The sequence below is a fragment of the Pinus tabuliformis genome, chromosome 6 (assembly GCF_031772625.1).
Source record: "Pinus tabuliformis cultivar Carrire ecotype Pingquan chromosome 6, CPIR1, whole genome shotgun sequence".
Classification (NCBI taxonomy): domain Eukaryota; kingdom Viridiplantae; phylum Streptophyta; class Pinopsida; order Pinales; family Pinaceae; genus Pinus; species Pinus tabuliformis.
The window spans coordinates 175,674,638-175,818,816 of NC_142292.1; the positions used below are offsets into that span (position 1 = coordinate 175,674,638).

The 144,179-nt window shown below is 38.4% G+C and overlaps 2 protein-coding genes and 1 pseudogene across 2 annotated transcripts; all 3 read left to right on the top strand.

Moving 5' to 3' along the window:
- The first annotated feature begins 14,357 nt into the window (after positions 1 to 14,357).
- Positions 14,358 to 14,879, top strand: LOC149258042 (germin-like protein 1-3 pseudogene; annotated as a pseudogene).
- A 24,633-nt stretch (positions 14,880 to 39,512) lies between these two features.
- On the top strand, positions 39,513 to 40,288 carry LOC149258043 (germin-like protein 8-2). The gene is made up of 2 exons (XM_089398202.1): positions 39,513 to 39,642; positions 39,747 to 40,288. Exons 1-2 carry the CDS (start codon positions 39,513 to 39,515, stop codon positions 40,286 to 40,288), a joined length of 672 nt encoding a protein of 223 aa, XP_089254328.1.
- Positions 40,289 to 41,164: 876 nt separating this feature from the next.
- Positions 41,165 to 82,234, top strand: LOC149258044 (germin-like protein 8-2). Its single transcript, XM_089398242.1, has 3 exons — positions 41,165 to 41,292; positions 81,498 to 81,598; positions 81,693 to 82,234. Exons 1-3 carry the CDS (start codon positions 41,165 to 41,167, stop codon positions 82,232 to 82,234), a joined length of 771 nt encoding a protein of 256 aa, XP_089254368.1.
- Positions 82,235 to 144,179: the final 61,945 nt, after the last annotated feature.

Sequence of the window (144,179 nt, forward strand, 5' to 3'; positions counted from 1 at the left end):
AGGTTGGACCAAAAATTCCCCACAAATCTGGAATCCCTGTCACTAATAATGGAAGTAGGCAAACCAAAGTGAATCCATACATGATGAAAAAATAATTCAGCGTTTGTTCAGCAGTTATAGTTTTCTTACAAGGCATAAGTATACACATTTTGCTGAAACGATCAACTACTACATATAAATAATCATGCTGCTTTCGAGATTTTGGCAAACCTCCTACAAAATCCATAGAGATGCTCTCCCATGGTCTAGAAGGTACCGGAAAAGGAGTATACAAAGCAAGCTTCCTATTGTTAGGCTTGCTTGTAGCACATAATGAACAACCTCTTATGAACCTTGAAATAGAATCTACCATGTGAGGCCAATAGCAATACCTCTGTAGATATGCAACTGTTTTGCTCACACCAAAATAGCCAGCAATAAGAGAAGAATGAGCTTCTCTTATGACATTTATCCTCTCCCCCTATGGTATACACAACTTGCCCAAATGAAACAACAAATTGTTATGTAGGTGATAGTCATTTTCCTCTACATGATTCCCTTTACTCAAGTTAGCATACACATCTTTAAAGTCATCATCAGATGCATATTGTTCTATGTAACTATCATGTACAATGGAATCATTCTTAAGTAAAGTAACAACACCAATAATAGGCCTTGAAAGCATATCAGCAACCTTATTCAAAGTACCTTTCTTATACCTTATTACCAAATGGAACTGTTGCAAGAAGCACATCCATCTGAAGTGTCGTGACTGTTGTAACTTACTTTGTGATTGTAAGTACTATAAGGGCTGATGGTCGGTATGTATAACAGTTTCTTTGCCCATCAAGTAGTGTTTTCACTTTTTGACGCTTTGTACCAACGCATACAACTCCTTATCATATGTAGGATAATTTACAACAGCACCATTAAAAGTTTCAGAATGAAAAGCAATAGGCTTACCATGTTGTAGAAGAACTGCACCCATAGCATAATAACTAGCATCAGTTTGTATCTCAAATGGCTGTCTCAAATCTGGTAATGCAAGGACTGGAGCTGAACTAATCTTCTCTTTCAAAGATTCGAAAGCTTTTTGCTGCTTTCCTCCCCATTGGAAAGCATGCTTCACACTTGTCACTGCATGCATAGGAGCTACTATAGAAGAGAAGTTAGAGATAAACTTCCTCCAATATTGAGCTGCACCCAAAAAACTTCTTACCTCTGTTATGGATTTGGGAGTAGGCCACTTCACAATAGCCTCAATCTTAGCAGGATCAATTCTCAAAGCACCTCCTCCTACTATGTGTCCCAAATAAACCAAAGAAGTCTTTCCAAATTCACACTTTGACATTTTAAGAAATAACTGATTCTTCTTCAAAACATCAAGTACTTTCCTAACATGCATGACATGATCTTCTCTAGACTTGCTGAAAATTAAGATGTCATCTAAGTAGACAATAACAAAATCATCAAGAAAAGGATGCAAGACATCATCCATTACCTGCATGAAAGTTGCAGGTGCATTGCACAAACCAAACGGCATCACAAGCCACTCAAAGAGTCCTTGTTTGGTTTTAAAGGTTGTCTTCCAAATGTCACTTTCTTCAATTCTTACTTGATGATATCCACTGCGCAAGTCTAGCTTAGTGAAATATCGAGCATCTTTCAGCTGGTCTAACAAATCATCTATCCTTGGGAGTGGGTAACGATTCTTTACCGTTATCTTGTTCAAGGCCCTGAAATCAACACACATACGCCAAGTGCCATCTTTCTTCGGAATCAATACAATCGGTGACCCACATGGCGAAGTACTTGGCCTTATGAAACCCTTGTCCAACAAGTCCTTGATTTGCTTCTTTATTTCAGCATTCTCCATAATAGACATGCGGTACATGCCTATGTTTGGAAGAGGACAATCTGGATGCAAATGGATTTCATGTTGAATCTCCCTCTTAGGAGGCAAACCTGTAGGCTCCTGAAACATCTCATGATATGCATCAACTACATCATACAGATCTGATTTAAGTTTTGGATCACAATTGTCAAATGACTCATGATTCACATCAACCTTGGGCTTAATCATAAGAAGAAAAAAATTCTTACTTGAATTGACCAGCCTTTTTACCTGTCCTGCATTCACCATCGCTATATTTGTCTTCTTGCGATGAGCTCTAACAATGAACTCCTTGCCATCTTTGAACAAATGATATTTTTTTTCATGGCGATGAAAGATAGCTTTCCTGTCAAACAAGTAAGGACTTCCCAAAACAATTCCTGCTATATCAAAAGGTACCACATCAAGTTCAACTGTGTCAATAAAATGTGCAGTAATTGCAAAGCGCAATGTGCACTTTCTTGAAACTTGTAAATTTGCATCCTTGCAAATCCATCCAAGTGGATATGGCTTTAGATGTGGAATGGTCTCAAGTTTAAGCTACTTGACCAAGTCCTCTGATATAAGGTTTGCTTGTGACCCACTATCAAAAAGTGTGTCAATTTTAGTATGTTTTGAAATCACCCTCACATGAAACAGTTCAATACTTTCTTCCTCATTAGGAGCTTGTACATGGCAGTTTGAGGTACTAGTGTTGGCTTGAGTTTCAATTTCTTTTTCCTTCAAGTTTTTCAAACCCATGGCTGTAATTTTGGTTTCATCACCTGAATCTTCCCCTAGATCTTGTTGTGTAGATGTAGTAGCAGCAGTTTTCTGTTTCCCTTTGGATTTGTTAAATTGAGGTCTTTTTTCATGATATAATTTCCAACAGTTTTTCTCCTCATGACCTGGTTTAGAACAGTGTTTACAGATCACTTTCTCACTCTCCTGTTTGACAGATTCATTCTTTTTGCCCTTTCCCTTGGAGGTTTTCTCTTTGTTTTTTCCCTTGGGGGGCTTGTTTCTACCCTCTTCAAATGTGTTTTTTCCCCTTGCCTCTAAATGGGTTGCTTGGACACAAACCTCATCCAGGCTAGTAGGGTTAAACATCAAGATGGTGTGTCTAAGGTAGCTATGCAAGCCTCCTATGTATTTCAGCAAGGTTTCTTGGGTCTGTAAATCTACCCCTAACAAGAGAGCTCTTCTCCTGAATTCTTGGGTGTAGTCTTGGACACTCTGACCCTTAAGTTGTCTGAAATTTTGCCAATTCATAATGGCCTTCTGCATGTGAGCAAGAGGATAAAACTGTTTTTTAATGGCTAACAGAAATTCAGGCCATGTTAAGGTAACCTTACCAAATTTTTTGATCTCCTCTTTAGTCTTGGCCTCCCACCAGACAAGTGCTGCTCCATCCATTCTCAAAGAAGCTAACTGAATCTTTGTGGCATCATCATGCATATTTTGGATCCTCAAGTAAACTTCCAACTGCCTAATCCAGTTGTCAATCTTTTCTGCATTCACTTCACCATTAAACATAGGTAATTCGAATTTTACATCAAGCTTCAAAAAAGGACTTTTTCCAGAGGATCTATGCTTATGAACAGAAGAAGACGAAGATGAAGAGGAAGAAGGTGAAGATGGGGGTGGTGGATCACCATTTCCTCCATGTCCTTTCTTGGAATGATCATCATCCTTATTACCTCCTAAAGAGCCCTCTCCTTCATGTGGATGTTTGGACCCTTCTCCAACCAATTTCTCATTTCTTTCTTGGTACAATATCCTCACCATTTCAGTGAGGTCCAAGAAAGCCTTTCTGAAGACTCTTTCTTCTTCTCTTGGATCTGTCTCTTTAGGAATTTCTCCTTCATGTTCAGACATCCTTGAAGCTTCTGCTGAGACTCTTGAGGGTGAAATTGAAGGTGGAGGTGATGGCTCTCTGGCCTTCCTTGACTAAGGATTCTCTCGTTCTCTAGTCAACTATCCTTCCCCTCTTTTAAGTTTCAACCTGGTAAGCATCAATACTTGCAAGACAGTTAGAAGATCTTTGCACAAAACCCTGAGCTCTGATACAAACTTGATCTGAATTTGAAACTACTTGAAATTTGTTTGCAAGGTATTCAATTCAGAATTAAACATGTTTAAAAGATTTCCATGTCTTGCAGAAAGAAAACACATGAAATTTTCAGCTGTTCATGACCCATTTAAGCATAGTAGAGTTATTTCCTTTTACTGTTTAACACATTAAACGAATTTGTTCTGCAAATTAAATCAACCACAAATGCAAAAGAAGTTGATAAAGCAGTTCACCCCCTCCAGGGCTACGTCTGCTGGGTCCAAAGCTCCCAACCGGGCTTGTCCTTGTTTTTATTAAATGCTCAAATTGAAAATACAGATGAATAGAAGCATCTACAGGAGAAATAGATGGTAAAAATGGATTCAGAACACTTGAATCCTTCAGGATTGACTATTGGATCACCTCCAATGGATACCTTCAACCCTATACAGTCTTCACAAAACTGGGCCCTGGTGGCTCCTAGAACTTTCACGGCTCCAAAACCTCTGCAAATGACCTCAGATGGCTGTAAGACCTGCACCAATGGCTTTAGAAGGTCGAAAATACTCAAACTAAAAAAAAAAAAAATCATCCAAAACCGACTTTCCTAGCCAAAGTTATGGCCATTTAAAGTTTCTCTAGTTTGCCCCTAGAAAAACTCCAGCTAACTTTAGTTAACTCCAGATAGCTCTGCCAAATTTGGCGCTCCTGCCAAAATTCCGTCAACTTAACTGCAGTTACATTTAATGTTTGGTGGTTGCCTCGGATTTCGTGCCCGACGGAATATTCTTTTTTTAATTTCTTTTGAAAAATTAAAAGTTCTAATGTTATGGACAAATTCTTCTTTTTGCCATAACTTCCTCATACAGTGACCGTTTTTCAAACTGTTTGCGGCGCCAGAATCGGGAAGACGAGAAATTTCCAGTCATTCAACCTTGAACCAGTTCTAAGCACTTTAAATTTTGAGAATTTTACGACACTTAGGACATGAGCACCTGATCAAACATATCAAGGGCGGACCATTTGAAACTTCTACTAAATAATTTGAAAAAAATAAAATATATTTAATTGTACCGTGTGCTAACGAAACATTACTTATAGAATTAAATTTTATTTAGAATTATTACACATTATTTTAAAATGCATCTAATTTTAGAAGCAATAAACTATATTAGATAATGAGTTTTTAAATTGAAATTCTATCATGTAATTTGATTTCATTTATAAAATAAAAGTAGAACAGAATTACTAGTGGACAAATAAATCTAAATAAAACAAAAATGATATAATATTTATAGATAATTTAGTGACAAATAACTAGAATTTTATAAAAAAATAAATTATCAATAAAAACTAATATCAAAGTTATTTTTTTGGTTGTTGTTGTTCTTGTTTCCTGTAGGCAGTCCTTGGCTGCAAAAACTATGCCAGGAAACCAACTCAACTAGCCTTTAGGTTCAAGCTAGCCCTTGAACCAGAGGGGTCTCCCTCAATTGTTATGACGTTGTGTTTAACATTGTTCACTTGTCACTGAACAACATCCTTCGTAGCACAATGGCCAGATTTATGGTTTTAATGGGGATGGTTGGCGATCAATGATAATCCCTAATAATGATTAAAGGCCTCTCTCACAGGGTCCCTTCTGAAAGTGTCAGTTTCTAGCCTAACAGAATGACTTAGTTCTTTCAAGAACTATTGTAGAAAAATGTAAGGGGATTCCTAATAATTGAGCAGTCACACTGACTACTTAACAACTGGGGAAATTTAGATGCATGTAGAACATTTCTATAGCCCAACAAAAACATATTCAAAGGTAACAAAAGGCCAAAGTGAAACCGATTCCAAGAGGAGATATTTCAGACAGATAGTCTAATAAGCTAATCTCTTTTAATGGCTATCAGAAAACATAAAGAAAAAACCAGTCAAAGAGGACTTATCTTGGACAAACAATCCAATAAGCTAATCTCTTTCTAAAGGTTATGATTTTGCACGGAATTACAGAGAGATTAAGACTTAATCTACCTTACCCAGACCTTCCTACAATTGCTTTGAACATATGTAGAAACAAGTTATGAAAACACTATAAAGACATACGAGAAACACAAAATTATGTCATAACTGCAGCCGGAAGGATTTCATTAGAATTCTACAAGGGAAGCTATTACATAGTTTAAGAGCCTTGGCATCAAAAGCCAACCCATATTACTTCAATTGATGAAGTATTTATACAATTTCCTCACAAAATATATTGATAAAAATATGAAGAGATATTACAAATATCTGAAAATTGTATTACAAAAATAGAACACAAATAAAGGTAACTAAAACTATTTGAAGAGTTCTAGTACTATCCTTGAGGATTTTTGATAAAGAAGAGAAATTCGAATTGGGTTGCAACTCATATTTGATGAGGTGGACTCCAAGTCACTAACTGTCTTTGAGCTTTTTCCTCCCAAAACTCTGAAAAATAGGGTCATGTAATACCTTTGTGTCTCCCAAAACATAATAGATGTTAGAAACGTGAGAGAGGTTTTTTTAAATGATTATGTTAGCAACAAAAACCTCTTTCATGTTTTTGAAAATTTATCCCCCCACTCGGAAACTGCATTTGAAAACCCTAGCTAAAATAAGGAAACTTCTGGAAAACATGCTTGCAAAGATTCATCCAAATATCCCAAACCATAACCTTTGTTAATCTGAGGAACAAAAACCTCCTCCAGTTTCCCAAGGTTCATCTTTGTTTAGCCACCATATTCTCTGCAGAAAGGTGACTAAAAAATGAAATTTTTGGAAAACATGCCTTCAAAGATGTAAGTGCATCTCCAAAACCATAACAACTGTTAGAAAAATAAGAGTGGGTTTTTTACATGAGGATGTTATAAACAAAAACCTCTTTCCATTTTTGAAAATTCATTTTCGGTTGTTTTTAAACCATGTTTGAATTTACTTTATTACATCATTTAATCATGTTTAAATGCATGATTAACTAAATCAACCTGATAATGAGACTTAAATTTACATTTTGAGGGTGCATTTTACTCTTGCAGACCAATTTACAGGGAAAATTTTAAGAACCCCCCCTAAATTTATAAATATAATAAATGGGCGAATCTCCATGGTATATAGGAAAAATGGAAGGCGATTTTATCAATAATATAATATGTATATATAATTTTTTGGCAAATCTCTCACCAGGCATGGCGAATATTTTACTCAATTATAAAATCTTGTAAGATATTGGCGACTCTTTCACTAAATAATAAAACTTTGTAAAGTCCTACTGAATCTTAGCATAGGCTACATGCTGGTTTAATTCCCCCATTTAAATAGGCTACATTCCAGGTGAATCATGGGTCAATACCATGTGCCATTTTGGTGAATACCATGGGTCAATACCATGTGCCATTTTTATTTTTATTAATTCTAATATTAGGGTTAATAATGGTTTTTTGCATGGTATTAATAACAATCTAGTCCATGGTATTTGTCCCATAGTATTTTGGCCATAGGTTTCACCTAAATATAACCCATTTTTTGAGTGTTCGTAAATATAAGGTGACTTATCGAGTAAATATAAAAAAATGTTTTATTTGTTTACCATACCTCTGGTTTATTTATATTTTTATCAATTTACCATACCTCTTTTACAAATATGGTATTTGGCCCATAGGATTCACTTAAATAAAACCTCTTTCTTGAGCCTTCATAAATAGAACGAGGGTTATGGATTAAATATAAAAAGAGGTTTTATTTATTTACGATACGTCTAGTTTATTTATATTTTTATTTATTTACCATACCTTTTGAATAAGTATAAAAAGACATTTTATTTATTTACCATACCTCCACTTTACTTATATTTTTATTTGTTTACACCCTTACATGTATATAAGGTGACTTACGGAGTAAATATAAAAAATGTTTTATTTATTTACCATACATCTCATTTATTTATATTTTTAATTATTTACCATACCTCTTTTATAAATATGGTATTTGGCCCATAGGATTCACTTAAAAAAAACCTATTCTTGAAAATGGGCGAATGGATTCACCTAAATAAAACCTATTCTTGAAAATGGGCGAATGGAAGGTTGTAAGTCCTAATTTCAAAGGCTAAATTTAGCTTTTTTACCCTCTCCCTTAAAATAAGGTGGGCTATTTGAGGTGATTTGTAAAAATGTACTATGATACAAAATATTCGCCCACTAAAAATTTAAAACCCCTTAATTTCGCCAAAGGGCGAACATTCGCCCCTAAAATTATCCTTGCCAATTTATTATTTCTAAACTACTAAAACGTATTATACGAACAAACTTAAATTATCATAACTAATCATGTTACAACATTGGCTCCAATGGGGATTGCTTCCCCCTGTGGGATGCAGAGAACTAGTAGACTGGTTGCCTTTAGTGTTGGGCATAGAGTCATACCATAAAACCACCAACCACTAATTTTCCATCTTATATCGAAATATAACGAATCTCCATGGATCAGTGTTTTCATTTGAATACTCTGCTACTGCACACTACACACTACAACCTACAACTGTGAAATGCAACCATATTCCTGCACTAATTCAAATACTCTTTCATACTGAAATCTGAAAACTGAAAATTTCTAAAGACTGAAAATATAACTTGATCTATCATATACTCTTCAAATCACACCACTCATAAACATCGAACACGTTGATCTACTATATACTGAAACTCAAAATATCTATTTAATCCCCATACCTCTATCTAACTGAACTAAAAAAATTTACACTATTAGGTGTAATCCGCTTTCCAATGTAACCAAGTGCGAAGTGGATTTATTGACAAACCATGTTGCGAGGAGCTGAAAATCTGAAGAATATATACAATATGAACATAAAATCCCATGGAAAATTTACACTCATAGGTGTAGTTTAAAAGTTGCATCCTCTGTAGACATTTTAAATTTTTTACCATGGCTGAGAGGGAGAGACATATACTACTGATTGTAAGTATCAATGAACCTTGCATAGCAGTAAAGGCAGCTGAAATTTCGAAACAATGGGATTGGTCACCCAGTGGAATCGCCATATGACAAAGTGGAGTCATATGAAAAGAATAGATCTAATCTTTATCATTCCCCGGAGAAATATATATTCGTTACTTCGCTCCCCGGTAATGGTGCCATATTTTGTACCTGTTTCCCGTAGGCAGTCCTTGGATGCAAAAACTATGCCAGGAAACCAACCCAACTAGCCTTTAGGTTCAAGCTGGCCCTTGAAACAGAGGGGGCTCCATCAGTTTTTACGAGGCTTTGTTTAACGTTGTTCACCTGTCACTGAACAAAAGCCTTTGAAGCACAATGGCCAGATTTATGGTTTTATTGGGGATGGTTGGTGATCAATGATAATCCCTAATCATGATTAAAGGCCTCTCTCACAGGGTCCCTTCTGAAAGTGTCAACTTCGAGCCTGACATAATGACTTAGATTTTTCAAGAATTATGGTAGAAGAATGTAAGGGGATTCCTAATAATTGAGCAGTCAGACTGACTACTTAATAACTAGGGAAATTTAGATGTGTGTAGAATATTTTCTGATTTGGACTCTTTCCTGTATAAAGATTTCTTGTGGCCTACTGATTTTGCTGATGGGTTAGGTTCTGTGGGAGGATATAACACTAAGTTCTTAGTGTTTTGCCCATTTGAAATGATCATATGTCCAGACCGACACACAATATAAGCATCTACGGTTTCCGGCCAAGGCCTTCCCAGAATTAGGTGATGGCCTCCAGCTGGAGATTCCATTTGGAGTACTAGGAAGTCCACAGGGTAGTGCCATGAATCAACCGAAATCGTGATATCTTCTAACTTCCCCATCGGCTTCACTGTAGATCGATCTACCAATTATAACACTGTAGGTGTGTGTTTCAAGTTACGGAGACCTAATGCATGCATGGTTTCAGCAGTCATGACATTTATGGCAGCACCCAAATCTACCAATACATTTGGAATTTCTACCCCATTAATTTGTACGGTTAAAATTGGGTTCCCGGGATCCCCATACTTTACAAGCATGGACCTTCCCATCATGAAATCTAATAGCTTCCCCATTACATGAATGGTGAAAGGGTCTCTTGATTTCTTTTTAGGCTTCTTAGCACAATACTCCCTATGAGTTTTTTCATATATAGGTACATCCCTCATAGCTTGCAATAGAGGGATCTTAACGAATAAATTATGTAACTCCCCTAACAGGTCAAACTCGGCTTGAGGGGTTGGTTTACTCACAACCAACCTTTCTCGATAGGGCGGTTTAGCTTGGTGCTTTTGAGTAACTAGCGGTTGAGGAGGTGTATAATTTTTGTTGACTCAGTTTGGTTCCTCTTCAACCATTTTTGGTTCCTTCTCCTTACTATCAATCTGTTCAATGATAACTGGTGAGGGTTGAGCATCTACTGTCTGCCTAGATCGTAAATTCATCTCATAGAATTATGCAGTAGAGATGCTATATGAAGGTAGGTTGAGGGTGTCAGCTTGCTGAGGCCCTTTATTATTAGGATTCAGATTGGGTTGGATAGGGAGTTGGGGACGAACAAGTTGATTACCAGGAGGCACATTAGAGGGAAACTGAAGTTGTTGTTGTGGCATTGACTGGGGAAACTGACCAGGAAGAGAAGGTCCCCACCAGTTCGGAGCCCATGAGGAACTTGAACTAGCTTGAGGAGCCCACTACTGCCAAGGTGGAAACTGGTATTGGGGCCATGTGGGCGGATAAGGCATGGTCTGGGGACCCATATTAAAATTGCTAAAGTATTAAGATGGATCAGGAAACATACCTTGATTTCCCATTGACGGTAGAGGTTGCCATGGCTTTTTAGGTCCCATAAAGTATAGGTGCTCCATCTCTTCGCCTGTCCCTTGAAAAACTGCTTTTAGTCCTAGCAAGGATGGGCATGAACTTGTCACAAGATTCAGCTCACAGATTTCACATTCTTCTACGGAGTTTAATGGACATTCCCTCTGGTTGTGTTTCTTCCTGCATGTTGTGAAAAATACGGCCATAGTTCTTTCCAATTCCAGTTGTTTCTGTTTTACCTGCAGCATGTCTATCTGTTCAGACAAAGTACTCAGGATATCAGTCCTTAGGTTGTCAAACAAATTCCAAACTTCTGCTTTTGTAACAACTCCACCAGATACTTTTGTTGATCGAATCCCTTGTTTATTCCTTGCAACTCCTCTTGAGCATTGGATACACAACCTAGAGATGGTATTGAAAAGTTCTCCTTTGGTATATCTTCCCTTTCTGACTATATTCAACAATTCCAAAGAGTCTTCTAAGAAAGCCCAGAGAAGGATAATTTTCAAAACGTCCTTATCCAGGTCAGAGTGACCTGATCTCTGCAATTTGTATTTAAAGCATTCCACACAGTCTTCCATATTTTCGTCCTCTTTCCGTGTAAAATCTCTTCTTTAATATCCCGTGATTTACAGTAGTCCTGCTACTTCTCCAAGAAAGCAATTCTCATCTCCTCCCATGTGGTGATAGACCTTCCCCCAAGACCCATAAACCACTGCAGGGCTGTCCCTTTTAGCGTAGCAGGAAAGATTTTCAATTTCTGAGCATTCGTTATGTAATCATACCCTCGACACACAATGTCAAATTCGAACAAAAACGTGTCAGGGTCTTCTTAAGTAAGCCCATGGAAACTGGGTAAATTTGTTAAAGGAATGGGCTTTGTTGGTGCGCCAGTCCCTAAATCCCCAATTGGGAAGTCAATAGTATAGGTTGTAGGTGCCATGAATATCCTCCAATACTCACTAGGGATTTCAGCAGGCTCTACAGGAAGGGATTTTATCAAAGCAGTTCTAGTTGCCTTAACAACACTTCCTCTATCCTTTGGTGATAGAAATGTCTCTACAATCTCTTCCTCCGTGCCATAGTGGTTGGATCCTTCAGATCTCCTCTCTGCAACTCCTTCTTCCCTACTGGGATGGATCGTTCCTTTGGACGCTTTACTTGCAACTTCTTCTTCTTATGTTACAAGCAACGGGATCCCTTTAACAGGCGTAATGTTGCTTGTCTCCCCGACTGCTGGAAGGGTCTGTTGTATCGAATCAGTAGGGGGTGTTGTGAATAACACTGGTTGTTCTACAGATTTTCCCTCAAATTTTGTCTGTGCACATGGCCTCAAGGTTGCACGGGAAGACGCCTTTGACTCAGCTTTTGCAATGATTTGTTGGATATAAGTGTTCCTTCCCAAATCCTGTCCTCCCTTATTTGGGGCTCTCCCTTTGCCCCTTTTATTTGGCTCTTTGTTCATACAAGTTGGTGTGGTGACAAATTTTGCGATCAAACCACAATGCTCAAGGCCCGGAGTAGGGTGTCAAAAGACCATTCCCTCCCCAGGACGAGAGTTCACATTGAAAAGAGGGCAGTTAACGGAAAAAAGGAAAAGAAAATAGGAACCTAGGGTTCAGGGCCTGGGGGAGGGCGTCAAAAGACTCCTCCCTCCATGGGACAAGAACCCAACCAAGAAAATAACACACACACGAGAAAACCTAACACTTCAAGACTTGAAGTAGGGCGTCAAAGGACCCCTCCCTCCCCAGAGCGAGAGATTGGTTTTCTCGAAATTGAAAACACAAAAATGTAAGGGAAATCTAAGCTCAGAGCCTGGAGTAGGGCATCAGAGGACTCCTCCCTCCGCAGGGCAAGAGATCAGCCCTAATAAAATAGGAAACAGTAAAAACACGAAATAAAGGAAATACCTACGCTGAGGACTTGAGCAGAGTGAGAAAGTTTGTTCTCTCCCTAAGATGAGAGATTGACCCTTTGGTTAATATAGATCGTGTCTTGCACCTCATTAGCCTCCCTTGCAACGACGCCAAAAAGTTGGTGTCCAGGTATGAACAATTTATCCACCCCTTTTCCTACATTAATGTATCAATCCAGGTGCGTATTCTTTTCAAGGAAACATGCAAGGTATATGCAGGGGCAAGGTTACAATCTGTCATCGACCAAGGGTTCATGATCACCAATCAAAGCATTGTTGAAATAGAAATAAAAACTCAACTGCAGAACTGAAAAAGGTATTCATAGTTACCTAAGGAATCTGTGACAACAAACAAGAAATAAGCACAACAATAAACAATGCACACAAAGCAAGGAAACACGCAGCACCCGATCAGAAGAGCAGGGCCAGCTCTCTGATCAGGGTTGCATTACTCACAACGAACGATAGATGAGCAAAAAGGCTTGTATCTTATTAATCTGAATAATGTTGTTACAATACAATGCAGGGTCTAACTAACTTTTGATACAGGAATGACCTGTCTTTTATACAGTACAAAGGAGAATAACATCTCTCCCCAAAACCTAGAAACTATATTCCCAAAGATATACATCAGTTCCATCACAGCACTAGCACTAAGAGAGCAAGAACAGGAATGATTCAAAAATGGGTTGGGAATAGCTACAAATCAATTATGTTGTTTCGTCGTGGTCGATCAGCTGCTGTGAATCGCGGAACTGTTGCGATATGCTGTGCGGTCAACACCTGCGCTCCATAATCGGCGGTCATAACATGTCTTAGTGGTTCGCATAGGTAAAACCCTCATGACTCTACTCCATTAATTAAATATCCCAAGAGACGATAAAAGGGGGAATTACCTCATAGTTTTACACAGTAAATATATGCGAACGAATACAAAAGGGATGAAAAGAGGAGTGGAAATGCAGGGCAAAGATAGGCCAATTTGGTGCCCAACAGCAACTAGAGAAAGACATTTCTTCTCAGATTCAGAGCTAGTGGAGGAATGTGGGCAGTGGATTTCGGACACTAGCCACACTTAAAAGAGTAGTATTTTTTCATTAGTTGTTATTGGAAAAAGGAAACCTTGATAGGAAGTATTCTTATGGAAAAACGAGATGATAGGTATAATGTTTTTGCTAGCCTTGATGATGTGAAAAGAGAATAGTGGAACTTGTGGTTCTATGTGGAGAGGATGGACACTTTCATTGCTCAAATTGAGTGTCATATTCCATGCACTAGCACAACGTCTACGCCTCTAGGATCTAGTGCGAGAGATTAAACATGTGTCACATCTTTTGATTCATAATTGTTAAATGTTGGTTGGTATCACTTCTTATGATTCATAATTGTTATATGTTGGTTGATATAACTTCTTTTGATTCATAATTGTTAAATTTTGGTTGATAGTCTTCTGTGGTATGATGACTCCATAAACACTCCAGTGCACATTTTACAATTTTTGTAGTTTTAGAGTAACAACTCTATTGACAGATGGTCAAAATTATATAGTTTCCCAATAGGCAGGTTTCTCTATAACTCTACTGGCAAATGGGAAAAACTATATAATTTCCCATTCGGCATATTGCTCTATAACTCTATTAGGAGATGGGAAAAACTATATAGTTTCAGTTATTGTGAACGGGTTTCCATGTAAGAATGCGATGACGGTCACAGCAGACGACTTCCGGTTGAGGGGCCTAGATAAACCAGGAGATACCAGTAACCAGTTGGGATTCGTTGTAACGCCAGCTTTTGTAACGCAGCTACCAGGCTTAAACACCTTAAGAATTTCGTTGGTCCGCCTTGATTTCGCTGCTCCTCTCGACCTCAACCCTCCGCACACACATCCGTGGGCCACCGAAATCTTGGTGGTGATCGAGGGTACTCTCTTGGTTGGCTTTATCACCACTAACAACACTCTGTTCTCCACAACGCTGGAGAAGGGAGACGTGTTTGTGTTCCCTCGAGGTCTTGTGCATTTCCAACAGAACATTGGCCCTGTCAACGCAGTGGCCTTCTCTGGACTGAACAGCCAGAATCCAGGAACTCAGCAGGTTGCGCCGGCCTTGTTCGGAGCCTCTCCTCCTGTTTCTGCCTCTGTGCTCGCCAGAGCTTTCCAGATCGATGACAAGCTCGTCCAAATTATCCAAAGCAGGTTCACATCCTATTTGATACACGATTAACAAAGACTTGGAAATACATATCAGTGTTAATTTGGACAAAAGATCAAGTAATAAACATCACTGACATATTGAACGAGCAATAGAATTCATTCTTCTTGGATGGCCTCTTGCCATTGTCATATTCACTTCACTATCACTCAGATTAAAGTAATTTCATATATATCGTCAAGATTAAAGTAAATCATACTAAATAATTAATTTATAACTTTATTATTAGTGATTATAATATGGAATCTAATTTATAATAGGTAACTTGACCCCAAGATTGGTCAATTGTAACTTAACTATGATTTGAGCAATCAAAATGGGCCCATAAATCATACTTTGGTTGTATTAAGTGGCATTAATGATAGTTTAGGACATCTTTGCCTAAAATCAAATAAATTTCCAATAATAGATGCCTCCTTATGTATGAGGGTGGAAGCATATCATGTACCCAAAATACATCACCATTTCTTTACCTTTGCATGGTTCCACTTAAAATAAAATGTGCCACATTAATCCTTCATTAAGAATTGAATTTTCAGTTTCCCTTACATAAAGAACAAGCTCATAGATATGATGAACATAATGGATTTACTCAAATATAACACTAAAATTTACTTTTCCTTAAGTGGATTCCATTAAGTGGTGGATTGTAAATGTGTTAGAAAACCTGCACAGATGAATCTAGCTAGTAAAGGTTGAACACACAGCTTTGCAGAGCAAAAACACTAAAAGAAAATCGAAAGAAGAAAAGAATGATTCATTAGAAAATAGGTTACAATGCTCATGATATAGCATTACTGGGTGAAGATCCCAAGGTAATGCACCATAGTGGCGATCAATGAGAAGACTCAACACCTACAACAAGTTCCGGAGAGAACTAGCCAGTTGCAGAGTGAAAGAAGGAGCAAATCAGAGAGTAAATCATGCAGAAGAACTGACCAGTTGTGGAGTTAAAGAAGAAGCAAATCATGTACAAAATATTGAATGAGCAATAGAATTCATTCTTCTTGGACGGCCTCTTGCCATTGTCATATTCACTTCGCTATCACTCAGATTAAAGTAATTTCATATAAATCGTCAAGATTAAAGTAAATCATACTAAATAATTAATTTATAACTTTATTATTAATAATTATAATATGGAATCTAATTTTCAATCGTGGAAATTCTTAATTGGTAAACCAAATGACTAAAAAACCGTAACTCTTTTCATGTTCAAAATATTTATATTTTATTTTAATTTATTTTTATAACATTTTAAAAACCAAATTAAAAAAAAAAAAAAAAAAAAAAAAAAAAAAAAAAAAAAACATAACTACCTTTAACATAAATCTTAACCCTCTATCTTTATTACTATTAAAAATATTCCATGGAAATTTTGTACAAGTTAAATCTCTATTGTTCACCTATCTGTTTTACATGTATAATGAAAAGGTAACTTGACCCCAAGATTGGTCAATTGTAACTTAACTATGATTTGAGCAATCAAAATGGGCCCATAAATCATACTTTGGTTGTATTAAGTGGGATTAATGATAGTTTAGGACATCTTTTCCTAAAATCAAATAAATTTCCAACAATAGATGCCTCCTTATGTATGAGGGTGGAAGCATATCATGTACCCAAAATACATCATCATTTCTTTTGTAAATTGTCAAAGAGATATAAATATATATAGAGAGAGAGAGAAAAAGAGAAGGGATGAAATCCTAGAGAGAGAAAAAATGATGTTAAAATAATATATGTATAGCATCTATTTACAAATGAGGCAAGCATACCCATACTCTTGAAATAATTGAGACAAGCACTTCACGATACCATGGATACTAAAGATAGGCCATGATACATTTAAAAATGATTGTTATTTATCTCTAAAATGTGTGATGTAACAATGTCGTAAAAAAGGGGCAAAAAACTGCATCAAAGAGAGCACATTAAAAAGGGGGCTTAGGAAATGCAAAGAACTAAATGGATGTAATCTTCTATAGTTTTCTCTTCATCATCAACCTTTGATTATCAATTTGCTGCAACATAATTCCATAATAGAATTTTATCCCTTTGGGCTCCAATACATGAAAATTTCATTAACATTTTCATTTTCTACATCATTCATGTTGTCTTCAACACTCAGTTTTTCAACTTCTATGCAGACTTCATCAAAAACTGGTGTTTCAAACCTTGCTTCAAGGAACTTTAATTTTTCTTCAGATTGTGTTTCTTGTTCTATGTCATTTTCTTCATGATCTCATTTTAATAGAGTTGGAAGATGATTTTCCTATTTAATTGCACACTCAAAATAAATTTTAATCTTATATGAGAAACATTTGTAGAACCATATTTATTTTGTTCTTTCTACTCTACAATGTGAGATTTCTTCTCTTCCTCGTCCTTCTCTACCTCTGGCATTACATCATAATATTTATTTTCCACTTCTTTACCAACCTCTGTTGCTAAAAATAGGTTGTCTTCCACTTGTCTTCCATACGAAAGTGGTCTTCTCTCACCAAATAACAACATATCAATGATATATTTATGTTGCATCATGTGCAACCACTCGTCACTAGTTAATTTTTCTTCATCAAAGTTAACATCAAAAATTTTGATTGTTGGATCCACCAAACCTCTTGTTGCTCCATTGGTAGCTTTAACTATGCCAAACTTAGGTGTTGGTGGTAACACTCCATTACCATCCACTTTCAAGTGGGATTCACTAAACTCTTCATCTTTCTATAGATCTATTGTTATATATCCAACTTCCTTTTCATTTTGAAGCACTATTGCAGTAGCTTGTACGACACTACTATCTTCAACTTGATTACTCCTCCTTACACAAAAGATCCTCTCAAGGATATCCCAAGCCTACTTTATTGTCTTTGCATCTACAAGGAGGGGAAGAATGTTGCCATCAATGGATTAGCTTATGCATTTTATTGCCAAAGCATTATTTTTCTTTTGCTTTCCAACTCTTTCAATTAGATCTCAAACAACTCTTGTTATTTCTTTGACTTTCTCAGTGTCTTGGCTTTCTTATTTCTACCCAATCTTTGCTTCACATATGGGTTGAACACTACAAGTCAAATGCTCTTTACCTTTTTATGGTTCCACTTAAAATAAAATGTGCCACATATCTAATGGTTTTTGGGCCGAAGCCATTAGTACTATTGTTTATTTGAAAAATAGGAGTCCAACCAAAAGTTTAAATCTGAAAAATCCTTTTGAATCATTTGATGGACATAAACCAAAAGTGAATCATTTAAGAGTTTTGGATGCAAGGCATTTCCACATATTCCAAAAGATGAAATAAGAAAACTTAATGCAAAATCAATTAAGTGCACTTTCATTGGTTATTGTGATGATCAAAAGGCATACAAGTTGTTTGATCCTAGTTCACATAGATTTCTTGCAAGTAGGGAAGTGTTGATTCATTAAAATGAGGATGAAGGTGATAAAATGAATAACACGGTTGTATGGCATGATATTGACGATTATTGCAAAATAGAAGCATGTTTTGAATAGGAACATGAACAGGTACAACAACAGGAACAAGAACATGTACAGGTTCAAGAGCAGGAAGCATCCAATAGTCATGAAACTCCAAGAAGAGAACAAGAGACTCCACAAAGTAGAAAGAAGGATGAAAGCAATAAAACTCTAAGGAGGTCATCACGTCAAATTCAGCCACCTATAAGATATAAAGATTATGCATTGATGTCTCATGTAATGAATGTTGTAGAACCTTCAGTTTATGAAGAAGCTAAAGAATATAAAGAACAGAGAGATGCAATGAATGAGGAATACAACTCTATAATGAAGAATGACACATGATAATTAACAGAATTTCCTAAAGATAAAGTTCCCATAGGATTCAAATGGTTTTTCAAACCAAAGTTTAATGTTGATGATAGTATTGATAAGTATAAAGCTACATTGGTTGCAAAAGGGTATTCACAAAAAGAAGGCATTGATTATGAAGATACTTTTGCACCTGTAGCTAAACTGAATATAATTAGAATCATGATTGCATTAGCTACAAAACAAAATTGGAAAATGCATCAGTGAGATGTCAAATCAACTTTCTCGAATGGTGAATTAAAAGAACAAGTTTATTTGGTTATGCCTGAAGGGTTTGTAAAGTATGGACAAGAGCATCTTGTCTGCAGGTTAAAGAAAGCTTTGTATGGTTTGAAACAAGCACCAAGATCTTGGTATGTGAAAATTGATTCATTCTTCTATGAAAAAAGGTTTTGTGAGAAGCAAAAGTGATCCTAACTTGTACATCAAGAGAGATGAATATGGGGACATTGCCTTCATATCTTTGTATGTTGATGATCTTATCATAACAAGAAATGCACTCAGGTTGATTGAAGAAATTAAAATTCAGTTGTCACATGTATTTGAAATGAAGGACCTTGGTGAATTGTATGATTGTTTGGGTCTTGAAATTTAGAGGGAATTTGGTAAGACAATCCTTGAAAGATTTCATATGTTTCAATGCAAAACCAATGTCTACTCCTTTGGAACAGAATGCCAAGTTGTATAATGATGATGGATCTAAAGAAGTGAATGGAACTTTGTATCGTCAATTGGTGGGAAGTTTGAACTACCTCACCACCACCAGGCCAGATATAGTGTATTATGTTAGCATCCTTAGTCACTTTATGGATAAGCCTTGTGAAATCCATTGGAAAGCAGCAAAGAAATTCCTTTGATATCTGAAGGGAACACTTTATTTTGGTATTTTGTATAGTGATGAATCTGATGTTGAGTTGGTAGGTTTTTCTGATTCAGATTGGGCTGGAAATCTTGATGATAGAGGATCAACCTCTGGATATGAATTCAATTTAGGATCGGGGGTCATATCATGGAGCATCAAGAAACAACCAACTATTTCTTTGTCATCCACATAAGATGAACACAAAGCCTTGACCAATGCAACTTGTGAAGCTATTCGGTTAAGGAGGATTCTTAAAGATGATGGAGAAAAACAAAAAGGACTAACAAGCATCAAATGTGACAATCAAAGTTCCATGAAGCTTGCAAATAATCCAATTTATCATGCCAAAAAAAACATATTGAAGTTGAGCATCATTTTGTAAGAGAAAATATACAATCAAATGAGACATATTTAGTCTATTGTAATACAAGTGAGAATGTAGTTGACATCTTTACCAAGCCTCTTGGAAAGATGAACTTTGAAATATGTAGACAACAACTAGGCATTGTTGAAAATCCATTTCTCCGTTAAGGGTGGATGTTGGAATAATGTAGAAATGATATGTCTAGATAGAGTTAATGAGTTGTGTTCTCATAGTTAGTGTTTGAGTCTAACTGTCATGAGTTGTGCCTTCGTAGTTTGTGTTGTGTGTTGGTGATCTGAATTATTTGGATCTAGATTGTCCTAGAAGCTCTCTATGTGTGCCTATATAATGTACTGGTTGTCCAAGTAGTTTGAATAATGAGATTTGATTTCATTCTTGTGCATCTCTATGTTTTGTCTAATAATGTATCTTGGTCCAACCTAGTTTTATTTTCATTTGCATTATGAGCCAACCCACATGCGATGTTCGTGCATGAGGGGCAAAAGGGGAGGATGGGGAGAATGAGGCCCCTAGGAAAATAATCAAGTCCATCAGTAAGCCGAGGAGGTTGATGAGTCATTTCACTCATATTTTCCTCTTGATATTTGAAGTGAATTTCATAACCTTGAGACCATGGCAGCTGTTGGTATCTAGGTATGAACAATTTACCCACCCCTTTTCCTACATTAATTGTAGGTTTTAACCCCGTACAAAAATTACCTGCATATGAATTCTAAAACACAGAAAATAAATAATGCGAGAGAAAAACACATAAAACACATATACACAGAGATTTTCCCCTGGATCCCAAAACTGGGACTACCAGCTTGATTTTTTTCATTATTTTCCTTTCAATGTTATAATACATACTTATACATGCTGAAGCATCCAATACCATGGACCGAAAAACCATCGCGTCCAATACCATGGACTGAAAACCATCGTGTCCAACACCATGGACTGAAAACCATCGCGTCCAAAAAACATGTGCGAAAATCATGCAAAAAACCATAGGTGGGTCCGCCCAACCTAACATAGGGTCCAAAACCAAAATTTTCTGGGGCGCTTCCCCGGACCCCATAAAGTGGGGTTACGGGTGCCCTTCAAACCCCCTGTTAACTACATGGAAAGAATATAACACAACCCAACATTCTCCCATTTGTTGTTTTCTTTCCACAGGGGGCCACAAGAGAGCTTAGTCATTTTTCTAGCCCTGAAATGCCCATTGTCTCTCTACACCAAGAGAACTTCTCAGAGCTCACAGATTTTGTCAATGCATCTGCAATATTCTTCAAAGTTTCCACCTTTACCAGCAACACCTTTTTGTCTTCTATCATATCCCTCACAAAGTGATACTGAACATCAATGTGCTTTGTCTTTGAATGATATGCGAGGTTCTTTGCCAAGAAAATTTCACTTTGGTTGTCATAGTCTATCCTTATAGCTCCCTGTACTAACCCCATACTTAAACACAATCTCTGCAACCAAACTGCTTCCCTTGCTTGCATGAGTGGCTGCCATGTATTCTACCTCTGCAGTTGATAGTGTCACTACAGATTGTTTCTTACTCATCCAACTAATTGCACCTCCAAATAGGTTAAACACATACCCACTTGTAGATCTTCTCTGATCCAGATCTCCAGCCCAGTCTGCATCAACAAAGCCACAAATATCCAACATTCTATCCAATCCTGATCTTCCTTGGTAACACAAACCATAATCACTAGTGCCACGCAAATACCTAAAAACCCGCTTCACTATTGTTCAATGCTCCTTTCCTGGTTTTGACATAAACCTGCTCAATACTCCCACTGCATGTGCAATGTCTGGTCTAGTATAGACCATTGCATACATCAGGCTATCGACTACACTTGCATATGGAACATGGGACATGTCCTCTTCCTCTTCTTGTTTCTTGGGACATTGTTCAGCAGATAACCTCACACCTACAGGAATAGGAACCTTCACCAGTTTACTATCCTGCATATTAAACCTCCGCAATATTGTCTCGACATACTTCCTCTGGTTTAACCAGAGCTTCCTCTTTGCCCGATCTCTTTTAATTTCCATGCCCAAAATATAGTTTGCAGCACCAAGATCTTTCATGTCGAATTTGGAGGACAATTGGGTCTTCAAATCCTGGATAATTTCTTTGTCATTTCCAACCAACAACATGTCATCCACATATAAGACCAGATAAATAACACAGTCACCAATTAATTTAAAATACACACAGTGATCTGCTTTGCTTCTGGTGAAGCCAAGTCCCCGTATAAATGTATCAAATTTCTGATACCACATCCTTGGTGACTGTTTTAACCCATATAGAGACTTCTTTAACTTGCATACCAGTTCTTTCTTACCATTCGCTGCAAAGCCTTTAGGTTGCTTCATGTAGATTTCCTCTTCCATATCCCCATGAAGAAATGTTGTCTTCACATCCATCTATTCTACCTCAAAATCAAAAGCAGTAGCAACAGATAAAAGTAATCTAATAGAAGTTACCTTGGCAACAGGAGAAAAAATATCAGCAAAACCAATTCCCGGCACCTGGAATAACCTTTTGCTACCAACCAAGCTTTGTATTTCTCCACTTTTCCTTCTACATTTGTCTTCTTTTTAAACACCCATTTGCATCCAACAGGTTTCCTTCCAGTCGGCAACTCCACCAGATCCCAAGCCTCATTTTTGTGCAAAGATGCCATTTCATCAACCATGGCCTATTTCCAGAGTTTTCCATCCTCTGAATCTACTGCTTCCTTCACAGTTTTGGGATCATCGGCAGTAATAGATAAAGCAAAATTTGAATAGAAAGTAGATGGACTATACCTTTCAGGTTGCCTTCTTTCTTGAACTGATCTTCTCACAACTGGAGTTTGTGGCTTTTCATCTTTTGATTCCTCCTTTGCTGTAGAGTTTGATTCTTCCTCCTTCAGCTCAAACTCTATCTTCTCAGGTTCCTTTCGTTGGACTTCATGTTTAATAACATCTTTCACCTCTCTGAACACCACATCTCAGTTGTACACAACCTTCCATGTGACTAGGTTCCAAAGCTTATAACCCTTTAAACCATCCTTATACCTAATAAAGATGCACTTTTCAGATTTACTATCCAACTTGGTTCATTTCTCCTTTGGAACATGTACATATGCATCACATCTAAATACCCTCAGATGTGAAAGAGAGGGTTTCTTACCAGTCCATACCTCTTGTGGAGTCTTATCCTCCAACGCTGATGAAGGTGACCTGTTGACCAGGTAACATGCAGTATCCACCGCCTCTACCCAGAATTCCTATCCTAACCCAGCACCACTGAGCATGCTTCTTGCCCTTTCCATCAATGTCTTGTTCATTCTTTCTGCAACTCCATTTTGTTGAGATGTATATGGAGTATTTCTCTGCCATGATATACCACACTTCTTATAGAATTCTTCAAATTCCTTGCTGCAAAACTCTCGACCATTATCTGTCCTCAGTGCCTTTATCTTCTTCCTTGTCTGATTTTTCACGAGAGCCTTAAATTATTTAAACCTGTCAAAGACTTCATATTTCTTCTTAAGGAAATATATCCATGTATTCCTCGAGAAGTCATCTATAAATGATACATAGTACAAAGACTTACCCAGTGCTGGAACCTTCACAGGTCCAAACACATCACTGTGCACAAGCTCTAATATATGTTTCGCCCTCTTACTACCAGAGGGGAAACTCACCCAATTCTGCTTCCCATATACATAATTTTCACAAAAGTCAAAATCGAAAGAGCTATTACTCACACCTTCTACCATACCTTTACCATGAAGTATTCGAAGGCCCTTATCTCCAATATGTCCAAGCCTTTGATGCCACAACATGGTTTTCTCTCCAGATACCGCTAGATTTTCTACTCCACTTTCAAGAACCAGAGAACTATTGCACCCATCAATAATAGTGATACCTTGCAGCTTGTACAGAGTTCCAATCCGAACTCCCTGCATCAATACCAATGCTCCCCGAACCATCTTGCAGGTATCCTTCTTGAACAAAGTTTTTACACCTGCATCATCCAACTTGCTTACAGAAATTAGATTTCTGGCCAATGCAGGAATATGTAGAACAACTGGAAGTGTTCTAACCCTTCCACCTTGCAACTTCAACTTTACTTTTCTGCGGCCAATGATTCTAGCCTTCCTATCATCCCCTAAGAAGACATCACCACTATCATAATTTTCATACTCGCAGAACCACTCTCTATGGGGAGTGAAGTGAAAAGATGCACCTGAGTCAATCAACCATGCCCCGTGATCTACATGTGTACTTGAAGAAGCCAAGTACACATCCCCACCTTCATTTGAAGTGGTTTTCGCCTCTGCAGAAGGAGCATCATCAGATCCCTTTCCTTTATCAGGAGATTTAGATTTACATTCCCTTTTGTAGTGCCCTTCCTTTCCGCATTTCCAACATGCCACCTTTACAGGTTTTCCTGGAGATTTAGATCTCCCACTCAATGACTTATTTTTTTTTTGTTTTGTGACCGTCCTCGTACAAACAAGGCATCACCATTCTAGCTCTCTGTATTTTTCTGTCTCATCTCCTCCATCAGCAAGGATGAGACTATTTCATCAAAATGCAAGGCAGTTGCATTGCTACCTATTGCAATTACCAGACTATCCCACGAATCTGGTAGAGAAAAAAAAAAACTGATGCACTTATCTTCATCTGAAATATTAATATCAACAGATGCTAACTGACTTACCATAGTATTAAATGCATTCAAATGCTCTATCACCGAGTCTCCATCTTTCATCCTCAGGTTATACAGCCTTTTCCGCAAGAACAGTTTATTCACCAGAGACTTAGATTGGTACAAAGTCCCTAACTTGTCCCACAAAGCCTTCGTCGTAGCTTCCCCTAATACATTCAACAATATTGAATCTGAGACACACAATCGTATTGTGCTCTTTGCCTTCTGATCCAACTTCTTCCATTCTTCATTGGACACTCCTGTTGGTTTAGTACCCGAATCTATCGCGATCCACTAATCTTTATCCACCAACAGATCCTCCATCTTGAGTTTCCACAACTCAAAACTTTGACCATTAAATTTCTCGATCTCTATCTTTCCACTGCTCACCATCTTCTTTCACCACTAGAATCGATCTTGCAGATCTCCCACTGAACAGGGTCTACCACAGGCCCGAGAAAAACCCCTCAGCAACAAAGGTGTCCCCTTGAATCCAAAACTGCTCTGATACCAAATGTAGGTTTTAACCCCGTACAGAAATTACCTGCATACGAATTCTAAAACACAGAAAATAAATAATGCGAGAGCAGAACACATAAAACACATATACACAGAGATTTTCCCCTGGATCCCAAAACCGGGACTACTAGCTTGATTTTTTTCATTATTTTCCTTTCAATGTTATAATACATATTTATACATGCCGAAGCATCCAATACCATGGACCGAAAAACCATCGTGTCCAATACCATGGACTGAAAACCATCGCATCCAACACCATGGACCGAAAACCATCGCGTCCAAAAAACATGTGCGAAAATCATGCACAAAACCATAGGTGGGTCCGCCCAACCTAACATAGGGTCCAAAACCAAAATTTTCCGGGGCGCTTCCCCGAACCCCATAAAGTGGGGTTACGGGTGCCCCTCAAACCCGCTGTTAACTACGTGGAAAGAATATAACACAACCTAACATTAATGTATCAATCCGGGCGCATATTATTTTCAAGGCAACACGCAAGGTATATGCAGGGGCAAGGTTATAATATGTCATTGACCAAGGGTTCGTGATTACCAATCAAAGCATTGCTAAAACAGAAATAAAAACTCAACTGTGGAACTTAAAAAGGTATTCACAGTTATCTAAGGAATCTCTGACAGCAAGCAATAAATCAACAAAGAAATAAACATACACAAAGCAAGGAAACACGTAGCACCTGATCAAAAGAGCGGGCCCAGCTCTCTGATCAGGGCTGTGTTACTCACAGCAAACGATAGATCAACAAAAAGTTTTGTATTTGATTAATCTGAATAATGTTGTTACGATACAATGTAGGGTCTGACTAAATTTTGATATAGGAATGTCCCGTCTTTTATACAGTATGAAGGAGAATAACATCTCTCCCCAAAACCTGGCAACTATATGCCCAAAGATATACATCATTTCCATCACAACACTAGCGCCGAGAGAGCAAGAATAGGAATGATTCAAAAACGGGTTGGGAACAACTTCAAATCAGTTATTTTGTTTCATCGTGGTCGATTAGCTATTTTGAATCACAGAACTGCTGCGATATGTCGTGTGGTCAACCCCTGTGCTCCATAATCTGTGGTCATAACATGTCTTAGTGGTTCACATAGGTAAAACCCTCATCTTTAATTAAATATCCCAATAGACGATAAAAGGGGGAATTACCTCATAGTTTTATACAATAAATATATGTGAATGAATACAAAAGGGATGAAAAGAGGAGTGGAAATTCAGGGAAAAGATAGGCCAATTTGGTGCCCAACATCTCCCCCCAACTAGCCTTCTGCACGCCCTCGTGCAGCTCGCCGTCTCCACAGATCTGGGTTGGATAGGCTGTGTGCTTCCTGAAGCCGGGCGAGATCGTATTCCTCGACCATTTCTGTTCTTGGACCTTAAACCCCTCTGAGCGGAGAACTTCCTTCCACCAATCATTTGGTACTTTATAGGCTGGGGTGTAGTGTTCTTCCGGCAACCATAGTACAGGGTACTGAAATCAAATTCCCATCCACCGAACCCCACATGTTTGGATGAATGCCACTTATCTTGACACCCTGCTGAGTGCTCGTGCAAAATTTGGTGTCCCAAACAGTTCTTTGTTTACAGACAGATGTGGGTGACATCATCCACCTTTTCTGACAACTATCCAGGGCCTCAGCCTAAAACGTGACCAATTGTTTGACACAAAGATTGATGCACCACTTTTGTGTCCTCAACATCCGTTCCTTATTTCCCATAATTTCCAAAAATGTAGTGTGCTTATTATACATAGTCACTGATCTCTCCAGTTCTCCTCTTACCATAAAAGGCTTCGTGGCCTGATTTGACTCGAACGTGTCAGAAGCCTTCTGCCAGCTTATCTTATTAAAAGTGTAAGAGGTGAGGGCCCTTAAATGAATGTCCCCCACATATGGAACCGGATTAAATTCTCTCTCAACCCATAAGAGATACCCATGCATGTAAAGCTCACACATCAAATGTTGAGTTGACACATCACGGGCTTTCAATATCTAGAGGAACTATACACCGTCCTCAATCTCGTGACTAATTTATTTCTGGATGCTTTCTAAACAAAAGAAAAGAAAGCGTTCATGCAAAAATAAAGAATAACCAGAAGCGGGAGGGAGACATGCCATCACTTCTTGTGCTAAATGGAGCATCTATCTTTATCAGTTTTTAACTCTTCTACTTGCCTTTCTAGCCGCTCCACCATGAGTTGTTGCTTTGCATGCCTCAATCGCATTATATCAATGCGCTCCACATATTCAAAGATAGTCGTAGATGCTCATTTTTGGGCTTTCTTCGCTTCATTTTGATATCGCGCTACGTTGGATTTCCAAGTTTGTACCTCAACCATCAAAGAAAACTCACGGCCTTCAAACAAATATTCTATCGGGTCTGTCTGAGTGGCAACAGAAGTTGTTGCCACTTCATCTACCTGTGTCCCTGCTTCAGTCGTCATTGTTTTGGGCTTCTTAGCCTGCCGCTTGTATTTCTTCACCTGTTTCTTCAACCGGTGCATCTGTTTTCTCAGCCTCTTAACCTCTGTTTTGAGCAGCATCGTTTCTTTGAATTGAAGCTGATATTTTTGCTTCATAGGCATCCTTCATTGTTCACATAATTATACCCATTCTTGTTTGACCACCACCTCATCTGGTACTGCATCCGGTTCGAAAGGTGGTGGATTACTTGAGGGAGTATCCACAAGGTTAATCGATGGGGCTTCTTTGCTTAGCCTCTCTTCCTGAGTAGCAGCCACTTCCTTACTGTCTCTTGCCTCGTCTTGCTGTGAAGCTATCTTGATAGGTGCTGGACTCACTCGATGAATGTCCATCAATGGTTCAGCCAAACCTTCCCTTCCAGGTTCCCTCGTTTCAAAAACATCTGCCTCTTCCCTTAAACTAGGTTCCTGGGAAAGGTCTCCGTAGGGGTATGCGGCCAACAAACCTGTGGCAGCTGGTTCCTTCTTCGACCCATCATACTTCAAAATTGGCAGAATGGCCACATCTTCCTATGTGTGTCGGGTAGAGCGAGACACCCTTGCCCTTTTTGGAATGGAGAAGTAAGAGGAAAATTGAAAGAATTTTCCTACTTGATCTATCTTGGCCCCAATTGTAGCCTCGAGCTCTTTCCCTCTGTCTGCAGCATCTCTGCTCTAGGTTAAAACCCCCACCTGTGCAGTCCCCTGTTCTGAGGTTGATGCTGGTTCTTGTGGAATAGCATCAATCCCAACATCTAATTCCTCTGTGGTCTCTAGGGTCGGACAGGTTGATGGTGGTTCTTGTGTAACACCACCTTCCGTGTCCAACAGTTCTTGAACAGACGATGTTGGCACTGTTTCTTCCAGCATGACATTGATACAAATGGATTCTTACATAATTACATCAATTCCATCCATTATACCCATAGCCTCTTCTTCTGTTGGCCCAACGGTTCTTTCGGCTTCGGGCCCCTCTCATCCAGGTTCATCTTCCTCCATTGGTTCTACAGTCGAGGGTGGTTCTTGTGGGACACCCCTAGCCGCAATATTAATAGACTCCTCCACCTCAGCCTGATGTGGTCCCTCTTCGCTTATTATAGTGTTGCTGATTTGCTCCACTAGCTCCGTGATCGAGGTTGGTTCTTGAGGGACAGCCTTGGTCGTGGTGCTAGTGGCCCTTTCTATATTGGCCCCTTGCTATAGCACTTCTTCTTTTATCAGTTCCGGGGTCAAGCTTGGTTCTTTTGGAGCAACCTCGACTATCCTCCCATGTTTTCACTCCTAGTTTTGTTCCAACCCTTCAGTTTCCATCTCCATTTCCTCTAGTTCCTCTTGATCTATGTATTCATCCTTTACTTCGGTTCCTTCCTCCATCGCTTCAGGCTCTTCTTCTCTAGCGGCTCTAGCAGCTACTATCTCTTCCTCTGTAGAATCCTAGAATGTTTCCCAAGGGATTTGAAATCGACCAATTGCGTGCATGACTAATAGCTGGACTAGACCATGGTTGGTAATGACTGCTGCCACTTGTTGCGAGCGCCGAGCAGAGTGCACCATCAGCTGGAGACTCCTTAATAGGAAGAAAGTCATATTCAATGAGAAGGCTTCCGCCTGTGGGAACTGGAGGTGAGCCAATATTCTGAAATGGTATTTAAACATGGTGGTATACCTCCCCTTGTAGGTTATGTATCTCATTACAAAACCTGCTACCTCACCCCATGGGTGTGGTAATGAATTTCGGTCGTACCATCGGCCTTTCTGAACAACATTTTCTCTGGCCTACAAGAATGCTTTGGGGAACTCCAGAAGGGAGGTTCTTCGTGAAAACCATTTCTGCCCCTGCTGGGGTAGCCCACTGACCTTTGCAATGGTTTCTTCTGTAACAGGGATTTCTATCCCCCAGACCCGAGAGCTCCCTTCCTCTAAATTGAGTGCAAATTCAATTGCAATTGCCTCATCAAACCCTTGCAATCTGTCGAAATAGACGTTCCATCCTGCATTTTCAAAAACCTGCCATACTTCCTTATTGTTTCTGACCATTGTCATGCCCTCCGGCTCATGGCACACAACCAACCCACCATCACTGTGAGAACTGGATGAACACGATGGATACAGTCAGCTGGTAGGGGAGAGTAATAACAACCAAACTGACGATGACAATATTGTTAGCATGGTGGCCGCGGGGTAAAAGAATGATAATAATGGTCAGTACACCTGAAAAAACACGACAAATAATGGTAGGATATGGTAGCATAGGTGAATGATTATGGTTTGAATGCAATGTACTGGGGAAATGACCTGTAAAGTTCTTGGCATATGATTTCAAATTCCGACGCGTAGGAATCATGATTACAAAACCGCATGCTTTTTTTGGTTTTCATTCTCATTGGATTTGGTAATGATGTGATATGATTACGATTTTTAGGTATGTCGTCATTTCTTTATGACGGGACCACCCCCAACTTAAATGCAGTCGTCCGCAGCACATACTAGTCTCTTTTTTTTGGAATATTTTAATAAAATCCATAAGAGTCAATGAAGGTGTACCTAGCGACCTACATGGCGGTGGAGTAATAGCGAAAATAACCGGCGAAGTAACGGCAATGGCGAAGTAACAGCGCCGACGGAGTAACAACACCAGTGGAGTAACAGCAGCTATGGAGTAACAGCACCGAGGAGTAACAGCAATGGCAGAGTAACAGCAATGACGGAGTAACAACACCAATGGAGTAACAACAATCGACGGAGTAACAGCAACAGTGGAGTAACACCACCGATGGAGTAACAGCACAGTGGAGTAACAACACCGACGGAGTAACAGCAACAGTGGAGTAATAGCACCAGCAGAGTAACAGTGACAGTGGAGTAACAACACCGGCAGAGTAACAGCAACAGTGGAGTAACAACACTGGCGGAGTAACAACAACAGTGGAGTAACAACATCGGCGGAGTAACAACAACGGCAGAGTAACAGCAACGACGGAGTAACAACACTGATGGAGAAATAGCAATGGGCAGAGTAACAACAACGACTATTACTTGAAAAAAATTTATGTTTCTCCTTGTCATAATTCAGTTCTTATTCCTGCAAAAAGACAAACAAGTAAGTACTAACAACATATATTTATTGTTGTTATTATATATATATATATATATATATATATATATATATATATATATATATATATATATATATATATATATATATATATATATATATATATATATATATTATTTTTTATTTTTTTTATTTTTTTTATTTATTTACTTTTTTTTTTTCAGAAGGAAAAGGGAGAATTCTCTACACCAACAACTATCAAACCAGATGTATTAGAAAGATGTTTGATGAAGGCATATTTAGAAGTTGGACAGTGGTATAACTTCAAACAGTGTCCATTCACTAGGAAGGAAGTACGATTTTCATCTATTGTAACCAATCTGACTGTGCCATTGTCGAATACAGCATCCACTTCATAGGGTCCCATCCAACGAGTGTGAAGCTTTCCTTTGAAGTCTTTGAACCAGAAATCATATAACAATGCCCAGTCCCCTGTATGAAACACCTTATTCTTGATAAATTTATTGTGCCATTTCATTCTCTGTTGTTGGATAGCAGTAGTTCTTTGGACAGCTACTGAACAAATCTCGTTTAACTCATTGAGTTGTTCCAGCTAGTGTTTCTAGGCCTCTGATAAGTCTAATCCCACTTCCAAATCTTTTTTGAGTGTTTTGATCTCGAATTCAACCAGAAACAAGGGGGATTTCCTGTAGACTAGCTCAAATGGTTAAAACCCAGTTGTATTCCGCCATGTTGTCCTATACGCCCAAAGAGCTTCTGGAAGTTTCTGTGACCAATCCTGGCGATGACTTGCTACAGTTTTTGTCAAGATATTTTCCAATACCTTGTTTGTGCTTTCTACCTGTCCATTCGCTTGGGGATGGTATGGAGTTGTGACTCCATGTTTAACCCCATATTTCTACATGAGCCTCTCTATCATGTGGGATGTGAACTGTGCTCCTCCATCTGAAACAATTTCTCTCGGGGTACCATATTGGGCAAAAATCTCTTCAAAAAGAAAACCTGCCACCACATGTTCTGTAGGTTTTGCAACCAATCTGCTCCCACCCACTTAGTCACATAATCAGTACAAACCAAGATGTGAACTTTCTGATGGGAAGGTGGGTTGATGGGTCTAAGGAAATTGATCTCCCACTTCTCAAAAGCTTCAAGGACTATTTGGGTTGTAATGGCATTTCATCGGATTTCCCAAGTTGTCCCATCCGTTGACAGTTGTCACATCTTCGTACATAATCTCTAGCATCACGAAAGATAGAAGGCCAGTAGTATCCCATTTGCAGCACCTTGTGGCTTGTTCTTTTATCTACAAAACTTCCTCCACAAGGTCCACTATGGGCGGCCTTCAATATCTCATAGATATCATCCTCTGATACATAGCGCTAGATCTGTTTATCAACCCCTATATGAAAGAGGTATCCTGCCATCCATGAATATCGGGTACTATGATGAATAATTTTCCATTGGCCCTTATATGAAAAATGACGAGGTATCTTCTCTGTAGCAAGATAGTTAGCAATATCTGCATACCATGGAGTGTTAGCGTCAATCACAAAGATATATTCATCTGGAAAGCTATCTTCGATAGGTGTACCTTCGACATTATTTTCTAGTCTAGATAGAAAATCATCAACCACGTTGTCCTTCCCTGGTTTATCTACTATGGTAATATCAAATTCTTGAAGTGGCAAAAGCCATCTTGTAATACGACCAGGAGTAACGGATTTATTCATCAGATACCTAATGGTTGCATGATCTGTGTGTACAAAAGTGGGGTAACCAGTGATATAGTGCCAAACTTGTTGATGGCATAGATGACAGCAAGGAATTCTTTTTCAGTCACTGTGTATTTTAACTCAGTAGGAGCCAAGTTCTTACTAAAATAGTAAACTGCATATGGTACCTTATCCACTTGCTGCCCCAAAACTGCCCAAACTGCTATCTAGGAAGCATCAACATGAATATGGAATGGTAATGTCCAGTCTGTTCCTCTAAGGATTGGAGCACTACAGACCAATTCCTTGATCTTCACAAAGGCTGCATCACAGTCATCTGTCCACACAAAGTCTGCATCTTTTTTCAGTAATTGAAAAAGCGGATGTGTTGTTTTAGCAAAATTTTCTATAAAGCACCTGTAATAACCAGCACAACCAATAAAGCTATGTACCTGAGCGGGTGTTCTAGGTACTGAAAAATTTTGTATTACCCTTATCTTTGTTGGGTCCATTCGGATTCCTGCAACCCAAAGAGAGTGTCCCAGGACTATTCCTTCATTCATCATCATATGGCATTTTTCTTTACTTAAAGAGACATGCGCCTGCTTTCATCTTTCAAGAAATTTTTCTATCTTCCCCAATGCTTCTTCCAATGAATCTCCATATGCTGTGAAATCATCCATATATATTTCAACACTATCATCCATCAGATCAAAGAACATCCCTAAAATTGCCCTCTAGAATGTTGCAGGTGCATTACAGAGACCAAATGAAAGGACTCTGTATGCGAACGTTCCCCAAGGGCATGTAAATGTGGTCTTATCCTGATCTTCAGGAGCTGTTTGGATCTGGTTGTACCCACTAAATCCATCCAGGAAGGAGAAAAACTTCTTCCCAGCTAATGTATCCAAGACTTGGTCAATGAATGGTAACGGAAAATGGTCTTTCTGAGTTGCCTTATTTAATTCTCTATAGTCCACACATATTCGCTATTTACCATTTTTCTTAGGGACAATTACCAATGGAGAAACCCATTAGCTGTATGAAATGGGGTAGATAAATCCCACGTCCAGCAGCTTTTGAAGCTCTTGCTTAACAATATTTTTTAGAGCAGGGTTCATTCTTATCTGGGGTTGCCTCACATGACGACAGTCCTCCTTGATGTATAAGTGATGGGTGCATAGATTAGTAGGAATTCCCTTCATATCTGAGTAACCCCAGGTGCAGGCTTCTTTGTGTTTCCGAAGAACATCCAAGAGTTGTTTTTTCTGAGAATCTGACAGATATGGATTGACATTAAGGTATTTTCCCAGTTCTATTTCCACGAAAATACTGTCATGGGGTGCAGTTGTAGGTAGCTCATCGAATCCATTTGTTGTTCTGATAATCTCCTGAAGCTCACAGCTCAAGACAGACTCTAGGATTTGCTGATTCAAATCTAAAACAAAACAAGGATCACTGATAAAGGTAGTAATTGTGTCATCTTCTGTTTCAGCTTTCAACTCGAGGACCTGTCCAACAGTAAGAACTAGTCTTAACTCCTCATTTTCTAATTCGTACTCTTTCCTATATAAAGATTTCTTGCGGCCTGCTGGTTTTGCTGATGAGTTAGGTTCTGCGGGAGGATATAACACTAGGTTCTTAGTCTTTTGCCCATTCTAAATGATCATATGTCCAGACCGAAACCCAATATAAGCATCTACGGTTGTCATCCAAGGCCTTCCCAGAATTAGGGGATGGCCTCCAGCTGGAGATTGCGTTTGGAGTACTATGAAGTCCACAGGGTAGTGCCATGAATCAACCGAAATCGTGATATATTCTAACTTCCCCACCGGTTTCACTGTAGATCGATCTACCAATTATAACACTGTAGGTGTGTGTTTCAAGTTATGAAGACCTAATGCACGCATGGTTTCAGCAGTGATGACATTTATGGCAGCACCCAAATCTACCAATACATTTGGAATTTCTACTCCATTAATTTGCACGGTTAAAATTGGGTTCCCGGGATCCCCATACTTTACAGGCATGGACCTTCCCATCATGAAATCTAATAGCTTCCCCATTACATGAATGGTGAACGGGTCTCTTGATTTCTTTTTAGGCTTCTTAGCCCAATATTCCCTAAGATTTTTTGCATATATAGGTACATCCCTCATAGCTTGTAACAGGGGGATCTTAACAAATAAATTATGTAACTCCCCTAACAGGTCAAACTCAGCTTGAGGGGTTGGTTTACTCACAGCCAACCTTTCTCGATAGGGCGGTTCAGCTTGGTGCTTTTGAGTAACTGGTGGTTGAGGAGGTGTATAATTTTTGTTGACTCAGTTTGGTTCCTCTTCAACAATTTTTGGTTCCTTTTCCTTACTGTCAATCTATTCAATGATAACATATGAGGGTTGAGCATCTACTGTCTACCCAGATTGTAAATTCATCTCATAGAATTATGCGGTAGAGATTCTATATGAAGGTAGGTTGAGGGTGTCAGCTTGTTGAGCCCCTTTATTATTAGGATTCGGATTGGGTTGGATAGGGAGTTGGGGATGAACAAGTTGATTACCAGGAGGCACATTAGAGGGAAACTGAATTTGTTGTTGTGGCATTGACTGGGGAAACTTAACAGCAAGAGAAGGTCCCCGCTAGTTCGAAGCCCATGAGGAACTTGAACTAGCTTGAGGAGCCCACCACTGCCAAGGTGGAAACTGGTATTGGGGCCACGTGGGCAGATAAGGCAAGGTCTGGGGACCCAATTTAAAATTTCTTAAGTATTGAGATGAATCAGGAAACATACCTTGATTTCCCATTAATGGCCGAGGTTGCCATGGCTTTTTAGGTCCCATAAAGTACAGCTGCTCCATCTCTTCGCCTGTCCCTTGAAAAACTGCTTTTAGTCCTGGCAAGGATGGGCATGAACTTGTCACAAGATTCAGCTCACAGATTTCACATTCTTCTACGGAGTTTAATGGACATTCCCTCTGTGGGTGTTTCTTCCTACGTGTTGGGAAAAATACTGCCATAGTTCTTTCCAATTCCAATTGTTTCTATTTTACCTGTAGTATGTCTATCTGTTCAGACAAAGTACTCAGGATATCAGTCCTCAGGTTGTCAAACAAATTCCCAATTTCTGCTTTTGTAACACCTCCACCAAATACTTTTGTTGATCGAATCCCTTGTTTATTCCTTGCAACTCCTCTTGAGCATTGGATACACAACCTAGAGATGGTATCAAAGTTCTCCTTTGGTATATCTCCCTTTCCGACTATATTCAACAATTCCAAAGAGTCTTCTGAGAAAGCCCAGAGAAGGATAATTTTCAAAACGTCCTTATCCAGGTCAGAGTGACCTGATCTCTGCAATTTGTATTTAAAGCATTCCGCACAGTCTTCCATATTTTCGTCCTCTTTCCGTGTAAAATCTCTTCTTTAATATCCCATGATTTACAGTAGTCCTGCTACTTCTCCAAGAAAGCAACTCTCATCTCCTCCCATGTGGTGATAGACCTTCCCCCAAGACCCATAAACCACTGCAGGGCTGTCCCTTTTAGCGTAGCAGGAAAGATTTTCAATTTCTGAGCATTCGTTATGTAATCATACCCTCGACACACAATGTCAAATTCGAACAAAAACGTGTGAGGGTCTTCTTAAGTAAGCCCATGGAAACTGGGTAATGTTGTTAAAGGAATGGGCTTTGTTGGTGCGCCAGTCCCTAAATCCCCAATTGGGAAGTCAATAGTATAGGTTGTAGGTGCCATGAATATCCTCCAATACTCACTAGGGATTTCAGCAGGCTCTACAGGAAGGGATTTTATCAAAGGGGTTCTAGTTGCCTTAACAACACTTCCTCTATCGTTTGGTGATAGAAATGTCTCTACAATCTCTTCCTCCCTGCCACAGTGGTTGGATCCTTCAGATCTCCTCTCTGCAACTCCTTCTTCGCTACTGGGATGGATCGTTCCTTTGGACGCTTTACTTGCAACTTCTTCTTCTTATGTTACAAGCAACGGGATCCCCTTAATAGAAGTAATGTTGCTTGTCTCCCCGACTGCTGGAAGGGTCTGTTGTATCGAATTAGCAGGGGGTGTTGTGAATAGCACTGGTTGTTCTACAGATTTTCCCTCAAATTTTGTCTGTGCACATGGCCTCAAGGTTGCACGGGAAGACGCCTTTGACTCAGCTTTTGCAATGATTTGCTGGATATAAGTGTTCCTTCCCAAATCCTGTCCTCCCTTATTTGGGGCTCTCCCTTTGCCCCTTTTATTTGGCTCTCTGTTCATACAAGTTGGTGTGGTGACAAATGTTGCGATCAAACCACAATGCTCAAGGCCTGGAGTAGGGTGTCAAAAGACCATTCCCTCCCAGGACGAGAGATCACATTGAAAAGAGGGTAGTTAACGGAAAAAAGGAAAAGAAAATAGGAACCTAGGGTTCAGGGCCTGGGGGAGGGCGTCAAAAGACTCCTCCCTCCATGGGACAAGAACCCAACCAAGAAAATAACACACACACGAGAAAACCTAACACTTCAAGAATTGAAGTAGGGCGTCAAAGGACCCCTCCCTCCCCAAAGAGAGAGATTGGTTTTCTCGAAATTGAAAACACAAAAATGTAAGGGAAATCTAAGCTCAGAGCGTGGAGTAGGGCATCAAAGGACTCCTCCCTCCGCAGGGCAAGAGATCAGCCCTAATAAAACAGGAAACAGTAAAAACACGAAATAAAGGAAATACCTACGCTGAGGACCTGAGCAGAGTGAGAAAGTTTGTTCTCTCCCTAAGATGAGAGATTGACCCTTTGGTTAATATAGATCATGTCTTGCACCTCATTAGCCTCCCTTGCAACGACGCCAAAAAGTTGGTGTCCAGGTATGAACAATTTATCCACCCCTTTTCCTACATTAATGTATCAATCCAGGTGCGTATTCTTTTCAAGGAAACACGCAAGGTATATGCAGGGGCAAGGTTACAATCTGTCATCGACCAAGGGTTCGTGATCACCAATCAAAGCATTGTTGAAATAGAAATAAAAACTCAACTGCAGAACTTAAAAAGGTATTCACAGTTACCTAAGGAATCTGCAACAACAAACAAGAAATAAACACAACAATAAACAATACACACAAAGCAAGGAAACACGCAGCACCTGATCAGAAGAGCAGGGCCAGCTCTCTGATCAGGGTTGCATTACTCACAACGAACGATAGATGAGCAAAAAGGCTTGTATCTTATTAATCTGAATAATGTTGTTACAATACAATGCAGGGTCTGACTAACTTTTGATACAGGAATGACCTGTCTTTTATACAGTACAAAGGAGAATAACATCTCTCCCCAAAACCTAGAAACTATATTCCCAAAGATATACATCAGTTCCATCACAACACTAGCACTGAGAGGGCAAGAACAGGAATGATTCAAAGATGGTTTGGGAACAGCTACAAATCAATTATGTTGTTTCGTCGTGGTCGATTAGCTGCGTGAATCACGGAACTGCTGCAATATGTTGTGCGGTCAACACCTGCGCTCCATAATCAGCGGCCATAACATGTCTTAGTGGTTCGCATAGGTAAAACCCTCATGACTCTACTCCATTAATTAAATATCCCAAGAGACGATAAAAGGGGGAATTACCTCATAGTTTTACACAGTAAATATATGTGAACGAATACAAAAGGGATGAAAAGAGGAGTGGAAATGCAGGGAAAAGATAGGCCAATTTGGTGCCCAACAGCAGCTAGAGAAAGACATTTCTTCTCAGATTCAGAGCTAGTGGAGGAATGTGGGCAGTGGGTTTCGGACACTAGCCACACTTAAAAGAGTAGTATTTTTTCATTAGTTGTTATTGGAAAAAGGAAACCTTGATAGGAAGTATTCTTATGGAAAAACGAGATGATAGGTATAATGTTTTTGCTAGCCTTGATGATGTGAAAAGAGAATAGTGGAACTTGTGGTTCTATGTGGAGAGGATGGACACTTTCATTGCTCAAATTGAGTGTCATATTCCATGCACTAGCACAACGTCTACGTCTCTAGGATCTAGTGCGAGAGATTAAACACGTGTCACATCTTCTTATTCATAATTGTTAAATGTTGGTTGGTATCACTTCTTATGATTCAAAATTGTTATATGTTGGTTGATATAACTTCTTTTGATTCATAATTGTTAAATTTTGGTTGATAGTCTTTTGTGGTATGATGACTCCATAAACACTCCAGTGCAGATTTTACAATTTTTGTAGTTTTAGAGTAACAACTCTATTGACAGATGGTCAAAATTATATAGTTTCCCAATAAGCAGGTTGCTATATAACTCTACAGGCAAATGGGCAAAATTATATAATTTCCCATTCGGCATATTGCTCTCTAACTCTATTAGGAGATGGGCAAAACTATATAGTTTTACATTCAATAAATTGCTCTAAAAAATACTAGTAATGGTAATAGATAGTAGAACTATGCACTGAAACTTTGATTTTGTTAACCAATACAATCTTACTTTATATATATATATAGAACACCATTATCAATTAATTATTTTTTGTGATTAAATATTAACTTTTACAATATTAAATATTAAATATTTACTTCCAAACTGTATCAAACTCCCGATCCCTGTACAATTTTTTTAGTTTGAAAAAGTAAAACATGTTATATGAAAGCAGACTTTTTCATTCTTAAAAGACAATCTAAAACAAACTCCGGATCATTGTACAATTTTTTTAGTTTGAAAAAGTAAAACACGTGATATGAAACCAAACTTTTTCATTTTTAAAAGACAATCTGTAGACATTTTCTATTTTTGAATGTCGAAAGAAAATACGCAACTGACCATATCCTCCTGACAGACATATATATATAAACATAACTATAGACTCTAGACTCTAACTAACCAGAACTCTGACACAGTCGTATGCGGCAGAGGGGATTCGGTGGGTGGACCTGCAACACCGGGTCATTTAGCATAGTTATAAAAGGGAGCAACGCTCTCCATTCATAATCAAATTCAGTCCATCTCTATTTATTTTCGAATAGAAGAAAAGAAAAATAGTGAGTTACAGCCATGGAATCCTTTCCGGCGTTAGCAGTTGCAGTACTAGTGATCTTATCATACGCGAATAGTATTGTTATTGTGCGTGCAAGTGATCCAGATCCTTTACAAGACATTTGCGTTGCTGATATGCAAAGCAATGGTAATGTTTCCATGTTGTAATTATGTATGTCTTGTGCGTTTGCGAATGTCTGCTAGCTGATCATGGGTGAATAACATTTTATATATATATTTTGAATTGTGCAGTTATTGTGAACGGGTTTCCATGTAAGAATGCGATGACGGTCACAGCAGACGACTTCCGGTTGAGGGGCCTAGATAAACCAGGAGATACCAGTAACCAGTTGGGATTCGTTGTAACGCCAGCTTTTGTAACGCAGCTACCAGGCTTAAACACCTTGGGAATTTCGTTGGTCCGCCTTGATTTCGCTGCTCCTCTCGGCCTCAACCCTCCTCACACACATCCGCGGGCCACCGAAATCTTGGTGGTGATCGAGGGTACTCTCTTGGTTGGCTTTATCACCACTAACAACACTCTGTTCTCCACAACGCTGGAGAAGGGAGACGTGTTTGTGTTCCCTCGAGGTCTTGTGCATTTCCAACAGAACATTGGCCCTGTCAACGCAGTGGCCTTCTCTGGACTGAACAGCCAGAATCCAGGAACTCAGCAGGTTGCGCCGGCCTTGTTCGGAGCCTCTCCTCCTGTTTCTGCCTCTGTGCTCGCCAGAGCTTTCCAGATCGATGACAAGCTCGTCCAAATTATCCAAAGCAGGTTCACATCCTCATGATCTTGATCCGATGCTGTCATCGCTCTTTCCTTCCTTCAATTGAGGTGGTATTTATATAGTTAAATAAAACCAACCTCCCGATGTTGTTATCTGGGAGAGGTAATTATAATAGCAGACGCTGCGTTTAATTATAAAAGTTCAATATTTCAAATCTGACGCTGCGTTTGATACACGATTGACAAAGACTTGGAAATACATACCAGTGTTAATTTGGATTATGAAATTTCTCATGTTAATCAATATTCAACCGTTCAGACAAAAACTGAGGAAGAAGTCGTCCACCATTCTCACAAAGAGAACAACATCCTTCTTTTAAAAATGTAGTCTACTCAAAACTGCAGGAACGGCTTTGATACACCGCCTAAATTACCAAGAACTACATAGATTATAAAAAAAATTGAACAAAAGATCAAGTAATAAACATCACTGGCACAGGATTTTTCCACAATTCGACGATCATGTACAAAATATTGAACGAGCAATAGAATTCATTCTTCTTGGACGGCCTCTTGCCATTGTCATATTCACTTCGCTATCACTCAGACTAAAGTAATTTCATATATATCGTCAAGATTAAAGTAAATCATACTAAATAATTAATTTATAACTTTATTATTAATAATTGTAATATGGAATCTAATTTTTAATCATGGTGGAAATTCTTACTTGGTAACATTGCCTTCATATCTTTGTATGTTGATGATCTTATCATAACAAGCAATGCACTCAGGTTGATTGAAGAAATTAAAATTCAGTTGTCACATGTATTTGCAATGAAGGACCTTGGTGAATTGTATTATTGTTTTGGTCTTGAAATTTAGAGGGAATTTAGTAAGACAATCCTTGAAAGATTTCATATGTTTGAATGCAAAACCAATGTCTACTCCTTTGGAACAGAATGCCAAGTTGTCTAATGATGATGGATCTAAAGAAGTGAATGGAACTTTGTATCATCAATTGGTGGGAAGTTTGAACTACCTCACCACCAACAGGCCAGATATAGTGTATTCTGCCTACTCCTTTGTACTCTGCCTCGGCTGAAGAGAGAGCAATAGCAGCCTGCTTCTTGCTCGACCAACAGATAGGGCCATGTTGGAAATAATACTGAGAGAGGGGGGGGTGAATCAGTATTATCAGATCAGATAAAACTTTTCAATTTCATACTCAGAAACATATACGCGACTTCAGATAAGTGAACCCGCGTGTACACGCGACTGTGTCTAATGCAACTAGCGTATACCCAGAGATCTTATAATTCAGTTAGCTTAATCTTCAGTAAATGCATCAGAACATTATTAAGCAATTTAACAGTAAACAGGCGCAGTATAACAGAACAGAACATCACACAAGAGCCACACACATGAACACCATGATATAAGGTGGAAACCCAATGTGGGTGAAAACCACCTGCTGCAATTCGTCTCTTTCTTCTTTAATGAGAAACTTCTTTTACAATGTACTGGTGCAGTCCTTTACCAGTACGCAGGCTACAACCTGCAGAGGGCTACAACCCTCTCTCGTTTTCCAACTACTTCTGGAAGGGAGTTACAACCCCCTCAGCTCTTGTACTAGCTGATCCATTTACTAGTACGTAGGTGCTGACCCTACAACCTTCAGGGACCACGTTTCATCAATTTTCAGACTGGATCCAAGAGTACAAAGCAAACATTACCGCAATACAATCATCAACTTATACTTGCATCATAATTCATTAAACAACCCTATACCGTATCACTGAAACCCTGTCATCAAGAACACAGAACCCAAACCAGAATCCAGAACTCTGCAACAACCACCAGAATCAGCAGCAACCTGAAATATTAACCCTTATCATGCATACGCTACTTCACTGTACCAAAACCGCGTGTATACACGCTTTCTCCAAAGGCAACCCGCGTGCAGATCTAGAAATGATTACTTCTGCCTTCGCTGTCAGATCCGACCCTTACCAAGCGTCCCGAACAGATAACCAGCAATACCAGATCCTCTCACTGCGTCAGACACTCATAATCCATACTTCTTTGCCTAGTGATCTTCTCCTTATATAGCCTTAGGCCTTGTTCAATACCAAGAGCCAAAACCATAGAAACACAATACCATCAACCTCGAAACTAGGGATCAACACGTCCGTCGAGACATTATGGTCCAAAACCATAGGCACAACTTCCAAGGTCTAACTACCACGGACCAAAGGTACTTTTCACATGTACGCGCTTTTACTGAAGCCAACCTGCGTGTACACGCGGATTCTCCTTGCTGAACCTGCGTATATCTCTTTCTTGTCCTGCTGTACTGAGATCTGTCCTCTGATCAAGTTGCCATCACCTGTACCAACCTCTGAGCACCTGTACCAACCTCTGAGTGAGTTGCCATCAAGGACAACACTTGAAACATAATGCCAACAATCTCCCCCTTTGGACTTGATGGCAACCACCACACCAAGTCACTCTCCCCCTTTGACATCAAGGGCAAAGGGCCTACCAAGATATGCTCTTCTTTGGTATACCTTCTACTGTCCATACTGCTGTCCATACTCCCCCTGAGTACATGCTGAAGTTTCTGATTTGGCTCCCCCTTTGTATATGCCAAAGTGTACCAATCTATCCACGCTCCCCTTGAGCAGATGCAAGTTCTAAGACCAGCCATTCAGATCTGTATCATAAGCATCAGCCTGCAATACCATTCCTTTGATCAAACAACAAGATGTATCATCAACTTCTAACCATAGTGCCAACAATGAATTATTTGAAGAATATTCTCCCCCTGAGTGTGAGCCAACCATGTCTGAACCATTTCCTGAGTCTGTTCTGCTCCCCCTGAGCCTGAGCCAACCATGACTGAACCTGGGTCTGTTCTGCTGCCCTTTCTCCATATACGCGACTTTGCAGCCTGTAACTCGCGTATATACGCGACTTGTCTTCATTATATCAGCGTATGCAGGATGGAATACTGAATTTCATCACTTTCAGATTCCCCTGTGTCTGTTATGTCAGCTGACTGAGTTATCCCACACCTTTCTGTTTCTGTCTTCTTCAATTCCTGCAACTGTGATGATGTATGGTCCCCTTGTCTTGAATTTTGAAATCTGCTCCTGCATTCCCTTGCTTTATGCCCATAGTTGTTGCATGTATAACACCTTATATTTTTCATGTTCCTTCTATCACAATCAATTGCTTTGTGTCCATATGCATTGCAGGCAAAGCAATACCCTCTGAAATACCTGGGATGCGATGATCTTTCTTGAACCATTCGACTTCTACATCTGGCTGCAACGTGTCCAAGATTATGACATACATAACATTCAAAATTATCCAGTGGAGGAAATAATCGTCTATCACGTCCATAGTTAGGAGTAAAGGATCTTCCTTGAGGAATTTCTTTCCTTGGTTGTTCCTTGAGCATTTTAGATTTCTCATTAGAGTTTCTTGCCTCACCTTGTGAACTAGATTCACCTTCAACATATTCATGAAAACCAAGACCAGTCTTGATAGCAGGAGATCTTTGACTATTAAGAATATCATCCAAGACTTTAGAACTATCTTGAAATCGTAAGAGCTTATCCTTTTCTTCTAGTTTACCTTTCAAGATATTTACCTCAACTTGATGTTTTTCTTCCTTTTTCAGATATTGCTTCCTTAGGTCTTCTTCAACTTTTCTCCCTTCTTCCACTTGTCGCTTTAGTTTGATCACTTCATGTTCTTGATCTTCAAGATCTTCTTTTAGAGAGAGGATCTTTGATTCAAGTCTCTGAATAGTTGTGCTCTGATCTTTTGCTATATCCTGCAATTTCTCCCTTACCCTGGTTTCTGTCTCCAATTGTTCTTTTAATTTGGCAACTTCTTCAGTTTCTGCATTCTTCTCTTCATGTGCCATGAGACTTTTAATATCCTCGCTATTATTGGATGAAGCATTCTTCTTCTTATGTGCCATGAGACTTCTAATATCTTCACTATCATTTAATGTACTTTTAATATGGGTATAATAGCTTCTACCATCTTCTTCATATATCTTTCCTTTGTTATGAGGACATCTAGCAGCATAGTGACCAACTCTACCACATAGAAAACATTTGAAAGGTAGCTTATCTTTGAACCGTCCAGTTCCCCGTTCAAGATTCTTGACAAAATTTACCTCATCTTCTTCCTCTGACACTTCGAATGCGGCCTCTGGTGGTACCTCTTGTCGCATTTCAAAAGCAGTTAAGATCCCGTGAAGCTGTGACATGGTAATTTTCTGCACATTCTCCTTTTCTTCTATGGCAGATACTTTAGAATCAAATTTAGTAGACAGAGATCTCAAAACCTTTTGAACTAAGACAACTTCCTCAAATTCTTCACCCAGATCCCTCATACAATTCACAATCTCATCCATACGCAGGAAATAATTAGCTACGCTTTCATTACTTCGCATCTTAAGAGTTTCATACCGGATTCTGAGAGTTTGAAGCTTTGCTATTTTTACCTGATCATCTCCTTCGTAGCTTGTAACGATTTTGTCCCATATTTCCTTAGCTGATTTGAAATGCATGATCTTCATAAATTCTGATTGAGTCAAAGTACTCAATAGGACAGTAACTACTTTGGCATTGAGCTCATATTGCTTTTTCTCTGCTGGATCTGTAGGAGTTGTTGATGGGAATTTGTATCCTCCTTCTACGATTCCCCAAGCTTCTGCTCCAAGAGACTGTAGATATGCAGTGGTTCTTATCTTCCAGTGAGTAAAATTGTTCCCGTCAAAGACTGGTGGCCTGATGTGTGCCTCTCTTTCTGGATTAGCCATTTTGATGGATCTTTTCCTTCAAGCAATCAAGCTTCCTCTGAAGGACCTGCTCTGATACCAATTGTTGGAAATAATACTGAGAGGGGGGGGTGAATCAGTATTATCAGATCAGATAAAACTTTTCAATTTCATACTCAGAAACATATACGCGACTTCAGATAAGTGAACCCGCGTGTACACGCGACTGTGTCTAATGCAACTAGCGTATACCCAGAGATCTTATAATTCAGTTAGCTTAATCTTCAGTAAATGCATCAGAACATTATTAAGCAATTTAACAGTAAACAGGCGCAGTATAACAGAACAGAACATCACACAAGAGCCACACACATGAACACCATGATATAAGGTGGAAACCCAATGTGGGTGAAAACCACCTGCTGCAATTCGTCTCTTTCTTCTTTAATGAGAAACTTCTTTTACAATGTACTGGTGCAGTCCTTTACCAGTACGCAGGCTACAACCTGCAGAGGGCTACAACCCTCTCTCGTTTTCCAACTACTTCTGGAAGGGAGTTACAACCCCCTCAGCTCTTGTACTAGCTGATCCATTTACTAGTACGTAGGTGCTGACCCTACAACCTTCAGGGACCACGTTTCATCAATTTTCAGACTGGATCCAAGAGTACAAAGCAAACATTACCGCAATACAATCATCAACTTATACTTGCATCATAATTCATTAAACAACCCTATACCGTATCACTGAAACCCTGTCATCAAGAACACAGAACCCAAACCAGAATCCAGAACTCTGCAACAACCACCAGAATCAGCAGCAACCTGAAATATTAACCCTTATCATGCATACGCTACTTCACTGTACCAAAACCGCGTGTATACGCGCTTTCTCCAAAGGCAACCCGCGTGCAGATCTAGAAATGATTACTTCTGCCTTCGCTGTCAGATCCGACCCTTACCAAGCGTCCCGAACAGATAACCAGCAATACCAGATCCTCTCACTGCGTCAGACACTCATAATCCATACTTCTTTGCCTAGTGATCTTCTCCTTATATAGCCTTAGGCCTTGTTCAATACCAAGAGCCAAAACCATAGAAACACAATACCATCAACCTCGAAACTAGGGATCAACACGTCCGTCGAGACATTATGGTCCAAAACCATAGGCACAACTTCCAAGGTCTAACTACCACGGACCAAAGGTACTTTTCACATGTACGCGCTTTTACTGAAGCCAACCTGCGTGTACACGCGGATTCTCCTTGCTGAACCTGCGTATATCTCTTTCTTGTCCTGCTGTACTGAGATCTGTCCTCTGATCAAGTTGCCATCACCTGTACCAACCTCTGAGCACCTGTACCAACCTCTGAGTGAGTTTCCATCAAGGACAACACTTGAAACATAATGCCAACAGGCCATACCCTAGATAGAGTGAATATCCGGAGGTGGAATTGCGATCAATATTGTCGCCCTCCCAATCAGAATTAGTGAAGCCAAGGGGATTCAATGCAATGCCTGTTGCATAGTGAATCCTGAATGTGATGGTGCCCTGCACATATCAGAGGATGCGCTTGGCAGCATTCCAATGTATCTCATGTGGCTCCTGCATGTATCTGGAAACTTCCCTTACTGCATATGAGAGATTTGGTCTGCAGTGGGTGAGGTACAATAAGCTCCCCACGAGCTGTCGGTAGAGAGTGTTGTCAACTAATGGAGTGTCACCTCCATCCTCAAGACAGACCCCAGACAGAAAAGGAGTCGATGCTGGCTTGCAGTCAGTCATGTGAAATCTCTCGAGGAGATCCTGTGCATACTTAGCCTAAGAGAGTTTGATGCCTGTAGCATCCTGGCTGATCTCAAGACCAAGAAATAAGTGTAATGGACCCATGTCTGTCATCAAGAACCTATCATGCAAGGCCCTCTTGACTGTAGCAATGGTTGAAGCTGAGCTGCTGGTGATCAGGAGATCATCCACATACAAAACTAAGATAAGAAGAGAATCATGTGTCCTAAGCATGTAAACATTCGGATTAGACTTACATCTTTCAAAGTGTTGTGATAAGAGAAAATAATCCATCTTCGCATACCAAGCTCTCGGGGCCTGCTTAAGGCCGTAGAGATATTTCTTCAGTTTGCAGACGAAAGATGAATCCTGAATGAAACCATGTGGCTGCTCCATGTAAATATCCTCTGATAGGTCCCCGTGAAGAAAGGCATTCTTCACATCCATCTGATGTACTTCCCATCCCTAGGCAGTCGCAATGGCAAGTGTAAGGCCTATGGAATCCATCTTTGCTACTGGAGCAAAGGTCTCGTCATAATCAATGTCATGCACTTGTTGGAAGCCTTTGGCTACTAGCCTTTCTTTCCGTCTGGTGATTTGCCCATTTGAAGCACTCTTGCTCCTATAGACTCATTTGCATCGGACAAGTTTCCTTCCTAAAGGAAGGGGCACCAAATCCCAGGTCTGGTTCTCGAGGAGGGAGTTATATTCCTACTCCATGGTAGACTCCCAAGATGGATGCCCAGCAGCCTCAGCATAAGAGTGTGGATCAGAAGACTGAACCAAATGACAATGCCAGGATGGCGATGGTTCAGTGGCAATGAGGACAAGAAGAGGCTCAATAAACTCTAAGCTAGTCCTCTGTAGATCAAAATTACCCCCCACAAGACCATTTCTAGCAGCTGGGTGGTCTTGTGCATATATCTCACGTAAGGTCCTTGTTCTCTGATTTATGACAGGGTAATATGATTCACTGCTAGAAGCCCGATCTGGGCTTGGATGTGGATGATCATATGCATGCACTAGATTTGTATCTGAAGACTCTATCTCTGCATCTGCATGCTCTACCTCGGCATCTGCATGCTCTGTATCTGCATCTGAGTACATACTGAGTCATCATCTCAGACATGAGGTAGATAAAAGGTGTCTACATGTGGCAATTGAGGTGCATGCGAGAGACTTCCCTCAAATTTGACACTTCGCTCAATGATGAGCTTGTCTGTAGAGGAAATCAGGAGCCGATATCCCTTCACACCATCAGGGTATCCAACAAAGATGCACTCAATGCTCTGTGGATCAAGATCTTTCCTCTTTTCAGAGGGGATCCCAGCCCATGCTCAGGAGCCGAAAACACGGAAGTGGGTGACCTCTGGTTTAGTGCCGCTCCAAGCCTTAGAGGGGGTCTGGTCCTTGACAGAGCTATGAGGAGATCTGTTATGGATGTACTTAGCACAATTAAGTGCTTCATCCCATAGCTTATGAGGTAGTGACTTAGCATGCAACATGCAGGAAGCCATCTCTTTGAGAGATCGGTTCTTTCTCTCAGCAACTCCGTTCTGTTGCGGAGTGTATGGAACTATGTACTGCAACTGTATGCCAGAATGAAGGAAAAGGTTCTGAAGTGGTGTGTTAACATATTCCCCCCCATTGTCTGTACAGAGGGCTTTGATATTTCTCTCTGACTGTGTCTCAACTAGTGCTTTGAAATCTTCAAAGTGCGCAAAAACTTCAGATTTGTTCCTGAGAAGATACACCCAAGTATACCGTCAGAAATCATCAATAAATGTAAGCACATACCTTGCTTTGTTAATGGAAGGATGAGGAAAAGGACCCATGAGATCACTATGGATCAGATCTAGAGGAGAGGATGCTCTGTGAGTCTTGCTGGTGTCAAACTTTTCTCTAGGATGTTCGCCGAGGACACACCCTTCACAAACTCTTTTGGAGAAACTGATATTTGGCAAGCCTTCCACCATCTCATTCTTGCTTAGCTGCTGCATATACCTGTAATTTAAGTGACCAAACCTCTCGTGCCAAAGCCTACTACTATCATCAGCATGTGTAAGCAATAAGGAGGATTCAGATTCAATAAATTCAGAAAATGTATACAATTTGGCTCCATTGTTTACCTCACCGGTTGCAATTTTGGAGCTGCTATGTAATTCATATATGTTCACTGCATCTGGAGTGAATTCCATTCTCTTTCCGGTGCCAGAATCAGTGATCTGATAAACTGAAAGCAGGTTTACCAAAAGTTTTGGAACATGAAGCACATCTTCAAAGCTTCCGTGTAAAAGTTCCACTTTACCTTTTCCGATGACCTCAATAGGTGAGTCATCTCCCATGAGGATGGGAGGTCCTTTGCATGCATACAAAGAGGAATAGACTTCCTTTGCAGCATCCATATGATGTGATGCACCAGAATCTATAATCCATGCATCAGGAGAAGAATTAATTGCAACTAAAGCATGAAAATTGTTACCTTTCCCATGTGGCGTATCCTCAGTTTTATTTTTGGCGCCCTGAGGGATGTGGTCCCCAAGGTTGTGCTTTTGAAGGATTTATACCATTTGGTCAATTTGTTTCTTCATGCAAGATGATTTTGGATGGAATCCTCTTTGACAATAGGTGCATTTGTTTCCTTTCTTCCCTTTCTCATTTCTCGAGCTGGAGGAGTCATTGAAGGGCTTGGTGTACCCTTCCTTCTTTGGATGGGAATGCGCTTTTCCCTTGTCCTTTTACTGCTAATTTTTCTGATTTGAATCAAGTCTGTGATTTTTATTGTGGCTGCCATCATGCATAGCAAGTGCATGCGCTTTTGGAGGTTTGATTTTCCCCATGCCAATGAGTTTATCTTGCTCAAAAATAAGGGACTCCATAAATTCTTTGAGAGAAGGCATAGTGTAGGATTTACCTGTTGCGAGCCTTACTGAATGAAATGTAGACACAAAGATTGAGTATTCCGATCCGAGCTTTGACATAATAGAGAGAACTTCGCGACTCTCCTCCTTGGATTTGTCAATTCCACAACCCTTGAGTTGCAGCAATAGGTCATTATATTTGGTGAAGAAGTCTTGAATTCTGTCATAGTTCCGTGGATCCAATGACAAAAGCTCCACTTCGAGCAGATGTACTTTCATCTCATCCTGATTCCCGTAGAGTTCTTCAACCTTTTTCCAAATCTCATTGGGAGTATTGCAGGCACATAGATTAAACTGCAACTCTGGAGAGATGCACATGCATATGGATTCGTGGGACTCATCCATACGATTGAGGTACTTGGATTTCTCTATGGCTGAAGTGAGTTCCACTTCTGTAGCCATGATAATCCTTTACAACCCTTTATCATGAAGGTATCGAGCCATTTGGTCCTTCCATTCATGATAGTTGTACGGTGTTAGGATCGATGCTTTGGGAAACTCCATTTTTTTTTCGATCTTCGATCTTGCTGTAATACATGCAAAATAAAGTACTGGTGCGCTTTTTATCTAGCAACCTGTGGGCTCTGATACCATGTAAATGTGTTAGAAAACCTGCACAGATGAATCTAGCTAGTAAAGGCTGAACACACAGCGTTGTAGAGCAAAAACACTAAAAGAAAATCGAAAGAAGAAAAGACTGATTCATTAGAAAATAGGTTACAATGCTCATGATATAGCATTACTGGGTGAAGATCCCAAGGTAATGCACCATAGTGGTGATCAATGAGAAGACTCAACACCTACAACAACTTCCGGAGAGAACTAGCCAGTTGTGGAGTGAAAGAAGGAGCAAATCAGGGAGTAAATCATGCAAAAGAACTAACCAGTTGCGGAGTTAAAGAAGGAGAAAATCAGGGAGTAAATCATGCAGAAGAACTAACCAGTTGTGGAGTTAAAGAAGGAGCAAATCAGGGAGTAAATAATGCAGAAGAACTAACCCGTTGCGGAGTTAAAGAAGGAGAAAATCAAGGAGTAAAGCATGCAGAAGGAACCTTGCATGTAGTCCCATGCTCTAACTAAGAGTCCGCATGTAGGTGTGTAGTAGTTCCAAAATGGATGTGGTTATGGCTCACAGTGGCGGCTAGCACGACACATTCTTTTCTCAATATATCGGTGGCACTACAAGCCAATGACAACCATTGTTGACTATTTCTAGTGATAGTTCTCCTCATACAGATGATTGCACTCCGAACAACATGCCCCTGTAGATTCCACTCAACATATCAATTGAATCTGCAGATATTACCAAGATCACTAACTTCTCCTTGTGTGCAAAAATGGTGACGCTTGAATAGTGGTAGCTACACATTTCCCTTTATGCAACAATGGTGGCTCAAGAATCCAAAATGGATTCACCGTATACTTTACAATGTTCACCAAATGGAGATGACATTGTAAGACTAAATATTTTTCTTTTTTTTTGCATGATATGACTACGCATTTTCGTCAATGACTGCACACCATATTTGTACTAATTTTACCTTTCCATTTATTTCTTTTAACATAATCTATTACACCAGCCAATTTAATCAATAAATTTAATTCTTTATTTTTATCAGAAAATTATTTAACCCAAATTCCATATCTTGTATTTTCAATTTCATATATGTGTACATATGCTAAATTCTATATTAATTGTGATGCAAACTCATTAATATATAATCAGAATGATTGGGAAGCAACGGACTTGAAAATAGATTATCCAGAAATATCAATGACATTTTAAGTAGTAGACCGAAGGTGAAGGGTAAGTTTTTGAGTGTGAAGAAAACAATAAGATTTTCCAATTTCCAATCTAATACATTTACTAATATAAAACAAGGCTTTGCATGAAGCCTTTATTAGATTTTTATGTAGTTCATATTAGTCTATGGCACACGTTTTTTTTTTTGTAAGCTTCGGTGGGACCCATCTCATTACACTTGTTACATCATACTCCGCAGGATTCGAACCTGACTGGGGGGTGTGAAAACCATCCGCCCCAGCCATTACATCATGCACGTCATGTGCAGTCTATGGCACACGTTAAATTCAATCTAGTATTTTTAATTATACAGGAAGATGTGGACATTTAAATTGAACTTGTCATGTTCAAACAAAAATTAAAAGAATAAATATAATAACATTTAATTTTTAAAAACATGGATAACAAGAACCATTGGCGATGTTATTGTTCTTTTTTCTATGTTTTTTTTGCATGCAACATATCAGGGTGGACCATTTGAAAATTTTCCTAAATAATTTGAAAGAAATAAAATATATTTAATTGTACCGTGTGCTAACGAAACATTATTTATAGAATTAAATTTTATTTAGAATTATTACACATTATTTTTAAATGCATCTAATTTTAGAAGCAATGAACTATATTAGATAATGAGTTTTTAAATTGAACTTCTAACATGTAATTTGATTTTATTTGTAAAATAAAAGTAGAACAGAATTACTAATGTACAAATAAATCTAAAACAATAAAACAAAAATTATATAATATTTATAGATAATTTAGTGAAAAATAACTAGAATTTTATAAAAAATAAATTATCAACAAAAACTAATATCAAAGTTACTTTTTTGCCTGTTGTTGTTCCTGTTTCCCGTAGGTAGTCCTTGGCTGCAAAAACTACTCCAGGAAACCAACTCAACTAGCCTTTAGGTTCAAGCTAGCCCTTGAACGAGAGGGGGCTCCCTCAGTTGTTACGAGGCTTTGTTTAACATTGTTCACCTGTCACTAAGCAACATCCTTTGAAGCACAATGGCTAGATTTATGGTTTTAATGGGGATGGTTGGTGATCAATGATAATCCCTAATCATGATTAAAGGTCTCTCTCACAGGGTCCCTTCTGAAAGTGTCAGCTTCCAGCCTGACAGAATGACTTAGTTTGTTCAAGAATTATGGCAGAAAAATGTAAGGGGATTCCTAATAATTGAGCAGTCAGACTGACTACTTAACAACTAGGGAAATTTAGATGCGTGTAGAAGATTTCTATAGCCCAACAAAAACATATTCAAAGGTAACAAAAGGCCAAAGTGAAACCGATTCCAAGAGGAGCTATTTCAGACAGATAGTCTAATAAGCTAATCTCTTTTAATGGCTATCAGAAAACATAAAGCAAAAACCAGTCAAAGAGGACTTATCTTGGACAAATAATCCAATAAGCTAATCTCTTTCTAAAGGTTATGATTTTGCAGGGAATTACAAAGAGATTAAGACTTAATCTACCTTAGACCTTCCTACAATTGCTTTGAACATATGTAGAAACAAGTTATGAAAGCACTATAAAGACATACGATAAACACAAAATTCTGTCATAAGTGCAGCCGGAAGGATTTCATTAGAATTCTACAAGAGAAGCTATTACGTAGTTTAAGAGCCTTGGCATCAAAAGCCAACCCATATTACTTCAATTGATGAAGTATTTATACAATTTCCTCACATAATATCTTGATAAAAATATCAAGAGCTATTACAAATATCTGAAAACTGTATTAAAAAAAATAGAACAGAAATAAAGGTAACTAAAACTATTTGAAGAGTTCTAGTACTATCCTTGAGGATTTTTTCTATAAAGAAGAGAAATTCGAATTTGGTTGCAACTCATATTTGATGAGGTGGCCTCCAAGTCACTAACTATCTTTGAGCTTTTTCCTCCCGAAATTCTGAAAAATAGGGTCATGTAATACCTTTGTGTCTCCCAAAACATAATAGATGTTAGAAACACGAGAGAGGTTTTTGTAAATGATTATGTTAGCAACAAAAACCTCTTTCATGTTTTGAAAATTTGTTCCCCCCTTGCTCAGAAACCGCATTTGAAAACCATGGCTGAAATAAGGAAACTTCTGGAAAACATGTCTGTAAAGATTCATCCAAATATCCCAAACCATAACCTCTGTTAATCTGAGGAACAAAAACCTCCTCCAGTTTCCCAAGATACATCTTTGTTTAGCCACCATATTCTCTGCAAAAAGGTGACTAAAACATGCAATTTCTGGAAAACATGCCTTCAAAGATGGAATTGTATCTCCAAAACCATAACCACTGTTAGAAAACTGAGAGTGGGTTTTGTACATGAGGATGTTATAAATAAAAACCTCTTTCCATTTTTGAAAATTCATTTTCGGTTGTTTGTAAACCATGTTTGAATTTACTTTATTACATCATTTAATCATGTTTAAATGCATGATTAATAAATCAACCAGCTAATGAGACTTAAATTTACATTTTAAGGGCGCATTTTACTCTTGCAGACCCATTTATTATTTCTAAACTACTAAAACCTATTATATCAGCAAACTTAAATTATCAAAACTAATCATGTTACAACATCAGCTTCAATTGGGACTGATTCCCCCTGTGGGATGCAGAGAACTAGTAGACCGGTTGCCTTTAGTGTTGGGCATGGAGTCATACCATAAAACCACCAACCACTAATTTTCCATCTTATGTCGAAATATAACGAATCTCCATGGATCAGTGTTTTCATTTGAATACTCTACTACTGCACACTACACACTACAACCTACAACTGTGAAATGCAACCATATGCCTGCACTAATTCAGATACTCTTTCATATTCAAATCTGAAAATTGAAAATTTCTAAAGACTGAAAATATAAGTTGATCTATCATATACTCTTCAAATCACACCACTCGTAAACAACGAACATGTTGATCTACTACATATTGAAACTCAAAATATCCATTTAATCCCAACAACTCTATCTAACTGAACTGAAAAAATTTACACTATTAGGTGTAATCCTCTTTCCAATGTAACCAAGTGTGAAGTGGATTTATTGACAAACCATGTTGCGAGGAGCTGAAAATATGAAGAATATATACAATATGAACATAAAATCCCATGGAAAACCTATACTCATAGGTGTACTTTAAAAGTTGCATCCTCTATAGACATTTTAGATTTTTGACCATGGCTGAGAGTGAGAGACATATACTACTGATTGAAAGTATCAATGAACCTTGCATAGCAGTAAAGGTAGCTGAAATTTCAAAACAGTAGGATTGGTCACCCAGTGGAATCGCCATATGACAAAGTGGTGTCGCCAGGTGAAATTAATGCAACCAATAATAAATGTCTACTCCTTGTTCACCAGAAAAGAATATATCTAATCATTATCACTCCTCGGAGAAATATATATTCGTTACTTCGCTCCCCGGCAATGGCGCCAGATTTTGTACCCGTTTCCTGTAGGCAATCCTTGGATGCAAAAACTATGCCAGGAAACCAACTCAACTAGCCTTTAGGTTCAATTTGGCCCTTGAAACAGAGGTGGCTCCATCAGTTATTACGAGGATTTGTTTAACATTGTTCATCTGTCACTGAACAAAAGCCTTTGAAGCACAATGGCCAGATTTATGGTTTTATTAGGTATGGTTGGTGATCAATGATAATCCCTAATCATGATTAAAGGCCTCTCTCACAGGGTCCCTTCTGAAAGTGTCAGCTTCGAGCCCGACAGAATGACTTCGCTTTTTCAAGAATTATGGTAGAAGAATGTAAGGGGATTCCTAATAATTGAGCAGTCAGACCGACTACTTAACAACTAGGGAAATTTAGATGTGTGTAGAAGATTTCTACAGCCCAACAAAAACATATTCAAAGGTAACAGAAGGCCAAAGTGAAACTGATTCCAGGAGGAGTTATTTCAGACAGATAGTCTGACAAACTAATCTCTTTGTAAAGGTTATGATTTTGCAGGGAATTACAGGGAGATTAAGACTTAATCTACCTTACCCAAACCTTCCTACAATTTCTTTCAACATATGTAGAAACAAGTTATGAAAACACTAGCAAGACATACAAGAATCACAAAATTTTGTCATAACTGGAGCTGGAAGGCTTTCATTAAAATTCTATAAGAGAAGCTATTACATACTTTAAGAGCCTTGGCATCAAAATCCAATCCATATTACTTCAATTGATTATTTATACAATTTCCTCACAGAATATCTTGATAAAAAGATCATGAGTTATTACAAATATCAGAAAACTGTATTACAAAAATAGAACACAAATAAAGGTAACTAAAACTATTTGAAGAGTTCTAGTACTATCCTTGAGGATTTTTTTTATCAAGAAGAGAAATCTAAATTTGATTGCAACTCATATTTGATCAGGTGACCTCCAAGTCACTAACTCTCTTTGAGCTTTTTCCTCCTGAAATTCTGAAAAATAGGGTCCTGTAATACCTTTGTGTCTCCCAACATAATAGATGTTAGAAAACTGAGACAAGTGTTTGTAAATGATGATGTTAGCAGCAAAACCCCTTTCATTTTTTGAAAATTCGTTTCCCCCTGCTTGGAAACTGCATTTGAAAACACTCACTAAGAAAAGGAAAATTCTCGAAAACATGCCTGCAAAGATTCATCCGAATATCCAAAACCATAACCTCTGTTACAAAACGGAGAGAGGTTTTTGTATAATAGAATTGTAGGAACAAAAACCTCCTCTAGTTTCCCAAGATTCATCATTTTTTAGCCACCATATTCTCTTCAAAAAGGTGACTAAAACATGAAATTTCTGGAAAACATGCCTTCAAAGATGCATTTGTATCTCCAAAACCATAATAGTTGTTAGAAAACTGAGAGTGGTTTTTGTACATGAGGATGTTATAAGCAAAAACCACTTTCTGTTTTTTAAAATTCATTCTCGGTTGTTTTTAAACCATGTTTGAATTTACTTTATTACATGATTTAATCATGTTTAAATGCATGATTAATTAAATCAACCAGCTAATGAGACTTAAATTTACATTTTGAGGGTGTATTTTACTCTTGCAGACCCATTTATTATTTCTAAAGTACCAAAACCTATTATATAAGAAAATTTAAATTATCAAAACAATCATGTTACAATAGCTGCTAAAACGGGCGAATTATTTTGCCTCTTTAATTTTGCCAGTGATCCTAAAAATTCGGTAGGAAAATTTTGACCATATTGTTTAAATAAAATGAAAAAAATATAAAAAAGGGGTGGTGGGCTGCCACCCCCAACGAAATTGTTATATGATATAGTAAAAAAAGGTGGGTGGGCCACCCAATGGCAGACCCACCCAACCAAACAGCACAACATGGCAGAATACAATGGGTCGACAGGGTTTGAACTCACATTGACCAGTGGCCAGCCTGCCCAACATGGCAGGCTAAACGCACCTCTACCACCAAATTGTGTAAAACACCAAAATCGTGATGTAACCACACAAAATTTCAAGTGAGGGGAGGGTTGGAACCACCGACCTCCCTTGCCCAAATTAACCCTGCCACCAATTGCCCAAGTGGCTTGTCTTTGTATTGTTTGTGCAAAAACACATATTTAAACCCAAACATTCATTCACCTGGGACAAAAGAGGCAGTGTTGAACCCAATAATAGCGAAATTCGGATGGCATGTTTTTGAAGACATAACCATTTTGAGAATATTCATTTTGCAAAAGCTTGAGGAATCTAAAAGATTCCCTTAGAGGCTGATTTTTTATAAAGGTAGAATGATGCCAACTTTATAGTCATTTTTATCAAAATTTTACAAGGAGTACGATGGTGGACTCAAAATGGTCATCTGAGCAGCAAGATTTTAGGGAGTCATTAATAAGGAATCTTTGGAGAATCTTTGAGATTCCCGAGGGTCCAGATTTGACAGTGTCAAAAAGGGGTCAAGTTTATAGTTGTTTAACATGATTTCGTGCCACAAATTTAATGATGATGTCTGTTTTTGTAACTAAGATTTGGTTTTCATGCCATTCTCGGAAGTGGAGGTATATGATGTAGTGATGCTATGTCTTTCTTTTGATTTTCTGAGATGATGATTTTGTTGTTGAGATCCTTGTTACCATTATGTTGAAAGATACTTGTATGCAATGTCATATGAGAATTTATTATCTTTTCATGCTAAAGGAGGGCCCATATGAGTGAGAGATCTTATAGGAGAACGTCTCATGGAGGGAAATCCCACTCTATTTGAGGGATTTTACCCTTGTAATGACAAATAATGTTCCATGTACTTAACATCATTCTTCAACATTTAATGAAACAGCCTCCCCACTCTTAACATCTAGCCCGTAGACGTAACCCACACTTGGTGAACTTCATTATCAACTTGTTTGTGTTCTTTGATTTAATGGTTGTCATTATTTTTTGCTCTTCTTTAAAGCATGCACATACAGTTTTTCATACTCTTTCACATGCAATTCTGTTAACATCACAGAATTAAAAGATCTTGGTTAATTCTAGTAGCGGAGAGAATCCATATCAAACTATGAAGCAAAGTACCTATGGAGTCTCTGGTATTCTCAAATCCATCTTAAATGTTTAAACGAAATTATGGAGTGATGATAAATAAAGGAAAATCTTTGGATGTAATTCTAGAAGAAATTTAGGGAAATTTGTGTTACTACAAGATTGTTGCAAGATACCTCCATTCTGCTACATGAAACTTCTAACAAGCTTATTTCTCGAGTTAACCTGCCAAATTCCTAAGCTAATAAAATGAAAATGTTGCGGGAATTTTTTATATTAATTTTAATTTTTTTAGGATTAAATCTATGTGGAACCAACTTGAAAGATCTTCATTAGCATGTGCTAAAATTCAACAGAAATTTACAACTAAAAACCAGAAATTTCATAACAATGAACTAGTAAGTTGATCTAAATACTCAAATTCCTCACCTAATATAGTGAAAATGCTATGGGGTGATTTTTTTTTATTAATTTGAATGTTTTTAAACTTCAACATAAGTGGAATAAACTCAAAATAGGTTCATTAACATGTGCTAAAATTCAACAAAAATTTATTACTGAAACTAGAAATTTCAAAATTATCAACTAGTAAACTAATCCAAGTAACTCGATGATGAATATGATTTTGTAGAGTTGTTATAACGATGCTTCATAATTTTAACTATATGTATGACCTAAAAATCAAATTATTTCAATAATTTAACTAATTTAACCTACAACAAATGAAGCATGAATACTAAATGCAAAAATACAAAATGCAAGAATAAGATATGTAAGTGACTAAGAAATGCAAAGAAGATAAACAAATTGTATAGTAAGGACCTGAGGCTCCTAGGATGGCCAATCCCAAGGATACTCAAATTCCTATGAGGGAAACCAAGCCTCAGAAGCTGGAAATGAAACCAAACTTCATTACTCAAATCAAATCAAGTACATCCCTGCTATAAATGAAAGTAGAATTGCTCAATAACAATTTTTCTTTACAAGTCCAAAAATTTCATGCCCCTAGGAACTAATTTGAATTGGTACTTATACAATTTGATGGGGAAGCATCCCCCTTGAAAGGAGGCATCTTTCATTCTTAAAAGACAATCTAAAACATGTTATATGAAAGTAGACTTTTTCATTCTTAAAAGACAATCTAAAACAAACTCCGGATCAGTGTACAATTTTTTTAGTTTGAAAAAAGTAAAACACATTATATGAAACCAAACTTTTTCATTTTTAAAATACAATATAAAACATATTAGATAAAGGTAGACTTTTTCTTTTTTTGAATGTCGAAAGAAAATACGCAATTGACCATATCCTCCCAACAGACAAACATATATATTGATTACTTGAGCTTTTTGTATTCTTTCGACTCTAACTAACCATTGCTTGAGTTTTTTATTATTCTTTAGACTCTAACTAACCAGAACTCTCTCCATTCATAATCAAATTCAGTCCATCTCTATTTATTTTCGAATAGAATAAAAGAAAAATAGTGAGTTGCAGCCATGGAATCCTTTCCGGCGTTAGCAGTTGCAGTACTAGTGATCTTATCATAGGCGAATGGTATTGTTATTTTGCGTGCAAGTGATCCAGATCCTTTACAAGACATTTGCGTTGTTGATATGCAAATCAATGGTAATGTTTCCATGTTGTAATTACATGTAATATAATATGTATGTCTTGTGCATTTGCAAATGTCTGCTAGCTGATCATGGGTGAATAACATTTGATATATATATATTGCTTGATTTGAATTGTGCAATTATTGTGAACGGGTTTCCATGTAAGAATGCGATGACGGTCACAGCAAACGACTTCTGGTTGAGGGGCCTAGATAAACCAGGAGATACCAGTAACCAGTTGGGATTCGTTATAACGCCAGCTTTTGTAACACCTTGGGAATTTTGTTGGTCCGCCTCTATTTCGCTGCTCCTCTCGGCCTCAACCCTCCTCACACACATCCGCGGGCCACCGAAATCTTGGTGGTGATCGAGAGTACTCTCTTGGTTGGCTTTATCACCACTAACAACACTCTGTTCTCCACAACACTGGAGAAGGTATATGTGTTTGTGTTCCCTCGACGTCTTGTGCATTTCCAAAAGAACATTGGCCATGTCAACGCAGTGGCCTTCTCTGGACTGAACAGCCAGAATCCAGGAACTCAGTAGGTTGTGCCAGCCTTGTTCGGAGCCTCTCCTCCTGTTTCTGCCTCTGTGCTCACCAGAGCTTTCCAACTTCTATGCAGACTTCATGAAAACCTGGTGTTTCAACTTCAAGTTTTCAACTTCTATGCAGACTTCATCAAAACCTGGTGTTTCAAACCTTGCTTCAAGGAACTTTAATTTTTCTTCAAATTTTGTTTCTTGTTCTATGACATTTTCTTCATGATCTCATTTTAATAGAGTTGGAAGATGATTTTCCTATTTACTTGCACACTCAAAATAAATTTTAATTTTATATGAGAAACATTTGTAGAACCATATTTATTTTGTTCTTTCTACTCTACAATGAGAGGTTTCTCCTCTTCCTCTTCCTTCTCTACCTCTAGCATTACATCATAATATTTATTTTCCACTTCTTTACCAACCTCTTTTGCTGCAAATAGGTTGTCTTCCACTTGTCTTCCATACGAAAGTGGTCCTCTCTCACCAAATAACAACATATCAATGATATATTTATGTTGCATCATGTGTAACCACTAGTCACTAGTTAATTTTTCTTCATCAAAGTTAACATAAAAAAATTTGATTGTTGGATCCACCAAACCTCTTGTTGCTCCATTGGTAGCTTTAACTATGCCAAACTTAGGTGTTGGTGGTAACACCCCATTACCATCCACTTTCAAGTGGGATTCACTAAACTCTTCATCTTTCTATAGATCTATTGTTATATATCCAACTTCCTTTTTATTTTGAAGCACTGTTGCAGTAGTTTGTACGACACTACTATCTTCAACTTGATTACTCCTCCTTACACAAAAGATCCTCTCAAGGATATCCCAAGCCTACTTTATTGTCTTTGCATCTACAAGGAGGGGAAGAATGTTGCCATCAATGGATTAGTCTATGCATTTTATTGCCAAAACATTATTTTTCCTTTTGGTTTCCAACTCTTTCAATTAGATCTCAAACAAATCTTGTTATTTCTTTGACTTTCTTAGCTTCTTGGCTTTATTATTTCTACCAAATCTTTGCTTCACATATGGGTTGAAAACTACAAGTCAAATTCTCTTTACCTTTGCATGGTTTCACTTAAAATAAAATGTGACACATATCTAATGGTTTTTGGGCCGAAGCCATTAGTACTATTGTTTATTTTAAAAATAGGAGTCCAACCAAAAGTTTAAATCTGAAAACACCTTTTGAATCATTTGATGGACATAAACCAAAAAGAGTTTTGGATGCAAGGCATTTGCACATATTCCAAAAGATGAAATAAGAAAACTTTATGCAAAATCAATTAAGTGCACATTCATTGGTTATTGTGATGATCAAAAGGCATACAAGTTGTTCGATCCTAGTTCACATAGATTTCTTGCAAGTAGGGATGTGGTGATTCATTAAAATGAGGATGAAGGTGATAAAATGAATAACACAGTTGTATGGCATGATATTGATGATTATTGCAAAATAGAAGCATGTTTTGTATAGGAACATGAACAGGTACAACAACAGGAACAAGAACATGTACAGGTTCAAGAGCAGGAAGCATCCAATAGTCATGACACTCCAAGAAGAGAAAAAGAGACTCCACAAAGTAGAAAGAAGGATGAAAGCAATAAAATTCTAAGGAGGTCATCACGTCAAATTCAGCCACCTATAAGATATAAAGATTATGCATTGATGTCTCATGTAATGAATGTTGTAGAACCTTCATTTTATGAAGAAGCTAAAGAATATAAAGAACAGAGAGATGCAATGAATGAGGAATACAACTCTATAATGAAGAATGACACATGAGAATTAACAGAATTGCCTAAAGATAAAGTCCCCATAGGATTCAAATGGTTTTTCAAACCAAAGTTTAATGTTGATGATAGTATTGATAAGTATAAATCTACATCGGTTGCAAAAGGGTATTCACAAAAAGAAGGCATTGATTATGAAGATACTTTTGCACCTGTAGCTAAATTGAATATAATTAGTATCATGATTGCATTAGCTACAAAACAAAATTGGAAAATGCATCAGTTAGATGTCAATTCAACTTTCTCAAATGGTGAATTAAAAGAACAAGTTTATTTGGTTATGCCTGAAGGGTTTGTAAAGCAGGGACAAGAGCATCTTGTCTGCAGGTTAAAGAAAGCTTTGTATGGTTTGAAACAAGCACCAAGATCTGGGTATGTGAAAATTGATTCATTCTTTTATGAAAAAAGGTTTTGTGAGAAGCAAAAGTGATCCTAACTTGTACATCAAGAGAGATGAATATGGGAACATTGCCTTCATATCTCTGTATGTTGATGATCTTATCATAACAAGCAATGCACTCAGGTTGATTGAAGAAATTAAAATTCAGTTGTCACATGTATTTGAAATGAGGGATCTTGGTGAATTGTATTATTGTTTGGGTCTTGAAATTTAGAGGGAATTTGGTAAGACAATCCTTGAAATATTTCATATGTTTGAATGCAAAACCAACGTCTACTCCTTTGGAACAGAATGCCAAGTTGTATAATGATGATGGATCTAAAGAAGTGAATGGAACTTTGTATCGTCAATTGGTGGGAAGTTTGAACTACCTCACCACCACCATGCCAGATATAGTGTATTCTATCAATATCCTTAGTCATTTTATGGATAAGCCTTGTGAAATCCATTGGAAAGCGGCAAAGAAAGTCCTTTGATATCTGAAGGGAACACTTTATTTTGGTATTTTGTATAGTGATGAATCTGATGTTGATTTGGCATGTTTTTCTGATTCAGATTGGGCTGGAAATCTTGATGATAGAGGATCAACCTCTGGATATGAATTCAATTTAGGATCGGGCGTCGTATCATGGAGCATCAAGAAACAACCAATTGTTTCTTTGTCATCCACATAAGATGAACACAAAGCCTTGACCAATGCAACTTGTGAAGCTATTCGGTTAAGGAGGATTCTTAAAGATGATGGAGAAAAATAAAAAGGACTAACAAGCATCAAATGTGACAATCAAAGTTCCATGAAGCTTGCAAATAATCCATTTTATCATGCCAAAAAAAACATATTGAAGTTGAGCATCATTTTGTAAGAGAAAAGATACAATCAAATGAGACTCAATTAGTCTATTGTAATACAAGTGAGAATGTAGCTGGAATCTTTACCAAGCCTCTTGGAAAGATGAACTTTGAAATATGTAGACAACAACTAGGCATTGCTGAAAGTCCATTTCTCCATTAAGGGTGGATGTTGGAATAATGTAGAAATGATATGTCTAGATAGAGTTAATAATTTGTGTTCTCGTAGTTAGTGTTTGAGTCTAACTGTCATGAGTTGTGTCTTCGTAGTTTGTGTTGTGTGTTGGTGATCTGAATTATTTGGATCTAGATTGTCTTAGAAGCTCTCTATATGTGCCTATATTATGTACTGGTTGTCCAAGTAGTTTGATTAATGAGATTTGGTTTCATTCTTGTGCATCTCTATGTTTTGTCTAATAATGTATCTTGGTCAAACCTATCTTGATTTCATGTTTATTATGAGCCAAAACCCATCCGATGTTAGTGCATGAGGGGAAAAAGGGGAGGATGGGGAGAATGAGGCCCCTAGGGCCATAATCAAGCCCATCAGTAAGCCGAGGAGGTTGATGAGTCATTTCACTCATATGTTCCTCTCGATATTCGAAGTGAATTTCATAACCTTGAGACCATGGCAGCTGTTGGTATCTAGGTATGAACAATTTATCCACCCCTTTTCCTACATTAATTGTAGGCTTTAACCCCATACAAAAATTACCTGCATATGAATTCTAAAACACAGAAAATAAATAATGCGAGAGTAGAACACATAAAACACATATACACAGAGATTTTCCCCTGGATTCCAAAACCGGGACTACCAGCTTGATTTTCTTCATTATTTTCCTTTCAATGTTATAATACATATTTATACATGCGGAAGCATCCAATACCATGGACCGAAAAACCATCGCGTCCAATACCATGGACCGAAAACCATTGTGTCCAACACCATGAACTGAAAACCATCACGTCCAAAAAACATGTGCGAAAATCATGCACAAAACCATAGGTGGGTCCGTCCAACCTAACATAGGGTCCAAAACCAAAATTTTCCGCGGCGCTGCTCCGGACCTCACAAAGTGGGGTTATGGGTGCCCCTCAAACCCCCTGTTAACTACGTGGAAATAATATAACACAACCCAACATTAATGTATCAATCCGGGTGCATATTATTTTCAAGGCAACACACAAGGTATATGCAGGGGCAAGGTTACAATAAGTCATCGACCAAGGGTTCATGATTACCAATCAAAGCATTGCTAAAACATAAATAAAAACTCAACTGCGGAACTTAAAAAGGTATTCACAATTATCTAAGGAATCTGCGGCAGCAAGCAAGAATTCAACACAGAAATAAACAATACACACAAAGCAAGGAAACACACAGTAGTTGATCAAAAGAGCGGGCCCAGCTCTCTGATTAGGGCTGTGTTACTCATAGCGAATGATAGATCAGAAAAAAGTTTTGTATCTTATTAATCTGAATAATGTTGTTACAATACAATGCGGGGTCTGACTAAATTTTGATATAGGAATGACCCGTCTTTTATACAGTACGAAGGAGAATAACATCTCTCCCCAGAACCTGGAAACTATATTCCCAAAGATATACATCATTTCCATCACAGCACTACCGCCGAGAGAGCAAGAACAGGAATGATTCAAAAACGGGTTGGGAACAGCTTCAAATCAATTATTTTGTTTCGTCGTGGTCGGTCAGCTACTGTGAATCACAGAACTGCTGCGATATGTCATGCGGTCAACACCTGTGCTCCATAATCTGCGGTCATAACATGTCTTAGTGGTTCACATAGGCAAAACCCTCATGACTCTACTTCATTAATTAAATATCCCAAGAGACGATAAAATGGGGAATTACCTCATAGTTTTACACAATAAATATATGTGAATGAATACAAAAGGGATGAAAAGAGGAGTGGAAATTCAGGGATATTTCTACTAATTTTACCTTTCCATTTATTTCTTTTAGCATAATCTATTACACCAGCAAATTTAATTAATAAATTTAATTCTTTATTTTTATCAGAAAATTATTTAACCCAAATTCCATATCTTGTATTTTCAATTTCATATATGTGTACACATGCCAAATTCTATATTAATTGTGATGCAAACTCATTAATATATAATCAGAATGATTGGGAAGCAACGGACTTGAAAATAGAATTATCCAGAAATATCAATGACATTTTAAGTAGTAGACCGAAGGTGAAGGGTAAGCTTTTGAGTGTGAAGAAAACAATAAGATTTTCCAATTTCCAATCTAATCCATTTACTAATATAAAACAAGGCTTTTCATGAAGCCTTTATTAGATTTTTATGTAGTTCATATTAGTCTATGGCACACGTTAAATTCAATCCAGTATTTTTAATTATATAGGAAGATGTGGACATTTAAATTGAACTTGTCATGTTCAAACAAAAATTAAAAGAATAAATATAATAACATTTAATTTTTAAAAACATGGATAACAAGAACCATTGGCGATGTTATTGTTCTTTTTTCTATGGTTTTTTTGCATGCAACATATCAAGGGTGGACCATTTGAAACTTTTCTTAAATAATTTGAAAGAAATAAAATATATTTAATTGTACCGTGTGCTAACGAAACTTTATTTATAGAATTAAATTTTATTTAGAATTATTACACATTATTTTTAAATGCATCTAATTTTAGAAGCAATGAACTATATTAGATAATGAGTTTTTAAATTGAACTTCTAACATGTAATTTGATTTTATTTGTAAAATAAAAGTAGAACATAATTACTAGTGTACAAATAAATCTAAAACAATAAAACAAAAATTATATAATATTTATAGAAAATTTAGTGACAAATAACTAGAATTTTATAAAAAATAAATTATCAACAAAAACTAATATCAAAGTTATTTTTTTGGTTGTTGTTGTTCCTGTTTCCCATAGGCAATCCTTGGCTGCAAAAACTACGCTAGGAAACCAACTCAACTAGCCTTTAGGTTCAAGCTGGTCCTTGAACCAGAGGGGGCTCCCTCAGTTGTTACGAGGCTTTGTTTAACATTGTTCACCTGTCACTGAACAACATCCTTTGAAGCACAATGTCAAGATTTATAGTTTTAATGGGGATGGTTGGTGATCAATGATAATCCCTAATCATGATTAAAGGCCTCTCTCACAAGGTCCCTTCTGAAAGTGTCAGCTTCCAGCCTGACAGAATGACTTAGTTTTTTCAAGAATTATGGTAGAAAAATGTAAGGGGATTCCTAACAATTGAGCAGTTAGACTGACTACTTAACAACTGGGGAAATTTAGATGCGTGTAGAAGATTTCTATAGCCCAAAAATAACATATTCAAAGGTAACAAAAGGCCAAACTGAAACGAATTCCAGGAGGAGCTATTTTAGATAGATAGTCTAATAAGCTAATCTCTTTTAATGGCTATCAAAAAACATAAAGCAAAAGCTAGTCAAAGAGGAATTATCTTGGACAAATAGTCCAATAAGCTAATCTCTTTGTAAAGGTTATGCTTTTGCAGGGAATTACAGAGAGACTAAGACTTAATCTACCTTACCCAGACCTTCCTACAATTGTTTTGAACATATGTAGAAACAAGTTATGAAAACATTAGAAAGACATACAAGAAACACAAAATTCTATCATAACTGGAGTTGGAAGGCTTTCGTTAGAACTCTACAAGAGAAGCTATTACATAGTTTAAAAGCCTTGGCATCAAAATCCAACCCATATTACTTCAATGGATGAAGTATTTATACAATTTCCTCATGGAATATCTTGATAAAAATATCAAGAGCTATTACAAATATCTGAAAACTGTATTACAAAAATAGAACACAAATAAAGGTAACTAGAACTATTTGAAGAGTTCTAGATTTTTTTTGATAAAGAAGAGAAATTTGAATTTGATTGCAACTCATATATGATGAGGTGGCCTCCAAGTCACTAACTCTCTTTGAGCTTTTTCCTCCTGAAATTCTGAAAAAATAAGGTCCTGTAATACTTTTGTGTCTACCAAAACATAATAGATGTTAGAAAAATTTGAGAGGATTTTGTAAATGATGATGTTAGCAACAAAAACCTCTTTCATTTTTTGAAAACTCGTTTCCCTCTGCTCGGAAACCACATTTGAAAACACTGGCTAAAAGAAGGAAAATTCTAGAAAACATGCCTGCAAAGATTCATCCTAATATCCCAAACCATAATCTCTGTTACAAAACTAAGAGATATTTTTGTAAATAAGAATCTGAGGAACAAAAACCTCCTCCCGTTTCCCAAGATTCATCTTTGTTTAGCCACCATATTCACTGCAAAAAGGTGACTAAAACATGAAATTTCTGGAAAACATGCCTTCAAAGATGCAATTGTATCTCCAAAACCATAATAGCTGTTAGAAAAATAAGAGTGGGTCTTGTAAATGAGGATGTTATAAACAAAAACATCTTTCCATTTTTGAAAATTCATTTTCGGCTGTTTCTAAACCATATTTTAATTTACTTTATTACATCATTTAATCATGTTTAAATGCATGATTAACTAAATCAACCAGCTAATGAGACTTAAATTTACATTTTGAAGGTGTATTTTACTCTTGCAGACCCATTTATTATTTCTAAACTACTAAAACCTAATATATCAGCAAATTTAAATTATCATAACTAATCATGTTACAACATCAACTCCAATGGGGACTGCTTCCCCTTGTGTGATGCAGAGAACTAGTGGACTAGAGGGGGCTCCCTCAGTTGTTACAAGGCTTTGTTTAACGTTGTTCACCTGTCACTGAACAACATCCTTTGAAGCACAATGGCCAGATTTATGGTTTTAATGGGGATGGTTTGTGATCAATGATAATCCCTAATCATGATTAAAGGCCTCTCTCGCAGGGTCCCTTCTGAAAGTGTCAACTTCCAGCCTAACAGAATGACTTAGCTTTCTCAAGAATTATGGTAGAAAAATGTAAGGGGATTCCTAATAATTGAGCAGTCACACTAACTAGTTAACAACTAGGGAAATTTAAATGTGTGTAGAAGATTTCTACAACCCAACAAAAACACATTGAAAGGTGACAGAAGGCCAAAGTGAAACCGATTCCAAGAGGAGCTATTTTAGACAGATAGTCTAATAAGCTAATCTCTTTCTAAAGGTTATGATTTTGCAGGGAATTATAGAGATATTAAGACATAATCTACCTTACCCAGACCTTCCTACAATTTCTTTGAACATATGTAGAAGCAAGTTAGGAAAACACAAGAAAGGCATACGAGAAACACAAAATTCTATCATAACTGGAGCCAGAATGCTTTCACTAGAATTCTACAAGAGAAGCTATTACATAGTTTAAGAGCCTTAGCATCGAAAGCCAACCCATATTACTTCAATTTATGAAGTATTTATACAATTTCCTCACAGAATATCTTGATAAAAATATCAAGAGCTATTACAAATATTTGAAAATTGTATTACAAAAATAGAACACAGATAAAGGTAAATAAAACTATTTGAAGAGTTCTAGTACTATCCTTGAGGATTTTTTTTATAAATAAGAGAAATTTTAATTTTATTGCAACTCATATTTGATGAGGTGGCCTCGAAGTCACTAACTGTCTTTGAGCTTTTTCCTCCCGAAATTCTGAACAATAGGGTCCTGTAATACCTTTGTGTCTCCCAAAACGTAATAGATGTTAGAAAACTAAGAGATATTTTTGTAAAGGATGATGTTAGCAAAAACCTCTTTCATGTTTTGAAAATTCATTTCCCCCTGCTCGGAAACCACATTTGAAAACACTGACTAAAAGAAGGAAAATTATGGAAAAAATGTCTGCGAAGATTCATCCGAAAATCCCAAACCATAACCTATGTTACAAAACTGAGAGAGGTTTGTGTAGATTAGTATCTGAGGAACACAAACCTCCTCCACTTTCCCAAGATTCATATTTTTTTAGCCACCATATTCTTTGCAAAAAGGTGACTAAAACATGAAATTTTTAGAAAACATGCCTTCAAAGATGTATTTGTGTCTTCAAAACCATAACAGCTGTTAGAAAAATTAGAGTGGTTTTTGTACATGAGGATGTTATAAACGAAAACCTCTTTCTTTTTTTGAAAATTCATTCTCAGATGTTTTTAAACCATGTTTGAATTTACTTTATTACATCATTTAATCATGTTTAAATGCATGATTAACTAAATCAACCTGCTAATGAGACTTAAATTTACATTTTGAGGGTGCATTTTACTCTTGCAGACCCATTTATTATTTATAAACTACTAAAACCTATTATATCAGCAAATTTAAATTATCAAAACTAATCATGTTACAACAGCTACTAGAATGGGCGAATTGTTTTGCCTCTTTAATTTTGTCGGTGATCCAAAAAATTCGGCGGGAAAATTTTGACCATATTGTTTAAATAAAATGAAAAAAATATAAAAAAGGAGTGGCGGGCTGCCACCCCCAACGAAATTGTTATATGATATAGTCAAAAAAGGTGGGTGGGCCACCCAATGGCGGACCCACCCAACCAAATGGCAGAACATAGCATAATACAATGTGTCGGCAGGGTTTGAACTCGCGTCAACAAGTGGTCAGCCCACCCAATGTGGCAGCGAAATAAAAAAAAAAAACCAAAACTAAATGCGCCTCTACCACCAAATTGCGTAAAACACAAAAATCATTATGTAACCATAGGAAATTTCAAGTGAGGGCAGGGTTGGAACCACCGACCTCCCTTGCCGAACTTAACCCTGCCACCAATGGCCCAAGAGGCTTGTCTTTGTATTATTTGCGCAAAAAAACATATTTAAACCCAAACATTCATTCACCTGGGACAGAAGAGGAAGTGCTGAAACCATCAATAGTGAAATTCGGATGGCATGTTTTTGAAGACAACCTTTTTGAGAATATTCCTTTTGCAGAAGCTTGAGGAATATAAAAGATTCCCTTGGAGGCTGATTTTTTACAAAGGCAGAATGATGCCAGCTTTATAGTCATTTTTATCAAAATTATACAAGGAGCACGATGGTGGACTCAGAATGGTCATCTGAGCAGCAAGATTTCAGGGAGCCAGCAATAAGGAATCTTTAGAGAATCTTCGAGATTCTCGACCGTCCAGATTTGACAGTGTCAGAAAGGGGTCAAGTTTATAGTTGTTTTACACGATTTCGTGCCACAAATTCAATGATGATGTCTGTTTTTGTAACAAAGATTTGCATTTTTAGGCCATCCCTGGAAGTGGAGGTATATGATGCAGTGATGCCATGTCTTTCTTTTGATTCGCTGAGATGATGATTTTGTTGTTGAGATCCTTGTTACCATTATGTTGAAAGATACGTGTATGCCATGTCATATGAGAATTTATTAGCTTGTCATGGTGAAGGAGGGCCCATATGAGTGAGAGCTCTTATAGGAGAACGTCTCATGGAGGGAAAGGCCACTCTATTTGAGGGAGTTTACCCTTGTAATGACAAATAATGTACCATGTACTTAACATCATTCTTCAAAATTTAATGAAGCAACCTCCCCACTCTTAACATCTAGCCCAGAGACGTAACCCTCACTTGGTGAACTTCCTTATCAACTTGTTTGTGTTCTTTGATTTGATGGTTGTCATTATGTTTCCTCTTCTTTAAAGCACGCACATACGCTTTTTCATACTCTTTCACATGCAATTCTGCTAACATCACAGAAGTAAAAGATCTTGGTTAATTCTAGTAGCAGAGAGAATCCATATCAAACTATGAAAGCAAAGTGCCTATGGAGTATCTGGTATTCTCAAATCCATCTTAAAGGTTTAAATGACATTGTGGAGTGATGATAAATAAAGGAAAATATTTGGATGTAATTCTAGAAGCAATTTAGGGAAATTTGTGTTACTACAAGATTGTTGCAAGATACCTCCATTCTGCTACACAAACCTTCTAGCAAGCTTATTTCTCGAGTTAACCTCCCAAATTCCTAAGCTAATAAAATGAAAATGTTGCAGTAATTTTTTATATTAATTTTAATTTTTTTGGGAATAAATCTATGTGGAACCAACTTGAAATATCTTCATTAGCATGTGCTAAAATTCGGCAGAAATTTACAACTAAAAACCAAAAATTTCAGAACAATGAACTAGTAAGTTAATCTAAATACTCAAATTCCTCACCTGATATAATGAAAATGCTATGGGGTGAATTTTTTTGATTAATTTGAAATTTTTTAACTTCAATATAAGTGAAATAAACTCAAAATAGGTTCATTGACATGTGTTAAAATTCAACAAAAAATTATTACTAAAACCTGAAATTTCATAACTATGAACTAGTAAACTAATCCAAGTAACTCAATGATGAAGATGATTTTGTAGAGTTGTTATAAGGATTATTCATAATTTTAACTATATTTATGACCTACAAAACAAATTATTTCAATCATTTAACTAATTTAACCTACAACAAACGAAGCATGAATACTAAATGCAAAAATAGGAAATGCAAGAATAAGATATGTAAGTGATTAAGAAATGCAAAGAAGATAAATAAATTGTATAGTAAGGACCTGAGGCTTCTAGGATGGCCAATCCCAAGGATACTCAAATTTATATGAGGGAAACCAAGCCTCAAAAGCTGGAAATGAAACCAAACATCATTACTCATATCAAATCAAGTACTTCCCTGCTATAAATGAAAGTAGAATTGCTAAATAACAATTTTTCTTCACAAGGCCAAACATTTCATGATCCTAGGAGCTAATTTGAATTGGTACTTATACAATTTGATGGGGAAGCATCCCCCTTGAAAGGAGGCATCTTTCCCCTCCAAAATCCCTCAAAATGTGGATTTGGTCCTCAATAATAGGAATCTTCTTTAAATACTGAGTTTTGATTTCTCTTGTATCATGGAATACATCCCTAGATTTTCTCAATCAGTGGAGCTACAAAATTTGTTCAATAATTTGATAATATCCTATTCATTTTTTGTTCCATCGAAGAAAGTCCTGAAATTCTCTCATTCTACATATCTTAAAAAATCGCTCAATGTTCTCTCAATATTCTACAAGTACTTAATATTAGGCACATAATAAGGAATTATCTCTAAACCTTCCTAAGAACTTATTAAAGCTAATAAAACATTATTAAGTGTAAAAGGAGAGATTTAATATAGCGTTTATGTGCCTAGGAAAGGTTAGATGGGCTTTATTTTGCACCTAATTGGGTAGCCCATCACTAAGTTCCATTGAGGCCTGTGTGCTTGCTTATGTGTAATTTTTTAGGCCAGTGGGCCATTGTATTGATACGTTGTAAGACCAAAGTTCCCATGTGATTAGGCTAGATAGCCTATGTGGTAAAAATTTAGTGAGCCTAGTATACATATTATGTAAATACAATGGGATTAACGTAGACCGAGGTACAAAAAGTGTATCGGGGGCTGGGACTCCATGATTGTAAAAGTGATTTGATACATTATAATATTATAATATATCATTAAAAAATGTAAAAGTAAGGAGTACCATCCCTATAAAATGGTGGTTCCCCTATTCAATTGGATGTGGATAAGTGGGGACAAGTGTCCATATGTGAGGGCCTAGAGGGCAATTAGAGACTCCTAAGGGTAGTAGGAACTCTTGGAAGCCACACGGTCTGGAAAATACATGGTTGACCAATTTGGTCACCCTGGAGCTAGTGGTAACACCCGATTGACTGTTAGTGAAAAGAAGGGGGTGCATTAATTGAGTGTGGGGCTAATGGGGAAAATGAGATTATTGGTTAGAGGTTGTTATGGTTTGGTACCTTGGCCTTATTTCTATCCGGTTGTGGATATGTACCTGGCTTTACCAGGAATTACCATCATGGAGTAATGTCCCTAACTCGAGGGTGATTGCAAGCCAAGAGAGCAAGAGTAAAATGGTATATGGTTGGATGGTATGTCTAAGTCCTACATCTAGTCAACGAATTTCATAGATAAGTGCTTGAAACTTGCCATCTACATTTTTTATGGATTATCCAGCATGTTAATTTACTATCTTGTCATTCTATATGTTTTCATATTGTGATTATGGTATCAGAGTCAGAAGTGGTGGCATTGCCCCAGTTGGGATACTAGGGGGTGTTACACAAGGCATTATTCTTATTGTATCTCTTTGATATATATATATATATATATATATATATATATATATATATATATATATATGTATTCTTCCTCCCCTCTCCACCACCATGCCCCCTAGCTACCCATCCCACTTGATTCCCTTCTACTTGAACCCTCCCACACAAACAAGATAAGGAAAAAAAAACTCTCTGATTTATTAACCTTTTAGCATCTATTAAATAATTAAATTGTATAAATAAAAATTAATATAATTATACATGAAAACTTAGAAAAATTATTATACCCGAAAGCATTGTATGTTTTCTTTTTCCCATTTTTAAATAACAATGTGAAAAATATTACATAGAATTAGATTTTTTTCTATCTTAAAAGATAATGCCAAACAAGTCAACAACTCAAAATAATTTAATAGGATATATGATCAACATCATTACCAACTAATTTAATAGCATATATGAATTGGTACTTATACAAGTTGATGGGGAAGTGCCCCCTTTTAAAGGAGACAATTTTCCCCTCGACAATCCCTCAAAATGTGGATCTGGTCCCCAGCAATAGGAATCTTCATTAAATTCTGAGTTTTGGCTTCTCCTGTAGCAAGGAACACATCCCTAGATTTTCTCAATCCCGATATTTTCTCAATCAGTGGAGCTCCAAAGTTGGTTCAATAATTTCATAATATCTTATTCATTTATTGGTATATTGAAACAAGTCCCTAAATTCTCTCATTCTAAAGAACTTCAAAATTTACTCAATAATATCTCAATATTCTGCAAAATAAATAATATTAGGCACATAATAAGAAATTATCTCTAAATCTTTTAAATCTTGTTTAGTTGTCCTTGAATGTTGGCTTATTCATGCTAAGAGTTGTGTTGGACCTCTTTGTAGCTCTATTTTTTGTGTCTAGCTAGTTCTTGAGCGCTAGTGCTTGAGCACCAGTGCTTTGTTCATGGTGTTATGTATCTTGGTCGAACATAGTTTGATTTTCATTTGCATTATGAGACAATACCCATGCAATGTCAGTGCATGAGGACAATAAGGGGAGGATGGGGAGGATGAGGCCCTCGAGACCAGAATCAAGCCCATCAGTAAGCCCAAGTGGTTGATGAGTCATTTCACTCATATGTTCGTGTTGATATTCGGAGTGAATTTCAGAACCTTGAGACCATGGCAGCTAGAGAAAGAAATTTCTTCTCATATTCAGAGCTAGTGGAGAAATGTGGGCAGTAGATTTTGGATACTAGCCACGCTGAAAAAAGTAGTATCTTTTCATTATTTATTTACTCGAAAATGAAAACCTTGATAGGAAGTATTCTTATGGAAAAATAGGATGATAGGTATAATGTTTTTGCTAGCCTTGATGATGTCAAAAGAGAATAGCAGAACTTGTGGTTCTGTGTGGAGAGGATGGATACTTTCCTTCCTCAAAATGAGTGTCATATTCTATACATTGGCACAACGTTTTAGCCTCTAGGATCTAGTATGAGAGATCAGACAAGTGTCACTTCTTCTTATTCATAATTGTTAAATGTTGGTTGATATCACTTCTTGTGATTTATAATTGTTAAATGTTGGTTGATATCACTTCTTTGATTCATAATTGTTAAATGTTGGTTGCTATCACTTCTTTGATTCATAATTATTAAATGTTGGTTGATATCACTTCTTTGATTCATAATTATTAAATGTTGGTTGATAGTTTTTTGTGAAATGATGACTCCATAGACACTGTAGTGCAGATTTTACAATTTTTGCAATTTTAGAGTAATAACTCTATTGGAAGATGGTCAAAATTATATAGTTTCCCATTCGTCAAGTTGCTCTAAAAAAATGGTAGTAGTAGTAGAGTATAGTAAAACCATGTATGAAAACTTTGATTTTGTTAAGCTATACAATCTTACTTTAACTATATATATATATATATATATATATATATATATATATATATATATATATATATATATATATATAAAAATAAACACCATTATCAATTAATTATTTTGTGTGATTAAATATTAACTTTCGAATGGTATCAAACTTTGGATCATTGTACAATTTTTTTAGTTTGAAAAAGTAAAACATGTTATATGAAAGCAAACTTTTTCATTTTTAAAAGACAATCTAAAACATATTAGATAGAGGTTCTAGATAAAGGTAGACTTTTTCTATTTTTGAATGTGGAAGGAAATACGCAACTGACCATATCCTCCCGATATAGATATGTATATATATTCACAAAATATACATATATATATATATATATATATATATATATATATATATATATATATATATATATGATTACTTAGTTGATTGAGACAATTGTACATTACTTGAGCTTTTTTTTATTCTTTAGACTCTAACTAACCAGAACACTGACACAGTCGTATGGGGCAGAGGGGATTCGGTGGTTAAGTCACTATGTCTTTCGTTCCCGGACTATAAAAACTATTAAAACCATCATTTACCATTGTTATAAAAGGGAGCAACGCTCTCCATTCATAATCAAATTCAGTCCATTTCTATTTACTTTCGAATAGAAGAAAAGAAAAATAGTGAGTTATAGCCATGGAATCCTTTCTGGTGTTAGCAGTTGTTGTAGTAGTGATCTTATTGTTGGAAGAATCACCACACCTTTATGGAATCCGTACTTTCCACCCTGGGGATCCTAGTTACTTGTTTGGAAAGTTTACCAACACCTGCGAGTTTTGGTGTAACGGAAAACCTCCACATGGTATCAGAGCTTGGACCCAGTTTCGATTCCCCCGAGTTGCGTTTGAGGGGTGGTGTTGGAAGAATCACCACACCTCTATGGAATCTGTAATTTCCACCCTCGGTATCACGCCCCTACACCTGCAGTAGTCTTTCAACCACTTATAGCGAGGTGTGGCACCATCGAACACTTTCTTTTCACCAATACTTATGTTCATGGACTACGCCTTAACATTCGATACTTAGTTTATTTTCATTACCAAGTATTATTATTATCCTTTATACAAATAAAAACCCATACATATTCATCATCAACAACAATTAACACGTATACAATTGCACAACAGTATAAAGGGAGGGGCAACTCCCTGCTATATGAGTCTGCCCGAATCAATATATATAATTTTCCACTTTTACAAAGTATAAGTTAAATCTTGGGAAACCCCAAATTTACACTTAGCCAATTTTCCAACATCGGCAAACTCGGTTGCCCAGCTCGTCGGCCCCTCCGCACGGCCGCAGCATGATTCACCAACCCTTCGTTCACCTCGTCACACGATCGTGTTGTTTGCCCAACTTGGGCGCTCCTCGTCGTAACCAAGTCGCCACAAATGGGCACCTTCACACGAGTCACACCTCCATTCACAACTCCAACACTTCACCATTTCCACCATTTCGTCATGCGCGGCATGCCCTACCCAAGTCGCTTGTCCACATGATTCTTTGTTTCGGAGTGCACGGCGGGCCCTCACCCGGCCTCCCGTCCGCACGTCCACCCGTTCACCCAAACTCGTTCACCCGAACAACTTCACCCGAGTCGCCACACGACTTCACCCGGGTTGCCCGACACCCTCACCCGGTTCGCCCGAACGACTTCACTCGGGTCGCCCGACGACCTCACTCGGCTCGCCCAAATGACCTTGCCCGAGTCGCCCAACAACCTCGCCCAGTTTGCCCGAACGACCTCACTCGCGTTTTCTGCCCGACGACCTCTCCCGAGTTTTCTGCCTAAACGACTTCGCCTGAGAATGACCTCGCCCGAGTTCGCCCTCGCCCGAGTTTCCTGCACGAGTTTTTCGCCCGAGTTTCTCACCCGACTTTTCTGAAAGAGTTTTACACCCAAGTTCCGCCTGTCGTTCGGGCTCATCCATGCACCACAAAACTCCTTATTTGAACTCGTGTTGATCGAATAATGGTCATTTGCCTCCAAATGCCCTCCAATATATATACGCGTGGGTGGCGGGTTATGTCACCCGGCCAACCCATGCCCAACACCCAAGCCGACTCATTTACAATGTGTTGTCTCGCCCAGGAGGAGGGTCGGCCCGCCCAACTCATGGGACCACCCCCTCAACTCACCCAACACCTTATAAACTCGTCCAAGGTTCATTTCATTTCACATTTTGCATGTCCTTCGCATGGTTCAGTTGCCCTGCCCGTCGCACAGATCGTAGATCCTTACATCCTCCCCCACTTGAAGTCATTTTCGTCCTCGACAATATCTCATCCCAGCAACCACCTGTCACCAAGATATCCGTACCAAGGCATACATCCCACTGGTATGTCGTACATCGGAAATCATCTCAATCCATGACCATCAACCACCCTGTCACAATCTCCACATGCTGCTCTCCATCGTGGAAGGTTGGTCCCTCCATCTCAAGCTACATGCTTCCTGCAACATATCGTGTCGACCTCATCATGTGTCGTCCTCGTGTGAACTGCTGCCATGATACTCCAACAATGCTAACACATCTCTGCACACCGCTAGCCCCCATAGCTTGAACTAGTTGGGTAGCTAATCCAACTATCACGCTCAAACCATGAGAATGCACATCCTCATGCCATCATCAGTTGTTTCTCTGAACATCCTGTCACATCATCAAATCGATCAAGAATCCATCTCCATATAAGTGTAAGCCATGCTCAGGTCCATGAAGTAGTCTCCATCCCGTCTGCAACATGTTGTCCATGATGTTTTCTATCCAACATCATCATCCATCTCCTCAAAGTGAAGAGATCATCTCATCAAACCTTGACTCTCGATGTGCCACATCGAGGTCCATGAAGTCACCTCCATCATATCTATATGTGCCATCCCTCAAATCTACCATACAAACAAGTATATACCTGTCTCATCTATCCATGTGCTACCCATGATCATAGATCAATTAGCTCCCATGTGTCAAAGTGGTCAAGTCTCGGCTTAACCCATGCCTAAGTGTTGCCACCAAGGCATCATCGTCATTGTAACTCCATCACTCCAAAGTGTCTGATATCGATCCTCCACATCAAGTCACTCTTCCAAGCCACACCCATACATGTACTCGAAAGTATGCACCCCATCCTACATTAAAGTCTCTGACCTCAGATCCTCAATGCATCAGATCCTCCAAGTCCACCATATATGAAGTCCCCAAAAGTCACAACCTCATGTCATTATGAGCTCCATGAGCCATCTCCAACCAACACTCTAGCAAGCATATAAGTCTCGGCCCAAAGGTCTCTGCAAGATGCCTCAGCTCTCCATGTAGTAGGAATGCTCCATAGTATGCTCACAACTCCATTCAAATCCATGGCCTTGTTGTACATAAGTGCATAACCTCTCCATCGGCTCATATACAAAACATCTCCATGTCACAACATCCTTGCCTTGGCACTCCTCATTGGATGCCCATATGACACCTCTATAAGTGCTCCTACATAATGTCCCTGCATAAGACTACCATGCTCCATGTCTCCAACCTAATGTCCATGACTAAGTTGTCCATGTAGTCCAACTAAGTAGACCCATCACAACAATCAGTCATCCTCATCCAAGTCTGCAATCTTCGGTCTAGTGAACTCGGTCACCCAACCATATATCATAATCACAAGTCCCTTCCATCATAGCTCCCCCACTAAAGGTTCCACCAAGACTTCCTCTCTTGGTCTCAGCCATGAGAAGTCCACCCAAGTATCAACATACCCAAGTGTGTGCCCTCCAATCTGTCCACGAGTCATGCCGGGCACTTAGCCAATTATCCATGTGGCTAAAGCATGACCCATTCATCTGCAATGATCATCATGTTCCTCCCTTGTCACGGGCCTTTGTACCTTCTACCATAAGGTCACAAAAAACCCCAACAAGTCCTGCAACAGTCAACAATCCTTGCTTCTCCATACAAGGTCTCATCATAGACATCCATAGTAAGATGCTCCCTTGCATCGGCAAACTGACTTTTCTCTTCCCTGCATACCGTTCATTTACCAAATGCTCAAGTGAAACACAAGTATCAATAATACTTACATCACCATCATGAGGCTCCTCCATATGAGTATCATCATCCATCCATGTCTGCAAACTGCATGATCCTGGCTCAACTTGATCAATCTCAAGTTCATCCTCCATCGTTGTCACATCTGCAACATCCTCAAACATCACGGCTTCCTCTTCCTTGTCAGCACAATCTGTAACTTTATCTTGCTCCATTGTCCAACCAAGTTGAAGAAGTTCGTCTTCAACATTATTTTCCAAGACTTCAAGCTTCTCTCGAATCTGGGGGTTCTCTTTTTTCATCTGCTTCAACATGTATAAGGTGAGCAAGAGCTTCCCTTCGCATTCTTCGAAACCTGCCATGCCTTGTCATTCAGCTTGGCCCAAGCACTAAGCTTCACCTCTACTAAACCTGTCTCACCATTCACCAACTTCACCAAGTTCCCTGCAATCATGAACCAGCCCTTGTTCCACTTGTATGTGAAACTAGCTTCCTTTACCTGCAAGTACCTGCTTCCACTGTCATCAACTGTCAAGCTTCTTCAACCCTGAATCAGCATCAATACCATCTGCACTTCGTCACGAGCAACCCTGCCTCTGATACCACCTATCATGAAGTGCAGGTGTGTATCAATGCTTCAACACCAGCACCAGCTCCCTGGCACTAGCTCTGATACCACCTGTCACGATAGTGCAATGGGATCAACACTTCATCGTCAACCCGATCATCAGCCAGTTCTGATACCACCTGTCACGCCCCTACACCTGCAGTAGTCTTTCAACCGCTTATAGTGAGGTGCTGCACCACCAAACACTTTTTTTTCACCAATACTTATGTTCATGGACTACGCCTTAACATTTGATACTTAGTTTATTTTCGTTACCAAGTATTATTATTATCCTTTATACAGATGAAAGCCCATACATATTCATCATCAACAGCAATTAACACATATGCAATTGCACAAAAGTATAAAGGGAGGAGCAATTCCCTGCAATATGAGTCTGCCTGAATCAATATATATAATTTTCCACTTTTACAAAGTATAAGTTAAATCTTGGAAAACCCCAAATTTACACTTAGCCAATTTTCCAACTTCGGAAAACTCGGTTGCCTAGCTCATCGGTGCCTCCGCACAGTCACCGCACGACTCACCAACCCTTTGTTCACTTCGTCGCACGATCATGTTGTTTGCCCAACTTGGGCGCGCCTCGTCGTAACCAAGTCGCCACACACGGGTGCCTCTGCACGAGTCACACCTCCGTTCACAACTCCAACACTTCACCGTTTCCACCGTTTCATCATGCATGGCACGCCCTACCCAAGTCGCCCGTCTACACGATTCTTCGTTTTGGCTTGCACAACGCGCCCTCGCCCAGTCGCCCATCCGCATGTCCACCTGTTCACCCAAACTCGTTCACCTGAACAACTTCCCCCGAGTCACCACACAACTTCACCCGGGTCGCCCGACCCCCTCACCTGGTTCGCCCAAACGACTTCACCTGGGTCGCCTGACGACCTCACCCGACTCGCCCGAATGACCTCGCCCGAGTCGCCCGAAAACCTCGCCCGGTCCACCCGAACGACCTCACCCGAGTTTTCTACCCGACGACCTCGCCCGAGTTTTCTGCCTGAATGACTTCACCCAAGAACAACCTTGCCCGAGTTCGCCCTCGCCCGAGTTTCCTGCACGAGTTTTTCGCCCGAGTTTCTCACTCGACTTTTCCACCCAACTTTTCTGAACGAGTTTTACACCCGAGTTCCGCCCGTCTTGCGGGCTCATCCACGCACCACAAAACTCCTTGTTTGAACTCGTGTTGATCGAATGATGGTCTTTTGCCTCCAAACGCCATCCAGTATATACGGGCAAGTGGCAGGTTATGTCACCCGGCCGACCCACGCCCAATGCCCAAGTCGACTCGTTTACAATGTGTTGTCTTGCCGAGAAGGAGGGTCCGCCCGCCCAACGCATGGGACCGCCCCCTCAACTCGCCCAACACCTTATAAACTCGTCCAAGGTTCATTTCGTTTCACATTTCGCACGTCCTTCGCATGGTTGAGTTGCCCTGCTCGTCACACGGACCGCAGGTCCTTACAGTGAGGATCCTAGTTACTGGTTTGGAAAGTTTACCAACACCTACGGGTTTTCGTGTAATAGCAAGCCTCCACACTTATCATACGCTAATAGTATTGTTCTTGTGTGCGCAAGTGATCCAGATCCTTTACAAGACATTTGCGTTGCTGATATGGAAAGCAATGGTAATGTTTCCATGTTGTAATTACATGTAATATAATATGTATGTATGGTTGAATAACATTTTATATATATTTTTTGCTTGATTTGAATGTGCAGTTATTGTGAACGGGTTTCCATGTAAGAATGTGATGATGGTCACAGCAGACGACTTTCGATTGAGAGGCCTAGATAAACCAGGAGATACCAGTAACCAGCTGGGATTCGTTGTAACGCCAGCTTTTGTAATGCAGCTATCAGGCTTTAACACCTTTGGAATTTCCTTGGTCCGCCTTGATTTTGCTGCTCCTCCCGGCCTCAACCCTCCTCACACACATCCGCGGGCCACCGAAATCTTGGTGGTGATCGACGGTACTCTCTTGGTTGGCTTTATCACCACTAACAACACTCTGTTCTCCACAATGCTGGAGAAGGGAGACGTGTTTGTGTTCCCTCGAGGTCTTGTGCATTTCCAACAGAACATTGGCCCTGTCAACGCAGTGGCCTTCTCTGGACTGAACAGCCAGAATCTAGGAACTCAGCAGGTTGCGCAGGCCTTGTTCGGAGCCTCTCCTCCTGTTTCTGCCTCTGTGCTCGCCAGAGCGTTCCAGATCGATGACAAGCTCGTCCAAATTATCCAGAGCAGTTTCACATCCTCATGATCTTGTTCCGATGCTGTAGTGTCAACTCATAATACTATTCGCTCTTTCCTTCCTTCAATTGGAGAGGTATTTATATAGTTAAATAAAACTAACCTCCCGATGTTGTTATCTGAGTGAGGTAATTATAATAGCTAGACCGTATCTAATATAAATAAAAGTTCAATATTTCAAATCTGAAGCTGCGTTTGATACACGATTGACAAGACTTGGAAATATATATCAGTGTTAATTTGGATTATGAAATTTGGAAGAAGTCGTCCACCATTCTCACAATGAGAACAACGTCCCTCTGTAGTGTAATCAAAACTGCATGAATGGCTTTGATACACTGCCTAAATTACCAAGAACTAAATAGATTATAGAAAAAATTGAACAAATAAGTAATAAACATCACTGACACGAGATTTTTCCACTATTCGACGATCACGTACAAAATATTGAACGAGCAATAAAATTCATTCTCATTGGACGACCTCTTGCCAGTGTCATATTCACTTCGCTATCACTCAAATTAACATGTTTGATCTTTCTTAATTTCATATATATCATATATGGTGAAGATTAAAGTAAATCATAAAAAATAATTAACTCATAACTTTATTATTAATAATATATATATCTATATATACATAATTATGGAAATTTTTAATTGTTAAAAAGATTTTGTTACAATATCATGGAACCCTTTATCTTTATTATTATTAAAAATATTTCATGGATATTTTGTAGAAGTTAAATCTCTACCATTCACCTATCAATTTTACATGTAGAATGAAAAGGTAACATGACCCCAAGGTTGGTAAATTGTAGCTTAACTATGATTTGAGCAATGAAAATGGACCCATAAATCATACTTTGGTTGTATTAAGTGTGATTAATGATAGTTTAGGACATCTTTGCCACATAAATTTCTGAACAATAAATGCCTCCTTATGTATGAGGGTGGAAGCATATCATGTACCCAAAATACATCATCATTTATTTTGTAAATTGTCAAAGAGATAAAAATAGAGAGAGAGAGAAAGAAAGAGAACCCAAATTTAAGGGGTGAAATCCTATAGAGAGAAAAAATGATGTTAAAATGATATATGTATAGCATCGATTTACAAATGAGGCAAGTATACCCATACTCTTGAAATAATTGAGACAAGAACTTCACGATACCATGGATACTAAAGATAGGTCATGATACATTTGAAAACGAATGTTATTTATCTCTAAAATGTGTGATGTAACAATGCCATAAAAAAGGGACAAAACACTGCATCAAAGAGAGCACATTAAAAAGGGGGCTTAGGAAATGCAAAGAACTAAATGGATGTAATATTCTATAGTTTTCTCTTCATCATCAGTCTTTGATTATCAATTTGTTGCAACATAACTCCATAATAGAATTTTATCCCTTTGAGACTCCAATACATGAAAATTTCATTAACGTTTTCATTTTCTACATCATTCATGTTGTCTTCAACACTCAATGTTGCAACTTTTATGCAAACTTCATCAAAACCTGGTGTTTCAAACCTTGCTTCAAGGAACTTTAATTCTTCTTGAAATTTTATTGCTTGTTCTATGTCATTTTCTTCATGATCTCATTTTACTACAGTTGGAAGACGATTTTCCTATTTAATTGCACACTCAAAATAATGTTAATTTTATATGAGAAACATTTGTAGAACCATATTTATTTTGTTCTTTCTACTCTACAATGAGAGATTTCTCCTCTTCCTTCTCTACCTTTGACATTGCATCATAATATTTATTTTCCACTTCTTTACCAACCTCTGTTGCTGCAAATAGGTTGTCATCCACTTGTCTTCCATACGAAAGTGGTCTTCTCTCACCAAATACTAACATATCAATGATATATTTATGTTGCATCATGTGCAACCACTCGTCACTAGTGAATTTTTCTTCATCAAAGTTAACATCAAAAATTTTGATTGTTGGATCCACCAAACCTCTTGTTGCTCCATTGGCAGCTTTAACTATGCCAAACTTAGGTGTTGGTGGTAACACTCCATCACCATCCACTCTCAAGTGGGATTCACTAAACTCTTCATCTTTCTATAGATCTATTGTTATATATCCAACTTCCTTTTCATTTTGAAGCACTGTTGCAGTGGTTTGTACGACACTACTATCTTCAACTTGATTACTCCTCCTTACACAAAATATCCTCTAAAGGATATCCCAAGCCTACTTTATTGTCTTTGCATCTACAAGGAGGGGAAGAATGTTGCCATCAATGGATTAGTATATGAATTTTATTGCCAAAACATTATTTTTTTATTTTTTTTCCAACTCTTTCAATTATATCTCAAACAACTCTTATTATTTCTTTGACTTTCTCAACGTCTTGGCTTTCTTATTTCTACCCAATCTTTGCTTCACGTATGGGTTGAACACCACAAGTCAAACGCTCTTTACCTTTGCATAGTTCCACTTAAAATAAAATGTGCCACTTTAAAATAAAAATCCTTCATTAAGAATTGAATTTTCAATTTCCCTTACATAATGAACAAGCTCATGGATATGATGAACATAATGGATTTACTCAAATATAACACTAAAATTTACTTTTCCTTAAGTGAATTCCCATTAAGTGGTGGATGTGGTTACGGCTCACAGTGGCGGCTAGCGCAACACATTCTTTTCTCAATATATCAGTGGCACTGCAAGCCAATGACAACCATTGTTGACTATTTCTAGTGATGGTTCTCCTCTTACAGATGATTGCACTCCGAAAAACATGCCCCTGTAGTTTCCACTCAACATAGCAATTTTATTACCAAGATCAGTAACTTCCCCTTACGTGAAAAAATGGTGACGCGCGAATACTGGTAGCTACACATTTCCCTTTATGCAACAATGGTGGCTCACGAATCCAAAATGGATTCACCATATACTTTGCATGTTCACCAAATGCAGATGACATTGTAAGACTAAATATTTTTTTTTTTTTTTTTTTTGCATGTTATGACTACGCATTTTCGTCAATGACTACACACCATATTTCTACCAATTTTACCTTTCCATTTATTTCTTTTAACATAATCTATTACACCGGCCAATTTAATCAATAAATTTAATTCTTTATTTTTATCGCAAAATTATTTAACCCAAATTCCATATCTTGTATTTTCAATTTCATATATATATGTACATATGCTAAATTCTATACTAATTGTGATGCAAACTCATTAATATATAATCAGAATGATTGAGAAGCAACGGACTAGATAATAGAATTATCGAGAAATATCAACAACATTTTAAGTAGTAAACCGAAGGTGAAGGGTAAGTTTTTGAGTGTTAAGAAAACAATAAGATTTTTCAGTTTCTAATCTAATCCATTTATTAATATAAAACAAGGCTTTGCATGAAGCCTTTATTAGATTTTTATGTAGTTCATATTAGTCTATGACACACGTTAAATTCAATCCGGTATTTTTAATTATATAGGAAGATGTGGACATTTAAATTGAACTTGTCATGTTCAAACAAAAATTAAAACAATAAATATAATAACATTTAATTTTTAAAAACATGGATAACAAGAACCATGCAGCGGGGATGTTATTGTTCTTTTTTTATATGTTTTTTTTGCATGCAACATATCAAGGGTAGACCATTTGAAACTTTTCCTAAATAATTTAAAAGAAAATAAAATATATTTAATTGGACCATGTGCTAACGAAACATTATTTATAGAATTAAATTTTATTTAGAATTATTGCACATTATTTAAAGATGCATCTAATTTTAGAAGCAATGAACTATATTAGATAATGAGTTTTTAAATTGAACTTGTAATTTGATTTTATTTGTAAAATAAAAGTAGAACAGAGGTACTAGTGTACAAACAAATCTAAAACAATAAAACAAAAATTATATAATATTTATAGATAATTTAGTGACAAATAACTAGAATTTTATAAAAAATAAATTATCAACAAAAATTAATATCAAAGTTATTTTTTTGGTTGCTGTTGTTCGTAGGCAGTCCTTGGCTGCAAAAACTACGCTAGGAAACCAACTCAACTAGCTTTTAGGTTCAAGCTGGCCCTTGAACCAGAAGGGGCTCCCTCAGTTGTTACGAGCCTTTGTTTAACGTTGTTCACCGTTCACTGAAAAACAGCGTTTGAAGCACAATGGCCAGATTTATGGTTTTAATGGGAATGGTTGGCGATCAATGATAATCCCTAATCATGATTAAAGGCCTCTTTCATAGGGTCCCTTCTGAAAGTGTCAGCTTCCAGCCTGACAGAATGACTTAGTTTTTTCAAGAATTATGGTAGAAAAATGTAAGGGGATTCCTAATAATTGAGCAGTCAAATTGACTACTTAACAAATAGGGAAATTTAGATGCATGTAGAAGATTTCTACAGCGCAACAAAAACATATTCAAAGGTAACAGAAGGCCAAAGTGAAACTGATTCCAAGATGAGTTATTTTAGACAGATAGTCTGATAAGTTAATCTCTTTTAATGGCTATCAGAAAACATAAAGCAAAAACCAGTCAAATCATCTCCATCCATCATAATACTATTGGCTCTTCCCTGCCTTCAATTGAGGTGGTATTTATATAGTTAAATAAAACCAACATCCCGATGTTGTTATCTGAGTGGGGTAATTGTAATAGCTAGACAGTATCTCATATATATATATATATATATATATATATATATATATATATATATATATATATATATATATATATATCCTCGTCCATATCTCTCATATAAATAAAATCTCAATATTTCAAATCTGACACTGTGTTTGATACACGATTGTCAAGACTTGGAAATATATATCAGGGTTAATTTGGATTATGAAATTTCTCATGTTAATCAATTTTCAACTATTCATACAAAAACTGAGGAAGAAAATCAATTTTCAACTGTTCAGACAAAAACTGAGGAAGAAGTCATCCACCATTCTCACAAAGAGAACAACATCCTTCTTTTAAAAATGTGGTGTACTCAAAACTGCAGGAATGGTTTTGATTATAGAAAAATTTGAACAAAAGATCAAATAATAAACATCACTGACACAGGGTTTTTCCACAATTCGACGATGTACAAAATATTGAACGAGCAATAAAAGTCATTCTCATTGGAGGGCCCCTTGCCATTGTCATATTCACTTCGCTATCACTCAAATTATAACATGTTTGATCATTCCTATTCATGTGAGCTTTGACATGTTATGTTTTCACACATTATGAAATGTAACGTCAAGATCTTTAACCTTTTTCCACTATTTATTTTTCATGCACACATTATGAAATGTAAGGTCAGGTTCCATTTCAAGAATGAACCTTCAACCTGTTTCCACTATTTATTTTTCATGCCCGGGTATCTCTATGACATTTCCATCTCTACATCTACATGGATGGAACCAACAAAGTTGTGAAGAAATGGTGACGAAGGTAGTGCAAGAAAACGAATGTGTACATGGAGCAACACTTCATATTTTACAGAGCAATTTTGTTTTTAAAATATAAATTTTAATTCCAAATTAAATTGTTTTCAATTTCAAATCATTTCAATTTAATTTGTAAATTTTTATTTAATATATTTATTTTTTATTAATTTAAAGATATTTGAATTTTAAATTTAATAGATATTGAAAAAATTAAAATGTTAAATTTCTAAATTTCTAAAATTTTGAATTTGTAAAAGTGCGAGGAGAGCAATTAAGGAAATTGTTGATGAATCTTTTAAAATTGGTAAGATAAAAATATACAAAGCCCTAACTAAAAGGAAAATAAAGCAGTATATTCGTAAAAGACAAGAGAATCTCTTACACCTCTCTAAGGTAGCTCCTAAGAAATTCTGGAGGCAGATTCTAACTAGGAAAACTAAATATAATAATAAAATTGCTTTACACGAGTGGAATTTCTATCTTAAAAAGCTTTATGAATCTCCAAATGTCATGGATAACTTTGAAACCTTGCTCACAACGAAAGAAGTTTTCACATTAGAAGACATTGATTTTGGAGTTAATCGCTTGGCTAATGGGAAAGCTAAGGACATTGAAGGTTACCAGGCGGAAATCTTAAAAATTGGAGGTCCTGTCCTCATCTCCCACATTCACAAGCTTTTCAATCAAGCGGTCAAGCAAGGGTTCCCTAAACCATGGACTCAAAGCCTCATTATCCCTGTTTTCAAAAGTGGGGATACAAATAACCCCTCTAATTATCGAACAATTATGATCAGCCCTCTCCTAGCCAAGTTATATGGTATTATTTTGGAAAGGAAGTTGAGCATATGGCTTGAAAGTGAAGGTAAGCGGGCTAAAGGCCTAGCGGGTTTTAGAAAGCAGCACTCAACAATAGACCACCTTGTTACGCTTAGGATCATTGTGGGTAATGCCGCAATGATAAATCCAATCTCTTTTGTTGCTTTCTGGACTTTAGAAAGGCTTTCGGTATGGCTCCTAGAAACAACCTTTGGAACAGATTAGAAGAGCTAAAGGTTCCTTTTGAGTTGAGCGTTGCCGCTATAAGGTTATACGAGAATGTAATTTCCAAGTTAAAGAGCAATGAGGGGTGGTCAAAAGATATTAAGTGTAATATCAGAGTTAAACAAGGGTGCCCCCTCTCCCCTACCCTATTTGGCACTTACATCGATAAGATAGAAGGTTGTTTAGAGGAAGCAGGATGTACTGGCACGATCTTAGCTGGGATAGTCATCATCCTTCTTCTCTACGCTGATGATATTGTTCTTCTCGCAAGGTGTCCATCTGATCTTGATAAGAAACTTATACTTCTGAATGATTTCTGCTCTACCATGGGTATGATTGTTAACACTGACAAAACAAAAGTTATGATTATCAAATCCAAAAAGGACACTTACGCTAATTTTATGTATGAAAATATTAACTTGGAGGAAGTGTCTTCCTACAAGTGCCTAGGAATTGATATTCATCACAAGCTCAACTGGAACTATAGCATTGAGAAAAGGATTAATGGGGGATGGAAAGCTTATTTTCTTCTTGAAAATAAGTGTAAAACAGCAAACCTCGTAATGTGGGATAGAAATAATTTCATCTTTGAAACTTTAGTCACTCCGATTATCTTATATGGATGTGAGGTTTAGGGTTGTAGCATCTCTAAAGAATCCTCGAGAAAGATTGAACAAATCCAGAAGCATTTTATAACGTATAACCTCAAAATTAAAAGCAACACAGCCTATCCTATTCTCCTTATAGAAGTGGGTCTTTCCCCTATTGAGAGCCTAGCTATGACTAGGCTTCTGTTATACAAGCACAAACTCAATAACATAGGAGACCATAGACTTCCTAAGCTAGCTTTAAATTCCAGCCAAAACCACCTAAGGCTCAAACAAGGTCGGTATAAAGACAGCAAGGCATGGTTAAACCATTGGGAGATCGACAAGAATGTTGCATGGCAAAACATTAATAACATTAAAAATATTGTTACTTCTAAGTTCAAAGAAAAAATGTGGTGTGAGAAAGATTTAACAGCTAAAAGAAAATTAAGATTTATAAGGAGGTCATCAACCCCACCCTAGAAGATGAAAAGTATCTCTATGTTTTAACTAACTCAAAGAAGAAAATTAATATAGACAAGATTAGAACGAACTCTCATGAGCTCCATAGTGAAATGGGTCGTTGGGCAGTTCCTAAAACACCATGGATGGAAAGGTTTTGCCATCTCTGTGAGAATACAAACATCGAGGATGAAAATCACTTCCTCTTAGAGTGCCCCGCATACAACCACATTATATCTCTGTTTCAAAATCTTTGTTGCAATACTAACCTTCCTAGCCTTTTACGTTGTCAAAATTACAGTGAGCTTGGGAGGCTTCTCTCCAAGCTTTTTGAGCATAGGAATAGAATCTTAAATCAAACTAAATAATTCATTTCTTTAGGTCCGATAGACCAAATTTTGGTCTCAATGGATGTTAACCATCATCATCATCATCATCATAAAATATATGATAATTATGAATTGAATATAGAAATATGTTTATTTCAAAAAATAACATAAAAATAAAAATTGAATATTAGATTGATTAATTTGTTTAATATAAGAAATCCATCTTAATGTCGTCTTGTTAAAGGTTTTTTTTAATAATTTTTATAAATTTAGATGTAAATACCTTATGTTCAAGAATAGATATCACTGTTTTTGTTTCAGAGACATCTTTGGGTGATAATTACATCAAGATTCATTTGTCAACGCCTTTCGAACCAATTAGTGTGATTCATCGTCACGAGATGAAAAATCAGAGTATGGCAATTGATTAAATAAATAGATTGGAACGAGACTGAGATTATCCCCAGAGTTAGAATATAACGATTACTTTTAATTGGATTAAAAATTAAAAGAAATTTTTATTTTTTTAATTAAAAATATAAATAAATAACTAAATACTATATATATATTATTGTTATATATAATCTTGTAATTATGATAAAAAAATTATCAAATTCATAATAAGAGTCTCTCGTATTCTTTTAAAAATATGAGATATTCTATTAAAATATTATAAATAATGTTGAAATATAAAAAATATAAAAAATCTAAGTTTAATTAATAAGAATTCTTAAAATATATTATAAAATATTAAAGACAAACCATTGAATATAAATATAAAGTGTAGAATAAACTAAACTAAATAAAAAAATAAAAGGGTAAAAAATAACTAACAAATAGTTAAGGGAACAAATTAGCAGGGAATAATCAATTAACTCAAATGGGAGAAATGAGATGAGATGAGATCAATTTTGAGAAATTTAAAAAATATTTTTTTTCGGATTCAAGGGGATAAATAAAAAAAATAAAAAATAAAAATTGATACCACTAAATGAAACAAGAAATGAAATAAAAAAGCTAAGAGGAAAAGGGAGGGATCCAACAACTGCTAATTTTTCAGCTATCGTCTATGTTAAGATTACTAAGCCTCCTTTCAATTTCTATGGTCTCCCTAAACTTACGGTGATGAAATTGATCAATCCTTGCAATGACCCGAGCCTCCTCAATGCATACGTGATGCTTTGTGTTTTCCACATGTTCCACCAAAGCTAAAGAGCGGGTTCTCCCATGCCTGATGTCGCTTGCATGCTCATGAATCCTCTGATTTATTGAGCGGCCAGTTTCACCAATGTAGGGGGTTCCACAAGGAAATGGGATAAGATAAACACCTTTCATATCCTTGGGGTCCACTTGGTCTTTTACAAATTTTAAGGAGTTTTGAATGGTCTTAAGGGGTCTAAAGGTTGTGGGAACTCCATGCTTCTCAAAATTTCCCAATTTTGTCTTTGGTCCCTTGGATGAAAGGGAATGCACCCCTGAAATTTGATCATTGGGGTCTTTTTTAACCTTAGAACTTTTGCTAGCTTCAAGGAAATCTTTAAGACCCTGGTGCCTACTATATCCATTATTAATGAAAACATTAAGGAGATGGGTTTTCTTTTCAGAAAGGTGGTTTTCATCATAAATTCTCAGTGCAAAAGTAGCTAATGTGTTGAGAACACCTAACTTTTGAGCAGGGAAATGATGTGACTTGGCTTGAAGATACTACTCAGTATGAGTTTTCTTCTGAAATACCTATTGGGAGAAAGAGTCGTTGTCCTTCTTTGAAATAAAGACATCAAGGAAAGACATAAAACCATCAACTTCTTGCTCCATAGTAAACTTTATGGAGTTAGATTGATTGTTAAGATGTCGAAAAAAGAGATCTAACTTCTCCCCACTGTGAGGCCAGATGACACAGTTGTCATCCACAAATATTTTCCATAGCTGGGGCTTGAATGACCTTTGCATTGATGAATAGAAATTGTAACATTAGATTTATATTTTCTCCTTGCATTTTTTTTAGGATTTTAAGTATTAATGTATTATTAGAAAATTGTAAATGATGAATTTACAAAGAGTATTTAATGAATTTTCATAAATCACATTATTATATAAAGAAGTGTAATTATATAAAACAAACTAGATCCATCTTAACTCTAAATCTACCAAGCCCAGAGAGGCATTAAATCTCTTTTCACTCTAAAAGAAATTTGCATCTTAAGAAATTTGATCCCCTTCAGGTTTTGGAAGATCCTTGGTAGATCCTCGACACTTTGTAGATCAAGAATTAAGGTGAATCCAGACTAGTATATAGCCATACATATATGTAGAGAAAATATTAAATATATATATATATATATATATATATATATGATGATGATGATGATGATGATGATGGTTAACGTCCGCTGAGACCAAACATTGGTCTATCGGACCTAAAGAAACAAATTATTTATTTTGATTTAAGATTTTATTCCTATGCTCAAAAACCTTGGAGAGAAGCCTCCCGAGCTCACTATATATATATACATACACACACGTTTAAATTTATAAAATAATTACAAAAATTATATAATTTTATAAAAGTAATACTCCATGGAAAATATTGCTTAAAATTACTATTGATAATACTGAAACAATATTTAAGGGATGATTTACATTTAGAAAGAACTAAAGGTAAATAATTTTTTTCAAGATATTACATTAAAAATAAAAATAAATAATTAATAATTAATAATAAATTTTTTAAATTAGTTTTCTAAATATTTATTATAATTTATATATTAAAATTTTTAAAGTTTAATATTATTATATAACGTATGTATGCATTTTTATTTTTTCTCAATTGTGGTTCATGGTCAATGTGTGGCCGCTACATCCACAAGTAATAATCCGAGCACATCCACCGGAAAGGATCTACACGTCGGCTTATCTAGTCGGACCTAACCCCAAGTGCGTTGAGGAGATTTGACCCTGTGACCTCCCAATTAGCAAGGTACTTACCAACTGGAACTCGACCAATTAAGCTATCCCTTGGGACTATGTATGTATTTTTATTAAATCTATTTCAAAATTGAATAGTTAAAACATTTGAAAAAAATAAATTAAAAACTTTATACTTAAAATATACAAAATTATCTTATTGTTCTAAAACATACATTAAAATTGAAATATATAAATGTGTAGAATGATGTACCGAAAATCAATACATACATACCTAAAATTAAAACTGGTATATATAAATGAGTAGAAACATGTACAAAAAAGCAATACAAACAAAATAAAATATGGAAAATCATTTAAGCCAAAATCCTTGCATATGATATCTTTTAGTTTCAGTTTCATATCTATGTATGTATACACAGCTACATGAAATTCTATATTAATTGTGATGCAAACTCATTAATACATAATTAGAGTGATTGGGAAGCAAGGGAGTTTATAACAAAAATATCCATAAATATCAACAACATTCTAAGTAGTAGGCCGAAGGTGAGGGGTAAGTTTTTGAGTGTGAAAAAAACAATTAGATTTTCCATTTTCTAGCCCAACTTATCTATCAATATAAAACATGGCTTTGTAAGTATTTCATCAAGCCTTTATTAGATCTTGATGCAGTTCAGTTTAGTCTATGAATTAGTTTAAATTCAATCTAGTATTCCTAACTATATAGAGGAAGGTGTGAACATTTAAATTGAACGGGATAGTTTGAAGATTTCTGTCAATTAAATAGTGACAGTGTTTTCAAAAGTGAAGATCTGTAGCTCTTCTCTGGATTTTCACCCTAATTTTCTCGAGGTTATGTACCTCAGTCCATAAGTCCCTCTCGTACAGGGAGAAAATGATAGTTTGAAGATTTTTGTGGAGGGTATATTGAGTTATATTGTTCAGAATAAATCCAACAGTGGTGAAGGAATAAGATTAAAATCTCGACAGTGTTTTAAGGAGTGAAGGCCTGTAGCTCTTCTCTCGATTTTCACCCTAACTTTCTCGAGGTTATGTACCTCAGTCCATAAGTCCCTTCCGTATAGGGTGCAAATGATAGTTTGAAGATTTCTGTGGAGGGTATATTCAGTTATAGTGTTCAGAATAAATCCCACACAAGTAAGTACCCTTTCATGCCTTTTCATTATTAACTAACTAACCATTAGTTAATTTATTATTATATTTATATTATTATGATTATTATTTATTATCTATTTTTATTTATTTTTACATAATTTATGTTCATAACAAATAAGATTAAAATTGCAACAATGTTTTAAGAAGTGAAGGTCTGTAGCTCTTCTCTGGATTTTCACCCTAATTTTCTTGAGGCTACGTACCTCAGTCCATAACTCCCTTTCGTACAAGGTGAAAATGATAGTTTGAAGATTTATGTGGAGAGTATATTGAATTATGGTGTTCGGAATAAATCCCATAATGGTGAAGGAATAAGATTAAAATCGCGACAGTGTTTTAATAAGTGAAGATTAGCAGCTCTTCTCTAGATTTTCGCCCGAATTTTCTTGAGGTTACGTACCTCAGTCCATAAGTCCATTTCGTACAGGGTGCAAATGATAGTTTGAAGATTTTTGTGGAGGGTATATTGAGTTATATTGTTCGAAATAAATCCCACAGTGATGAAGGAATAAGATTAAAATCGCGGCAATGTTTTAAGAAGTGAAGTTTTGCAGCTCTTCTCCAAATTTTCACCCTAATTTTCTCAAGGTTACATACCTCAGTCTATAATTCCCTTCCGTATAGGGTGCAAATGATAGTTTGAATATTTTTTTGGAGGGTATATTGAGTTATAGTGTTTGGAATAAATCCCACAGTGGTGAAGGAATAAGATTAAAATCACAATAGATTTTTAAGAAGTGAAGGTCTGCAACTCCTCTGGACTTTCACCCTAATTTTCTTGAGTTTACATACTTCAGTCCATAAGTCCCTTCCGTACATGGTGCAAATTATAGTTTGAAGATTTTTGTGGGGGGTATATTGATTTATAGTGTTCAGAATAAATCCCACAGTCGTGAAGGAATAAGATTAAAATCGTGACAGTTTTTTAAGAAGTGAAGGTCTGCAACTCTTCTCTGGATTTTCACCCTAATTATCTCAAGGTCACGTACCTCATTCCATAAGCCCCTTCCATATAGGGTGAAGATGATAGTTTGAATATTTCTGTGGAGGGTATATTGAGTTATAGTGTTCAGAATAGATCCCACAATGGTGAAGGAATAAGATTAAATCATGACAGTGTTTCAAGAAGTGAAGGTCTACAACTCTTCTCTAAATTTTCACCCTAATTTTCTCGAGGTTATGTACCTCAGTCCATAATTCCCTTTCATATAGGGTGCAAATGATATTTTGGAGATTTTTATTCCGAACACTATAACTCAATAAATTGAACCTCTCATGTTCAAACAAAAATTAAAACAATAAATTATATAATAACATTTAATTTTAAAAAACAAGAAATATATATATCTATATATATATATATATATATATATATAGAGAGAGAGAGAGAGAGAGAGAGAGAGAGAGAGAGAGAGAGAGATATTCATGTAACATACCAAGGGTGGGCCATTTGAAACCATCCCCAAATGATTTGAAAGAAATAGAGAAATATTTAATGTGGACATGATTCTTTTGCTTGCAAATCGACAGAGTTAAATCTTATTTGGAATCATTTCACATTATTCAAAAACGATTTATCTAATTTTAGAAGCGATGAACTATGTTAGATAATGATTTTTTAAATTGAACATCTAATATGTCAATTTATCTTATTTGTAAGATAAAAATAGAACATAGTTATCAATATACAAACAAATCTCAAACTACAAAGAAAAACCATATAACATTGATATGTTTTGTATGATTAGTTTTGTTCTGCTAATAGCAATTACATATTTATAAACATGTGCTTTCTTCTTGCTTTTTGTGCTGAGGTTTCCTTAGTTGTTGGTGCTTACAAACAGGTAAATTTCCTTAAGTTAAACAAGACATTCATGAGCAAACAAGCTTCAAAAATGTATAATGAATAGCAAGCATTTACAGTGCAGCAAACCATCAAAGAGACACATGAACACAATGTCTTGATGAAGGAGTTCACCCCTCGTGGGCTACATCTCCTTGGTCCAACTTCCATGGCTTGGGCCTCTGTATTAGCTCAATGTGGAAACAATGATGTTTACAAAGCTCTATGGCTCCTGACACTTGCACCAATATGTTCAGAAGATCCAACTTAGCTAAAAACATTTCTTTCTGATCTCAATTTGGTCGAAAATTGAGCAAGTTATGCTTCCTTCAATTTTTCCTAGGAAAACCTGCTAAATCTAGAGAGACTCCAGTTAATTCCACCAAAACTAGCAATTCCGCCGAATTTGGTGGGCTACCAAATCCGCCGCCAAGTTAATCCTAAATTTAAGCAGGTTTAATTAAGTATAAATGGAATGCTAAGAATGATTAGCGCTAAGCTCTTATCCATCCATTAGCCCTTGGTCATGCAATCGTGGTCGCATGGGGAGGGGGTTGGCCCGTAGGGTTGACTCCCCTCCTTTCCCCATCATCGAACATACAGTAGCATTAAATATAATATTGCGGCAACATTTTTCTAATGTTCCGCCAGTGCTCCAACAGCAAAAGCTTGGAGTTCGGGTGGGGGAGGTCACGGGTTCAAACCTACCTCCGCCCAACCCATATATGTTTTTTCCATGAATTAATACATTTCCACCGTATAAAAAAGAACATTACGTCCACGAATTTATTTGTTGACTTAATATAGTTCGGAACTTATATAAATATGGATTTGATTTAATGTTATATATATATATATATATATATATATATATATATATATATATATAGTTAAAAAAACTATATAATATAAATAATAACTATATATAATATATAATAATATTTAAATAAAATAAAAAAAAATCGAATTCCACCTTGGAGCCAACTAGGCAATTTCCCTTTCACACTAGCGAATCCAGAGGTGACACTTGTCACAGCCCCATTGGGAAAAAACTGAAGAATACCCCCTTGTTGACTGGACTACCATGTCATCATTATGTCCCATTTTGCAATTTTTTCGTTATTTAGGAAAACGAACAACAAGCCTTTTCTCCTTCTTCTGGTCTCTGTTTTCAGTGAAACAAATATCGTTGCGATCATCTTGATGAGACGGACGAAGACATACAATTTTTGAGCCAATATGAGAAAGTTTATTTTTGAGCTAAATATTGAGCACCTGATCATTCCTCCCCACTATAAGACTTTTGGACCCCAAAAAATATTATTATCTGACAAGTAGATTAGGGTACAGCCCCCTCACCTTTCCAAGCTCGATCCAATTTGCTTTTGACAAATTTGTTTCCATGAGCTCCTCTCTAAGGAAATCAACATTCACTTGCCTTGAGGACCCTGTTCTATACCTGTACTTGTCTTTTCCCTTTTCAAGATGATCTTGCACTGTTTGTTGCACCATTTTTAGTCATTCATAGAAACTCATGGCTTTGTCCATGTCGCCATCAAAAGAAATATCCATCTTACCAAGATGACATAACAAAATATAATGGAAATGGATGACAAATTTCACTACTTGATTTACATGACTCAAGCCCGATTGTACATCTTGGAAGTATGAAATTTTTTGAACATAACTTTCATGTAAAACATAGTGACGCTTGAATACAACAGTTACATAACCAATAGGCCTAAAAGGCATAACAATGAACTTGTTGCTTATACCTATTTTGTACCTTCGAACCAAGTGAAATTTTTGACAAGTATCCATCCAACGAAAGTGCATGGATCGCAGCAACTTAATCTTTACACCATGGAAATATTCTTAATGAAATAAGATGGTGAAGTTGCTTGCAAAAACCTGAAACTCAAATGAACCTTTCAAGTTTGAAAGAGCATGAAAAAGAATTGAACTGATCTTTTGGTTTGAAGTAACACATGCCTCTTATTGTTTGCCTCCCCACTGGAAGACTTTGCACACACATGACAATGCATGCCAAGGAGCTTCGAAAGGAGAAATGTCAACAACAACTCTCCTCCAACATCGGGATGCTCCCAACAAACAACTTATCAAAATGACGATCTTGGGTGATGACCAATCAACATTGGCATCCAACTTGGAGAGGCTTGCCTTCAACTTACCTCCTCCAATATCATGACCCAAATGCATCAAAGAAGTGAAACCCAACTTGTACTTTGATATCTTCCAAACATCAAACAATTTTCCTTCATATATGACATGTACATAAGAAAACTTTCTAAACATGTTTATGTCACCCAAGTGGACAATTTCTTCAAGAAAGGACTCTTTTTTACCATAATTCAAATACATGTATGTAATAGAAGTGCTACAAAGAACACACAACATTAAAATCCATACAAACCATTCTTTTTTAGTGTTATGTATATTCTTGCACTAACCTCTTTTTACAACTTTGCTTTTGAAAAAACTACTCCTTTTGTTCTCTTTCATGAAATACTTATCATTCCTCTTTGGCACCATAACCATCAGTGCACAACATGGCATAAGGGATGATTGAATGAGCCCAATGTTCAACAAACTTTTGCATTGCATTGGTGTCTCTACACTTTTCAATTTTTTCAACCTTTGCATGCTAACATCACAAAGAGAAACCTCTTGCTGCAAAGATATTTCATGTGAATTTTCTTTCTCCTTGAATGATGATTCTTTCACAACCTGAAATACTTCATCACTCTGATGAACTGAACCAACCAAATCAAAATTGAAACTTGCATTACATGCAACAACATTTTCATAAACAATATCATCATTTGGCTTGAACATGAGAAGTACTAAACTTTTACTTGAATTCACTAGTCTTTTTGCCTCCCCTGCATTAACCAAAGAAATGTTCAGCTTTTTGCGATGGGCTCTCACTATGTACTCCACACCATCCTTGAACAAGTGATACTTGTTTTCATGGCAGTAAAATACTACTTTCCAGTCATACAAATATGGACTACCCAACACCACACCTAAAATATCAAGCGATACCACATCTAACTCTACTTTGTCAACAAAAATTGCAGTGATTGCAAACTTAAACAAACATTTTCTTGTAACCTGTAAACTTGTGTCTCTTGTTATCCATCCCAAAGGGTATGGTTTATGATGAGGTACAGTTTCAAGATTCAATCTGTTGACTAAGTCTTCAGAGATTAGATTCGTTTGTGAGCCACTATCGAAGAGTGTGTCAATCTTGGTGTGTTTATATATGATCCTAACATGAAATAACTCAATTCGTCTCTTTTCATCTGGAGTAGTAGTAGTGTTACAGTTTTGTGAACTAGTGCTTGCAATATCTTGTTTTCCTTTGATTCCCATGATAGTGATTTTATTTTCATCACCTGATTCAGAACCTAAATCTTCTTGAGTGATAGCAGTGGTTTTCTGTTTCCCTTTATTGTTGAACTTATTTGGTCTCATTTCTGGATGCAATTTCCAACAGTGGGCTTCATCATGCCCCTCTTTGGAACAGTGTTTTCATGTGATTTTCTCCCCTTCTTTCTTCACACTTGCATTCTTCTTTCCCTTCCATTTTCCTCCTTTCTCTTTCTCCTTACCCTTAGGTGTCTTTTTATTACTATCCTCTTCATAAGTGTTATTTCCTCTAGATTCAAGATGTGTGGCTTGCACACATACTTCATCCAAATTAGTTGGATTGAACATAAGAATAGTGTGTTTCAAATAGGAATGTAAACCCCAATATATTTCAGCAGTGTATCTTGGGAATTCAAATTCACTCATAATAACAAAGCCCTTTTTCTAAACTCCTGTGTATAATATTGGACTCTTTGGCCTTTAATATGCATAAAATTTTGCCAACTCATAATGTTTTTTTTGCATATAGGCTAAAGGATAAAACTATCTTTTAATTGCAGAAACAAATTCAACCCAAGTGATGGATATCTTACCCTTGATTCTCATTTCCTCTTGAGTCTTTGCTTCCCACCAAACTAGTGGAGCTCCTTCTAGCCTCAATGAAGCCAACTAGATCTTTATGTCATCCTCTTGAAGGTTCTGAATTTTGCAGTATACCTCCAACTGTCAAATCCAATTGTCTGACTGTTCTACATTCACCTCTCCATTGTACATGGGAAGTTTGAATTTTATGTCCAATTTCAGTAATGGAGTTTTTCCTTTTGGGGTTTTGGAATGAGTATGGGTAGTTTCAGTGGTGGTAGTGGAAGATGGTGATGTGTGAGATGGTGGAGATGATGAGGATGGTGGAGATGGAGGTGTCTTTCCACCATTCCCATTGGAATCCTTATTCTCATCTTTTTTTTCCTTTGAGATTCCTTCTCCATGTGGAGGTTTAGAACTCTCTCCAACCATTCTGGTGTGCCTCTCTTCATAGAGGACTTTAACCATCTCAGTCAAAGTATAGAAATATTTCTTGAATTCTTCCTCTTCTGAAGAGGGACCTTCAGGCTTTCTTTCCCACATAATGGCTATGGATTTAGGCTCAGAAATTTGTATTGATTGTACCTCTTCAATCTCAATTGAAGGCAAAACTTGAGGATTTTCAAGTGCAGCTGGAATTGGAACTTTGGGTGGTGCAGATTGTGGCCTTGTATCTCTCCTTCTTCTGGGAATTACCTCAGGAGTTGCAACCAATAGCTTCCCTTCTCCTCTCTGCAACTTTACCCTTGTAAGCATCACAATTTTGCAACCATTAAAATCTTAATTGCATAAACTCAAGCAATCAAGCAATTCAACCTTGGGCTCTGATACCAACTTGATCTGTTTTTGTATGATTAGTTTTTTTGTGCTAATAACAATTACATATTTATAAACATGTGCTTGCTTCTTGCCTTTTGTGTCAAGGTTTCTGTAGTTGTTGGTGCTTACAAACAGGTAAATTTCCTTAAGTTAAACAAGACATTCATGAGCAAACTAGCTTCAAAAATGAATAATGAACAACAAACATGTACAGTGGAGCAAACCATCAAAGACACACATTAACACAGTGTTTTGATGAAGGAGTTCACCCCGCCTGGGCTACATCTCCTTAGTCCAGCTTCCATGGCTTGGGCCTCTGTATTAGATCAATGTGGAAAAAAGGATGTTTACAAAGCTTTATGGCTCTTGATACCTACACATATGTGTTCAGAAGGTCCAAATTAGCCAAAAACCCTTATTTCTAATCTCAATTTGGTCGAAAATTGAACAAGTTATGCTTCATTCAATTTTTCCTAGAAAACCCCGCTAAATCTGGAGAGACTCCAGATAAGTCCACCAAAACTGGCAGTTCCGCCGAATTTGGCGGGCCTCCAAATTCTCCGCTGATGAGCCCCAAAAATGGGTAACTTTATGGGATTATTTTTCCTATTATTCTCGATTAATCCACCATTTTCATAGTTTTATGTATGCTTTTGAATATATTTATGTTAATTGAATGAATGAGAATAGTCACTTGACCACAAAGTATAATACGTGCTTATTGCAGATTTTTGGACATCTTTTGGACCAAGGTCAAGCATTTATGAGTAAGTTGACAACCAAATATGAAGGAACAAGGCTGAGGATTTGTAGGAAGGGTGTCTCCTGCACTAAATGACCCCTTCCTCGAGTTCTCCACCATTAGCTCGGAGTTCAACAACCCACCAAAGATGATTTCAAGGGGCAGCCGAGCAGGTTTTGTGAAGTGGCTGATTAACTACAGTATTGGCAGCCAAGCTCCTAAAGTTAAGGAAGACTGTTGGGAGTCCTTGTGTTGCGTAAGTAGGAAGGCTTCAAGCCTTGGTAGTTTAGCCATTGAACAGTTGTTTTTCACACTTTGGTGTAGCTCTGCATTTCAACTCATTTTCGAGCTCTTGCTGTAAACAGTTTTTGTGACATGACTATTTTTTGAGTAATGGAGATAAATTTTGCTTTCCACCAGCTCTGAGCTTTCTTAGGAGGCTGTAGCTCTTGGGGATGGGCCCAACCCAAGTGCCAGTACCTCCTTTGTGTACTTTTATGTGTTTTTCTTGCATTCTTAGAATAATTTTTGTTATTTAGGTTAAAATCTTGCTTTGTTACTTAGGTTGTTTTTGATGATTAAAGTAGATTTTCATGCTTCAGGTTGATTTGACAGTTTGGTAACATAAAATATCTGCAAAAATGCCATCAAGCAGTCCTTGATCTCATCTCTCCCTCCTTGGGACCACGACCTGAGACCAAGGCATACTTGCTGCCACAAAAACACTGTTTTTGCCTTTCCATGCAATTGTTAGTGTTAGATTTTTAGTTGGAAAAGTTGATACTAGTTGTACTTGCATGTTTAGATCTGTTCTTACTTAGTTTCCATAGCCATCTTGCATGATTTCCTGTCTATAAACTTCTGCTCATCATGTTTCTGGTTTTTAGGTCAGATTAGGTCAAAATAGATAGATCTCTATTTTTTTCAGTCTTTATTCAATTAGTTTTGGAAAATAGTAAGCAAAGCACCTGTAATACATCCCTACCTACCATTCCTCCATCATACAACCTGCTCCAACCCCTAATCCAAGATTCCTTCCCTTCATTTTCCTCACTTTTCCAATTTGCCATAATTTCTACCTTCTTGTGCAACTTTGCTCCCTCCATCCTTGAACAAATCCAACCACCTTCATCACTCCTTAGCTTCATTTACCAGGTCCTAGACCCCTTCACAACCTCATCCATCCTCCATTTCCACTTTCCTACCATTTTTCCACCATCAACCCTCTAAAATCCTCATTCGGCTCTTCCTGTAGAACTTCCTGTAGAACATCGTGTAGAACCCTTGTAAACTTCTTGTAGAAGTTTACTTGAGCAGTTTTTCGAGATCTGATCACTGTGAAATTCTCTAGAAGGGTGATAGGAACCCCTTAGGCCCTCTTCTCACCTTCCCAACCTCCTGCAAGTGCCCACTCCATTTCCTTTCGCCAATAAACCCCTTCACAGTAAAAAATAGTTAAAGCACATGCATAATAATTCTACGCAATTACTCAAAAATACAAAAAGATGTTTCTTCCATATTCTACTTCAGAAGTAGATTAGTCACATGCATTTTACCTTTCCAAGAGTCAATGGCATCCATTTCCACAGCTTTCATCTCTTTTCTTGCACCAGTAGGGTTAGTCGGTAAAACTAGGGTTTGCTAGGGTTTGCATTTCCTTTCAGCTTTCAACTTCTTTCTGCAAGTAGACTAGCCTCTTTTGAGTTAGCTTTCATCCATCACAGTTAAAAGCTTCTTCTAAGAGCTCATAGAAGTTGGCTTAAGCTCCTAGCGAAATTGTGCTAGCTGATCAAGTGACAGCCTGCGGCTAGAGCTAGTACTTGTGCATATAGCACCGTCGCTTCCAAGTTTGTTACGAATAACTGGGTTGATAAAAGTAAAGAAGGGAGTCCTGGGAGTTGCAGCATCATTGCTGCAATACTGTAGCCCACCATCTTTTTGGCACTGTTTCCGGGGAAGCATCAGAGTATTTGTGATTGCTGCTTTTCTTCTATTTTCTACTGCAACCTTCTACTAAGTAGTTTATTTCAGCAAGAGTAGAGTAGTTGTTTCATTTCCATTCTGCAATTTCATTTCCACAAAAGTAGATTAGACATTTCCTGCTTTCATTTCAATTCTTCAAGCATAGATTAGCATTTCAATTCTACAATTTCAATTCCGCAAGCGTAGATTAGCATTTCAATTCTGCAATTTCAATTCCGCAAGCGTAGATTAGCATTTCAATTCCACAATTTCAATTTTGCAAGTGTAGCTTAGTATTTCATTTCAGTAGCATAGATTAATCATTTCCTGCTTTCATTTCAATTCTGCAATTTTCATTCCAACAAGGTTTATTTTAGTTAGTTGCAGTTTTTTGTTCAATCAATTTCAGTTTTGCAGGTACAAGCAAAGAAAAACACAAAAAACAACCAAAAAGATTTCCTTTCATTCCTCGTAGGAACAGAGACAATTCAGGAAAATCCTTACCCAACACACCCACCACATCACTGAGTCACCCTTCTCTCTTCTTCGGTGGCAGTGATCCAGAAGAACCTATAGGTGAACCTCTAGAGATATACGAAGATCTTATAACAGAAGAAGAGCAAGAAAACATTCCTCCTGAGACCATGGCTGAACACAGAAATGGTATAGGAGACAAGGAGAGAGTCGAAGGTGCCTTTCCCATCCAAGAGACCAATGGGGACAGAAAAATTAAAAACATAAGTCCCTCAGCCTTACCTCACTTCCATGGATTGACCACTGAAGACCCTGATACCTTCTTGTTTGTGGTTGTTGTCCTTTGTCGAACCTATGACTATGCAGAAGACGAGAAAAAGTTGAAACCCTTTCCCTCTACCCTCAATGATGCAGCACTACGCTGGTTCATGGGGTTACCTAGAAACATTATCACAGCTTGGGCTCAGATGCAACAAGCCTTTAACAACAAATACCGGGATTACTGTAGGTCAAAGGAAACGAAGGGAGAAATATTTTGGATGACCATGGGAAGTGATGAATCTTTGGAAGACTATGAAGAAAGGTTCAAACTCAGTTATAAAAGGGCCAGGTGCACCCTTGACCCCGAATCTCTGAAGCTGGTTCTGCTCCGAGGAGTCCCTGAAGACCTTCTAGATACCCTCCATTTGCTGGCTGGAGGATACATCTACTAGCTACCTTATGATGACATAAAGACTGTGTTTATAAACCATTCTAGGGCAGCCCGGAAAAGAGGTAGGGGGAGTCAACTTTCAGCCAGTGCCACCTTTTCCAAACATGAGTTTGCAAATCAAATGGAAGACCTTAAAAGTGAGGTGAGACAGACCATTGCCATGCAAATGTACACCTTCTGGATCCAACAGAAGAAAGAGGAAGCTGAGAGGGCTTTGGCCATCTTTTGTCTCAGATGTACAAGGAAGCATCCTAGGAACGAGTGTCCATTGCAATCCGTAGAGGTATGTTTCGTTTGTGAGGAAGACCACCCTACAAACCAATGCCCAACCTTACCCAGACTTAAAGTTATGTACCAAGGGGCTGAAGGAGCCACTGAACCACTCCATTTCCTGAACCAAAGGAGGCCACATGGATCCAGACCTTACTAACAGGGGATGAAAGGGACATACCATACTTATTACAACCCCATCCAATCCACTCACATACCTTCTTGGGGTCCCCCTACTCATCCTTCTTAGTTCGCACCCCCTCCTTGGTCATATCCATCTCAATACCATACTAAACCTACTGCTCATTCATTTCATTCTCATGTTCAGCCACAACCTTAGTGGAATGCACCTCAACAACGGTGGAGGCCCTAGTACAACTCTCCTCCCGCCATTTTTCCTCCACCACCTGCTCAACCCCAACCATTACCTCCTGCTCCTTCGAGACAACCCCAGATACCTGCTCAACCAAACCCGAACCCCAATAACAGACAGGCCTAGCAGGTATATACTGGAGAGACAACATGCCCTACCTATGCTGTGGAGATTCAGAAGATCAACCTACAATCTAGGAAGGTCCTCCCAGATAGCCAACCTCCTCCTAACGAGGATGAGGAAGAGAAACAAGAAAGTGAACCCAAAGCCATTCAACCCTTTCCTGAGGGACTAACTGGAACCACGCAACCAAACCCAGAAGAGACTGAACTTCTGGGAGAACTTAAACAGTTATGTGTAAAAATACCACTTCTCCAAGCCATAAAAGATGTACCAATCTACAACAAATTGATCAAGGAGAAGTGTTTCAGGCACCCAGGCAGGCGCAAGAGAGATGCCCCAACTATCAATGTCATAGGACAACTGTCCGACCTGATGTTGTGACAGGTAATCTGTCCAAAATATCTAGACCCTAGGAGTCCTGTAGTTGATGTCCACATCATGGCACCATAATCCCCCACACCCTGATTGATCTAGGGGCTGCCATTAATGTGATGATGAGGGATACTACACTCAAACTCAACCTTCAGAGTTCCCTAAGAAAGACCTCAACAGTACTGCAGTTAGCAGACCACTCCACCATGACCCCCGAAGGGATTATGGAAGATGTCATGGTCTCCGTTGATTCTTGGGAGTACCCGACAGACTTCTTGGTCCTTCAGCCAAAGGAAAAACTCACTGGATACCCCCTCATTTTTAGAAGGCCTTGGTTAGCTACTGCAGATGCTTACATTAGTTTTCGAGCTGGGAGCATGACCATTAAGAATGGGCCTATGTCTAAATAGCTAGTCCTCTATCCTCCTGCCCAACCTCTGCTAGAACATGACTTACCTCTCTGGTTGGAGGAGGAAGATGAGGATGAACTCTACTCTGCACCATTGTGCACAGTGGAAGCCACCACGGGAGGTCCTCAAACCGAGGATGACCTTATTGAGAATTTGATTCAAAATCCACCACGCAGTGTGCTGCCATTAGAAGAGTTGGTAGAAGACACCCAAGCCATTGCTTTAGTGGATCTCTGTGTGGCTGATCTGACCTCTCCCCGAGTTAAGAATGTGGAATTTGGCCCTGAAAGAACCTTGAAGATCAACTCATCCCTATCCCCCTCTCAGGAGAAGGAGTTCTGTAGCTTATTAAACCGCCATTTGGATGCTTTTGCTTGGAGCTATAAGGAGATGAAAGGAGTCCACCCTTTAGTATGTACCCATCACATTTACATTAAAGAGGATTGTAAACCAGTCAGGCAGCCTTAGAGGAGAATGAATCCAGCCCTTAAGGACATTGTCAAAGAAGAACTACAAAAGTTGCTGGATGCAGGATTCATCTACCTCATCTCTGACAGCGAGTGGGTTTCTCCTTTGGTGCTTGTGCCCAAGAAAAATGGGAAGTGGAGAATCTGTGTAGATTATCAAGAACTTAACAAAGCTACCAAGAAGGACCATTTCCCTTTGCCTTTCATAGATCAAGTGTTAGATGGCCTGGCAGAGAAGAAGTTCTTTTCCTTCCTAGATGGGTTGAGCAAGTACAATCAGATCCAAATCAGCCCGAAAGACCAAGATAAGACCACTTTCACTTGTCCATGGGGTACCTTTGCCTACTGGGTCCTTCCCTTTAGGTTATGCAATGCTCCTGCCACTTTCCAGAGATCAGTACTGAGCATATTTGCTGAGTTGGTTCATGATTCGGTGGAAATCTATATGGTTGACTTTACTCCTTATGGGTCCAACTTCCAAGAAGCATTGACTAATCTGGGAAAAGTTTTAACCAAGTGTACTAAAATGAACCTGTCCCTCAGTCCTGAAAAATGTGAATTCCTGATGACTGAAGGGACCGTGCTAGGTCATACAATTTCTCAGCAAGGATTACAGGTGGATCCCAACAAGATTGCTATCATCCAAAGGGTTCCACCTCCTCAAAAGGTAAGAGATGTTTGGAGTTTCCTAGGCTTAGCAGGATATTATAGAAGATTCATTAAAGATTTCATTAAGCTAGCCTCTCCATTGTTTGGTCTTTTGGGGAAAGATGTTGAGTTTATATGGACTGACAATTTTCAAGAGGCTCTGGATGCATTGAAAGGTAAGCTGGTAACTGCCCCAATCTTGAGAGGTCCAAACTAGGCCCTACCTTTCCACATTCACACAGATGCCTCGAACAAATCCATAGGAGCAGCCTTAGGACAAATTGAAGAGAAGCTACCATATGCCATATATTTTGTCAGTAAAAACTTGTCCAAGGCAGAGTTAAACTATACTTTAACCAAGAAAGAGCTCCTAGCTGTAGTCCATTCCCTAAAAAAGTTCAGACACTACATCACTGGTTATCAAACATCCGTACACACTAATCATGCTGCAATTAGGTACTTGATGAATAAACCTGATGTGAACGCTCATATCATTAGATGGTTACTTTTATTGCAGCAATTTGATTTGACCATTGTTGATAAGCCAGGTAAGGAAAATGTTGTTGCTGATTTTCTGTCTAGACTAGATTTGCCTGCAGGTGAAGAAGGGATGGTGGATGATCAAATGTCAGATGAACACTTGTTTTCTATTTCAGTACTCTCTCCATGGTTTGCTGACATAGCAAATTACTTGGTTTCAGCACAGTTCCCGCCACACCTATCCTCAAAAGAGAAGAGCAAGATTGTGAGGAAAAGCACCCCCTTCACTTGGATTGGGGGCAACCTATTTAAACTTGGCCTGGATCAGATTTTGAGGCGTTGTGTCAGTGAGGAGGAAGTTTTTTACATCCTCCTAACCTATCATTATGGGCCCTGTGGAGGCCACTTTGCAGCAAAAAGAACCACCTTCAAAATTCTACAGGCAGGCTACTATTGGCCCACTCTTCATCAAGATGTCAGGAGATACATCAGCCAATGTGACCGATGTCAAAGGATGGGGAAACCGACTCCAAGGGATAAAATGCCCCTCCAACCTCAAGTGACTTTCGAGCCATTTGAGAAGTGGGGCATGGACTTTTTGGGTCCCATCAACCCTCCTTCAAAACAAAAGTCTTACATCATTATGTGCACGGACTACCTGACAAAGTGGGCAGAAACAAAGGCAATCAAGGCAGCAACAAAAGAAAATGTGGCTGAGTTTTTGAGATAAAATATCTTCTACAAGTTTGGCTACCCGAGAGAGTTAGTCACAGATCAAGGAAGTCAGTTTACCTCTAACCTGATTGAAGACCTGCTCACTCATCACAATATTAAGCACAGAACTTCCACCCCTTATCATCCGTAAGAAAATGGACAGGTGGAAGTCACTAACAGAGCTTTGGAAGAGATTTTGACTAAAGTGGTGAGCAACAGCAGAAAAGATTGGGCAGATCGCTTGGTTGAGACCACCTAGGCCTACAACACTACTTGGAAAACTACAATGGGTTTCACACCTTATGAGCTGGTCTACGGGAAGAAGGCTTTTCTGTCCATAGAATTTGAATATAACACATTGAGATTGGCAGCTCAGCTGGACCTAGATCTCAACCTTGCACAGTAGTAAAGATTACTTCATCTGAATGGACTAGATGAACATAGAATGCAGGCCCTTCTCCACTCATAGGTGGTCCAACTTCAAAGAAAGATATGGCATGAGCGGCACCTTAAAGAAAAGAAATTTCAGCCAGGGGATTGGGCACTGTTATATGATTCAAGATACAAGGATTTCAAAGGGAAGCTAAGGGCAAGATGGCTGGGACCATATACAGTGGATAAATGCAACGACAATGGTTCAGTCCTTATCAGGACCCTTGATGAAGAAGCCATCCCCATGCTCGTCAATGGGCATCGATTGAAAATCTACAGGAAGCCCCTTTCTAAGCAGAAGTTCATTGAAACTCTGGATAAAACAGTGTTGGTAATGGAGCAGGCCCCTGTCTCCACTTCACTCACACCTTGAACACAAAAAAAAAAAAAAAGATCCTTGGGTGAAAACCTCTTGGAGGTGCCCAGGGCAGACAGTGAGGGTGAAAACCTCCTGGAGGCACCCCAACTATCTCAGACTAAAAAAACAAAAAGAAAAAAGAAGAATAAACCTAATTTCTGTTGAATAAATTGCAGGTTGCAGGAAGGACATTGCAGGTTAGGAGGATCACACAAGACAAAGACAGAGGTTAGCACCAGGCTGCAAGCATCCCTCATAATCCATTCCTCCATGACCACTACCCTTGCCTAAGATTTGGTCTCATTTGAGCTAATATTTCACCTTCTACGAGAAGTTCTGTGTCCTCTATAGGAAGATCTTGTAGAGCCTACAGACAAGCCAAAATCGATCTCAGAAGAGGACCCGAAGGTTGGGAATCTGCCTATGAGGCCTATAAACCTCCCTATTTCCATCCATCGCCATATGTCGCCTTTTTCCATCTCTGTACACCTCCATTGCACTCATTTTTTTATGTTCCTGCACAATCACACACAGAAATCATGTTTTCTTCATACTGCCAGCAAAACTTTTTAATGACAAATCAAGCAACAGTTTTTCACTCACCATACCTGTTACCCTCCATCTAGACTCCTCATCAGCCGAGACCCTCGTCAGCAGTATAGCCCTGCTCATTCTAGCTTGCATTCCAGGAGGAGAAGTAGCTACAGGACATCCTACAGGAATCCTGTAGCAGCTGATCCCTCTGAAAGACATACTCCAGAGACAGGGACAACAAAGTATGGCAGAAGAAACATGCATGGAGCTCTACTTGAATGTATGAACATCAGCAACAGCCGAGGCCAAGCATGCAGTGTGCATGCAGCAACAGCAAACGAAGGAATGGGTTCCAAAACCCAAAATCTGCACAACATGGCTGCAACCACGCAGGTAAGTGCCTAAACTCATTCTTCAATTGCATAAATCATATTTTAAAGCTACATGACTATGGGAATGGTTCGGATTGAGTGGAATCAGTGGCCAGTCAACTAGCCACCCTCAGCTAGTCACATATCCTCGTGGAATCCAAACGAGCCCCGTTACATTCAAAATTGCCGATTAGATGTGCAGCCAGCACGTGTGGAGTGTCCATTCAGGGAGAAATCGTCGGGACTGGTAGTGGTGGTGGTGAATTATTAGGAGAAAGGAGGTGATGGCAGTCAGAAACAAGCAGAAACATTATGGTTTTGATGTCAGATCAATGGTCCGGTCCAGCCACCTCATCCCCTCACCACGAATCATGCCGCAGTTAAAAGACGCTCAGTCGAAACATGTACTACCTCCGTTCATTCTGCACTCATGACGTTCTCAACTGGAGTACGCATCCACTGCTTTCAGAGCAGTTAACCAGTCGTCCTCCACTAGTTTTCTACCTATTTTCGAAAATCTCCCGCCTATCGGGCTCTACCGGAAGCACAATTCTATTCTACAGGAGCCAAGAGACTTCTACAGGAAGGGTTCTACAGGAAAGGTAGAGAACAGCGCTGCAGGAAGAAAACCCAGAATTTTCATCGAATTTCAAGCTCAAACCAAGGTAGGCTCGAGAAAACTTCTTTGTGCATGATTTGTTGTGCAAGGTGGTGAATTGAGTGGCATTAGATTGAAGAACGAGAGTAAAAGTCTGCCTGTGAATTGAAAAAAAGTAAAAGTCTGCCTGCATATTTCACTGAGTTTACCCAGTTTTTTCTCTGCATCGAAAATCCCCTCAACACTTTTTTAAATTCTCCTATAAGGAAGAGACATGCAGCAGTAGCGGCCAGCCTGTGTGCATGAAAGAACTGAATTTACATATCTATCTATGTGCTGAGAAGAGAACCTATGTCCTTATGCTATGTTCTGTAAAAACAAAATTCTTCTTTTTATAAACATACAGTCAAATTCTGGGCTACAGCAGTCTTAAAACAAGAGGATTATTGCTATTTGATATTGTAAGGAACACACGAGAAATTCCTTGTTGGGTTCAGAAGAAACCGGATTCAGCTATCCTCTGTTTCAGTGATTGACTGTTTGTTTTCCTGAGCATTTTCTTTTCTGGTTAAAACATAAAAAGAGCACTCAACACCATGCCAGGAGCATTCATAAGGAAGAAACCCTCAGACTCTAGCAAGTTGCACGAGCACCCTGAGGTGGTGGACCTTTTCACCCGGGCAAATTGGATATCCTTCTTTGACAAAATTCAGGGTTATGATGAGGAGATAACTGAAGAGTTTTTAATGTCCCTGAGACCACATTCAAAGACACATGCCACAGTTAGTTTTAGGGGTTTGACCCTAGAACTTACCCCTGAGCTCATTAGTAGAATTACTGGTCTAGCATTGGGGCTCCCTTAGAGCAAAGAAGAGAGATCATTGGGCCAAGTTTCTAAGAAAACATTTTTTCTGCCCAAGGAGCATCATGTAGAAGAAAAAAACAGAGTTAGAAGGACAGGCTTGCCTCCTCTCTGGAGTGAAGTTAGTTATCAAATTATGAAGTATATCACATGTGAAGGGAGGTTATCATCTATGGATATCATTTCAAGTTGTTACATGAATTAAGGCATGGGATTGACTTGCCTCCAGCCAAGAAACTGAGCATCCCATATTTCCTTCTTCAGTTCTTAATTGAATGTGGTACAAAGCTAAATGAAGGGATCCCAGATTAGTTGGCCCACCATGGGCTCATCAAACTGTTGGTGGAAGATGCTTTACACACCTATACTATCCCCATATCTTGGGAAACCTTCAGAAATATGTCCAGGGATGATAACATTAGAACTTTGGCTAAGAATATCACCCCATCCAGCAGTGAGGAGGGGGAGCAAACTGAAGAAATTGAGAAGAACAATGATGAGGGGGCATAGGAAATTCAAGCATAGGGCAAAACAGAGGAAGAATAGAAAGAAAAAGAAGAATTTGGCAAGACTGCTGAGCCTAAAACAGAGGGAGAAACAACAACAAAAATAGCAAGGGAAAAGAGGTCACAAATTAGAAAGGAAAAGGCTGAGAAAGCCCAAATGAAGGCTGCCACAGCCAAAGCAGGCACCCAGCAAGAAAAGGGAAAGACACACCCTGAGATATCAGTCATACAGACAGAAACAGTGGACACAGAGGTTTCTACAGGAAGTGAAGGAAAAGAACAACGGGAAGAGAAATCCCCTGAGACATTGGCAAAGGAGGTAGCAGTTGTGCTTGCTGCATTAAGCACACCTACAAAACAAAAAGGGAAAATAAAGAGGCAAACCTCCATGTACTTTAAAGCCAGGAGAAGCACAAGGATCAAAGTGGGCAAACCCCAGCCATAATCAAAGGAACCAATTGTCATTGAGGACACCACCACTAAACAGAAAGAAGAGTCTCCTTCCAAGATATCTATCACCTATGAAAGAGCAAGACCAAAAACCTCCACATGGAGAGAGAGAATTAGGATGATGGACTCAAAAGCAGCTCTACAGGAAGCTGAAACATCTCTACAGGAAACTCTATCTAAGTTAAAAGAGACTGAGAAATTGGAGGAGAAGGCAGCCAAACAATCACAGGGAGAAGACAATACCGAGGAGATACTGGAACCAAGCCCTCAGCCTAGCTTGGGCTCATATTACAACTTGTTAGAAAGTGGGAAGATCATCCCAAAGAAGTTTGTTGTACCACTTTTCTTTGCATTGGAACAAGAACGGGTTAAGACTCACACTTGGATGAGAATTGCCAAATCCAAGGGTGTTGCAGACATAGGCCACCTGAAAGAATAGCTAAGAGAATCAAGGAAATATTTGGCCATGGTGAGGCACATAGAAAGCAGTCAAATAGCCAAATTACAGGACGAGAATGAGCTGCTGAAAAAGCAGTTGTAGCTACAGGGAGGTCATAAGGAAGATAGACCATCCATTTTGGGAGGGTGGCAACAGTAATAAAGACCTCCAGCAAACAAGGAAACAAATGAGGAACAACAAAGAGAGGAAAAGCTTCCAGCAAACAAGGAAACAAATGAGGAACAACAAAGAGAGGAAAAGCTACAAGCTGATGTGGAGATGTTGATAAAACTACTACAGGAAAAGGAGTCACACGCAGCGGAAGAAATACAGGTTTTAAAACAACAGGTGCAAGAGAAAGAAGCTCAAATGGCCTGCATGGCCAGCTGGGCAGTAGAAGCCTTACAATGTAGGCAACCTGCTAAGTCTTATGCCTTATATCTTAAATATCAATGGTTGCAATTTCAAATTAACACCTTGGCCCAAAGGGGCACCATTCCATTCCAGAATTACAATCAGTTCATGTATTTGTGTGACAGTAGATCGGCTGAAGATAAGGCCAAGTTAGAAAAATTCTATTTACACAACTTGGCACTTCCAAACATGAATCTATGGGACCCCAATGCTGCATTGAGAGATGTGCAACTCATGGCCATGGCTTCTTGGTTAAGCCATGAGGAAAAGTGGGCAGCAGAAATTCGGAATGTTATGGACAGGGAGCTAAGTGAGCCACTCATGATCAGGGCAGAACCAGAAGATCCCTCAGCTTTAGTATATGCCCATCATCACCTTGCCAACAATCCCTAGGTTCTCCCAGACTACGTTGAAAGGCAAGCTCAGGCCATTGCTCACTTTGAAGACATGGAAAGACTGTTGGGTGATAACTGCATTCATGCTTGCATAAGGAGACGGAACACATTGTCCCACAGTCTGAAAATAAGAGATTACCACTCCCCAACAAGGATGAGGGAGGCTTTGGCAAGAGTGCCACTTTATAAACGGTCAATGCAAAATTTGCAGGCCAACTGGATTGGCCTAAAGTTTAGTCCTCCATTGCTTTTAGGACTACTGGAAGGGGTCAAAGAAGAAGAAGAACACAGGCAATGGGAGGAAGTAGAGAGAAAAGCAGGGTTTCATGGCTGAGAAGAGGACATCACCTCGGAAGCCTCGGATGTTAGAGAGGCAGTCAAAGCAATCAAAGATATTGAGCTAGATTAGTTGCTCAAAGGATGAGCAACACGTTCAACAGGGGGGTGATGATGAGCCCCAAAAATGGGTAGCTTTATGGGTTCATTTTGCATATTATTCTCGATTAATCCACCATTCTTCATAGTTTTATGCATGGTTTTGAATATATTTATGTTAATTGAATGAATGAGAATAGTCACTTGACCACAAATTCTAATATGTGCTTATTGCAAATTTTTGGACATCTTTTGGACCAAGGTCAAGCATTTATGAGCAAGTTGACAGCCAAATACGAAGGAACAAGGCTGAGGATTTGTAGGAAGGGTGTCTCTTGCACTAAATTACCCCTTCCTCAAGTTGTCCACCATCAGCACGGAGTTCAACAGCCCACCAAAGATGATTTCAAGGGGCAGCCGAGCAGGGTTTGTGAAGTGGCTGATTAACTACAGTTTTGGCAACCAAGCTCCTAAATTTAAGGAGGACTGTTTGGAGTCCTCGTGTTGCATAAGTAGGAAGGCTTCAAGCCTAGGTATTTTAGCCATTGAATAGTTGATTTTCGCACTTTGGTGTAGCTCTGCATTTCAGCTCATTTTCGAGCTCTTGCTGTAAACAGTTTTTGTGACATGACTATTCTTTGAGTAATGGAGATAAATTTCACTTTGCACCAGCTCTGAGCTTTCTTAGGAGGTTGTAGCTCTTGGGGTTGGGCCCAACCCAAGTGCCAATACCTCCTTTGTGTACTTTTATGTGTTTTTCTTGCATTCATAGAATAATTTCTGTTATTTAGGTTAAAATATTGCATTGTTACTTAGGTTGTTTTTGATGATTAAAATAGATTTTCATGCTTCAGGTTGATTTGACAATTTGGTAATAGAAAATATCTACAAAAAGGCCATCAAGCAGTCCTTGATGTCATCTCTCCCTCCTTGGGACCATGAGCTGAGACTAAGGCACACTTGCTGCTACAAAAACATTGTTTTTGCTTTTCCATGCAATTGCTAGTGTTAAATTTTTAGTTGGAAAAGTTGATACCAGTTGTACTTGCATGTTTAGATCTATTCTTGCTTAGTTTCCATAGCTGTCTTGCATGATTTCCTGTCTATAAACTTTTTCTCATCATGTTTCTGGTTTTTAGGTCAGATTAGGTCAAAATAGATAGATCTTTGTTTTTCAGTCTTTATTCGATCAGTTTTGGAAAATAGTGTGCAGAGCACCTGTAATACATCCCTACCTACCATTCCTCCATCATACAACCTGCTCCAACCCCTAATCCAAGATTCCTTCCCTTCATTTGCCACACTTTTCCAATTTGCCCTAATTTCTACCTTCTTGTGCAACATTGCTTCCTCCATCCTTGAACAAATCCAACCACCTTCATCACTCCTTAGCTTCATTTACCAGGCCCTAGACCCCTTCACAACCTCATCCATCCTCCATTTCCACTTTCCTACCATTTTTCCACCATCAACCCTCTAAAATCCTCTTTCGGGTCTTCCTATAGAACATCTTATAGAACCCCTACAGACTTCCTATAGAAGTTCACGTGAGCAATTTTTCGAGATCTGATCGCTATGAAATTCTCTGGAAGAGTGCTAGGAACCCCTTAGGCCCTCTTCTCACCTTCCCAACCTCCTGAAAGTGCCCACTCCATTTCCTTTCTCCAATAAACCCCTGCATAGTCAAAAATAGTTAAAGCACATGCATAATAATTCTGCACAATTACTCAAAAATACAAAAAGATGTTTTTTCCATATTCTCCTTCAGAAGTAGCTTAGTTACATGCATTTTACCTTTCCAAGAGTTAATGGCACCTATTTCCGTAGCTTTCATCTCCTTTCTTGCATCGGTAGGGTTAGTCGGTAAAACTAGGGTTTGCTAGGGTTTGCATTTCCTTTCAGCTTTCAGCTTCTTTCTACAAGTAGACTAGCCTCTTTTGAGTTAGCTTTCGTCCATCACAGCTAAAAGCTTCTTCTAAGAGCTCATAGAAGTTGACTTAAGCTCCTAGCGAACTTATGCCAGCTGATCAAATGACAGCCTGTGGCAAGAGCTAGTACTTGTGCATATAGCACTGTCGCTTCCAAGTTTGTTACGAACAACTGGGTTGATAAAAGTAAAGAAGGGAGTCCGAGGAGTTGCAACATCATTGCTGCAATAGTGGAGCCCACCAGCCGCCAACTTAATGTTGAATTTAAGTAGGTTTAATTAAGTCTAAATGGAATGTTAAGCATGATTAACGCTAAGCGCTTATCCATCCGCCCACCCTTGGTCACGTGATCATGGTCGCATGTGGAGGGGGATGGCCCGCAAGGCTCGCTCCCCTCCTTTCCTTGTTGTCGGACATATAGCAGTGTTAAGTATAAGATCGCCGTAACATTTTTCAAATGTTTCATCGGTGGTCCAACTGCAAAGGCTTTGAGTTCAAGTGGGGGAGGTCATGGGTTCAAACCCACCTCTGCCCAACCCATATATGTTTTTGCCATGAATTAATGCATTGCCACTTTAAAAAAAAGAACATTACGCCCACAAATTTATTTGCTAACATAATATAGTTCGGAACTTATATAAATGTGGATTTGATTTAATGTTTAAAATAGATATATATATATATATATATATATATATATATATATATATATATATATATATATATATATATAGTTAAAAAAACTATATAATATAAATAATAACTATATATAATATATAATAATATTTAAATAAAAACAAATTTGAATTCCACCTTGGAGCCAACTAGGCAATTTCCCTTTCACACAACCACACTGGTGAATCGGAAGGTGACACTTGTAATAGCCCCATTGGGCGAAAACTGAAGAAGGTTCCCCTTGCTGACTGGACTGCTAAATGGACAGCCGTGACATCATTCTGTCCCATTCTGTAATTTTTTTAGTTGTTTAGGAAAACAAATAGCAGACCTTTTCTCCTTCATCTAGACTCCGTTTTCATTGAAACGAATTGCATTGTGATCGTCTTGACGAGATGGACGCAGCCATACATTTTTCGAGCCAATCTAAGAACTTTTATTTTTGAGCTAAATACTTAGCACCTGATCAAACATTTATAGATACTTAGTGACTAACAAGCAACTAGGATTTTACGAAAATTAAATTATCAACAGAAACTAACATCAAATCCAGAAACCAATGCTCTCTATAAGTACTCAAACAATCAAATGTTAAAGAAAAAATAAATATCTCGAATGTTTAAATATCATTAATAGATTGTTCAAATAGAGGCTTCATTTTATTTAAATGAAATGACACAACATGAGAAATGCATGAAAGAAATTTATTTCTCTTGAGACACATCAATTGTAAGTGAAAATAAAGTTGTTAAGCATGAGTGTAGCTTTTTGCAAAACCGTGAATGGAGAAGTTTAGATATGAAGCTCACTGAGAGAACTCAAGAAAAAATTTCAAATCCACAAGTCATTGCTTCAAGTAAACTTGAGGCATGCCTATTATGCAATAGAGGATGTCATTGTTTCCATTTGAAATAACATAAGAATGTCCAAAGTTTTTTTCTAGTCTCATTCACAAAACATAGCATGGAGGACTGACTTTATTGAGTAATCAAAAACAAAAACAAAAAAATTCTTGGATATGTACATGATAATCCATATATCAGTATAGGCTATCCAACAAATAATATGTTGTTATGAGAATCAAAGAACTTCCCACCAATACATGATATCTGACTTGGGTAATAAATGTAAATGCATAGATTTACATTAAAAACTTGCAGACTAGTTCACCCTTAATTTTGTAATGACACTAAAAAATCATATGTTTTCCATGTAAAGCTTGTAGATAGGTTCACTTTAATTTAAGGACAAATTTTTCAGATTTTTTCAATGTAAAGCTTGCAGACATGTTCACTCTTAATTTCATAATTAGGCAAAATATCTAGATTTTTGTGAGGACTGGCCTACAACTAAGATAGTTTCAGTATTCTTCTATGTTGCAAGGAATTAAGGATGAACATGATACAAACAGGTTGAAAAAAACACAAATAGAACATTCAGATAAAGATTTAATTGAAATTTTAGGTTGCCAATGTGTAGTACATCTCCAAACAAAACCTTTCGCAGGGATTTTAACCCAAAAAAATAATAAAAATAAGTCTTAAATATCTCATGCACAATTGATCCAAGTGGATGTTGGTGGCCACCCACCTATCCCATTTGGACCCCCACAACTGTCTCTTTCAGCATTTTCAGTTTCCTAAATTGTATCACAGTTTACTATTTTTAGCAGTTTTTCGAGTCCTGAACTTCTGGAGTCGTTTTGAGGCCCTAAACGACGTTTTTTTGGGAATCTGGAGCAACATGGGTCCATGGACCGATGTTGCCTCCCAAAGTGGTAGTACTCGGATAGGTCTTTCTAATGAGCTATCGTACACGTCAAACGGAGATCGTATGCCAAAGTTACGACCCCGGGAAATTGATGTACCAATTTACCCAAATGGGGCCCACAATTTGGCGTTTCATCTTCTAGGGTTAGGTTTTGGGATGTGAAGGGTTTTCCATTGTTTCTCAACAATAAATAGGCCTTCGAGCCTCATTGTAACACAGTTCAGAGGCATGTAGCCACACATCTCTTCTCAGAGATAAGCTACCATCGCCCTAGCTGGTTTATTTCCATTTCTAGTTGTAAGCATATTTCAGTATTTTACAGTAATGAAATGAAGTATTATTTCCGTTGCATCTTTGTGTTTATGGTTATCTCTGTATTTTATTGCGTTCATGTTTAAATCTGGATCAGTGGTATCAGAGCGGTCTGCTTTTTCTCTGTTTTTCTTTGCATGTCCCCAATGAGGTCGGGATATAAGGAGTTAGGGCTTGAACTGGTCGAACCTTTGGAAGACCAGCCTCGAAAATCCCGACGGCCTCCCATCGCGGATGAGAAGAAAGACGAGGGGGCAGGAGATCCTATCAAAATCTTGCTCGAAGAAGCGCTCGAGCGGCAAAGGAACACGATGATGGATAGCTTTGCGCAGATCCTTCAGCGGCTACCCAGAGGCGACGCATCGGCTTCCAATAGCGACTCTGGAAACGCCACACCGTTTAAGGTACAAGTTAATTTTGAAATCCCCATATTTGAGGGTCAAATAGACGCAGATGCCATAGATAAATAGTTAAATCTGCTAGATGGGTATTTTTCTATTCATGAATTTTCAAATCAGGAAAAGATTGTTTTCGCTCTTCTCAAAGCAGCCCCCCACGTCAAGGACTGGTGGGAAACCTACTGCGAGCAGAAGGATGAAAGTACAGGCTCACTATTTTCAGCTGCAACCACTTGGAATGACTTCTAGGATGCCATCAAGGAGCAGTACTACCCTGTTGGAAGCTATGAGGACAAATACATCAAATGGACCACACTGCGGTAGGGACGAGACGAAGATGTGCCGAAGTTCACAAACATTTTTCATACCCTTCGCACACAGTTGGGTATCAAATATTCTGAGCTGCATCTGGTACTCAAATACCGTGGCTGCCTACACAGATACATCCAGGAAGAGATGGGGTTCTTGAACATCTCCTCACTCGGCACAGCATACCGATACACTGTCAAAATCGAGCAAAAGTTCAAATAGAAGAAGCGAGACTTTGGATTTGCAAATCCGAAGCCCAAAGGACAAAGCCAAGGCGGGGTGACCCAAGACAACCCGTCGAAGCCACAAGAAAAGAACAACAACACGAAGCTGAAGCAGGACACAGGAAAGTGGTGTGAGTTCCAAAAGAGTCCCACTCATAACACAAGTGAGTGTCAGACCAAGCAGTCGCTAGTGGCCGAGTTGAAGGCTTCCGAATCAGATGCATGTTTTGACCCTGAGCCAAAACCTGACAAGGGGAATGGCAAAGGGAAGCAGATCATTGATGCGGATCCCAGCGCCACTGTTGCCACTGCCAAGATCCAGAAGAATGAACCTGCAGATCCAGAAGAGGGGGAGTGTCTTTTCCACTCACAAATGTGGGTGAAGGGTTCGCCGCTGCGATTCATTGTCGACAGTGGCAGCCAAAAGAACCTCATTTCAGCAGAGGTCGTGAAGCGGTTGGGCCTGCCGACTACACCACACCCGCAGCCGTACAGTATTGGGTGGCTTCATGAAGGACGAGATCTCAAAGTTTGCCAGCAGTGTCGCCTTCCCTACAGCATCAAGCCCTTCACAGACGAAGTATTGTGTGATGTTACACCTCTGGATGTTTGTGATGTATTATTAGGCCAACCATACTTGTGGAGGCGACATGCTGTGTATGAGTCAAGGCCTCGTGTTGTCATTATTTCTTTAAATAATTCATTATACAGGATACCGGAGGTAGCCCCACCTACTACCACATCTTTGATCACTGCTAAGAAAGGCAGCAAGCTTATCTCCCAGACCAGGAAATTTATCTGTCTGGTTCACTCCCAAAGTAAGGGGAAGATCATTCCTACATCCATGACCCCTGCAAAAGGTTCCTCCATGCAGCAACAGTAGCAAAGGGATACGGTCATGACAGAACACAGGAACAACTTCTCCTCATGCATAGAGATACCACACAAGTTTTAGGTGGGCAACAAAGTCTGGTTGCATCTGCAGAGAGAACGCCTTACCAGAACCCATCAGAAGCTCAGACCACTCCAACATGGTCCTTACAGCAGTACCAAGGTTGTGGGGAACAATGCTTTGGAGCACATCATTCCTCCATTCCTTTGCCTGCACCAAGTGTTCAATATGGACCATCGTCGACCATGCTTCCCACCATTACTGGACACATCAGAGATTGCAGCACAAGTTCAGCAGAGGGAGGAACTCAACGCAATGGGAACCATTGCTTCCTAAGGAGGGAGGAATGATCCAGGTGGATGTTGGTGGCCACCCACCTATCCCATTTGGACCCCCACAACTGTCTCTTTCAGCTTTTTCAGTTTCCTAAATTGTATCACAGTTTACTATTTTTAGCAGTTTTTCGGGTCCTGAACTTCCGGAGCCGTTTTGAGGCCCTAAACGACGTTTTTTTAGGAATCTGGGGCAACATGGGTCCATGGATTAATGTTGCCTCCCAAAGTGGTAGTACTCAGATAGATCTTTCTAACAAGCTATCGTACGCGTCAAACGGAGATCGTATGCCAAAGTTACGACCCCGGGAAATTGATGTACCAATTTACCCAAACGGGGCCCACAATTTGGCGTTTCATCTTCTAGGGTTAGGTTTTGGGATGTGAATGGTTTTCCATTGTTTCTCAACAATAAATAGGCCTTCGAGCCTCATTGTAACACAGTTCAGAACAGTTCAGAGGCATGTAGCTACACATCTCTTCTCAGAGATAAGCTACCATCGCCCTAGCTGGTTTATTTCCATTTCTGGTTGTAAGCATATTTCAGTATTTTACAGTAATGAAATGAAGTATTATTTCCACTGCATCTTTGTGTTTATGGTTATCTCTGTATTTTATTGCGTTCCTGTTTAAATCCGAATCAACAATAATAATAAAATGTTTACTATAGCAGAAACACAAATTCAAATTCATAATTACCACTAAAACAACAAAACCTTAACACCTAACACCTCTAATATACAATCAACTTAAAGTCTATAACAAAATCATGCTTTACAAGGACAACAGTCATATACAGAAGTAGTCAAATTTGGAAGTTTCAATATTTATAATATAAGCCATGTATTTTGTGGGAACAATCAAGAATAATTGACTACAAACAAGAAATAAAAATGCATAACATCATATTACTTGGTTACACACTCATTTAAACAACAAATAAAAGTGCATAATATAAGATTACTCGGTTGTACACTTATTTATCCAAGACTATACAGGCCATATATTGTTTAGGATTGTAATGGGAAGAATAAAATGCAAGAGTGGCCTCTATAGTGGACCTGCCTTATGAGGGAATTTAAGCTCGACAACTTCATCATGATAACAGTCCACTGAGTTCTCTAAAATCTGGGTGCAAAAACTATAGTTGAAGTTCATTAATGTTGTTGTCCACAAGATACTTTTCAGTTATAGTAGACAATTGCACTAGAAGAAGCACAATTTATAGCACATCATTATTCAATAATACAAACTGGAGTTCTCTACTCATCAATTTATGCCACTATTATAGACAAAATCGAACAAAAGTAATAAACATCACACTTTTCTCACAATTCTACCATGTACAAAATACTAAATGAGCAATAAAATTCATTCTAATAAAATTTGTTCGAATTTTAAATTTAACTATATAAAAAAAAATGTTAGCTACTAGGAAAGTAAAAGTTTGAATTTTATATAAAAATAAAATTTTAAATTATGTTTCTCCTATTGTTTTGTACATATATCCTATGGAAATTAGAGTTTTTAAATGCTCCTAAAATCAATTTCATATGAGTGATTGTGGAATTTTTGTTGTAATTTTTTTTGTGATATTTTAGACTATAAAACTTTCAAAAATCTTAAGAGACGTACTAAAGTAATTTAGGTAAAATTTCTAATCATATTTGAAAAAATGGACATTTGGCACTTTATACAAGTTATCCCTAAGGAAGAGGCCAAAAATCAACAAATTTTGGGAATGTCACCATAACCTTCATTTGGAAGATCAAATTTGATCAAACCCATGGGATTGAAAAGAGACCAATCGAAGTGATGTAAGTCAAAATTTTAGTGTAAGAAGTGTTGAAATTACAAAGATAGATTAGAACAAAGGTTAACCAGAAGAACAAATTCTAGAGTAGGGTTTTAAAATACCTCAATTGATGCAGGAGCATTCAGGCCAGTCAGCAATGTGATAGTATGGTCACATGTTGTGACTAGCAAGGGGCTGAAAGAAAATAATTTAATTAAATTATTTGTTTAAATATGTGAGAGTGTTTATTTATTGAGGAAAGGGTATAGGTGGCTGAGTGATCCTCCTTGTATGGAGATCAGGCCAAATAGTTGGATTTATTTGGCTAGAATAGAATATGAGAGATTTTAAAAGCTTTATTTAGTGTTAGTTTAGAAAAGAGTGGGATTGAAGAGATTTTTTAGGAGACGTTGAGATATTTCTGGTTCAGAATCAGAATTGATTCATGAAGCCATGTATTTGTATCAATTAGGTTTTCCTTATATAATTAGGGAGAGTGCGGATTGGACAGCAAGCCTACGGGCTTTTGTAGAGGACCATTGATTTGAAAATCTGGTCGTGTAAAGGATCTTTGTAATTGATCTCATTTGGGTTTATTTATGAAGAATTTGATTTGCATTGTAATTCTGGTCGAATTGGTAGGAAGATGTTGTGTCCTGAATCCATTCTAATGATAAACTCTTTAATAGAAGATTCTCTGTACGTAGTTGAAAGGATTGATCTTGTAATATCGACTTTATACTGTTTGAAGGTTTGCAGATTTTGAAGAAAACGCACCATTTGAAGTGAAGTGCCAGACGTAATGATTGCCAAGAATTTAATTGGCAATTCCAAGGCTATTGATCATTAACTCGTGGGGTTAACATTTAATTCAAGAGTAAGATCAATTCATGCATCAATGTGTGGGACAAGGCGCAATTGAAGATTGAAGATTGGCGTTCTGGGTCATGAACGCATTCCTGGGAACCCAAGAACTGTGTTGATGACGCATTAAGAATCGATTCAAACTCGATAAGTCGATGCCGTGGATAAATGCTATGTTATATTGTACAACATCCAATAGAGGATGCAGAGTTGAATTATATTGATGGATGAAATGCATTGAAACGTTGGTTTAACATGAATTGAGGGCAACTACAGTATGGAACAGAAATGGGAAAAATCGAAGTATGGCAGCGTTAAATGCTGAGTGAGGATTGCATTGAAGAAATTCAGTTGGATGAAAAGGTAAGTTCTTTCATTCGGATGGAAGGTATGTTAATTTCCTGAGCAGATTGTTGAGTTTTGATTTTCCTTTAATCGAAATAAAATATGGTTGAATGTTAATTGTGAGCGCGACATTTGGGTTTAAACCTGAGTTATGAAATCGTGAAGGTCAAACTGAGAATTGAAACACTCTTACATTGCTGGCAAAATCGACTATGGTTAAGTCAATAGCTATGGTCGAATGATGTGACATTCGAATTTAATCAAACTCTGCGCGTGTATATAATGGCTGTAATGAAAGTCGAGGTGTGAGAGCGTGGTCAAAATTGAATAGGGTGAAGGCGCACTTCAGTGGTGTAGACATTCCGAGATAAACTCATTTGTAATTACCGTGGTCAAATCTACTATCGTATTGAATGGGATGGGTGGATTTGCATCCATTGTGTATAGTAGATATTGGAGTATTTGTCTGTGAAATTGTCTGCGTAAAGAAGGTTGAAATCGAATGGTATATAATCGAATAGAATTCGATTGGGCAGGTTCTATATTGGTATGGTCTGTTTAATGAAATATGGAATGAAACTATGCAGGTGTACAAATTAAAATGGTGAAAGTATAAATTTTCGGTAGTTGTACGAGGTTTCATAATGTCAAGTTATGAAATTGCCAGAGAAATAATCAATATAGAAGGCGCAAGGTGAAATTAAAGGCGGAGGAAGGTGTGTTGACAAATAACGGACATTGTGCAGAGAGGTAAGTTAATAGAATGGCCTATCGTTGTTTGCATTGAGTTTAGATGACATGTAAAGACTAGCAAAGTGCATATGGTACAGCGTTGGACTGAAGTTCACTCCAGGTCAAAGATGCAAAAATCCAGGTATGAAATTCATATTCAATTGTTTGGATTGTGCGGTCATGAGTTTGGAGTTTTAAATACTAGTGGATGAATGGTTAAAGTCTTTTATAAGACTCATGAAAAGGCATTCACAAAGCTTGAAGATTTTATAAGTTATTAATGGAGTAAAGCTTTCGCTTATGAAAGTATGGTTCTGGAAACATATGTTGAAGAGTTTGCGTGTGTAATTTCTGGACTTGGAGTCTTATTTGGGCAACTTCGGGAGATGCATTCTTAAATGGAAATCAATAGGAAGATTCTGGGATTTGCAGGCCCTGCCTGCATCAAATTTTTGGTATCAGAGCTAGCTTAACGCTCTGAAAAGATTGTTTTTGGAAACTGAATTTTAAATTTAGCAGATGTATAATTGCCAGGAAGTGTGTTTGATGAAGATAAGGATCATAATGGAGAAGCAGAGAATGCCCGGGAAGGTCTGGTAAGAATGTTTAAGTTGATTGCATGACTGATTTGATTGAAGATTGTTTAAATATTGAAGGCAATGATATTGATGATCGAAAGAGCAGAGATTGGGTAGGCAAAACAGCATTTGCTTACAAATAGGTTATCAGCAGGAATTGATAGTATTTGAAAGATACTTTGATGTGAAAAGATTGTGCAGGTCAGTGGAAAGCAGTGGATTTGCTGAAAGGTGGAATGAGTTGTACCAGCATCATAGCATATAAGCTATGTAAAGAAGATAGAGCAAGAAGAAATCCCAGATGTGTAAACGTGACAATACCCGGCAATAAACAAATTACTGAATGAAGAAGGTAGTGAGCAATGGAAGATGCAGAGCCTAAAGCAAGGAGTATTTCAAGAGGAAATGAGAACAACTTCCAACTGAGGTTGGGTAGAAGTTGATGAGGCAGCTCCACAATTGTGATTGTAGACAGGAGATAACAGTTCCAGCAAGAGGAGTGCTGGGTAGAATTGTTAATCAGTGAAAGGTTCGAGGAAAGAACCAATAGGTGCCAAAAGGCTAAACTTAGGGAATTTTGGTGAGGCATGAAGGAGACTTGTTACAGGCGAAATGGAAAAAGTTAGTTGCAGCTCACTAGTGAACAAGGAAAGTTCACCAGAGGAAGGAAAGGAATTGACTACTGATGGTCATGATAGGAGTACAAAGGAAAGTCACAGACATAGGGAAAAGAGTGCTGAAACAGTTGGACTCAAAGGAATGAGTAAAGAAGAAAGGGACATAGAGTTGGCAGAGATAAAGGCAGAACTCAGTCATTTGGAGAAGGTGGTATTGAAAGGAATTAGAGAAAAATGGAAACAAGGATTTTATGTGGGAAGAAGAGTTAAATAGCCTGTCAGAGAATTGTTTGCTGAGAAATTATTACTTCGAACAACTGAGAATGAAGAAATAGGATACATCTGCGAACCAGAGAAAGGATCTCTCCTTGGGGAAGAAGATAGTGATGACAGTAGAGAAGAATTGATCTATGCAGATCAGAATGAGAGGAATGTGTTGACATCATCCGCACAGACAAGAGGATCTCATATTTTTGGGATTAACTATTTCTGTGAATGTAAAATTGCAGGTATGCAGCTTAAAGAATTTGAACCTGTGTATGAAAAAGTGAAAGGAGCAAAGGCAAGACAAGCAAGAAAGGAGATGCATAAGGACTTTCAAGACTTCAATTGGTGGAGAAAATTAAAAGGTATGGCTGAATGGTTATGTCTTCTTTTAGTGGAAACTTATTTGATTATATTTGAAGGAATTTTAGCATGGAAAGAAGACCAATGGGAAATAGAAACAAGAAAGGAAACAAATGCAATGCAGATTTATGAAGTGAAGAGAAGGAAAGCTGACACCGAGAACTTAGCTGAAGAAGGTAAGCCAAGGAAATCTTTGAAAGATCAAAGTCTTATCAGAGAAGAGGAAGAGGCATTATTGTCTTATTTGGACAAACTGAGTATTGGAAGAAGTTGTGTAGAACAGGAAGGTATTCTACAAACTTATGATGAAGTTGCCAAGTATAGTCAAGAAATTGCAGTCCCAGAAGTTTTCTTTGATGAGGAAGAAATCAGAGATGTTGAGGAAGAATTTCTCAATAATTTAGTGAACTATCAGAATAGTTCAGAGGAGCATGAGGAGCTGACCATTGAGGCTTTGAATGAAGAGCCTTGCATTTTTGAAACTGACATGTTGTGTATGTTTTCAGGTTTGACAAGTGAGGAGCGATTGGACAATGTGCTTATGCATGTTGATGAAGAAGTGAGATTACTGGAAGAAATGGCTGAAACCGAAAGATATTTTGAGCATGTATTTAATAATTTTGAGAATGATGGTATTGACAGGGAAATTGTCATGATTAAAGGAGCTGAAGATAAACAAATGAAAAAGGAAAGTATGGAAAAGGAGAATGTACACCAGACAGATGTCAGTGGGGTTCACTTAAAGACAAATGGTAAGAAGGAAATTGAGATATTATGGAAGATGAAATTAGAAGAGAACAGGGACAGAAAGAAGGAGAAATTGACCACAGGAATTTGTATCAGCAAGAACAGAGGACAACAGAAAATTAAGATTTGGGAATTTGAAGGAACAGAAGCGACAGTGGCAGAAGAATTGAATCAACAGCATAATGAAAGTGATGACCAGTTACAAAGTAAAGTTTGGGATACTGGATGGACAGCAGGAGAAACACATGACCAGGAGGTCATGGAAACTTTCAACTTTAAGAGTCTGATGCAGGAGCATTCAGGCCAGTCAGCAATGTGATAGTATGGTCACATGTTGTCACTAGCAAGGGGCTGAAAGAAAATAATTTAATTAAATTATTTGTTTAAATATGTGAGAGTGTTTATTTATTGAGGAAAGGTTATAGGTGGCTGATTGATCCTCCTTGTATGGAGATCAGGCCAAATAGTTGGATTTATTTGGCTAGAATAGAATATGAGAGATTTTAAAAGCTTTATTTAGTGTTAGTTTAGAAAAGAGTGGGATTGAAGAGATTTTTTAGGAGAGGTTGAGAGATTTCTGGTTCAGAATCAGAATTGATTCATGAAACCATGTATTTGTATCAATTAGGTTTTCCTTATATAATTAGGGAGAGTGTGGATTGGACAGCAAGCCTACGGGCTTTTGTAGAGGACCATTGATTTGAAAATCTGGTCGTGTAAAGGATCTTTGTAATTGATCTCATTTGGGTTTATTTATGAAGAATTTGATTTGCATTGTAATTCTGGTCGAATTGGTAGGAAGATGTTGAGTCCTGAATCCATTCTTATGATAAACTCTTTAATAGAAGAGTCTCTGTACGTAGTTGAAAGGATTGATGTTGTAATATCGACTTTATACTGTTTGAAGGTTTGCAGATTTTGAAGAGAACGCACCATTTGAAGTGAAGTGCCAGACGTAATGATTGCCAAGAATTTAATTGGCAATTCCAAGGCTATTGATCATTAACTCGTGGGGTTAATGTTTAATTCAAGAGTAAGATCAATTCATGCATCAATGCGTGTGAAAGGTGCAATTGAAGATTGAAGATTGGCGTTCTGGGTCATGAACACATTCCTGGGAACACAAGAACTGTGTTGATGACGCATTAAGAATCGTTTCAAACTCGATAAGTCGATGCTGTGGATAAATGCTACGTTATATTGTAGAACATCCAACAAAGGATGCAGAGTTGAATTATATTGATGGATGAAATGCGTTGAAACACTGGTTTAACATGAATTGAAGGCAGCTACAGTATGGAACAGAAATGGGAAAAATTGAAGTATGGCAGCGTTAAATGCTGAGTGAGGATTGCATTGAAGAAATTCAGTTGGATGAAAAGGTAAGTTCTTTCATTCGGATGGAAGGTATGTTAATTGCCTGAGCAGATTGTTGAGTTTTGATTTTCCTTTAATCGAAATAAAATATGGTTGAATGTTAATTGTGAGAGCGGCATTTGGGTTTAAACCTAAGTTATGAAATCGTGAAGGTCGAACTGAGAATTGAAACACTCTTACATTGCTGGCAAAATCGACTATGGCTAAGTCAATAGCTATGGTCGAATGCTGTGACATTCGAATTTAATCGAACTCTGCGCGTGTATATAATGGCTATAATGAAAGTCGAGGTGTGAGAGCGTGGTCAATATTGAATAGGGTGAAGGTGCACTTCAGTGGTGTAGACATTCCGAGATAAACTCATTTGTAATTACCGTGGTCAAATCTACTATCGTATTGAATGGGATGGGTGGATTTGCATCCATTGTGTATAGTAGATATTGGAGTATTTGTCTGTGAAATTGTCTGCGTAAAGAAGGTTGAAATCGAATGGTATATAATCGAATAGAATTCGATTGGGCAGGTTCTGTATTGGTATGGTCTGTTTAATGAAATATGGAATGAAACTGTGCAGGTGTACAAATTAAAATGGTGAAAGTATAAATTGTCGGCAGTTGTACGAGGTTTCATAATGTCAAGTTATGAAATTTCTAGAGAAATAATCAATATAGAAGGCGCAAGGTGAAATTCAAGGCATAGGAAGGTGTGTTGACAAATAATGGACATTTTGTAGAGAGGTAAGTTAATAGAATGGCAGATCGTTGTTTGCATTGAGTTTAGATGACATGTAAATGCTGGCAAAGCGCAGATGGTACAACGTTGGAATGAAGTTCACTCCCGGTCAAAGATGCAAAAATCCAGGTATGAAATTCAGATTCAATTGTTTGGATTGTGCGGTCATGAGTTTGGAGTTTTAAATACTAGTAAATGAATGGTTAAAGTCTTTTATAAGACTCATGAAAAGGCATTCACAAACCTTGAAGATTTTATAAGTTATTAATGGAGTAAAGCTTTCGCTTATGAAAATATTGTTCTGGAAACATATGTTGAAGAGTTTGCGTGTGTAATTTCCAGACTTGGAGTCTTATTTGGGCAACTTCGGGAGATGCATTCCTAAATGGAAATCAATAGGAAGATTCTGGGATTTGAAGGCCCTGACTGCATCAAATTTTTGGTATCAGAGCTAGCTTAACGCTCTGAAAAGAATTTTTTTGGAAACTGAATTTTAAATTTAGCAGATGTATAATTGCCGGGAAGTGTGTTTGATGAAGATAAGGATCATAATGGAGAAGCAGAGAATGCCCGGGAAGGTCTGGTAAGTGTTGGATACCTATAGTAATAGGTTTCATATTTCATGATTGATTATCGAAAATCCAAATATGCTCTGCTTTGTTACTACAAAGATCCCATATTTCCGGGAAATCAGAGGTGTGTGAAATTACTTCAGATATTGAGGACCTTATTACATTTTTGTGGATGATTCAACAGTCTAATCTGGATCATGCCATGTTTCAATTTTGAGTTGTAGAATAGAGAAAGAAGTCTGTCCAAACAGCTTAATCTTGGCAGATAAGTAGTTCAGGTAGAGAAACAAAGGTTCCCAAAAGCCTAATCTGGGACCTTGGAAGAGATAAGGGTAGAAACAGATAGAGTAAAAAAAAAAAAAAAGGAAAAAGCCAAAGAAAAGAAAAGGCAATTGAGGGTTGCAAGTCTAAGTGCCCCTCCAAGAAGAAACTAAAAAATGTTAGGTGAAATAGTTGGGTAGGCAGTTGTGGTTGCAGAAAGGACAGGTTCACCATTACATAGTTGTCAAAGATATTTTGCCAAGGCAATGGACATATCAGCAGAAAAGGTGGTGAATTTCATGGATTCACAGCAGAAAGCATCACTAACTTCACTTTTTCCCCCTTACTCCATCATTAACATCCCCTTTCTCAAAGATTCCCCTCCTTCACTTCACTAACTCCTAATTCTACTATTTAACTCCCTTATTCTACCCCTTGCCCTAATAATAATAACACTAAGGTGTATAAAGCCCTAAATGTTATATATTCCCTCCCCTAGGCATAATAGCCGAGAAATCTGCAAAGAGGGATCATAGTGGCATCTGGCCACCATGGTGAACCTATCTCCGATACTCTCCCTTTGCTGCAGATCATTTCCCCTCAAAAAATACCTTTGCATGGGTAAAAACCCCGCTTTAAACCCCTCTATCCCACAAAACCCTCTGCAAACCTTACAAAAATCAAATCCCGCTCTCGGCACATTCCCAAAGGCAAGCGCGGGTGGGCAGAAAAAACATTTGAAAAACTATGCCAAAACCCATAAACGTTAAATTTTCCGCCGCCCTATCCGCCGTGCACCTTATACCTCCGCCAGCCGTCGGATCAAGCCCTCCAGATCCGACGGCCCATAACAATATCGGAACGCCGTCCACGTCCGCGCGTTAACTCCCGAGAACATGACGTTGCGCCTCGTCATGCCTCTGCCACGCGTCGCCCGTTAGACCGTCTCGGAGCTCCCTCTGACACCCTGGGCGCCGTACTCTAACCGCCCCGAGAGACCGTGACGGTTAGAGCCTTAACCGTAACCTTCACGGCTTAACCTCCGCCCGTCCGCTATTGACCATTCTGCCACGTCCAGCTCACCGCTGACTGGACTGCCACCTCACCCCCGTTGACCTGTCGTCTTCAGCCACGTCCTCCCCGATGACGTCAGCTGACGTCACATCACCGTGACCCACCAATGACGTCATGCTGACGTCATCATAAAAAAGCGCCAAATGGGTAAAAAACTCATATTAACCGAATTTTGCGCGTTTTTTACCATTTCACTGTTATTTCGTCTGTACACTCTGCTCAGCCATTTCTGCCTGGATTTCCGCCAACCGGTACAATTAGCCCAAGCGACCACGTCAGCAGCTGCAGTACACCTTGCCACGACCTCTGCACGTCGAATTACAGGTATTTACCCTGCCCTGCCCTCCATACGGCCTGCATTCTGCTCTAATCTGCTCACAAGCATAATAGGACCGTAAAACAGACTTTTTCACCGCTAGAACCGGGTTATATCTCCACCATTGTCTCTGTGAAGTCCAAAAATTCCCTGCAGAGTTGTAACAAACTGCAATTCATCTAAAAACCCCTCAGCTCTGCGTTTCCCCGGCAAATTCACTGCTAAATACCTCCGAACTACTACCAGAAGTTCACTTAGGCCCCAAAGAGGCTCTGTTACCAATTACCAGCAGTATTTCAATTTCTAGCTGGTAAATTCCCCTCTGACAATTCAAAAAATCAAGTTATTTTCCCACTGAGGGCAGTCTGCAGTCTGTTTTTGCCAGTCACTTGTCAAATTGCAATATTTGCCCATTCAGAAGCTATGGAGACCCCTATTGCATTAAATATCAAGCCTATCAATGCTCCTCACCGAGAACTAGCATGGCAAGCCCTGGGAGACATGGATTACCAGATGTTGGACTGGTTTCCTATGGGAACTAAGTATAATATCCAAATGTTAAATGAACTGAGAGCCCAGCACATGAGTGGAGCAGATATCCTGGGAATTTGGGAATCAAATTTGCCCATATACAACCTTCCCCAAGTTAATCCCATGCCAGAGCTTATCTACAGTTGCCAAGAGCGCTATGACCCCAGCCAAAGGGCAGTCATTAGCCCCACAGGCCTAGTCCTGTTTCAGATCACTCCAGAGAGTATAAATCAGATGCTGCATTTCCATACAGCCAAGAAGTTGACCCCTCTTTCCATGCAAGATTTGATAAAGAGAGGAAATAACCTGTCTAATGACCAGATTGTGAAGATTAACCAGCTATTTGTCACACCTAGCTCTGAAGCAGTCAGAACCCCTCCCATTGGATACCAATACCTGAATGAGTTGGGCAGGATGATGGTGGACTTGATTGGCTATGTCCTAGGATTCAGAGGACTAGAAGATGTAGATGACTGCATATTGGCAATGCTGTCCATATTTGCCCCAGGTAAGCCTCCAGCTATCCACTATGATTATGCAACTTATATAGCTGAGAAGATTCATGACCAGTTCATGAACTTGAAGAGGGAGAGGCTGTTCAGATACACCTCCTACATATACCATCTGTTCTTGTTCAACCAGCCAGCTACCTTCTCTGTCCCTTTGAGGCCACTCAACGCCCAAGGAACCCCAAGATCAGTTGTTTTTTGGACCCCTGTGTTCCATCGTACCTCACTATCACCTTATACATACTGTGAGTTTATTGATTTATTTGTTCATCCAGCCCTAGCAGTGCTGCAAGGTGCCCCTTCTCCTAGACTGACCGATGACATGAAAAGAATTCTTCATTTGAACAAGCTTTACAACATCGGCAACTGGTACTTCTACCAGAATCACACAGTCATTAGGGTGTATGGATGTGAATTAAATCCATTTAGGCTGCCAAGGTACGTTCCCATGAGACTGTTTGCCTTAGAATATTTCAGGCAATTTGGGAACTCAGATTACCTACACTTTCAGAGTAAAAACAAGAAATCACAGTTGAAAGTGAGAAATCAGCTAGGTCCCTTCTTATACAACAGGAAGGAAGAAGGCTGGAAAGAGGCAGACAGGATCCTGGAAGGACTCCAGTTGAAAACTAGTTTTGAGTGGATTCCATATGACCCTAACCACTCTATTTCCCTCAGGAGGATCAGGTATAAGTTAGGCAACTATGCTCATGCCAGATTACCTGAAATTGAAAAATATGCAAATGCACCAGATTGGGAAGAGGGCACATTAGTAGAGCAAATGACTAATGAAGAAATACTTGAGCAAGAGGCTAGAAATGTCCAAAAACAAGCTGACTTGGAAACTTGTGGACAGGTGCCTATTTCCTACAGGAGGCAAATTGGGGCAGCCACCACAACACCAGCAACACAACAGCGAGCTGCCGAGCAGACAACCCAAGCAGCAAGCAAGGACAAAGGCAAACAGGTGGAACAACCACCTATGTTAACAGAAGAACAGGTTGACACCTTGCTACAGCAGCAAGAAGAAATGGAAGAACGGGAGTTGGGGCAGCAACAAGATAAACCACAAACTAGTGGGCAGCAGCCATTACAGCAAAATAAAGAGACAGATTTGCCCGGTTCTACAGAACAGCAGCCCCAAACAGAGTTGCCTCCAAGAACAGACATCAATGTGGACAGCTCAGTCCTCCAAACACCTCAGAAGGAGGACTTAACCAGAAAGAGAGAAAGAGAGACTCCCCAGACTTCATCCTTTATCAGAGGAGAGAAGAGACAAAGATTGAATGACTCCCAAGAGGAGGACATAGCAGTAAGGCAGGCCATGGGCATGGGCCCACCCAGTGGAGAACTCTCGGCCAGCTCATCTCAAAGAGGACCAGATATGACAATGGGAGGAGAGGTCAGCTCTTCTGGTCAGCATAGAGAGGGGCACTCAAGTATAAAGCAGCAGTTCATAGAAATCAAGAGAAGGAGTGATCCCATAAAAGTGCAACTCTATGATCACTTGTTAAAACTAGCTCCCAGCAACCAGCAGAGACTAATGTCTGCTTTTGATGTGAGTGAGGGAAAAATGATAATGAGCCATTTCATGCCCACAACTCTACATCCTCAGTCCACCTCAGACTATTTGAGAACAAATATGGAGGTTCTGGCTAAAGATATTCACCTCATGGATAAGATAGAGTTACACAAACAAACGGGTGAAATGGTGTATGCCTCCCTGGCAGATGAGACACTGGAAAATTACAAGTTAAAGAGCAGCCTAGACAATACATCATCCCAGCTAGAATTGGAACGAGCATCCTCACAGGCCAAGGACAACAGGATCAAATCCTTGGAGGAGGTAATCATAGAGATAGGACATGATCCCAAGGATGTCAAAGGCATCCAAGAACTGCTGAAAATAAGGGATGCAGACATGGCAGCCCTAAGAAAGAAAATCAAACTCCTGGCCACCATCCATCCACAAACAGATGAAGTTGCCCAGCAACGGCAAGAAAAAGATACCACAGACCTGCTGGTATCCTTATACAAAGAGCTGGTTAGGACTCAAGACCAGCTAGGACAAACTGAAGCTGCAAAGGCAGCACTACAAGAAGCCATGAAACAGAAAGGGGAAGGTCAATCCTCCCAGCCTCCTCCATTAATAATAAATCTTGAGGAAACACCTCCGATCATCACTCCTCCTCCTCGGCAAACAGGAGCTACAGCACCATCCACAGCCCCCACAACAACATCAGAGCAAGCTGCTAGCTTAGACATGCAGAAGCTACAAGCAGAGATCCGAGCTATGGAAGCTCAAATGAAAGAGCTGGATGGGCTCAAACAGAACTTGGCTAAGGTTAATGAGAAATTTGATAAAAGCAAACAAAATGAGGCAGCCAAGGAGAGAGAGGTGAAAACCCTTAAGAGAAGGATTGCTGAGCTGGAAAAAGAGCTTGCACTGGAAAGGGTGACAGCTGATATGAAAGCAGTGTTGTGGAGCAACATTGGGAGATCCATTGCCAAACAGTGGCAATACATTGAAACCATGGATGAACAAATGGTGCTCATCACCAAAGCAAACAAGGAAATACAGAGAGCAAGGGCAAGCCTTGGGCACATGCCAGAAGCAGCTACCAGGATGATCAATATCCTGAATTATAAAACCAGCACTCAATTGGCTAGCATGGGAATCAACAACAGGACAGAAACAATTGCCATAGCCAAGAGAGTTGTTACATTGAGAAACTTGATTGGAACCTTGGAGAGAAGGACACAGGACATGCAAACAGAAATTAACAGGTTCCTGGAGAAGTTTGTAACACTGCAGAACAGAGGCCTCCCCAACATTTTGAGCAGCGTGGGAAGACTGCTCACCCTGGACAACTATAACAAGAGAATTGATGCCCATGCAGTAGCAGAGATTGCAAAACCTCCCAGCACTTCAAAGGAGCCAGGGCCAGCTACAGGGCAAATGATGTATGACCGAGTGGAGAACCTGTTTTTTCTCATGAATGAGATAGAGCATCTGTTTGATACACCACCCAATTTCTTCAAGTTCACAGAAGCAGATGAGACTCTAGGGGCAATTTTGGCACATCAACTGCCCACACAGGATGTCTGGAGGCATTTGACCCAGACAATTTTGACAGGCCAGAACCAATAGCGCAGAAGGAAGAAGCAGGTACATACAGTGACAATTTTGGGAATTAATACCCACATGAAAAAGCAGAGGCTGAGCCAACTCAGCCAGACCAGTCACTCGCCACCAGCAGCAGTCAAAGTCACAGCTGACAGGTCCGAGACATAGTGTACCAGCCTTCAGTCGGGTTTTCTATGCATTAACTCCAAATATTCAGACCGACTTAGCTATTCTTATAAAGCTAAATATCTTCTGACAGAGCATTAAGATGCCTGTGCTGTGTATTAAATGTGTAATAAATTTTCGACATAATATCTTAGATAGTTGGTGAGAATGTAAAGACTGAGATAACGCAGAACTCAGATATTTCTGTAGACCACCGCTAGTATATATAGACCCTTCACAGATGCTGAAGAGGTTGCTGGAATTTTCTCTTGGATAACTTCCATCTGCTGTAATATTTTCAGAGAATTAATACAAAGGAGGAATGGAACTTCCAGAAGTTTGGTGTGTTTGATATCTTGTGGTGAAGGATGCATGTTACAGGATTCCATGGGTGTTGCATAAAACTATAAGTATTCTCAAATCTCTTTGTCGTGTCTGTTTTGAGTCTTTTGTTCTCTTTACTGTTCTTATGTTTACACTTGATAGCAAGGTGAAAGGATAGTACCAGGATTTAACTATGTTTACCCTGGACTCAAACTGAGCTATTATAAATGTTTTCCTCTTATACAGTAACAGAATTGTAATTCTTAAATGCTGCAATTCAAAACTGTGTTTTTATTATAACAGTCATTCTCAGGGATTCAACTTTGCCCCTAAGACCTTTGTTTTCTCTTCTTAAAGCTATCTGTTGGGAACACATAGATAAATAGTGGAAATTCTTGAATGCTTTCACTATTCGTGCTACCTGTTTCCAGTCTTTTAATCAAAAATCTGTTCTATTAAACTCCCAAATGGCCCTGTAAGTCCCATCTTTCATCTCAAAACTTCAAACACATACAGCTACAGACTCCATTGCCCAATGGTACTCAACTTCTCAGAAAACTACTTCACTAGAACCTAAAAGGAATTTCACCAACCAAACATAAACAAAACACAGTGCATAATAGCTAGCCTAAAACCCTACAACAAACAGTTACAAATATAAAGAGAGAGCCCTCTCTGATCACTGTTAGGCTAGAAGCGGTGATCCAAAGATTGGTTAGTGGTTACCCCGGCCGTATTCCCTTGGGAGTCATAGGGAACAACCTGGGTGTTAACATAATTGGCGACTCCACTGGGGAGTTAAGACTATTCAATCACGATCTATTTTCCAAAGCTTTCATCAAGCCTGAAACTAGCCGAGACATCTTAGGACTGTTTCTCAGTCTCAAGGAAGAGCTAACTAGGGAAACTTATCCTAGCCTTGAAACATATATAGTCATTCCAGAGTTCTTATTTTGCCCTTGTAAATACAAAAGTTCTATATAAAATTCTGAAAGAACACTTAGAAGCTGGCTCCTAAAAGAAACCCAAGGCACACTAGGGCACACCCTGACCCTGACCAACCCATCATTGTAGATAACCCAAATATCATCCCAAAGAACATAAGGAAACAGCACAAGCAGGATAAACCTGCTGATTCAGATATAAGGTCAGACCAACCCATCCTCATTCCCACTCCTTGCAAAGTCCTTTTTCGTTCCACACCCAATTCCCCTAGTTCATCTTCAACCCCTCAAAGTCCTACCTTTCCATCTTCACCATCTGCACATACTCACTCAACCAGTTCTCCACTTGTTACCCATCCTATTAACCCCAGTACACCTGTAATCCCAGTTGTCCCATTTGTTCCTATCAACCCTATTAATCCTATAAACATGGCTAACAGATATGCACCATTGCAGATTCCAGCCAATGCTCCAGCCCTACCCCAAGATTATCAAACCAGACTCTCATTTTTTGATTCCCATGGCCCTTTGACAGCCATCCAGCATGCTAAAAAGATGCAAGACCACTTTGAGACCTATGAAATTGATGATGATAGTGTCAGGATGAGAATTTTTGTCCAAAGCCTAACTGGAGATGTCAGAACTTGGTTTAGATCCTTGAATGCAAATTCCATTGCAACCTCTGAAGTTCTATACCAGGAATTTACCAACAGATGGGAGAAAAAGAGAGATCCACACCATATACTGGGTGAATATAACACTATTAAAAGAGGTCCCCAAGAAACGGTGTTGGAGTATTGTGCTAGGTTTAACAACATATACAATGCTATTCCCCAGAACTTAAGGCCCCCTCCTGATTTGGCCCTTTATAACTTCCCTGATGGTTTTGACTCTGATATGGCCTATCAGTTGAGAGAAAGAGACCCTCCAACCCTTGCAGAAGCCCAAAGACTTGCAGTCACTGTAGAGGCCAACCTAATTGCCAAAAGAAACAGGGCGAAGCTGGAAAAGAAGGTTGGTTTCAAAGAAGAGCCCTCGGGCTTTGATCAGAAGTTGGATGCAATACTAAACAGCATGAAAAGACTAGGTGAGAGAGTGGAATCAGTAGAAAGAAAGTCATCCTGGGAAGCGCCACAAAACAATACTCCTAGAAACCCAAATTTTAGGAGAACACAAAACCCCAATACAGGAAAAACAGGTGCTGACCAAGATATCAGACCACCTTTTCAAGAAAATTATGCAGAAACTTCCTCGGCTAATCAGCTCAATGAAGATCCTGAGATCAATTTAATAGGGCTGGATGGTAAAAGCCATGTTTTCCTAACACAAGAAGACCATGATGAGGATGAAGACAAAACATTCCAAACACAATCAGGAGAATCCTTTGACTTTAAGCAAGGATATGATACTGCTGTCTATGAAGTCCATAAGCAGTACAAACTAAGAAGTCGGACTGTAAATGCAAATCAGCCTGAAAAGGTAAAGGAGAAACAGCAATCTAAAGAAGCCTCAGTCACTGAACCTAATGACAAAACAAACTTGCCTGCAAAGGAAGTAGTGGTTGAGGAGGTCACTGAATTTCTGTCCACACCACAAGAGCCCACAGCAACCTCATCCTCTCACCCAAATCCGAACATCACCCCTCAAGACATGGACATGGGGGGCAGGTTCCAAAATCAAGATGAAATCCAACCAGAAGATTCATTGAACAAGGAAAGGACTGCTGTCCGTGACCCTAAAATTCAGGTGGATAAACCCTTTGACCTAGGAACAGAGATTGGCAAGTTAAAAATAGCAATTCCCCTTTTAGAGCTAGCCAAGCATGACATATATAAGCAACAGATCAAGAAATCCCTTCAGCTCACCAACAACAGAGATGATGTAAATGTGCTAGATGACACTCCAGAATTACTGTTTGGTCCAGAGGTAGATGGAAAAACAGTAGTCACAGGGGTCTTACCTTTTTATGTCAGTTTGCACGTTCATGATAAAATACTGCACAATGCAATGTTTGACTCAGGTGCATCTCATAACCTCATGCCTAAAGCAGTCATGGAAAGATTAAATTTGGATATAACAAGACCATACAAAGACCTGTTTTCTTTTGATTCTAGTCAAGTCAAATGCTTGGGCCTGATTAAGGATTTGTGTGTGTCCTTGGTTCAATTTCCCAACAAAACCATTTTAATGGATGTTGTTGTTGCCGATATCCCACCCAAATATGGAATGCTCTTATCAAGATCATGGGGAGCCAAGCTCCAAGGCTCCCTGCAATTAGACATGTCATATGCAACCATCTCTGTCTTTGGGCAACCCAAGAGACTTTATAGGGAAACACTCATGAAATACATGGTCAGCAGTGAAGAAAAGCCTCAAAATTTTCCAATATATGCTGTCCATTCAGACGTAGACTCTTACATCCTCTTTAATGACAGCATAGGCTTCTCGGGCAGTCACATTAGCACGGAGACATTTAAACCAGAGCAAAACATCCATCAAACAAGTGGCACCTGCAAAAATTTAATCAGCCCAACAATACCCATTCACCCTCCTTTAGTTGTCAAAAATTGTCAAACAACAGATGAAATTATCCTAGGAGACAAATGGGAGAAGAAACCCCAACTCATGCTCACACTGCCATCCCATGAACAGAACCTCAAGTCTCCTGAACAGCAAGATAGTCTGTGGATCCTAGAGTTTGATGGCTCAGTTAACAAGTTAGGGGCAGGAGCTGGAGTATGGATACATAACAAAGAGAAAGCCTGTGCACAAGGCAGAGCATATAGACTGAACTTTAAATGCACTAACAACATGGCAGAATATGAAGCTCTGCTACTAGGTCTCAAGATTGCTAAATCATTACAAGCACATAGCCTCTCAATCATGGGGGACTCTGATCTAGTAATTCAACAAGTAAAAGGGGATTTTGTCACCAATGACAAAAGATTAAGGTCCTACAGGTCTGCTGTAATTGAAATACTAGAAACTTTCTCCGAGTTTGTTCTCACAAAGATTCCAAGGGGCCACAATCTCCATGCTCACAGCTTGGCAACATTTGCCAGCACCTTCAAATTCCCACTACAACCCAACAATTGTTTCACAGCAGAAGTCAAATATAGGCCTTCTATTCCAAACAATGTCAAAGAATGGCAAGTATTTGAGAATGATAGGCAAATAAACAACTTTTTAACTTTGCAGCAAGAGTTTACAGGATTAAATATTGACCTTGAGACAGCAAGTCAATCTCAAATTGTTGATGGAGCAAGTCAATCACAATTACAGTTTCAGCAATCTGCTCACCCAATGTCACCTAGGACAGCAAAACAACTACTCAGTCCAACCATTTTCAACAAAGAAAACATTCAGCAAATTCACCAAATTGATTGTGAAGAGCTGGGCAGTGCTGAAGATGAAATCATACAACTCAAAGACAATCTTCTTCCAGCAGGCCTTACCCCACTAGAGGACATTTTTGACTCAAATGATGTCCCCAGGAAACCAAAGATGCAGCCATTAGATGCAACAATTGAAGAATGTAATATTGGCACTTTGGAAAAGCCTAAGATAGTCAAGCTGTCCGCCTCTTTGCCCCCCGATCAAAAGCCCAAATATGTTGATCTCTTTAAAGAATTCCAAGATGTCTTTGCCTGGGGATATGAAGACTTGAAGTCTTATGATACCTCTGTTATACAGCACACCATTCCCCTCAAGCCTAATCAAAAACCATTCAAACAAAAATTGAGGAGAATCAATCCTGTACTTCTTCCTTCCATTGAAAAGGAATTACAAAAAATGTTCAAAGCTGGGATCATAGCACCAATCAGGTTTTCTGAGTGGATTTCAAATTTGGTCCCTACAAGAAAGAAAACTGGTGAGATAAGACTCTGTGTAGACTTAAGGAATTTGAACCTAGTGTCACTCAAAGACAACTATCCCTTACCCAAAATGGACCACATCCTTCAAAGAGTAGTGGGAGCCTCAAGAATATCATTGTTGGATGGTTTCTCAGGTTTCAATCAAATCCTGGTACACCCTGACGATCAAGACAAAACTGCATTTACTACCCCATGGGGTACTTTCAAGTATGTGAAAATGCCCTTTGGATTGAAAAATGCAGGGGCAACATTTCAAAGAGCAATGGACATTGCTTTTGCAAAAGAAATTCATGATTTCTTGGTCATTTACTTAGATGATCTTACACCCTTCTCAAAATCTGACCAAGAACATTTGAAACATTTAAGACAGATTTTCATAACATGCAGAAAATATGGCATTTCCTTAAACCCCAAGAAGTCTTTATTTGGTTTGGAAGAAGGGAAACTTTTAGGACACATCATTTCAAAAGATGGCATAAGAATTGATCCAGATAGGATACAAGCGATCCTACAAATGCCTCACCCTAGGAATGTCAAAGAGTTGCAAGGATTCTTAGGAAAACTCAATTTTTTAAGAAGGTTCATCCCAAATTTAGCAGAATTGATCAGACTGCTAAACAATATGCTAAAGAAAGATTCAAAGGTTAAGTGGACTGTGGAAGCAAAGCAAGCCTTTGAAAGCATAAAACTGGCTTTAACCCAAACCCCGGTATTAACTAATCCTCAGTTTGACAAAGACTTTATTATTTTTTCTTTTGCTTCCCAGCATACTATTGCTGCTGTTTTATTGCAGAAAAATGATCAAGGGAATGAAAAGCCCATTGCCTTCTTCAGCAGAGCTCTTAGAGATGCTCCTTTGAAATACCAAATAATGGAAAAACAAGCCTATGCATTAATCAAAGCTATCAAAGATTTTAGGATCTATATCCTTTACTCTCATGTTGTGGCTTATGTACCGAGTCCTATTGTCAAAGACATTCTCACCCAAGAAAATTTAGAGGGTAGAAGAGGAAAATGGATTGCAAACATACTTGAATTTGACATTGAAATAAAGCCTACAAAGTTAATAAAAGGGCAAGGTTTGGCTAAGTTAATGACAGAATCAAATTTCCAAGCCTTAGATATCAACCAACTGGACAGTGAAACAGAGCTGGCGACTCCAAAGATCAACGTAGCCTTTGAACAATCTCCATGGTACTCTGATATCTGTTATGTGTTACAAAACCTGTGTGCTCCCCCAGGACTGTCCAGAACTAAGTCTAGGTTCCTAAAAATGAAAACATCCAAATTTTGTGTGTTAGATGAGAATCTACTCTGGAAAAACCATGAAGGTATTTTGCTGCACTGTCTTCTTGAGAATGAAACTGATAAAATTATGCAAGAATTCCATGCTGGAGACTGTGGTGGACATCTGTACTGGAAATCCACTGTGGACAAGATATTAAGGGCTGGTTATTACTGGCCCACTATGTTCTCAGATATGAAGAAATTCACAACATCATGCCACAAGTGCCAACTGTTTGAAGGCAAAAGACAGCTGCTGCCACTTCCTTTGAGGCCCATTTCAACAGAAAGACCTTTTCAACAATGGGGCTTGGATTTCATTGGAGAAATTCACCCCTCATCTTCAGGACAACACAGATGGATTTTGACTGCAACAGATTACTTCACCAAGTGGATTGAAGCTGCCCCATGCAGACAAGCAAATGATTTAGTAATCATTCAATTTTTGGAAAACAATATACTGGCTAGATTTGGCTGCCCAGAAAAGATAATAACAGACAATGCTGCTGCCTTCAAATCCAAGAAAATGATAAATTTCTGTCATAAATTTCACATTACTTTGGGCCATTCTACAGCTTACTATCCTCAGGGAAATGGTCTTGCTGAATCATCAAACAAAAGTTTGATAAACATCATAAAGAAAGTGCTAGAAGAGAACAAAAAGAACTGGCACAAGAAGCTAGTAAATGCTTTATGGGCAGACAGATTAACCACCAAAAGATCAATTGGGACCAGCCCATATCAGTTAGTTTATGGATTAGAGGCCAGATTTCCTTCATCACTAGGGGTGCCAGTTATGAAACTTCTACAAGAAAGTCAAGCAGAGCCAAATGACATGCAAAGAAGGATCAACCAGATAATCTGTTTACAGCAAACCAGAGAACAAGTTTTCAGCAGAGTGCAAATACTACAGGAAAAACTTAAAAAGGCCTTTGACAGAAGAACCAAAGCAGAAGATTTCAATATGGGAGACAAAGTTCTAAAGTGGGATGCAAGAAGAGAAGACAAAGGGAAACATGGGAAGTTTGATTCTTTATGGAAAGGACCATTTGCTGTCCAAGCAGTGCAAGGTAATAACACTTATTTCCTTAAAAGCTTGACTGTGACTGAACTAGATGAAGGTCCTGTCAATGGCAGGATGCTGAAGCACTATTATGATGGTTCAATATGATAAGGATCCAAAGGTTCATTGTATATATGCAATTGTACATATTTTTTTTTTATATATTGTATAAAGAGGTTTTCCCAAGTGCTGCAACTAGCAGCAACAGGCAGATAATATTAGAGGTTCCCCAAGAAAGAAGCACACTATTTTGACAGGTTACATGTATCAGAGCTCAAAGATTAAGATGGACAATCGAGCAACAAGGCAATCTGACCTGCTGTTCTTGGTCTTTCAAAAGAAAAACCATCCCCATATGGAGCCACTGTTGGATACCTATAGTAATAGGTTTCATATTTCATGATTGATTATCGAAAATCCAAATATGCTCTGCTTTGTTACTACAAAGATCCCATATTTCCGGGAAATCAGAGGTGTGTGAAATTACTTCAGATATTGAGGACCTTATTACATTTTTGTGGATGATTCAACAGTCTAATCTGGATCATGCCATGTTTCAATTTTGAGTTGTAGAA

Bases quoted from the DNA above. Each gene is read 5' to 3' on its own strand.
- LOC149258043 (XM_089398202.1), top strand. From the start codon at position 39,513: ATGGAATCCTTTCCGGCGTTAGCAGTTGCAGTACTAGTGATCTTATCA. The intron at 39,643-39,746 runs GTAATGTTTCCA...TGAATTGTGCAG, and splicing joins TGCTGATATGCAAAGCAATG to TTATTGTGAACGGGTTTCCA.
- LOC149258044 (XM_089398242.1), top strand. From the start codon at position 41,165: ATGTCTACTCCTTTGGAACAGAATGCCAAGTTGTCTAATGATGATGGA. The intron at 41,293-81,497 runs GTATTCTGCCTA...TTCGTGTAATAG, and splicing joins ACCAACAGGCCAGATATAGT to CAAGCCTCCACACTTATCAT. The intron at 81,599-81,692 runs GTAATGTTTCCA...TTGAATGTGCAG, and splicing joins TGCTGATATGGAAAGCAATG to TTATTGTGAACGGGTTTCCA.